The sequence below is a fragment of the Osmerus mordax genome, chromosome 4, assembly GCF_038355195.1.
Source record: "Osmerus mordax isolate fOsmMor3 chromosome 4, fOsmMor3.pri, whole genome shotgun sequence".
NCBI lineage: Eukaryota > Metazoa > Chordata > Actinopteri > Osmeriformes > Osmeridae > Osmerus > Osmerus mordax.
The window spans coordinates 21,020,269-21,157,138 of record NC_090053.1 but is presented as its reverse complement, the minus strand read 5'-3'; the positions used below and the strand labels follow the sequence as shown (position 1 = coordinate 21,157,138).

Sequence of the window (136,870 nt, the reverse complement as noted above, 5' to 3'; positions counted from 1 at the left end):
TGTACACTGTGTAAGTGTGTGTTGAGCAGGTGGGAGGGAAAGGGACTGCCCAGGCCAGCTCTGCCCCCTGAGAGCCCCTTCTCTCTTTGTGATTCAGTCTGTCTCTCTCTCGCACACACAGCACTGCCACAGCCAAGACATGGACGGTTGTTCTGCTCTTTGAACAAACTCCAAAACCTCTTTCTCTCTCCTTGGAACAACGCAGAAGAGAAGAAGAGAGGGAGGAAGAGGGTGAGAGCGAGAGAGAGAGAGAGAGAGAGAGAGAGAGAGAGAGAGAGAGAGAGTGTGATCGAGGGAGAGGCTAAGAGAGAGAGAAGGATCTGAAGAAACTATTAGTGGCTGGGAGAACTGTGTGAGTGTGAGGGATACTCTGGGAGTCTGGACGTTGGAGAGGTGCAGAGACTCTGACAGCTGAACAGGTGAGTGACAAGGAGGGGGAGAACTTGGTCAGACCTCAGCTGACCTGACAAAGAAAGTCATAAAAGTGTGAATCAGAGGCTCCCTGTAGGGGAGGGAGGGGTGAGGGAGGGAGGGAGAGGTGTGGGAGGGAGGGAGAGGTGTGGGAGGGAGGGAGAGGTGTGGGAGGGAGGGAGAGGTGTGGGAGGGAGGGAGAGGTGTGGGAGGGAGGGAGGGAGGGGTGAGGGAGGGTTGTTTATGAAGTCAGGCAGACATCTCATGCTTCCATGCCTGCTAGTACTGACTGAATATAACTAGACTGTAACAAAGCCTGTTTATTGAAAGTATTGAAAGTACCGCTTTCTCAGCTTAGGGAGACAAGGTTTTGATGATCAGCCAAACTCATTTTAACAGCAGCTTAATGTTAATTCGAGAAACTTTGTGAGTGATGGAACTGATCCAGTGAAGAGATCTGTTATGACTGCAGATCAAATACTAGAAGTGCTTTACGTTCACTTCAACACAGCTGAGTGTTGAAGTGTAAATTCACCTTGGTAGCATGTCGACAGTGTATAGCAGTGGTACAGTAGGGTTGGTGTGTTGACCCAGGCCTGGTTGAGACAACCTCTGTGTGCCCAACCAGGTGAGCCCACCTCAGCACCTCCAGGGAAGCTGTAAGGGCCTCCAGGGAAGCTGTCCGGACCTCCAGGGAAGCTGTCCGGGCCTCCAGGGAAGCTGTCCGGACCTCCAGGGAAGCTGTCCGGGCCTCCAGGGAAGCTGTAAGGGCCTCCAGGGAAGCTGTAAGGGCCTCCAGGGAAGCTGTAAGGGCCTCCAGGGAAGCTGTAAGGGCCTCCAGGGAAGCTGTAAGGGCCTCCAGGGAAGCTGTAAGGGCCTCCAGGGAAGCTGTAAGGGCCTCCAGGGAAGCTGTAAGGGCCTCCAGGGAAGCTGTAAGGGCCTCCAGGGGGATGCAGAGAGAGCTCTCCCCCAGGGAGGAGTTCAGCTACGCCCAGATGATCACCCTGGAGAGGGGGGCCGGAGTGCTGAGCCAGCGAGGGGACTGGGGGTCGGAGGGGGGGTCGGAGGGGGGGTCGGAGGGGGGGCACGGGGGCCGGCCGGAAAGGGACAGCTACACGGTGGATGTCCGGGCCAGCGACCTGCAGCTCGCCACGGCCTCGCCTCGCCTCCACCCCTGCCTCCAATGCTGCCTCAGCTGCCGTGCCTGGCTCTACAGCGTACTCCTGGGGGTAAGACGAAGGGTCAAAGGCAAAACGCCTCGTGACCGCCTCGTGACGCCATTTAGTACAGTTTCAGTGCTTCGATCTGACTCCTGTGTGTGTGTGTGCGGGGGGGGGGTGCGCGTGTGTGTGTGTCTCCAGGGCAGTTTGCTGATCACAGCCGGATTCTCTCTGTACCTGGGCAATGTGTTTCCGGTTGCCATGGACTACCTGCGCTGTGCGGCTGGCTCGGTAAGTGAGCGCTGACGGGAGCGCTGGTGTCTTGATGCTCGTTGTTCAGGATGCCCTCTGACTTCCTGCCCGTGTGTCTGTGTCTCAGAGCCTTCCTGCTGCCTTGGCCTGCTTGGCCATCGCCCACAACAGACATGCAGCGGTGAGTCCAGCTCAGACTCAAAACTCCACCACTGGGCTTTTCTTTTCATGGAACTTTTCTGGAACTGGGAACGGCCGTGATCCGGTCTGATCCGTTTCAGGCTTTACCTTTGGCCCTGTTTCAGCCCCCCATAGACTTCACACCTGTGCTATATCAGTATATCAGTGCTTGTGTATGTATTTCCAACTTGCCTTGCACTCTTTGATAGGGAAGGGCTAATAATCTAGTAAAAGAATAACGCAAGCACTGGAGTTTAATAAAATAATGAAACAAAAAACTCTTACAAACAAGTACAGGTCAGGGAGTCAGCCTGAAAATCTTTCATTAATGTTCTAAAAACACCACTCTGGACAAGATCACTGTACTTAACTTAGTTTAGAATAGGTTTATAGGGTTAGCAATAGGTTATTATGTGTATTTAGGGTTTAGTATATTGTATTATTTATATTTATCTGTATATTTAGGAGGTTTACTTATTTAAGCTTAGCATAGATGGAATTTATGTTCTGTGTACTTATATGTTATGTTATGCCAGGTGCTTGCGTTGTCTGGTCTTGAGAATTTCAGTGCCCAGTCTGACCTTGTGTTGTTCTGTGCATCTGACAATAAAAGACTTGAGCTTGAAGGTGTCTGCTACAGGTGAACACTGGAGATGTTTGCTTCAGGTCAACACCAGTAAAGCTCCACCCATGTCTTTCCCAGGTGTCAGACTTCCTGGTGGTGTATGTGTCAGCGTTCGCGGTGAGCACCACCTGCCTGGTGTGGTTTGGTTGTAAGCTGGTCTTCAGCCCGTCTGCAGTCAACGTGAGTCCAGCATGTCTCCTCTGCTGTTTGCTGTAGTCACCCTCCAGTCTGCTGGCTGTAGTCACCCTCCAGTCTGCTGGCTGTAGTCACCCTCCAGTCTGCTGGCTGTAGTCACCCTCCTGTCTGCTGGCTGTAGTCACCCTCCTGTCTGCTGGCTGTAGTCACCCTCCAGTCTGCTGTTTGCTGTAGTCACCCTCCTGTCTGCTGTTTGCTGTAGTCACCCTCCAGTCTGCTGGCTGTAGTCACCCTCCAGTCTGCTGGCTGTAGTCACCCTCCAGTCTGCTGGCTGTAGTCACCCTCCTGTCTGCTGGCTGTAGTCATCTCATCATGGATCCCTCCTCCCTCACCTGTGACCCCTCCTCCACCCTACCCTCTGCCCTCCACCCTCCTCCCCTCCGCCCTCCACCCTCCTCCCCTCCACTCTCCACCCTCCTCCTCTCTGTTCAGATCAACTTCAACCTCCTCCTGATGATCATGTTGGAGGTGCTGATGGCCAGCACTGTCATCCTGTCAGCTCGCTCTGCAGACGACTGCTGCGGCCACAGGAAGGTGTGTGCGTGTCACCTCATTATAAGACATGGCTTTATCTACCAAGATCCTCCCATTAAATTTCCTTTGTTCATTATTACTCTTCTGTCTCTCCCTTATATCTCTCTCTCTTTCTTTCACTCTCTCCCGCTCCGTCTCAGCTGGTGTATGACAGGCCTGTGGTTTTGACTCCTGCTGTTTTCCCCACCCGGGTCCTGAAGGCCTACTCTGTGAGTACGGACACTCTGCAAGCTACCAAACACCTCCTCTATGCAGGATTTAATCATCTCATAGACGTGTGAGAATGGCTACATTTAGTTATTTAGCAGACGCTCTTATCCAGAGCGACTTACAGTAAGTACAGGGACATTCCCCCGAGGCAAGTAGGGTGAAGTGCCTTGCCCAAGGACACAACGTCATGTGGCACGGCCGGGAATCGAACTGGCAACCTTCAGATTACTAGCCCGATTCCCTAACCGCTCAGCCACCTGACTCTCTAACGTCAGGTAGTGTACACTCGCTGTACCAGAGACTGACGCTGAGGAAAATGCACAGACGTCACCTGGAGTGACCAGAGACGTGTCCCTTCCAGGTGATCCAGGTGATCGTGGGGATCGCTGCCGTGTTTGGAGGGATCATCGCTCTCAACATAGACATCCTGCTCCCTGGACCCTACCTGTCTGTCACCTTCTTCTGGGTCCTGGTGGCGGTACGTGGTCTGCAGCGTCACACAGCCTGTCACTCCCAAAGCTCTGCTAGCACCACTGGGCCCTGTGCTGCTCCGGGTCTGCAGAGGGAGAAGAGAAGCTGAAACTAAACTGGCATTAGGATCCTGTGACTTCCACATAATGTAGCTGTGTGATCATGTGGAGGTGACAGTATACTAGCTGTGTGATCATGTGGAGGTGACAGTATACTGGCTGTGAGATCATGTGGAGGTGACAGTATACTGGCTGTGAGATCATGTGTAGGTGACAGTATACTGGCTGTGAGATCATGTGGAGGTGACAGTATACTGGCTGTGAGATCATATGGAGGTGACAGTATACTAGCTGTGTGATCATGTGGAGGTGACAGTATACTGGCTGTGTGATCATGTGGAGGTGACAGTATACTAGCTGTGTGATCATGTGGAGGTGACAGTATACTAGCTGTGTGATCATGTGGAGGTGACAGTATACTGGCTGTGTGATCATGTGGAGGTGACAGTATACTAGCTGTGTGATCATGTGGAGGTGACAGTATACTAGCTGTGTGATCATGTGGAGGTGACAGTATACTGGCTGTGTGATCATGTGGAGGTGACAGTATACTAGCTGTGTGATCATGTGGAAGTGACAGTATACTATCTGTGTGATCATGTGGAGGTGACAGTATACTAGCTGTGTGATCATGTGGAGGTGACAGTATACTGGCTGTGAGATCATGTGGAGGTGACAGTATACTGGCTGTGAGATCATGTGGAGGTGACAGTATACTATCTGTGTGATCATGTGGAGGTGACAGTATACTAGCTGTGTGATCATGTGGAGGTGACAGTATACTGGCTGTGAGATCATGTGGAGGTGACAGTATACTATCTGTGTGATCATGTGGAGGTGACAGTATACTGGCTGTGAGATCATGTGGAGGTGACAGTATACTGGCTGTGAGATCATGTGGAGGTGACAGTATACTGGCTGTGAGATCATGTGGAGGTGACAGTATACTGGCTGTGAGATCATGTGGAGGTGACAGTATACTGGCTGTGTGATCATGTGGAGGTGACAGTATACTGGCTGTGTGATCATGTGGAGGTGACAGTATACTGGCTGTGAGATCATGTGGAGGTGACAATATACTATCTGTGTGATCATGTGGAGGTGACAGTATACTGGCTGTGAGATCATGTGGAGGTGACAGTATACTGGCTGTGAGATCATGTGGAGGTGACAGTATACTAGCTGTGTGATCATGTGGAGGTGACAGTGTTCTCTGTCCACATCTCCATGTCTGTGTCTCCTGCAGTGTTTCCCCAGCGCCATTGCCAGTCATGTGGTGGCAGAGTACCCCAGCAGATGTTTGGTAAGTCTATCTTCTTTAGCTTCTCCCTTTCCAACCTCTTCAGTTCTTTATAATTTACCAGCCCTATGTTCCCCACCCCTCCTCCCCTCCTCCCCCATCCCCTCCCCTCCTCCCCTCCCCTCCCCTCCTCCCCCATCCCCCCCCCTTCCTCCCCTCCCCTCCTCCTCTCCAGGTGGAGATGTTGATAGCCATCAGTAGTGTCACCTCTCCCCTGCTCTTCTCTGCTGCTGCCTTCCTGTCCTGCAGTGTCCTGAACGTGGTAGAGATCTTCCTGCACGAGGTGCCTGCAGACAAGGTGAGCACAACGTCCCCTCAGTGATTATACCAGGCTCCAGGGTTGTAGCTTGCAGTCGGGTTTTCCAGGCTAGACATTATCACAGAATGCAGTATGACATTATGCAGGTCTGGAGTCAGTAGAGGACTGATGGTATTTGTGTGTGTGTGTGTGTGTGTGCGCGCATCGCAGCAGTCGTACGACATCCTGCTGGTGATGCTGATGGTGTTGCTGCTGGTGCAGGCAGTACTGACTCTGGCCACCGTGCTGCGCTGTGCTTCCTACAAGACCCAGCTCCGCATGGAGGCTCCCGAGTGGGACGACAACCTGCACACACCACTGTCAGAGGTACAGACACACACACTTACACACACACCACTGTCAGAGGTACACACACACACACCACTGTCAGAGGTACAGACACACACACTTACACACACACCACTGTCAGAGGTACACACACACACACTTACACACACACCACTGTCAGAGGTACACACACACACACCACTGTCAGAGGTACAGACACACACACTTACACACACACCACTGTCAGAGGTACAGACACACACACCACTGTCAGAGGTACACACACACACTTACATACACACCACTGTCAGAGGTACAGACACACACACTTACACACACACCACTGTCAGAGGTACCGACACACACACCACTGTCAGAGGTACACACACACACTTACACACACACCACTGTCAGAGGTACAGACACACACACTTACACACACACCACTGTCAGAGGTACACACACACACACACACACTTACACACACACCACTGTCAGAGGTACACACACACACACTCTTACACACACACCACTGTCAGAGGTACACACACACACACACACACACACACTTACACACACACCACTGTCAGAGGTACACACACACACCACTGTCAGAGGTACACACACACACACACACACACACACTTACACACACACCACTGTCAGAGGTACACACACACACACTTACACACACACCACTGTCAGAGGTACACACCACTGTCAGAGGTACACACACACCACTGTCAGAGGTACACAGTTACACACACACCACTGTCAGAGGTACACACACACCCGCACACTTGAACACACACCACTGTCAGAGGCACACACACTTACACACACACCACTGTCAGAGGTACACACACACACTTACACACACACCACTGTCAGAGGTACACAGACACACTTACACACACACCACTGTCAGAGGTACACACACACCACTGTCAGAGGTACACACACTTACACACACACCACTGTCAGAGGTACACACACTTACACACACACCACTGTCAGAGGTACACACACACACACACACACTTACACACACACCACTGTCAGAGGTACACACACACACCACTGTCAGAGGTACACACACACACACTTACACACACACCACTGTCAGAGGTACACACCACTGTCAGAGGTACACACACACCACTGTCAGAGGTACACACACTTACACACACACCACTGTCAGAGGTACACACACACCCGCACACTTGAACACACACCACTGTCAGAGGCACACACACTTACACACACACCACTGTCGGAGGTACACACACACACTTACACACACACCACTGTCAGAGGTACACACACACACTTACACACACACCACTGTCAGAGGTACACACACACCACTGTCAGAGGTACACACACTTACACACACACCACTGTCAGAGGTACACACACCCGTGTGCACACACAGATGCATAAACAGATGTACACATTGTGCACATACAGGACACACAGGTGCCTGCACTCACACACAAATAGTGACGGAGAATCTGATAGGCAGAATAATAATGATGAAGGTGATGATGATGGTGGTAAACAGTGTAGTAGTTCATGACAAACTTTCTTTATTGTTTCTCAGCAACAGGCTTCCAACGGAACGCTGCAAGACTTTGACAAAGACAAGGCCTGGAGGGCTGTGGTGGTCCAGATGGCTCAGTAACAAGAAGAAGAGGAGGAGGAGGAGGAGGAGGAGGAGGAGAAGGAGGAGGAGAGGGAGGAGGAGAGGGAGGAGGAGAGATGGAGGAGGAGGAGAGAGGTGGAAGAGGAGGAGGAGGGAGGAGGAGAGGATAAGATATCAGATGTAGATGTTATCAGATGTTCTCTTTGATGCATGCTGTGCGTTGATACTTTTATACTTTAACAATCTGCTTCATGTAAGCAACTGTAGACATACTTCTAAACTCACTGTTCTCATAACTTCATATTTCAAGTTCCAGAAACCATGAATATAGAACTACAGTGTACCACTTTAAGTAAACACTGCATGTTGGGAGTCAGGTGGCTGAGCGGTTAGGGTATCGGGATAGCAATCAGAAGGTTGCTGGTTCGATTCCGGCTGTGCTAAATGACGTTGTGTCCTTGGGCAAGGCACTTTACCCTACTTGCCTCGGGGAGAATGTCCCTGTACTTACTGTAAGTCACTCTGGATAAGAGCGTCTGCTAAATGACTAAATGTAAATGTAAATGTAATGTCTGACAATGATGTAAGATAGGTCAATGTACAATATTTTGATAAAAATATATACTGCGTTTCTTCACAAGGCCAATAAAACTGTCATTACTCTCGAGATCACGTGTGATCTTTTTAATATGATCTGGTTTACAAGTGCTGGTTCATCAAATCGATCGCTGCTTATCGACTGTCTCTTTCGGCAGTATCGTAGCCTATAGCCAAGACAAGATGCCTAACTCTAACATGAAGTTAAGTTTCAGACTTTAGCCGTACATCATGGTACAAATCAAGCATCCAGCGACAAACGATGTGGTGTTGCCCAGCGTGTTAGTAACCAGTCAGTAGTCGCGGCAACATAACCGGCGGAAACCGGCTTGAGGAGACTTGTGTCCGACCGTTTGGTGCGCATTCATTCTACCGCCTCGGGTAATGCGAGAAGCTCAAAGAGAAAACTTATATTAACATATACATAGAAATCGCTGACGTGTGGGTACAGTATATTCCAACTAAAGATAATCATGCACGTGGCAACAATGCACCACACCCCTGAACCTACAGAGCACATCTGGCGAGGGTGACATTAGGACCCGGAGAGAGGGGTCTGCCTGCTTGCGGACCGAACGCTGTTCTCCCGCTGGGTAACCGGCTTGCATCGTTCAGCTCAGACCTGCAGCACAGTTATGAGTTTGAGGCGTGAGCGCCTCATGAAATGATGACATGTTAAGATATTCTCATCATAATTACGTGTTCTAGAAACTGAATCCGTTGATGATTGAAATTGCAAGAGTCTATCATTTCCCAACAAACTCAAGCGGTTCTCTTCAATTCGTAATAGGTTGATACGATTGCTCGCGTTTCGATTTAGCAAAGAGCGTGGATGCGATGCGATACACTTGATTCCTATTGTGTCATTACACCAAGAGGAGGGGAGAGGAGGGGGGGGGCAAGGAGGGGTAGAGGCGGAACAAACCGGTGTGCCCGGATACACGGTGTAACGGCTCGCCCGCACTGCAGATTAACTCTTACCTCGCCGGGGATGCTGAGGACTTGTAAGTACATTAGATTTCCTTCCTCTGAATGAAAATTCGTGTATTTTTGTCTTTGAGGAATCTTGACTTTAGCCTAAAGGTTTTGCGTGAAAGGCGGACCGAAGATGTCTCGTGTCGTCTCTGACAGGAGAGCAGGTGATACAGGTATTACATATCACAAAAACGAGAGTCCGACTCAAGTCTTTACCCCCTTTTGTCCCTCTCTTTCTCACGCCGACAGACGCTCCCCATCCCGCCCTCTTACCGGAGCTGTCACCGGCCCTGGTGCTGAAAAGCTATTGTGTTATTGACTTGAGTTTTAATCGTAACGTTTTGTGCGGTTTTACTTAAATGTGACTTGGAAGAATTCACCCCACCCCGACCGCTGTGTCAGAAAACCAATTCTGTTTTATAGTTTCGTTTTTTGCAGGGATCTCAGTCAGCGAGTAGTTACTACAAACGAGCGGTTTCGTAACGTGAACACACTAAAACCCCGGTGTTTTGTGCTTAGGGGTACTACGGATTGGTCAGACAACGGTGACATTACCGTAAAATTCCTCGCTATTTACAATTCCTCGAGCAGTCTCTCATGCCGCTGTCGGAAATGTTCTAATAACTGAATCTGGCGCTCTTCGTTCGGCTAACTGCTGTCAGTGACCATACCGGGGTTATAGTGTCCCAGTGACATGGCTTCCCTGTTAAACACTTGTAGCACTCTGAAACTGGGGGGTATAATCTGAAGTACTGGACCGGTGCCAAGGGCTCTCTCTCTCATCACTGCCAAAAGACGAGTGGTTGAAATATGACATTGTCTCTTTAAAATGAGATGTTCTGACGTACATTTCCTCCCGTTTAAATGTAGCCAGAGTTTCAGAGTTTTCGTGCGTAGACTTTGTCATTTGATTTGGGTTGTGAATTGTTATCATATACATTGTTTGATGGCCATGTTGGTGTTATGCTGCATAGTTGTGATACTATACCGTTTAGGAGAAGCACACTGTATCCTTGTGAATGTCCTCCCTCAGACAACGCTCCACCTCTGGGCCCAGCCTGGAGGTCAGCAGGGGCAGCTTTGGTTATTTATTCTATTGATCAGAACACTCCGATAAGAGGTTCATACACACCTCTCCTCATTAGCTCTCCCTCTCTCCTCTCACTCCCTATCCTCTCCTTCACTCTGCTCTCTCTCTCTCTCCTCTCTCTCACTCTCCTCTCTCTCACTCTCCTCTCTCTCACTCTCCTCTCCCTCTCTCTCACTCTCCTCTCCCTCTCTCCTCGCCCTCTCTCTCACTCTCCTCTCTCTCCCTATCCTCTCCTCTCTCTCACTCTCCTCTCTCTCCCTCTCCTCTCTCTCCCTCTCCTCTCTCACCCTCTGCTATGCTCTGATCTCCTCTCCCTCTCTTTCTTCTCCATACACCGGCATGCACGTGTCTAGTTCAGGGAACATTATGTGATTTTTAAAAGACCAATGAAGGGGTGAGGGAGACAGAGGAAGAGAGAGACGTTAAGAGAGATGGTAAGCGAGAGAAATAAATAATAAGTGAGAGAGAAAGAGAGAAAGAGACAGCGTGATAAAGAGAGAGCAAGAGAGGGAAAGAGAGAGCAAGAGAGGGAGAGAGAGAGAGTGCAAGAGAGGGAGAGAGTGCAAGAGAGGGAGAGAGAGAGAGCAAGAGAGGGAGAGAGAGAAAGAGAGCGAGAGAGCAAGAGAGGGAGAGAGAGCAAGAGAGGGAGAGAGAGCAAGAGAGGGAGAGAGAGGGAGAGAGAGAGAGAGAGAAGAGAGGGAGAGAGAGGAGTGAGCAGGGACGGTGCATGCGTTCACTCTCCTGAGAAGGACATTCACATAACCTTCCTCTAATGTGTATGCAGTCCTTAACACACACACACACACACACAGAAAGCTTACCCTGACTGACAGCTGGAACCCTAGTGTGAGCATGGTGTTCATTAATAGACCATCCTCTTAGATTCAAGGGACTGGTCTTGTTGTGACACCGTCAATCTCCAGGGCACGGTACTATCATCCAGTCACCTTAACAATAATGTCACAGGAATTAGAATTCCACAGTTATTTTTCCGTGAGGTGGGGGCTTGGGGGGGGCTGTTCCTCACTGCCCTCGATGAAGGCAGCAGCCCCCCCCTCCCTGCTTCGAGACGTTTGACCACATTCCTCCGGTTCTGTGAGGGGGTTTACAGGAACACAGGCACTCCTGGACTGCAAGGAGAAGTGCCTGACCGCAGGCGTGATGACCACAAGCACTAGCACCCTTTACTGAACTCTTTTCATTCAAAACCCCTGGTTTCTGTTTGTGTGCTGAAAGAGACCCGATGGCTCAATGTTTGTCTTGCAGGAAAGTGAAGCTGGGAAGTGGATGCGGTGGGCACAGAACGCTGATATCTCAGCCCCAACATACAGATCCCTGGAGCCGAACACACACGCCTCACTCCCCACCGGAGGGGCCCTGTCATCCTGCTGGAGACCCAGAAGAGAGGGAGGGGACAGTGGGCCAGTGGCAGCTCAGCATGCTGCGAGCTCCGGAGCTGTGCTCGCTGGCAGACTACTGAACATCATGTCCTGTTGCAGTGAGGTGGACGCCCAGAACACATAGTGGTAGACTCACTCAGAACCAAGACTCTCCTCTGTGTGTTCCAGCAGAGACGGAACCACAGACCTCAGAGAGCCCCCAAGAGAGACAGAGAGAGAGAGGCTGTGGGTGAATATTGAAGCGTGTGCGTTTGTGCGAGCGAGCGAGAGCCTGAGTGCATGTGAGCGTCTGCCTGTGAGTGTGTGTGTGTGTGTATGAGTGTGGTGTGTGTGTGCGGAGGCAGGAGGCAGCCAGGGTCACCGGGGGACTCCCCAACCCTGCCCAGGTAAATCCCGGATGCAGAACATTCTAGAGCAGAACTTGGACATGGCCACGGCTCTGCTGGCAGGAGAGAAGCTGAAGGAGCTCATCCTTCCTGGCTCTTCCCAGGACGAGAAGAACGGGGCGCTGGCTGGACTGCTGGTCCAGCTCAAACTGGAGCTGCCCTTCGACCGGGTCGTCACCATAGGAACCGTCATCATCCCCATCCTGCTGGTCACTCTGGTCTTCACCAGGAACTTTGCAGGTCAGTGCTGGCGGAGGGACAGTAGGGGGCGCTGTCAGTGTGCGGATCCGAACAGGCAGGCAGGCAGGCAGGCTGGTTCTCCTTCGGACTGGGTCTGGTCTGAGTCCGGAGGGTCCCTGTGTTGGGCCGGACTGGGACGTGTCTGCTGAGGCACGTTGGGAGGGTTGGGTAGGAAACGTGTCAGAGGGAGATCAAGAGAGTGTCTGGAAACACGGGGGGAAGGAGGAGACAAATTGTCCTCCAGGGACAATAAAGATTTATTGAGTTGAATTGAGTGAGTGGGGGGAGGGGGGAGGGGAAAGGAAGGGGGAGGGGGGAGGGGAATGTAGACGAGCAGCAGGAGGAAGGAACAGGGGGGAGGAACAGGGGGGAGGAACAGGGGGGAGGAACAGGAGGATGAGAGGGGTAGCTGGATGCTGAGTCAGACTGTCTGCATAGCAGCAGCACCCAGCTGTGACTCTCCTGCTGGGCGCTGCCAGAGAGGAACCACCCCACATCTCCCCCCGTCTCTCCTCTCTGTCCTGTCACCCCACATCTCCCCCCGTCTCTCCTCTCGGTCCTGTCACCCCACATCTCCCCCCGTCTCTCCTCTCGGTCCTGTCACCCCACATCTCCCCCCGTCTCTCCTCTCGGTCCTGTCACCCCACATCTCCCCCCGTCTCTCCTCTCGGTCCTGTCACCCCACATCTCCCCCCGTCTCTCCTCTCGGTCCTGTCACCCCACATCTCCCCCCGTCTCTCCTCTCGGTCCTGTCACCTCCGTTTGGACTGAGGACATCGTCATTGACCTTAGACAGAGTGTAATCATCACAAAAAACGAGTTCGAGCAGAAGCATGTGGTTTCACTTTGTTTCACTGGCATGGGATGCAGACCTCAAAGAGAACATGCTTGTCACATGGTTTTAAACCAAGTAGAGCTAGATAAACCGTCCAGTTATTGGACATTTCATGAAATGAGATTTGCTAGGGGAGATGGAGGGGTGGACCACTGTACATGCTAGTCGTGTGCTAGGTGAATGTTGAAGTGGTTCACTGTGTGGAATGAAGACTAATCGTCTCCCTTTCTGATCCCAGAGGAGTCTATTTACTGCTACACCCCCCACAACTTCACCAGGGATCAGGCCCTGTACGCGCGTGGCTACTGCTGGACGGAGCTCCGCGACGCCCCTCCCGGGATCGAACAGAACCTCCGACCTTCCCTGTTTGAGCACAAGTTCCTGCCCTACGCCCTGCTGGCCTTCGCGGGCATCATGTACATCCCGGCACTGGGCTGGGAGTTCCTCGGGTCAACCCGCCTCACCTCCGAGCTCAACTTCCTGCTCCACGAGATCGATAACTGCTACCACCGGGCGGCCGAGGGGCGGGCCCCCAAGATCGAGAAGCAGATCCAGTCCAAAGGTCCGGGGATCACAGAGCAGGAACGCCGGGACATCATCGAAAACGCAGAGAAGGTCCGAACTGTTTGCCATTTTTGTTGTTGATGCCGTGCACATAGTCCTGTCTTAGTTTAACAGTTACAGAAGTCCTGTCTTAGTTTAACAGTTACAGTAGTCCTGTCTTAGTTTAACAGTTACAGATTTCTTCACGAAAGCGAACCTGGCGCGAGCATTTCCAACCCAGTTTGGTTTGTTTTCGTATGTGAAGGAGAAGAGCCCAGAACAGAACCTGTTTGAGAAATACCTGGAGAGACGAGGACAGAGCAACTTCCTGGCCAAGCTGTACCTCGGCCGTCACCTGGCCATCATCCTGCTCAGCTCCATCCCCATCTCCTACCTCAGCTCCTACTACCACCGGCAGCGGCAGGACGAGTTCACCTGCGCCCTGGGAGAGCCCCCCGACACCAGCAGCATCCCGGACCTCCAGCTGAGCGTCAACTGCAAGCTCCCCGCCGTGCAGCTGCAGCGCATCATGGCGGCCGTGGACATCTCTCTCCTCTGCACCATGAACTTCATCATCCTCATCAACCTGCTGCACCTGTTCGTGGTGCGCAAGTCCAACTTTGTGTTCGACAAGCTCCACAAGGTGGGCATCAAAACGCGGCGGCGGTGGCAGAAGTCGCAGTTCTGCGACATCAACATCCTGGCGATGTTCTGCAACGAGAACCGCGACCACATCAAGTCCCTGAACCGGCTGGACTTCATCACCAACGAGAGCGACCTGATGTACGACAACGTGGTGCGCCAGCTGCTGGCCGCGCTGGCCCAGTCCAACCACGACGCCACGCCCACGGTGAGGGACTCTGGGATCCAGACCGTGGACCCTGGCCTGGACCCGTCCGTGCTGGGGGTCGGGGAGCTCGGGGGGGAGCCCCTTGTCATCAAGCGCCCTCGCAAGAAGATCAAGTGGATCCCCTCCTCCAACCCCCTACCTCAACCCTTCAAGGTGTGTGGCTTCTGAAACCTCTCCCCTTATTTTGATGGAGACAAAAATGTGTTTTTGTATATTTATTTTGTTTGAAAGGGATCGTTTGGAGCGCCACGGAAGCCACAGAGTCCTTGGCCATTTGCTGCATGTCTCTCTCTCTCTTTCTCTCTCCCTGCCTTTGCTGGTGATCATGGATCAATCATCATCTTAATTTGTACTTTCGAGGTAGCTTATCAGTGAGAATGTAGGAACTGATTAGCTCAACTGCTGTTCTAAACGACCAGAGCAGCACTTGTGCCTGAGGTTGCTCAGCACAGCAGCACGTGTGTGCCTGAGGTTGCTCAGCACAGCAGCACGTGTGTGCCTGAGGTTGCTCAGCACAGCAGCACGTGTGTGTCTGAGGTTCCTCAGCACAGCAGCACGTGTGTGCCTGAGGTTGCTCAGCACAGCAGCACGTGTGTGCCTGAGGTTGCTCAGCAGAGGTTGCTCAGGTTGCTCAGCAGAGCACTCAGCAACTCACATGTGAGTTTTGCTGAGTGGGTTCGGTGTGTTGTTCCATTAGAACAGGCCCTTCGGCCAGCGACAGCCTGAGATGGCAGAAAGTTATCCAATTATAACCCTCTAAAGACAGAGAACACTTGTGTAACCTAATCTGCTTGAATCACAGCTAAATGTGCTGTTATTATGTGCTGTAAACAGGGCTGTGGGATGATTTATTGTGTGTGGGCCAGAGCTGGGAGTGTTAGGGTGATGGGTTAGGGTGATGGGTTAGGGTGATGGGTTAGGGTTAGGGTGATGGGTTAGTGTGATGGGTTAGTGTGATGGGTTAGTGTGATGGGTTAGGGTGATGGGTTAGTGTGATGGGTTAGGGTGATGGGTTAGTGTGATGGGTTAGGGTGATGGGTTAGGGTGATGGGTTAGGGTGATGGGTTAGTGTGATGGGTTAGGGTGATGGGTTAGTGTGATGGGTTAGGGTGATGGGTTAGGGTGATGGGTTAGGGTGATGGGTTAGTGTGATGGGTTAGGGTGATGGGTTAGTGTGATGGGTTAGTGTGATGGGTTAGGGTGATGGGTTAGTGTGATGGGTTAGTGTGATGGGTTAGGGTGATGGGTTAGGGTGATGGGTTAGGGTGATGGGTTAGGGTGATGGGTTAGGGTGATGGGTAAGTGTGATGGGTTAGTGTGATGGGTTAGGGTGATGGGTTAGGGTGATGGGTTAGGGTGATGGGTTAGGGTGATGGGTTAGGGTGATGGGTTAGGGTGATGGGTTAGGGTGATGGGTAAGTGTGATGGGTTAGGGTGATGGGTTAGGGTGATGGGTAAGTGTGATGGGTTAGGGTGATGGGTTAGGGTGATGTTAACGTATCTCCTCTGATGGACAGGAACCCTTGACGCTGACTCGCCTGGAGAACCACACCAAGCCTGACAAACCCAAACCGGTTCGCAGGAAAACAGTGGCCGAGACCTTTATGGCTCCCCTGCTGGACAGCAAGGGGACCCAGTACCCTCCCACAGCTAAAGGTGAGTCTCACAGCAGAAGGTCATGCTGCAGGGGTCATGCTGCAGGGGTCATGCTGCAGGGGTCATGCTGCGGGGCATTTAGGGTACAGAGCCATCTTTACTGAGTCATCACATTTTTTTTTCTTTACTTGTGAAAACGTCTCAGAATCTTCCTCAAATTGGCATGCATCGTGATGTTGTAACGTTAGTCTCTTTCTTACGTCTCTGAAACTCGTAACTCTGCTCGGGCCGAGATAGTGTTCAGATCTCCGTCCGATAAGGCAGTACTGAAGAATATTAACCGTATTCATCACCTACAGTATGACACCTTAGCATCTCTCAGGACTGTCACCGCACTGTTGAACTTAATCTCCAACCTGTGAAGGTTCAACAGGTCACGCCCTGCACGTTATTGAATGTTAACCAGAGGCTATTAACACAAAACTGAGCATTATGTTCCCTTCTTGACTGAACTTGTTTTTGTATTTTCCTTGTCACTGATAACTTGTTCTTTTCAACGTACAGATCTGAGTGCGATGGAGAAGAAGCATACTCGTAACTTCTCCCTGGACGTGCATCCCTACATGCTGACCATCCGCAAGCCCAAGGTGGAGGCGGTCATCGCAGAGGCCCTCCCTCCAGAACATTCCCTGGACGCTGTTTTCATAGAAGGCACGCACACCATCGTACACGTGTCGGCCTCCATCACAGGTAGCCTAGTTCCCTGTCTCAGGGGGGGGGTTATCACCAAGGAAACCTGAACCTGACCATGTCTGTCTTTAGTTTCCCTGACTGTTGCCCGATAGTTTGAAAGAACAGGGGAAAGAGTCCACTGGTCTTTCATTTAACCTCTAGCCGCTCCCGGTTCTATTATTCCAGCAATATCACACGAGAGGGTGTGCATTTCTGCTCAACGTCAGCACGGTCGAAGACAATCATGGAATCACGGAATGCCTCTTGTCCAATCAAATGACTTGGTCGGAACTTACCGCTGTCTATTCTTCTCCTCTACAGAGAAGACGAACGGCAGCCCAGCGTCCACCAACACAGCCTTCTCCACGGTCACCCTCCCCACCAGCACCTATCTTAACGGGATCAGCCCCAACCCCCCCTCCTCAGGTGACCCCCTGAGCCCCGCCCCCCTCGCTAAGGACCTCCTTCCCCAGCAGGAGGCGCCAGACACCAAGATAGAGTCCTTCACCAGAACCCCCGCCCACCAGCTGCTAGCCATGCACCACACCCTGTTTGAGGAGGATGAGGAGGCGGGGAGGAGAGACAGGCTGGCAGAGAGACCCGGGGAGTTGATCACTGCTGGGGAGTGTTGAGGAGACACCTGCAGACACCTGCACACACCTGCTCCATCCCAGTCACCCCCCAGCACGTAGCAACCTCTCCTCCAGGTTCCTCCGCCCGCATACGTACGTACTGCTGTGACGGGGCGAGGAACAACAATAACAGATACAGAGCTGGAGAGCCTTTGGTTGGTGTTTTCAGTCAGTCGTAGGTCAGGATGAAACACCCGTGAGACAGGTTTCAGTCATCAACGTTCATCTAAGGGAGGCAACGCTCGCTAATCAACAACAAGGCTGGTTACCTCTCGGCAGAGGAGGATTTACCAGGCTGCTATTGGGTGGGCTAGCTTCATTTAGATCGAGAGTCAACTTGCAAACACTCGTCCACCAGATCAGGAAACAAGATGCAGACTTCCTGTTCTCCTATCAAGAAACAAAATAAAGGTTCCCATGGATGATGAGGTTGAATGAGCATACTGTTAGAAGCTTTTTCTCACATATTTCACCTCAACTGCATCTCTGATAGGTAGATATAACGAATAAAGTACTAGTTGCTTATGCTTATTGTCCCTTTAACAGAGTTAAACAGGTAGCTCATGCAATACACCTGTCACAATCTGCACTGAGATTATATGCACAATATGACAAAATATTTGTCGCAATAATGTATGCGCTTATGACATGATCTCCATTCAATACAATACAACATATCATTCTGAAAAAGCACTGTATCTTATTGTTAGTGGCGTGAAAAACTAATTGGATGAAAAAGCAAAGTTTTCATAAATTCATGACCATTTGACGTTCTCCAGGACAGTTCACCAGGGGTCAAACTGACGGAAGTGATCATCAGGTTGAGTTTGATGACCCAAGGAACACATGTCACTCATCCCAGAGACTCAAACGACCTGATGAACTGTCAGAGGGTATTTTATTTGGCTAAGGCAGATGTCCGGTGACAACTGACTAGAACTCAACTGTCTGGTGTGGTGATATATACAGAATATAGTAGTATGGGATGTGCTCCCATATAGCGCAGTGACAGATAATGTGTGGAAGTCAAGTGAAAAATAAAATAGATGGTTGGTCATCTTATTGTCTATGCAGTGATGGATTATAATACTCCATTCATGAGCAATGAGATCATGGTAGATATTTTGAGAGGGCAGTCAGAATTTGGGGGTCAATTTCCAAGATTGTAAACTGATATTTAACACATCACTAAGAAGGAAAGTATAGGGGCTATCCCAAATCCTGTCGGAGGGCAGAAATGTCCCTGGACAAGATAGAAGATAAAGATTTGATCATATTTCATGTTTTCATTAAATTATCACAACACCTGGTGGCTCACTAGCCCTTGATAGACTATTAAAGCACACTCATGTATCAAAAAGCACTTTAGATAACACACGTAGCACAAGTGTATACGTGAGCATGTTCTCTGTAGGTAACTGCTCTAAAAAGCTTTTATTTCACTAATTGTGATAAAACTATTTATTGTTAATAAATTATCTATGAGGTAACATGGCTGTCACATGTCGAAATTATTAATAAATAAAACACATTTTACACTAAAACATTTTTGTGGCGGTTATTGCAGTTTGTCGACACGAAGGGGCACCACCCACTTGGCCTTCCGTGTCTTTTCGCAATGTAACATGTAGGCCTTTCGAGAAGTTTTTATATGATCTTAATCTTAAGAATTGTTTTCTACGCAATTTGGTCTGAATGACGAAAAACAACAACAGAAGGTCAACCAACAACGTTTAGCCGCAGTCAGCATTCCTCATTTCTCTTATAGTACAAACGGTTTCCAGCTTTCTCAGATACTACAGTACCCTACATATCTATAGAAGCAAATCAGTGACAACATGTTTTGAATTTTAAAAGGCATTGAATACTTAACCCTTGTGTTATCTTCGGGTCATTCTGACCCATCAGTCATTGCGACCCACCATCGTATTGCGACAACTTTACCGCATACAAAAACAAAGTGAAGCATTTTCTTTTAACTGATGGGCTGTCTCAGACCCCCTACATTGCGAAGGTTAAAATAAAAATATTTTTATTTGTTTTTGTATTGGGTAAAATTGGGCAAACACAACGATGGTTCGTTATGAACCTTTGGGTCTTGTGACCCGAAGGCAGCAAAAGGGTTAATATTATACTTATACTGCTCTAGAGTCATAGATGTCATGTCATGGTCGTGTTTGCCATGAACTGGCCGGTAACAAACTGCAAATGTTTACTCCTCGACAGGTCTGCAAACGCCTTTGTAAACCGAGATTTGTTAAAACAACAAATCGAGGCGACAAAGCGGATCCGGCCCCCGAGCAGCTTTGGACCGGCCTCCGGAGTGTGCTCCGGTAACCTCATTCAGTTCGTGACTATGACAAAAAATAAAATAAAAATCACTCGTGACCAGGGCCGGACTTACCATTGGGCTTGACTGGGCTCCAGCCCATGGGCCCCGTCCTGGAGGGGGCCCCGCCCGTTTACGTGCAGCGGAGGACTGAGCTATTAGCCAGAAAGCTAAGTTATGGTAGCAAGATTCATAGACAAGAACATTGTGTACGGTTGACAAACCGTAAATATAATTTGACAATATGTTTGACAAGAAGACTAGCTAGCTAACAAGCCATGTCATTGTCCCCAAATCACGAAGGTATCGGCCATATACTAGTACTACTACTACTAGTGTGTAGCGGGTTGAATAGCAAATGGGTGTGAGATGATCGCATCAAAGTTGACGTATTCTCCAAACAGTAATTATAATTTGACAGTATGTTTAACAACAAGACTAGCCAGCAATCTAGCCATGTCATTGTCCCAAGATTTTTATGTGTTGGCCGCAGCATGTCTGAAGTAGAGCTAGGTTGACTAGCGAGGTGAATCGAATGGGACGTGAGATGAGCAGTTACGTGACACTGACTGACACAGTAAATTCAGAAAAGTAACATTTTCCAAATAGGTTAAAAGAAATGTTGAAGTCACTCATTGTTGTAATTACATGTTAGCTTGGTAAAGTTTCTGTATAATAATATGATATAAATGTAATATTGTAAACGGAGGTTTTGACTGCGTGACTGCGTCCCTGATGTTATTGTTACTTATTTCAGACACTTTGTACAGGCTCATACCAAGGAAAGATGTTCTTTGCTCATACAATGTAGCCAGCTCAATAATTTAGAAAGGTGAACAGTTTTGCTGGAAATACTTGGCTGATTGGCTGCAGCCAATCAGAATCAAGTATTCACCCAGACCACGGTATAATAAATAAAGTCATTGAATCGTTAATTCAGGAGATTCGTTCTAAAATGCTGATTCATCCATGAAACAAGTGAAGTATTTGAGTAATTGAATCATGCATTCAAATCAAGTTTTTTTTAATAATTCAGATTAATTAAACATTTTAAATAGACTTCAGCAATTAACATAAATTATGTTATTTTGTTTAGTTGTTTGTTCAGAATCGTGATATCTATTTTATTCTCAATTTATCCAGAATCGTGCAGCTCTAAATATGTATAGCTTGTGTATGTAGGAGTTAGGTGGCTGAGCGGTGAGGGAATTGGGCTGGTAATCCGAAGGTTGCCAGTTCGATTCCCAGTCATGCAAACTGACGTTGTGTCCTTGGGCAAGGCACTTCACCTTACTTACCTCGGGGGAATGTACCTGTACTTACTGTAAGTCGCTCTGGATAAGAGCGTCTGCTAAATGTAAATGTATGTATCAATTTGTTCTATTTAAAGTGATGTAGTTGGTAGGGCCCGAAAATGACCCAAGCCCTTAGTCTTCCATTTTTGTTAGTTAATTGCATTTTCTCCAATTGTCTGTTAATATGGCTTGGTTATTGCTCACCTGGTTTGATTTTTGAATCCTTGGGCCTATGCGGCCTCTTGGGCATATGTTGTAATATGCACTTACAAAATAGAATATATTGAGTCCTTCAGTATGTTGTTGTAATTTCTTTATTTGTTACCGTGATTACTTATATGCTCCGGCCCCTGACTTTGCCTCAGTTTCAAGAACCGGCCCAAGCTCCAAACTAATTGAAGAGCCCTGGTTTACAGCCTTCCGCCGATCACTACAGTCCCATCAGGCCGTGCAAGAAGGAAACGAAGGCACGTTGTAAGTGTATGAAACGGAACAGAGCCCAGTAGTCCCGCTAATGACGACACCTTCCTCTGCTAGAAGTGACAGCTGCCCATATTAGCGAGCGTGAATGTTTACTGTTAGACTCAGCAAGTAACAAGTGGGTGATGTGATGCAAGTCCGGAGTGTTTACATGTACAGCTAGATGAACAGGTGAGTTGAATGTAATCGTTTACATTATAACACTGATCGACTTGCGAAATTCAGTTTTTAGCTAGCTTGCTGCTGGTCACAGCTAAACGGCTAGCCAGCCTAGTTCTTCTAGCTACAATTACGAAAGACTGAAGTTGGCTTTCTATAATCTTCCATGTTGATTTGTTTGGAATGTGGTTATTTATTTGGGTAAACATTATCAAGCGTTCGAGCCGCAGGAATTTTGGGTGGCATTGGCTGTGAGCTAGTTGAAGCTAGGTGGTCTAGCTAGTTAGCTTCGCAAGTACTTTCAAAAGACGACAGGAGGCTACTGCAAGTCAAGTGGTTTGATTCAGAGGTAGTCTAGATGCTGAAGTACTCTTGGTTAAGAGGATTGTCTCAGTCCCCAGTTATTTAAATGTGAGTTTCCAGGTTTGTTTGCTAGACAGGTAAGTTAATGTAATGGCTACTACTTAGTTAACTTGAGATAATCGAGGGTCAGATTTGTAAAAGAGAGGGTTGGGTTTCTAGATGGCGTTTTCGAGCCAGGGTTTTCCTGTCACACATGAATATAAATATGCATAATGGACTTGTACACTTAAATTTGAAACCACGTTTTCTTGTAGTGCATACTGCAGTAAACTATAGTGGTGCCAGGTGTGTTTTAAAGCGGTTGAAGACACCTTTTTCGCTCTGTCCTGATTGACTTGACTTGCGATGAGTCTGAACTAGTCAATACAATGACAGTTTTAAATGATTTCCAGAAAAAAAAGATTTTCAACAACATCAGCAACTAGGCCAATCTGATCTCAAAGAATTCGGCTCAAAAAGAATTCGGTTTTTCCATCAACTTTAGGCCTATATTGTTATTTAACGAGAACTGGGCAGCACACACATCAAATTAAGAAAAAATAGATTTTAACCTCAAACTCAAACAAATTAGTCCCTTATGAAAAACAGATGTAGGTTAGGTTGAATCTAACTAACAGGTATGAAAGACCAGACATCAAGCCCGCCCTCAGTGTTGATCGCCCACGGTAACACAGTCTCTGACCTAAACCGGGTTAGCATCTTTGGCTCCAGAAAAAGTGCTGTGAGCCGTCCGCTCCTCTGTGGTCACGAGGGAGGAAGGGTTTCCCTCCTCCGGGTGGGAGGCCCGCACGGCTGGCCCGCACGGCTGGTCACAAGGCACATTCTTCAGGGTTTCAGTCCAACATCTGATAGCTGTGGTCAGAGATGGGGGTGGAGTGATGCCCCCTCCATCCTAGCCTGCCTCACCATGATCCCAGCCAGAGGCCATGTTAGACCCTGCCCTGCCCAGAGGCCATGTTAGACCCTGCCCTGCCCACAGGCCATGTTAGACCCTGCCCTGCCGTGCCCACAGGCCATGTTAGACCCTGCCGTGCCCACAGGCCATGTTAGACCCTGCCCTGCCCTGCCCAGAGGCCATGTTAGACCCTGCCCTGCCCTGCCCACAGGCCATGTTAGACCCTGCCCTGCCGTGCCCACAGGCCATGTTAGACCCTGCCCTGCCGTGCCCACAGGCCATGTTAGACCCTGCCCTGCCCACAGGCCATGTTAGACCCTGCCCTGCCCTGCCCACAGGCCATGTTAGACCCTGCCCTGCCGTGCCCACAGGCCATGTTAGACCCTGCCCTGCCCACAGGCCATGTTAGACCCTGCCGTGCCCACAGGCCATGTTAGACCCTGCCCTGCCCAGAGGCCATGTTAGACCCTGCCCTGCCGTGCCCACAGGCCATGTTAGACCCTGCCGTGCCCACAGGCCATGTTAGACCCTGCCCTGCCCACAGGCCATGTTAGACCCTGCCGTGCCCACAGGCCATGTTAGACCCTGCCGTGCCCACAGGCCATGTTAGACCCTGCCGTGCCCACAGGCCATGTTAGACCCTGCCGTGCCCACAGGCCATGTTAGACCCTGCCCTGCCCACAGGCCATGTTAGACCCTGCCGTGCCCACAGGCCATGTTAGACCCTGCCCTGCCCTGGCTCTGCTGCTCTGGAAACATAATGGCATCATCGTTCTTGTGATTTCTCCAGATGACGCTGATATCTGCATCTCAAGTCCTCTTTATGCGATGCAAAGAAGTGAGTAGCTTGTTCTGGAATAGGAGACTAAGTTTGTTTACTGTGCAGCTCCTCAGTGGACTGATCGGATCTTGGCATCTTTCTTTCCAGAAAAGGAAATATGAGAATGGATGCTTACTGCTAACTGCTTACATGCTTACTGCTTACTTCTGTGTAGTTCATCTGAACATTTGTTTAAAGGACAATGTTACAAACTATTTCTAACCTGGTATTGATTTTCCAAGTCAATGCAGGTTGTGCAGGTAATGTTATTGCTGTGTACCTTTCAAATACTTTCTCAAATTATTAATGTCATAACAACCACATCCAGGTTTCATATTGACTGGTTTCAGTAACAGGCTAAGTCTCATCTCATCTGTGCTGGAATGTACCGTAGTGTCTTTCATATCAAACCTCCAATCACGCAGTCTGCATAGTGAGTCTAATAAGACCTCTACATATGACATGAACAACTATCGTAATTCGCACTGCAAAACCTTCCATGTTTACTCCTACAATTTGAGGAAATATTTCCAAAAGGTATTCTACATGATGTCGACTATAAGGTGGGGGATCCCTCACTACTGGCTCGTATGAAGATTATTTGAGTGATATTCTGTTGCTGAACAAAACAAGGCTTTGAATGCTCATAACAATACCAGGGCTATAATGTGAAATCAATATACATTTAGTCAGATTCATTAATGTTCTCGTTTACAGTGTACACAGTCACCTTCCTAGTTTATCTGTCGGGGTGCCCTTTGTCCAACCACGATCTAAGCAAGCCCCAGAATGACCAACCCTCGTCTGAAGTGTGCTGGTGGGCGGCCGGTCATCCTCCCTGCCCGACCCTAACCCCTGCTAGTGAAGATGCAGTTACGTTGTGAACCAGCTTTGTTAATTTAATTTCCCAAGACACTAACAAGCTCAGCTGAGAGGCAGCTGTCTGGCAGGGGATGAGATCTCATGCAGACAACAAGATATGCAGAAAATCAAAGGGAAAGAGAATTTGCTTGTTTTTCATCTGAGCCAACCCAGCCAGACCCCAATAATCTTTAACTTCAACCACTCCTCACCTTCACATGCCACCTCATAAACTTCAGTATCTCTCTAAACTCTGTCTGCTGTGCAGCCATCATGACAGGCCTCTCTCTGTCCCCTGAGTGGACTAACAGTCTGATGGGATAGTCTGCCCCTCCCATGGTACACCGTTAGTCAAGCATAAAACGCCTCCTCCCCTCCCCAGGAGCCAGTGTCCCAGGTCCTTATGGCTGTGTTTGATGACACAGTTAGCCTAGCTTAACTTCCTCTCCTCCCTTCTCCTCTCCAGTGTCCCAGGTCCTTATGGCTGTGTTTGATGACACAGTTAGCCTAGCTTAACCTCCTCTCCTCCCTTCTCCTCTCCAGTGTCCCAGGTCCTTATGGCTGTGTTTGATGACACAGTTAGCCTAGCTTAACCTCCTCTCCTCCCTTCTCCTCTCCAGTGTCCCAGGTCCTTATGGCTGTGTTTGATGACACAGTTAGCCTAGCTTAACCTCCTCTCCTCCCTTCTCCTCTCCAGGAGTCCCAGGTCCTTATGGCTGTGTATGATGAGGACCTCCTGAAGAATCCCTTCTATGCAGCGCTGGAGAAGCAGAGGCCAGACCTCTGTGTTCGAGTGGCAGAGAGCCATGGCATAGTGAGTACCAGCTGGCCCTAAACTCAGATATACTGGACTGATTGTATATGTATCAGCCTCAGTAAATGGTTTTAGCAGCTTTTAATGCTAGTTCAGAGGGTCTCTGTGTGTAGTGTAGGTTCTGTGTAGTCTGGCTGGTAACAACGTTTTATGTCTGGCTGACATGGTCTGTAAAAAGGGCTATACAAATAACCTTTTATTTTGGATCATGTGAGTTGATAGGGCTCACACACACTCTCACACACACACACACACACACACAGACACCACACCCGTTTACTTTCCCGTCATTGTGGATGGCTGTAGCCAATCACATTGTCACGGTTGTCGGTTTACAGACAGTTTGCTTCATCATAAAAATTGTTTTGGTAGAAGCAGAAACACATCTCAGAGTAACTATATTTTCACGGTATCTATATTTTCATGATCACGGTATCTGAGAAATACACAAAAAAAACTTTTATCAAAGCCAATTTCTAAGTCATGTAAAACAGTTGATTACAATATGTGCGGGTCTTGTCTTTGTCGTGCCCCAGGTCCTAGTGCCCTGTCGAGGAAGCCTGACTCTCCCTGCTTACACAGCAGCCCAGTTCAACACGTACGTTTTACAGCCAGCTGGAGAAGGATATAAAACTCTAGATGGAAAGGTAACACTCGCCAAGGTGCTCCAACAGCACAGTCGGCAATGCTAACATTTGGATTCTACCGTACTTCTTATAAATCAAATTCCCCAAACACCTTCGTGTTAACACAGTTGAAAAACGGTGATTGTTGCAGTCATTCACACGATTAGTATAACACATGTCCCATGTATAATGAAACCTACAGCCCTGAGAATAACGTGTCATGCTCTTAAACGTTCAAAGCTAGGCCTTGACTGTGTTGTGCGTGTGCGTGTGTGCGTGTGCGTGTGCGTGTGTGCGTGTGTGTGTGTGTGTGTGTGTGTGTGTGTGTGTGCTGCTTGCTGTGGTCCAGGAGATCAGTATCCAGGACCGGCAGGTGAGGCTGGGGGCAGGGTTTCAGGCCCCAGCCTCTGTCCCCATCCTGTTTGAGGAGACCTTCTACAACGACAAGGAGCAGAGTTATAGCATCCTGTGCATCTCCAGGCCCATCCACACAGACCAGAGCCAAGGTACCCTCGCCTGCATGCCTGTGTCACACGTAGAACTGCACCTTAACCAACCTAAACCCTCAAGGAAAAACTCATAAAGGGGAAAAAATGGGAAAACCTTTGGAGGAGCAGTTCAGTGGGGGATCCTCTCCTCCAAAGACAGTTGAAAGTATTTAAAAGATGCCAAAACATTTGGAAATCTTTTTCACTCTTGTCCTATCACTCTCTGTGGATCTGTTTATATGTATACATCTCTACCTCCCTCTCTCTCTCCCCCTCATCCCTCCCTCCTGGGTGATCTCCTCCCCTCCCCCAGCTGAACAGAGTCCTGGGCCGGCGCTCTACTGTCTGAGAAATGTGGAGGACGTTAAGGAGTTCCTGGGTCGTCACACGGAGAAGCTGGACAGGTTCATCTCCAGCTTCTGTCACTCCTTCAGGGAGCAGGAGAGGAGGGGACTGCGCCATCACATCGTGAGACCTTCACACTCGCCCAGAGCCATTTAAACAACCTCAGCACATTCAAATCACTTTTTTATTTTATAGCCCTTTTTTACAAGCGATTTTACAGGGATTCACGCACAACCCATATAACTGCATCCAAACCAACCTTCACCTAAATCCACCATTCTTTCAGCTTACTGTTTTAATGTGCTTTTGAAATTAAGGGTGACATGTAGTGAAATACTCTTATCCCTGAATCAAATGATCCTTTTTATCATATGCTGAGGCCATGTGTGTCAAAGTGTCACCTGAAAGTGTGTGTTCCAGCTGAACACAGTCTGACATGAAGACGTCCTGTGTCCTTCCAGGACTCTGTGAACGCCCTCTATACGAAGTGTGTTCAGTGTCTGCTGAGAGACTCGCGCCTGGTGAGTACAGCCTGGATGTGAAGCTCGCTGCTGCATACCGTGCATACCCGTGAGGGAGATCTGATTGGTGGAACGGCCTGTCTTTCAGAAACTGCTGGCCAAACAGGAGCTCCAGATGACTCTCCTGAAGCAGGCGGTGGAGGTGGGCGGGATCACACGCGTCATCTGAGATGTTCCTTCTTCTTTATTTTTCTTCCTCTCTCACCTGCGACCAGCGATGTCATCTGCTCCATGTCTTTATTATTAATATTATTGTAAAAAAAAAAAACATGGTTTTGTCTTTCAGATGTATATTCATCATGGTATCCATGATTTAATATTTAACTTTGTGGGAACGCTTGAAGCCAACCAGGTATGAACTTGTAACTTATGTAAGCTCCTTAACAGCTCCTTAATGCTCCTTACACATGCATGGTTCTGTAGACTGTTGATGGTAAGAGTGAACGTGATGGCTGAACCTGCCCTGCTGACAGCTCTGCTGTTGTGTTGAACCCAAACAGGATGCTGCCTTCAACAAAACCACCAGAAGCCTTCAGGACCTGCAGCTGAAAGACCTGGGCGTGAAACCTGAATTCAGGTCAGTTTCACAAACACTCATGAACTCGACAGATCCTCAGTGGGTGGACAGTAGTCACGTCGCTCTCAGCTATGCTACTTTGACCTACATTACTGTGCAAAAGTCTGAGGCAAGCAATATTTTTTCTCGTCTGTATTTGTGCGGCAGTATAAAAGTGCAGCATAGAGAATTTTTGTTTCATTTCATTATTTGTCAAAGCATGTTTGCTGTACTGTTGTGCCTGCCTTTTACCCAGTACTGTATAACTCAAGCTAACATGTTTACCCAGTACTGTATAACTCAAGCTAACATGTTTACCCAGTACTGTATAACTCAAGCTAACATGTTTACCCAGTACAGTATATCTCAAGCTGAGATGTTTTCTGTCTCCAGCATCAACATTCCTCGTGCCAAGAGGGCGCTGGGGGATCTGAACCACTGCACCTCTCCTCTCCACAAGGTGCTCTGCCTCCGCAAGGTGGCCCTCACCATCACGCAGTCTCCCAGCCGCACAGGTGTGTGTGCGTGTGTGTGCGTGTGTGTGTGTGCGTGCGTGCGTCACCCCCAAAGCAGTACACTGTAGTAAAGGCTGAAAGAGGTGAACAACTGTTTAAAGCATACAAGCTCAAATAACCTTGGCCTACTATGAATGAGGTGTGTGTCCGTCTGGATCCTGCACAGTCCCTCTCACTCTCTCTGTAATATGATTTACTGTTGTGGACACATGGAACAATACGGCAACTGTCACCGCTTAAATGGTTTGTCCAGAATGTTTTTCTAAGTTCTTCCTTGCAGAACAACACACCTCTGTATGTGCAGAGTGGCCTGACCCTCTCTAATTTACATCCAATTTAGCAGTTTCCCCCCGAGCAAGCAGAGCATGTTCACCAGGACCGAGAGAGTCAAGTGAGGCTGAACAGAGAGGGTTAGGGTTAGAGCAGGGAGGGTTAGGGTTAGAGCAGGGAGGGTTAGGGTTAGAGCAGGGAGGCCAGTGTGGCACTATTGAAGGAATACTTGGCTGTTAGCCACGTCAAGACTGAGTTTATAATAATTACAAAAGCTTCAAGCTTACTTTTGACATTTTATTAAGTAATCAGACTATTCTAACCCAAAGTGAAGTCCAAATATTGCATACAGAAAGCACAGGTGAAGATCACGGATCAGAAGTGCACAGTTCTACAGTGTTTCTGTAGGTCAGAGTCAAGAAACAGTCTGTGTTTACTAGCAAAGTAACCACATTTCAGCTAGAAGGCAATTTACTTAATCTTGCCATTCCTTGTGTTCCTCTGCAGTGAGCATCGAGGCAGTGTGTGCAGACGACCTTCTCTCTGTCATTCTGTATCTACTGGTGAAGACGGAAATCCCTAATTGGTGAGTGAGAGGCCTGGTTAGAGAGGCCTGGTTAGGGTTAGGCCTGGTTAGGGTTAGGCCTGGTTAGAGAGGCCTGGTTAAGGTTAGGCCTGGTTAAGGTTAGGCCTGGTTAAGGTTAGGCCTGGTTAGAGAGGCCTGGTTAGAGAGGCCTGGTTAAGGGTTAGGCCTGGTTAGAGAGGCCTGGTTAGGGTTAGGCCTGGTTAGAGAGGCCTGGTTAGGGTTAGACCTGGTTAGAGTTAGGCCTGTTTAGAAAGGCCTGGCTTTCACACATTCCCTGAACTGTGACTGTTGGTGCTTTTCCAGAGCACAGTAGCGGCTCGACTCGCTAGGTTTTTGTTTCCCACTGAAGATGATACTCCCTTTGTGTAGCTGGTCGTCATATAGCGCCACTGCCCAAATCCTTTGTCAGCAACCACAAGAATACAAAAAAGTTTTACTTCTCTCTGACCACTCTAGTCTGCTATGTTTTCTTCTCACCTTTGGTGTCGCTCTTCAACTGGCTTGGAACCTCGACTTAGAGTTTCCAAGATAAGTACCAGGTATGCACCAGGTACCAGATTTGCGTAATGAAAAGCCTGAAACCATGTAGTGGAAAAGCACCATATGACCAACCAGGATAGATATATTTTTTTATATTTGATCCCTGAAGTTAAGAAAGGTATTTGTTGACGCTGAAGTTAGCTTAGCGTCGTCCGGTAGTGTAGCCGTGCTAACGAGCTGCCTCTTTCAGGATGGCTAACCTGAGCTACATCAAGAACTTCCGCTTCAGTCAGAGTGCCAAGGACGACCTGAGCTACTGTCTGACCTCCTTCGAGGCGGCGGTGGAGTTCATCAGCCAGGGCAACCTCCTGCAGGGCCGGCCGGTACGTACTAAAGACCCTGCCCACGCTCGGCCGTCTGTAGCTTAGCTGAACTACGCCACCGCAGAGTCCCGTGTACAAAATGTTTTTATCTGTGCCCTTGTTGAGATACACACGTCTCAGACTGTAGCCTTGTATTAGGTGTGTGTGTGTGTGTGTGTGTGTGTGTGTTACAGAGTTGTGGGGACCTGAATGATAAGACTGTGTTCAGACAGAAGATGAGCTTGCTCTCTCAGAATGCTGCTACCCCCATAGACTGTCTGTTTGAGGTGAGCCCCTGCCCCTCCCAGGGGTCATGCTGGGTTTGATGCATTCCTCATGTAGGCCCCATCCATTTTTTAGGGCCTGTTTTGTAATTGTGTTACATGTTGAAATGTGTGTGTGTGTGTGTGTGTGTGTGTGTGCAGCACATCGCCGGCGGTAACGAGGCGGAGGTGGAGCGTCTGCTGGGTGAGGCTGAGAGAGAGGAGGAGGAACTCAGGATGTGTCATCCTCTCTGCTCCTGTGCCCGCTGTGAGCTCCAGCTGTCTGGGTCAGTACACACACACACACACACACACACCCTGACCCACATATATACACACACACATCACAAGAACACCTGAACCATATTATTCTCCTGAAGCACTTCTCTCTTCATGATTCTGTGCCAGTGTGCTGGTGGGGTCACTTCCCCTCTTGTGTTGTTTGTGAAAGATCTCATTTGACTCAAATGAGCTGGAACAGGAAACGGTAGACTGAATAGAGAACAGAATCTGTGTTTGGTGTCTTCAGTGTGTGCTGTTGAAGGGCTGAGCTGTTGTTGTGTTGCTGCAGGCGGCTGAACGACCCATCAGTAGTGACGCCCTTCTCTAGAGACGACCGAGGATACACCCCCCTCCACGTAGCTGCTCTCTGTGGTGAGGCCCAGTCCTCTCTCCCCCAGTCCTCTCTCCCCCCAGTCCTCTCTCCCCCAGTCCTCTCTCCCCCCAGTCCTCTCTCCCCCCAGTCCTCTCTCCCCCAGTCCTCTCTCCCCCCAGTCCTCTCTCCCCCCAGTCCTCTCTCCCCCAGTCCTCTCTCCCCCCAGTCCTCTCTCCCCCCAGTCCTCTCTCCCCCAGTCCTCTCTCCCCCCAGTCCTCTCTCCCCCCAGTCCTCTCTCCCCCAGTCCTCTCTCCCCCCAGTCCTCTCTCCCCCAGTCCTCTCTCCCCCAGTCCTCTCTCCCCCCAGTCCTCTCTCCCCCCAGTCCTCTCTCCCCCCAGTCCTCTCTCCCCCAGTCCTCTCTCCCCCAAGTCCTCTCTCCCCCAGTCCTCTCTCCCCCAGTCCTCTCTCCCCCCAGTCCTCTCTCCCCCAGTCCTCTCTCCCCCAGTCTTCTCTCCCCCAGTCCTCTCTCCCCCAGTCCTCTCTCCCCCAGTCCTCTCTCCCCCAGTCCTCTCTCCCCCAGTCCTCTCTCCCCCAGTCCTCTCTCCCCCCAGTCCTCTCTCCCCCCAGTCCTCTCTCCCCCCCAGTCCTCTCTCCCCCAGTCCTCTCTCCCCCAGTCCTCTCTCCCCCCCAGTCCTCTCTCCCCCCCAGTCCTCTCTCCCCCCCAGTCCTCTCTCCCCCCCAGTCCTCTCTCCCCCAGTCCTCTCTCCCCCAGTCCTCTCTCCCCCCAGCCCTCTACCACTGTCACCCTCCAGACTCTTTCCTCTAACTCCAGACCTCTGCTCCTGCAGGTCAGTCTGGATTGATCGACCTGCTGGTTTCGAAGGGAGCGGTGGTCAATGCTTCAGACTACCACGCCCTCACGCCTCTGCACCTGTCCTGCCAGAAGGGCTACCAGGGGGTCACGGTGAGGGAACTACACAACCTGGATGGACAGAGGAGGAGACAAGGATGCATTCTTCTGTGGCGGAACATTAATTTTGTTGTTGTTTAATCCTCCCCTACTTCTCTCTCTCTGCCCCTGCCTCCCCCTGTCTCTCCCTCTCTCCTCCCCCTGCCTCTCCCTCCCTCTCCCCCCCCTCTCATCCTGTCTCTGTCCAGTTGCTGCTCCTGCACTACAAGGCCAACACAGATGCTCTGGACAACAATGGGAACAGCCCCCTGCACCTGGCCTGTATGTACGGACACGAGGATGTGAGTGGAGACACCCTGCTTCCTGTTTCCTGTCCAGGCAGATCCCTCCACATCCTGCACTGCACTCCTAACTCCTCGTGCTTGGCTCCCCCAGTGCGTCAAGGCGCTGGTGTATTACGACCTCCACACCTGCCGCCTCAACATCCAGAACGAGAAGGGCGACACGTGTCTGCATGTGTCGGCTCGCTGGGGCTACGAGGGCATCCTCCAGGTGCTGCTGGAGAACGGAGCCAGCACGGACGTCTGCAACAAGGCCAGGGAAACCCCCCTGCACTGCGCTCTGAACTCCAAGGTCAGGAAGAGGCCCGCGCTGCCTCGAAGAGGCCCGCGCTGCCTCGGTAGACGCTGCCTCCGAGCGCAAGTTTATGAACTAATGCTTTGTGTGTTGTTGTGCTGTTGTTTGTACAGGAACGGGAGTTTCTAACTATCAAGGGGTTTGTCTCTGTTGCAGATTCTGACTCTGTTGGAGTTGACGCGCAATGGAACCCATCAAACGGAGAGAAATACTGTAGGTCACATCAAGTTTGTAATGATTTTAGGTTTCATTTTGTTGAACTATCAGGTTTAGGGATCATTATCCATCAAATGCAGTGAGAAGTTATTATCATTTAAATGTATTTCATAGAACATGACTAGTCATAACGTGTGCAGGAAGGAGTGTAGGATGCATGTGATAGTGTTGGCACTGGTCCCAGTGTGATGTAGCTCTCTGCTGCCCCCCGGTGGCCAGTCCCCAGGTCGCTCGCCCCCAGCCTCAGACTCCGGCAGCCGGCGCTCGTCCCAGTCCAGCTGCTCCTCCTTCAGCCCCGACGCCCAGCCGGAGGGAGACAGGGGCCGCCAGCGGCAGGTAGGAACCCTGCTGTGAGGAACCCCTCCTGTGAGGAACCCCTCCTGTGAGGAACCCCTCCTGTGAGGAACCCCTCCTTTTGAGGAAACCCCACTGTGAGGAACCCCTCCTGTGAGGAACCCTCCCGGGCGGAAAAACATCAGTTATTTAGAAAAAGTATTTCTTTTTCGACTCTCTTTAATGTGCAGGTGGAGAAGCTGCTTCGCGCTGTTGCCGACGGCGACATAGAGATGGTGAGTTTTACTGGCACTCTAAACCTCTAACACAACAGTTTTGTCCTAACACCTCGTGTAAAACCGTGTGTTTGTGTGTGGTGTGTGTGGTGTGTGTGGTGTGTGTGTGTGTGTGTGTGTGTGTGTGTAGGTGCGCTACCTGCTGGAGTGGGTGGATGAGGAGCCGGAGGAGGAGGAGGATGCAGAGATGCTCTCTCAGACAGAGCTGTGTCATCCACTCTGCCAGTGCCCACGCTGTGCGCCCACTCAGAAGGTCTGATATATGACACACATCTGTGCGTGACCAGGTGTGTGATGGTGTGTGTGTGTGACTCCTGTCTGTTTCCCCAGCTGGCCTGCCTGCAGGCTGGAGGTGTGGGTGTGAACAGCAGCAGCGCGGACGGCTTCACCCCCCTCCACGTGGCTGCCCTGCACGGCCACGCCTCCCTGGTCACCCTGCTGGCACGCCACGGAGCCAACGTCAACGGCCGCAACCGCCACAGAGCCACGCCCCTCCACCTGGCCAGCCAGAACAGCCACACTCAGGTGGGAGGAAGACCTGCTGGTTATCACAGGGCCGGGGATAGCCTGCTGGTTATCACAGGGCCGGGGATAGCCTGCTGGTTATCACAGGGCCGGGGATAGCCTGCTGGTTATCACAGGGCCGGGGATAGCCTGCTGGTTATCACAGGGCCGGGGATAACCTGCTGGTTATCACAGGGCCGGGGATAGCCTGCTGGTTATCACAGGGCCGGGGATAGTCATCTGTGGCGATAATATAAGTCACTAAGTTAGCTGGCGAGCTAACGGAAGCTACTCATCGCTCTGTCAGTGTAAATGTTAGGTCAACCTGGTTAGTCATTATATCTACCTCAGCTTTAATACTCACCTTAGTGGAAGAGCTCCCAGGTGGACCCGTGGGGTCAGAGGTCAACTGGAGCTGAAGAAGAAGATATCTCTAGCATGGCAGCAGTGAGACGCTGACCCTGCGTTCTCCTGAACAGTCCTGTTGATGCACGCTGGTGCCCATGTCACGTGTGGAGCGTGTTGTTGCTAGGGAATGATGATGATAATGATGATGATGCTGTGTTGCAGGTAGTGACATCACTGCTGGAGTGCAACGCCAAGCTGAACAAGAAGGACCACTATGGCAACACCCCTTTGATCCAGGCTTGTCTCAGAGGTCACCTGGACTCCGCAGTCCTGCTCATCCAGGTACACACACACACATAACCCTGTGTAGAGTGACTGTGTCTCCCTGTGTAGAGTGACTGTGTCTCCCTGTGTAGAGTGACTGTGTCTCCCTGTGTAGAGTGACTGTGTCTCCCTGTGTAGAGTGACCGTGTCTCCCTGTGTAGAGTGACCGTGTCTCCCTGTGTAGAGTGACCGTGTCTCCCTGTGTAGAGTGACCGTGTCTCCCTGTGTAGAGTGACCGTGTCTCCCTGTGTAGAGTGACTGTGTCTCCCTGTGTAGAGTGACCGTGTCTCCCTGTGTAGAGTGACCGTGTCTCCCTGTGTAGTGACTGTGTCTCCCTGTGTAGAGTGACCGTGTCTCCCTGTGTAGAGTGACCGTGTCTCCCTGTGTAGAGTGACCGTGTCTCCCTGTGTAGAGTGACCGTGTCTCCCTGTGTAGAGTGACCGTGTCTCCCTGTGTAGAGTGACCGTGTCTCCCTGTGTAGAGTGATGCAGTGGTGAACCTGGCTAACCAGCAGGGGAACACGGCGCTGCATGAGGCAGTGAGGGTGGGCCACCTGGGGCTGGTGGAGCAGCTGCTGCAGGCTGGAGCCCTGGTCCACCTGAGGAACAACAGGCAGAGGACCCCCTTGGACTGTGCCCAGGAGACAGGCGGCAAGGTAACACACACACGTGTCCATTACATTCTAAACATCAGATAAAGCTACGTGTCTTAGACAAGAGATATCAAAAGTCACGTTTTTTATTATTTTTTTCATAATTTTTTAAGAACACTGAAATCCTGAGGATTCTTCAGAAAGCGTCTGGACTCTCCCCCGACGCTGAACCAATCAAACTGCTCTCTGTGCCAAAGGGCACTCTGGGTAAGACTGCTTCCTGCCAGCTACTGTTGCTATGATGCCATTTCCTGTCTTAATGTGGCAGTAGAAATAGATCAACACTATAGGGAACAGGGACCCTGGTAGCTCACCAGATAAGTGCTATCGTACAACCTTGTTGTCTTGTCTCTCCAGCTCATTCGTTCGTCCAGAGACTGAAGCCCCAGGATCAGGACCAGGCCAGGCGGCAGAAGCTGGCTCACTCCATCAGCAGGTGAGCCAGCCCTCTGGAGCCAGCACATTTAGTCATTTAGCAGACACTCTTATCCAGAGCGACTTACAGTAAGTACAGGGACATTCCCCCGAGGCAAGTAGGGTGAAGTGCCTTGCCCAAGGACACAACGTCAGTTGGCATCGAACTGGCAACCTTCCAATTACTAGCCCTATTCTCTCACCGCTCAGCCACCTGACTCCTCCAGTATAACTCACTTATTTTAGTTTGGGAGCTGATATAAGGTCACTTTTACGATGTGGCAAGTCAATGTATCCGAGGTAGATTGGTTAAACTAGAGTCTTAACCTATATACGTGTCTTAAACTCACCTCACTGAGATGTTGGAGGTTGTTGTTGTTCGATCCCGAGTCAGGGCGAATGTCGGCCGAGTGTACCTCTGACGGGGGCGTGGCCCTGTTACATGATCACAGGCCGCTCCTTGAGTCCGACCGCAACACTGTTAGAACTGACCCTCCTGATTGCGGATCAGTATTTGCACCTCGCTGAGGATAACAGCGTCTGGTTAAAGTGATATGAATGACGTTTGTTTTTTAGGATCCAGCAGATGAAGAAAGGTCTTCCCAGAGAGAGAAGTGTTCCCTCTCTACCCTCCACTGCTCGCCCTCAGGTACCCTCACCTCTCCCTCACACCCCTCACCTCTCCCTCACACCCCTCACCTCTCCCTCACACCCCTCACCTCTCCCTCACCTCTCCCTCACACCCCTCACCCCCCTCACCTCTCCCTCACACCCCTCACATCCCTCACCTCTCCCTCACACCCCTCACCTCTCAACTGCTGTTGTTGTTTGTAGCAGAACTCATAAAGTTACTGCTAGTTTTCATATTTGGATGTAAGCCAGCTGATATCTGGTCCTCCGGGCATCCATCCCGGTGTGTTGTTCCCCAGGAGGTGGACGGCCGAGGGGAGAGAGGCAGGCTGAGGAGGGGGGAGACCCTGGAGAGCTGCGGGCCCTTCAGCCGGTCAGGGAGCCCCGTGCAGGGGGCCGGAGACAGGGCCAGGCCCCTGGGTCGGTGTCACACCGTGGACCCTGAGAGGCCTCCCTCGCCACACTGGGGAGTCCACGCATGTGACCCCCTTGTGCAGGACTGGCAAACAGATGGTAGCAAGGTCCAGACCCACGCACCTGAGGAGCTGTCTGTTATGAACCCGTCCAGCGAGATCTTTCACACAAACGTCACTGACAGTCCCATTGAGCTCTGTCTTACAGACACACCCAACGAACCCTCTCATACAGACACACCCAACGAACCCTCTCATACAGACACACCCAACGAACCCTCTCATACAGACACACCCAACGAACCCTCTCATACAGACACACCCAACGAACCCTCTCATACAGACACACCCAACGAACCCTCTCATACAGACACACCCAACGAACCCTCTCATACAGACACACCCAACGAACCCTCTCATACAGACACACCTAACGAACCCTCTCATACAGACACACCCAACGAACCCTCTCATACAGACACACCCAACGAACCCTCTCATACAGACACACCCAACGAACCCTCTCATACAGACACACCCAACGAACCCTCTCATACAGACACACCCAACGAACCCCCTCATACAGACACACCCAACGAACCCCCTCACACACCCAACGAACCCCCTCACACACCCAACGAACCCCCTCACACACCCAACGAACCCCCTCACACACCCATCGAACCCTCCCCTACACACACACCCTACCAGCCCTCTGACACACAACTACCCAGGGAGTCCCTTCCTTCTAACACACCCAGCAACATGAACGGAGAGGGAGAGGAGGGGGATGGAGAGGGAGAGGAAGGCGTCCTCTTGTTCTCTGAGCACACAGACGCCCTGCCTGTGTGGAACTGGCAGGAGAACCCACCCAAAGAAAAGGAAGACTTGGTGTCAGAGACGGCCTGAGGAACCGAGCCTCTGCAGGGGTACCAGAGCCAACATGGCCGCCTGGTTTAGGGAACTGCTTAGGAAGGACCTCAGTTTCTCTGGCATCAATTTTCAAAGCACTTTTTTTCTTCATTGTTTCTTCCTTCACAAAAAAGGGATGCAAAACATGGTCATTAAACTCCATACGAACGTCATTTTGATTTTGTAGTTTAATTTTGTTTTGTTGCTCACCTATGACAGACTGTACTGTACACAATATTTTAACAGTGTAGTGACGTGATGTCATTTACACTATGAAAATAATGCTAGTCTTAAACTGTGGTTTGTAGCACAGATTTTTTATTTCATTGTTTATTTGATTAACTGGCCTTAGATTTTCACCTACTCCTAATATTTGATTTCATGTTTTGGTTGCATTCAATTACATCATACTACTCAAGGTTTATTTTGTTTTAATTTGAACATTTAAGGCATGTGACCTCCAGAATAGTGGCATTTTGATGCCTGTGTTTAGAAAGGTAAACATTTAATCCCAGTGAATGTAAAAGATAATTGTAGCAAGTGAGACCTACAGCACAAAATGCACATCTGTTCAGTATGCAAGTAGGTTGTATTACAATGCATCTGACGTCTGATAAAACTCTTAACTCCTAGTCTTTCACCTGTAGACCTGTGTGTGGCACCTTGAAACAGAGGCACGTCTCCTACCTTTAAAACAAAAAACGGAAGCATTTAGTTGTGGGTGTCCCACATTTCTTTGACTGTCCCGTCTGGTGTCTGTCCCGTCTGGTGTCTGTCCCGTCTGGTGTCTGTCCCGTCTCCTCTGTGTCTGTGATGTTCCCGTTCCACGCAGGTCTTCCTGGTTCTCTGTGGAACATCCCCGTGACAACACACTTGTTTCCCATCCACAGTCTTAAATCTCTCCACACAGTGATGTTGTTGTTGTTGTTGTTGTTGGGACATTTTGCCAAGAAGCTCATTCAGTAAAATCATTAGTGTCCAGCCAAGCATCAGCTTTTTGTCTTTTTTTCCAAGATTGCTATTTTGGTAAAATTACCTGGCAAGTTCAATCACCATGTCTAATAATCTTAATTATTTTTGTACTCGTGTTTCATTTTGAATGTTTGAAGATACAGTGAATGTGCCTTATTTAATTCATGTGAAAATAATATGTTAATAAACTCACTATCAAATGAATCAACGTCCCAGTGTCGTTATTTGCTGTATGAGTTTGTATGTATATTTAAGAGTTATGTCTGGAGGATTTATTTTGCTCGACTGAATGTATTTTCTTAATTTTTTTGTATCCGTTTTCAAAACTCTTTTGAATGAGGTTTTGATGCCAGCAGTGTGTAGGCGGGGCTTGACTGCCACCGGAAACGAACCTTTCGAAATATTGTTTTGATCTAGCTGTCCCGCAAGTTCATGACTGAGCATGGATTTTTTATTATAAATTCAATTCCATAAAAATACTAGGAAGGTTATATTAGGATACAACTGGAGACTCTAAAGTTGGTAAGACTTTTAATTGTTTAAATTGTAAAGCGAATCCTGACCAAGGTAGAACAAGGAGTATCAGTGTGGCCCACCCTTCACAAGAGCTAGTCTAGCTAGGCTAACTGGCTAGCTAGCCAGTACACAAAGGCTTCATTAAAATACTATATGATATAAGTGGATATTAAGATATTCATATTCTTGTTTATATTCTTTATAGTAGCGTAACGTGTATGCTCACATGTTGTTACCTTTACTTGCTCGGTTAGTTTATAGTTAGCCAGCTAGTGCTAACTCTTAAGCAGGGTATTCGTTCAGCTAGCTAACGTTAGAGCTAGCTTTTTGCTGCAGATTCAGTTGACATCAGGATTATAGACAACACTGCCTAGCTTGTACAAAAATTATGTATGCACCTCTGTATGTTTCAGTAAAATGTCAATAACAGTTTATATAAAACATGTCAGGGATGTAGCTATCCTGGTTTGTTAGCGAGGTAGTAGTAGCTATTTGGTCTTTAATACTGTCTTCTGTCATATTTATCGACACACCTGTTTCAGGTGAGCTATGTTGCTGGAGGACAATCGACCAGGACATTCCCCAAATAGTTTTGAAGTGCAGACAATGTTACTGTAAAGCAGCAAAGTGAGTAACTCCCAACATGAATCTGTGCTGAAATCAAAGTTCAGCCACCAATTCTGGAGAAAAGATGGTTTAAGCTAATGCATGTAACATCTTGTGGGTTTCTACAATCAATCAACAGTCAGTGACTCATCAGATATTCTCCATCTCTGCTATGTTTTCCTTATTTCCCCGAATCTCTTCCTCTAGGGCGCCATGTCTTCGGGTCACCGGTTGCGAGATGTGGAGCAGCACCACCCTCTGCTGGACGGGGAGGACGTGGGGGCGGTAGGAGGCGACGCCGGGGAGCGGGGGTGGTTCATCCAGGATGGCTGTGGCATGGTGTGTGCCTTCGTCACCTGGTTTCTGGTGCTGTATGCCGACTTTGTGGTGACCTTCGTCATGTTGCTGCCCTCCAAGAACGTGTGGTACGCCGTGGTGAACGGAGTTCTGTTCAACTGTCTGGCAGTGCTGGCGCTGGCGTCACACCTGCGCACCATGCTGACAGACCCGGTGAGGGAACCAGCCTTGTACCAGCAGCGCCAGGCGCTCCTTTTTACATGTGTGTGTGTGTGTGTGTGTGTGTGTGTGTGGGGGGGGGGGGGGGGCAGCTGAGGATGCGGCCATTAAAATCCTTTTCTTAATAAATTATTTAAAGAGGTTTCATGTATAATTAAACCTGAGCCCCAGACTTTATATGTTTATGCAGTATATATATTTGTACGGTTCTGGTATGGAGAGGGATCTATGCAGAGAAGGGAAATACCATGGAAAGATCACTTTATAAGCAGTCTTTTGGGTCTTTATAGACTGGTCTATCTCTAGGAATACTTTGAGGAAGAGGTCTGGGAACAGACAGATATTTGTGGGGAACATGAGACCAGCTGTGTGTTTGATTCAGGGAGCCGTACCCAAAGGCAACGCCACCAAGAAGTACATGGACAGTCTGCAGCTGAAGCCTGGAGAGGTCATCTACAAATGTCCCAAATGCTGCAGCATCAAACCAGAGAGAGCTCACCACTGCAGGCAAGTGAGGAGCCTCACATCCTGTGCCGTGCAGGGGCACAACTAGTTTGAAAAAAAACATCCATATATTGTTCAGGACTCCATAGACTGGTGTTACTCCTCCATAGACTGGTGTTACTCCTCCAGAGACTGGTGTTACTCCTCCAGAGACTGGTGTTACTCCTCCAGAGACTGGTGTTACTCCTCCAGAGACTGGTGTTACTCCTCCAGAGACTGGGGCTCGGACGGCTCGGTCAATAGAGATGTAAGGTGCGGTTGATGTTGACCGGTTCCCTGTTGTCCCCCTGTAGCATCTGCAAGCGCTGCATCCGCAAGATGGACCACCACTGTCCCTGGGTCAACAACTGTGTGGGGGAGAACAACCAGCGTTTCTTCGTGCTTTTCACTGTGAGTCTCCACAGCTCTCTGCACCTTGTGAGCGCTGAACACTTCGTATCGCTTTGGGTTCATAACAATAACATTTTCAACTTTTATGTAACATTTGTTTTTTGTATGTTCTCAACTGCCTGAAAGCCAGGAACCCTGATTAGTGATTTCCATGGCAAGAGACCACATTGGAGACACACTGGTGATGTGGCTAAACTAGCGTAGAGGCCTTTAGGTATAGTTAGGCTGTGGTTGTTAGTTGTGTGCTAGTTGTAGCATTGAATATTCATATTGTTGTTGATGAACCAAATGTAAGTATGGTTGTAGCGTGAGTGATGGTTCCTCTTGTCCTTCCTCTCTGCAGATGTATATAGCCATCATCTCCACGCACGCCCTGGCTCTGAGTGGCTACCAGTTTGTAACCTGTGTCAAAGTCCAGTGGAGCGGTAAGCGATATCTCAGAAGAATATTACAGCATGCCTGATACACAGTTTATATTTCCTTCTGTTGATAAAAATAGCAGCTTGTTTCAAGTTACATCATGTTTTCCTTCCTTTTTAATATTGGCGCACTTGCTAAATATTCTTATATATTTTATTATATTATATATTATATATATTATTGTACGGCTTTGACGTTAAACTCACAAGTCAGCGTTGCTTGGCACCTAAATGTAATTTTTAAGAATACCTAAAGATCGGCTTTTACTCGTTTCCCTTTCTGCCGACGTGTGTGCTGGTCTGCTGCAGAGTGCAGTGACTTCTCTCCGCCTGTGACGGTGATGCTGATGATCTTCCTGTGTCTGGAGGGCCTCCTCTTCCTCACCTTCACGGCCGTCATGTTCGGCACGCAGGTGCACTCCATCTGCAACGACGAGACGGTGAGGAGACGGCTCAGAGGGGGGCCCGTGCCCCCCTGGCAGTGCCACTGAATCTTGCCATGTACAGTAACACATTGTCAGCCAAATGTTGCTATATTGATCCTAGGGTAGGGTCAGTATAGAGATTGGGAATATGTACAGCAATATGTAGAGCAGAGAATATGTAGAGCGTGGACCTCACACAGTTGTGTACGGGTGTGTGTACGGGTGTGTGTACGGGTGTGTGTACGGGTGTGTGTGCTCTGCAGGAGATTGAGCGTTTGAAGAACGAGAAGCCCACCTGGGAGCGTCACACGCGCTGGGAGGGCATGAGGAGTGTGTTCGGGGGGCAGCCCTCCCTGCTGTGGATCAACCCCTTCGCAGGCCTCCGGCTGCGCAGACTTCTCCCCAGGCGCTCGAAAAAGGCCGGGGCCGAGTTCTCCGTCTGAAGGACCCGGGACACGTCCTGGGTCCACGCACTGGACAGATGGATCGCCAGGGAAACGAGGCGTACCAAACTGCATGGACTTGGTGCTCTGGGGTATTCCATCCATGTAGCTGAAATGGATTATAAATCAAAGTATTTACTTAGTAGTTGTTGTAGATCAGATGGACAGGAGACTACGGTGGTGTAGCAGATGAAACCACTACATGCTCCGACGACATTCACTGAGCTTCATTCTGACTTCACTCGCGTTTGGAAGTCAACCAGGAAACAGAGGGAAGCACTACTCAGATTCTTTTATTTATTCGTTTCTATGCTTGTTTGTTGTTTGTTTGATCTCCTGGCCGAGGGGGAGCGCAATTCTGGCTGCACAAACAGAAAAACAGAATTGAGAGCGTTAAAGAGAGTTCACCACTCATAATGTATGCCTATGATATCATCTTGTTTTTAAGTATATCCTGCTGGAGAATTCTATACCCCCCGATCTGTGTGAGTGTATCCTGCTGGAGAATTCTATACCCCCGATCTGTGTGAGTGTATCCTGCTGGAGAATTCTATACCCCCGATCTGTGTGAGTGTATCCTGCTGGAGAATTCTATACCCCCCAATCTGTGAGAGTGTATCCTTGCTGGATTTGTTATTGACCTCAGATAGATGGTAAATCTGTTTAGAGAAGTGGATGAAATCATGGATCAAAACTACAGCTGCCTGAACGGATAATAAAACACCAGAATCAGCTGTTCTGAATCAACAAGAAGCAATCCTAAAGAAACTTTTGTCCTGTTTGAAATCTGTGCTGTGAATGAGCCGGTTTAAATTGGTTTGACCTTGCTTTTCTATTGGAATAGACCGTATGATTGTGTGTGTGTGTGTGTGTGTATTACCACAGCACAATCATTGAAATTTCAGTTCCCTGCATTGTTGGGACATGGTTTTCGCAAGACCAGAAACTGAACTGTTAACACTTGGAGGTCCAGCTGGCTTCCTGTGCTTCGGTTTCCCTCAACTGTGTTCTGTGCTGCACTTTCACTTGTGTCCAGTGGAAACACCCCCACACGGAGTCTGTACTGGTTTACTGATTTAGTAATTAACGGTGAACATGTCTCCTGTTTCTTCAGGATTTATGTGCAAGGAAGCTGGATACATTGTCCAGGAATGTTTCACAAAATAGAAATGTTTTATAAAAGGTTTTGGACTATTAGTCTGTCTTTTTCCTTGTTTTCAAATAATTTTTCGGTGGTTTCGCAAGCATTGTTTGAATGGCTATTAAATGAACTTCATTGCTACCTCTAATTATCCTTATCTGATTGTAGGTATTACTGAGACTAGACCTCTGCCTTGAACAAGCCCATACAAGGTACCTTGAATAAACTGAAACACATCTATGTGAGTTACCAGTCTTATGTCAACTACTTTGGTTATCACTAGTCTAACTGAATTTGATAGAACATTATTTCAGTTAAACATAACATTTACCTATCACACTAGGCCTGATCAGTGAGCACATCAAGCATTGATAATGATGCAGCAGGGAAGTATTTGAACAGGCCTGAGGCCTAACACCACCTGTTACAAGACCTAGCTGTTCCCATCCCAAACCCACCACCCAGACCAGAAGACTGGGTTAATCATTTCCTGCCCCACGACCAAACTCCCTCTGCAACACATCACTCAGCTAGCTACTCCACGGAGACATGATCATTGCCATGTGGTGCCGGCTGCTGTGTGCGGTTCTGCTGGTCCTGCCCGACCAGGCTGGGGGGGAGGAGCCCAACCCGTCGGACCAGAGCCTCTTCTGGGGAGCGGACCAGTACGACTTCTCCATCGTGGTCCCTGCGGCTGGCCTGGAGTGCTTCTGGCATTTCGCTCACCATGGGGAGCGGTTCTACCTGACGTTCATGGTGAGTCAGTAGTCGCCCAACCTTACTGGTGCATTGAAACACATGTTGTTTGACCACCGAGAGACTGTAATGACTTTAACACTAAGCTGTAAGATGTAGTCACTGAGTCAAGAAAGCAGGCAACATACGGCGTACACACAGCTGCCCTGAACCAGGGTACACACAGCTGCCCTGAACCAGGGTACACACAGCTGCCCTGAACCAGGGTACACACAGCTGCCCTGAACCAGGGTACACACAGCTGCCCTGAACCAGGGTACACACAGCTGCCCTGAACCAGGAGTACACACAGCTGCCCTGAACCAGGGTACACACAGCTGCCCTGAACCAGGGTACACACAGCTGCCCTGAACCAGGGTACACACAGCTGCCCTGAACCAGGGTACACACAGCTGCCCTGAACCAGGGTACACACAGCTGCCCTGAACCAGGGTACACACAGCTGCCCTGAACCAGGGTACACACAGCTGCCCTGAACCAGGAGTACACACAGCTGCCCTGAACCAGGGTACACACAGCTGCCCTGAACCAGGGTACACACAGCTGCCCTGAACCAGGGTACACACAGCTGCCCTGAACCAGGGTACACACAGCTGCCCTGAACCACACAGTGTTGTACAGTGTTGTGCAATATTTTGGGGAAGGGCAGTGTTCTCAGAGATTACTATGAAAATTAATTCAGCTTCATGTACACTTCAATGTTTGTGTGGTGCTGTGTGTGTGTGTGTGTTTGTGTGCTATGCCTTGTGTGCTTGAGTGTGTGTGTGGTGCTGTGTGGGGTGCTGTGTATGTGTGTGGTGCTTTATGTGTGTGTATATGTGTGTGTATGGGGGGGGGGGGTGCTGTGTGTGTGTATGGTGCTGTGTGTGTGTGTGGGGGGGTGCTGTGTGTGTGTATGGTGCTGTGTGTGTGTGTGTGTGCGTGTGTATGGTGCTGTGTGTGTGTGTGTGTGTGTGTGTGTGTGCGTGTGTGTGTGTGTGTGTGTGTGTGTGTGTTCCTCCCCAGGTCCAGTGGGTGACAGGCGTTGGCCACGACAGACACCTCTCGGTCACTGTCAACGCTCCCAGCAGCCTGATTGTGGGCCAAGCTGATGACGCTCAGGGTCAGATCAGCTTTGCAGCTGAAGAAACAGGTCACTGTGTTAATGTCCATAATCTTAGCACACATGCTGTATCATTCTACACACCCTGAATGAATACATAGCTCAAAACCTAAACACTGTTTTGGAGTGTACCTCACTGTAGCCTTCATGCTATATGTTGTCTTGCAACGTGGACTCTACAATAGTTTGTTTTGAATTCCAGGTTTCTATCAAATGTGCTTCAGCAACTTCCACAACCATTTTGGCAGCATGCAGGTGTTCCTGGACTTTGGTGTGTACTACGAGGGCCAGAAGCAGAAGGAGGAAGAGCTCAAGACCAAGGAAGAAGTCAGCAGAGACTTGAACAACACTCTGTCTTCTATTGTGGTAGGAAAAGAAACATGCACATCGTCCATGTCACCAAACTGTGGTTGTTCATCAAGACTGTGTGCAAGCATGAATCAATGTGGTCTGTTTATTAACATCTACAAAGCACAGGGTGATATCATGTTCTGCGTGTGAACAAAATGCACTGCAGCGTAACACATACAGAATAACCTCAATTAATTTTCGTGCACAGTATTGACAACTGTACATAATCAGTTTGGAATTCGTGTTGACATGACAACCTGTCTTCTCTCGTCTCACTTCCTCCACACCACCAGGGGGCCTCCCACCGACTGGAGAACTACGTCTTCCACATGTTCCGGCACTACAACTTTGGCCGGATGAGAAGAGGAGCAGACTACTATCTCCTGCTGTCGAATAACACGTATGTGACCTGGTGGTCTGCAGCGCAGAGTGTGGTCATCGTCCTGGCAGGCTGCCTGCAGCTGCTGTTCCTCAAGAGGCTGTTCCACACCAAGGACGCCACGGAGGCAGAGAAACCACGATGCTGAGGCCAGACTGGGACCCAGTCAGGTTCCACACCCAGAGAGATGATCAGGAGTTCCCCTCTAGACAGATTCACTACCCAGAGCTGATATCGGCTAATTTGTTATATTGCTTTTCTTTTAGTACCAATAATACTGTAATACAATAATTGAAATTCAATAAAATATCATACTTTTGACTAAACATACAAAACATAAGTACAATGCCTCTTTTGTTCTGAGTTTGCGTGATGTTTACAGACAGTACAGTAGCGCACCACTGATTACAGCCTCAGTGCAGTTCTGGGATCACGGGAGAGCGAGTGGTTAATCATTCTCCTTGTCTCCATATCTTAATAATCGGCATAAGGCAACACTGGCTCCCTCCATCTTACCTTCCCAGTGAGAGCAGCCAGTCAGTGTCTGGATGCAGACCATGTCGGCTGGACTGTGGTTCCCAGCCCTCCTGCTCCTCCTGAGTCATGACGGCTCAGGGCAGAAGACAGAGGCACATCTGGAGCCCGGTGCGTTCAGAGGGTCGGACCAGTACGACTTTGCCATCGTGGTTCCAGCCTCCGGACGAGAGTGCTTCTGGCACTTTGCCCATCAGAGTGGCAACTTCTACTTAACCTACATGGTGAGTACTGGCCTGTATGTGCGTCAAGCATGTGTAACGTTTGTACACAATGCATTTGGCCAGAGACGAGTGAATCCGTACAATGTCATGAGATAATCTTCCTATGAGTTTGTGGAATTTGGTATAACAGTGAAACACTGTCTGACCTCTACGGTCTGGTCTCCTTGGGCTTATCAGCAGGACTTACAGTGTGGGTGATTCTAGCTCTCCTCTTCTGATCTTACCCTTAACAATGTGTGCCAAGTTCAACACTTTGCATTCCTGTAAAAGGAAGATATAAGGGAGGAGAGGAGAAATTTGATGGAAATATAATAAAGTGGTTCGGTTACCTAAAGGCTGTGTGTGTCTGTATCTGTGTGTGTCTGTGTACATGTGTGTATTTGTGTGTATGTGTGTGTGTAGGTGCAGTGGGTGACAGGGATTGCCAGTAACCACCAGCTCTTTGCCACTGTCACTGCCCCAGACGGCACCCTCATGGCCTCTAGCAGCAACACCATCGGACAGATCCACTTCCTCACTGAGGTCACAGGTATGGGCAGCCATTAATTTCATCTGAGTTACTCTTAACATGCGCATCATAAAAATATATTACACTTCTTAAAATATTGATTGATTGGTTGTGGCTGTGTTGGCCTTACTGAATAAGTCCAGACTCCATTCAATCTGGGGTGCCTTGAATAATGTATCCCTCACTGATTTCCTTTCAATAGGTTTCTATAAGATGTGTCTGGGCAATTACAACAATAACTTTGGGGGAATGAGAGTCTTTCTCAGTTTCGGAGTTTTCTACGAAGGCTTTAAGGAAGCCAGGAAGGAGACAGAAGAAGGATACAGGGTCCTTAACAGCACTCTGTCCAACATTGAGGTATCAAAAAGAGATGGGAGGTTTTCTGTCAAATCAACTTTAACGAATGTCTGTATTTTGGAAAAAGATTTGTTTTTTCATTCCAGTCCGTGTACTAAAAAACCTGACCGAGTCTGCGTATCTTGTCTAGGAGAGCACCAAGAAGTTGCAAGGACATATTTACCAGATGTGGAGGCTCTACAACTTTGCCCGAATGAGGAGAGGAGCGGATCACTATCTCCTGCTCTCTAACTTCAACTACGTGACCTGGTGGTCCGTGGCGCAGAGCGCGGTCATCGTCCTGGCAGGCTGCCTGCAGCTGTTCTTCCTGAAGAGGCTCTTCCACACAGACACCAAGAGACCGCGCTGCTAAGGCATCTTGCGTCAAATAGCCTTTTTGTTCATAAGAATATTAATTATTGTTTCAAAGGTTAAAACGATAAAAAAAAATATGGCCACTACACCGTGTGATCCTTGTGGGAAGATAGTTTAAAAAAATTATATAGGGTGAGTTCAGGTAATGTGGGACATCAGGTAAAGTGGGACAGCTATGCATTTTGATGATTTGATATGTATAAAACCGACAGTCAATCACCAAAGCTGATCTTGACTCTTAACTAACACTTCGAGTCACTATGACTATGCAGTGGTTTTGATTTGTCTGACATCATCAGAGTAGGCGTGGTCTGGCTTGACAGGTCTGTACAGAAAAAATGCTTTGTAAATTCAGCGGCATATGACATTCTATTTCTCAATAAGGCTGGCAAATTAATTTAAATTAAGTTAAAATAAGTACTATTGCAGCATAATGAAGGGGTTTAACCACTGATTGAAACACACACAAAAATGTGTAAAATTATGATTTGTTAGCAAACAAAAAACTTTTGTGGGACAGCATTCTTCAGGTAAAGTGGGACATTGAAGGATTTAATTTGTTGTGTCTATTCCGATATGTAATGATAGTATTCAATGACACAAGTCTGTGTTCTAGAAAGAGTGGTCTGGAGTTGCAGAGGTCCGATAATATCAGCTTTAATACAGCAGTTGGAAATCAACAAGTAGGCTACAGAGCTCTGGGGTTGTCTACGTTTCCCTACCCGCAACAGAGTTTGGGTTGGTTCACGAAGTCCAACTCACTATCTGTCCCTGCCCCAGCATGTATTATACAGTGCAGTAAAAAAAAAAAAAAACACAAGAAGAGGGTTGAGCTTGTTCTCCTGTGCAGCAGGGAGTTGTTCTTGCCTACGCGTCCCACCTGCTCGGGTGCCGTCTCCACCTGGTTTCAAGGTTGTTTCTGAAAATGAAGAGATAGAGACACAAAATACAGCCTTTTTCCCACACTCTGTGGTCGAAACTCGTCTGGATTGTTCCTCTTTCTCCGACCACACCCATGACTCCCCCTGCCCTGTGTGAGACACAATGTTTAAGCCTGAGGACACTTCTAAGTTCATAAGACATAACTTTAATAAGCACAATGCATTCTTTAACATCTAGTAATTCTTTGTTTATCCTATAAAAGTAATTAAATTAGACAGTTCTCACATTTTTTATACCAATGGATCACACTGCACTGAAGTTTCGCAACTAAATAACACCTTACACTGGCATTGAACCAACGCTTTTAGACTCTAAACTATTATTATTGATATTAGCAGACTAGGCTGACAGACAGGCCCTCCCCCACTGCTGAACAACTGCACACACAGCCCTGCTCAGCCAAGATGCCCCACCATTGGAAATTCCCAGGCGAAACACTGCAAATGAATTAACACCAATATAACACATAGATTTACACACATTTTCAATCATTTTCAAAACGACTCATTACAGATAATGGCACCAAGAAAGGCAGGGCAGAGAAAGGCAGAGAAAGGGAAGAAAAGAAGAAGAAAGGAAGATGGACAAAGTCAGGGAGGAAGAAAGGTAGGAAGAAAAGGAATGAGACACGACATGTGGTCTGAAAAAAGAATAAAAGGGGCAATTGATGAGCATAAAAGGCAGGTGGAATCAGGACAGAAGGCGAATATTCGTTTTTTGTCCAGATCTTGGGATGTCCCCAAATCGACTCTACAGAGAAGAGTGAGAGGGTCAGTAAGTGGATTGAACCATGCCTCCGGTAGAAGCCGAGCTAGAACTTGCCAACATGCTTACATTTACATTTAGTCATTTAGCAGACGCTCTTATCCAGAGCGACTTACAGTAAGTACAGGGACATTCCCCTGAGGCAAGTAGGGTGAAGTGCCTTGCCCAAGGACACAACGTCATTTGGCACGGCCAGGAATCGAACTGGCAACCTTCAGATTACTAGCCCGCTTCCCTCACCGCTCAGCCACCTGACATGCTGACCTTGTTGTCACAGCGTGGTTTTCCTCTCCTGACGTAAGAGAGTATGCCTTTGAGTATGCCACTGCAAATGGCATCCATGGGTTCTCACAAACCAAACAAAAGGCTGGGTACTATTGGTTTCAGGAGTTCATGAAATGAAACCCAATCCTGGGCATTCGTAAGCCTGAATCTCTCTCCGTTGCAAGGGTGGCTGGGATGAACCCAGGAATTGTAAATAAATGGTTCCGTGACTACGAGGCTCTGATCGAGGAATTGGGCCTTAAAAATCTACCCTCTCACCTCAGGAACTGCGATGAGTCGGGTTTGCAGGACAACTTCACCTTGAGCAGTGCAATAGGGGAAGTTGGGAAGCCCACCATCCTGGCAGCCTTTAATGCTGTTGGAACGTACTCCCCATTGATGGTGATTTTCAAGGGGAAAAGGGTTCGGAATGAGTGGCTGTATGGGTCTCCTGGCAAAGCACTCGTTAGGGTATCTGACAATGGGTGGATTAATACAGAGCTTTGAGTGGGGGAAAACCTTTGTTGCGGAGCTACCTAAAGTTGACATATTGCCGTATTTTCGCCTCCTTGATGGGCATAGCAGCCATGTCTACAACATTGAGTTCCTTACACACATGTCACACAATGTTCATGTGGTGAGCTATCCACCACACACCACACATGCTCTTCAGCCAGCTGACAGGTCTCTGTTCAAAAGCCTAAAGCATCACTGGTCTGAGGGGGTCGAAGGTGGAACAGAGAGTCTTGTGGTGTAAAGCTGCCCAAGATCAAGTTTTTTTCAGTGTTTACGGAAGCCTGGAAGAAAACTGCCACTGTGGAAAATGCCCAGTCTGGGTTCAGGGCAACAAGGATGTTTTCTGTAAACATGAACATGATCTCTGCTGACTTCTTTGTACCCAGTACAACAACTGAGAGGGAACAGCAGCCTCTAGCCCCTGCAAGAGAAAACATCAGCATGCAGGGTATGGATACCCTGGAGGTTACAACTGTTGGTGGACCACAGCCTGGAGAGCTGCAGCCTAACAATTTGCCATTCACTCCACCTGCAACTGGCCTTGATGTAACTGCCCATCCCTCCACTCAAAATCCTATGAGGCCCTCAATCAGCTTCTCTGATTTGATTTCGGTACCACAACGTGAGAGGACAACAAGAAAGCCCCGTGCCAAGCCGCCATCCTACCATTTGACCAGCCAGGAGCATTTCCTCTACATGGATAGAGCCAGAAAAGGAAAAGTTGTTCCAAAACAGAAAAAAGGAAAGGTGGTCGCGAACGACAACACTAGATGCACCGGCTGTCAGAAGGCCTATGGGGATAAAGAAGACCCCAAAAATATTGAGGACTGGATTTAATGTAACATGTGCGAGCTATGGTACCACGAGTCTTGTGCCGAAGAAAACGGACTCCTTGACGATGCATCTTGTACTTGCAAGGAATGCTTCACAATGTAAATAAAAATTCCGTATTCGCGGTGTCATTACTCTGCTCTACAGTGGCATCTGGTGGTGTATGTGGAGGGAGGGGAGGCCCCCCCTCCCCCTTATCTAAACAAAATGTAACAAAATGTAACAAAAACTAAAAAGGGTACAATTTGTAGGGTGTACTTGCTTGCGTCGGTTGCAGATGGGTCCATTTAATATGAAACAAGCTGAACCCCCTTTGAGACAAGCTATTCTAACAACGTTGTCACCGGCAGTATTTTTCAGATGGAATCGCGATTCAAACGGTACTGTACCATCTGCTAACTGAAAATATGCCCTCAAACGCGACTTTTTAGTCTCAGTCTAGAGCCCTGCATGGAGAAGCTGAATTATGCTACGAGCAAGCTAGCCTAGCTGCTGTTGCTAGCCAATCTTCACTGAGGGGATTGTTTGAATGCGCCAGAAATGAAAAACGTTTCTTTTGACATAAAGTTTAGGCTGTGGCATTGAATACAGGGATGCACCACACAAGCTTGAGTTTAAATACATAATTTATTGTGACATTACTTACTGTATATGCAAGTCTTGAATTGCTTAAATGTATAATGCTGCTAGTACACCACGGCACGATACGATACTTGCTGTGCAACAGCAATGCACGTTGTATCCATGTGTCGTTGCTAACGTGTGCTGACGTTGTGACGTAGGCTAGCACTGAGTTCCCTTCGTTGACACAAGGCACTTTTTGCCACAAAAACTGAATTTCAGCCTAAACCGTGCAACGGAATGTAAATAACAATACAAGCAACTCATGCGATTAGCGTGTGGGGGGCCTCAAAAAATAAAAATAAAAAAGTCCATAGCCCAGGGGCCTCAAGTGCTATTAAGACGCCCCTGCCCACGCCCCTGCCCCTGCCTACGCCCCTGCCCACGCCCCTGCCCACACCCCTGCCCACGCCCCTGCCCACGCCCCTGCCCACGCTCCTGCCCCTGCCCACGCCCCTGCCCACGCCCCTGCCCACGCCCCTGCCCACGCCCCTGCCCACGCCCCTGCCCACGCCCCTGCCCACACCCCTGCCCACGCCCCTGCCCACGCCCCTGCCCACGCCCCTGCCCACGCTCCTGCCCCTGCCCACGCCCCTGCCCACGCCCCTGCCCCTGCCCACGCCCCTGCCCACGCCCCTGCCCACGCCCCTGCCCACGCCCCTGCCCACGCCCCTGCCCACGCCCCTGCCCACGCCCCTGCCCACATTACCTGAAAATGCTGCCTGAGTGAGAGGGTCATGTTATGTTTGAAAGTGTGTAGCTTCTAAAATATTGTGTATTCCCATTATATTCCATCATGAAAATGTTCCTAAGCCCTAAAGCGATTTAAAGAAACACCACTGGGGTGAGTTAACAGTTTTTTTGTAAGTCTACTGGAGCCTCTACCAAAACGTTTCCCACATTACCTGAAATCACCCTATATATTTTTTTTAAATATTAGCTACACTACTACCTGTATGATGTGATCATTCATAATTGTAAGATGGTTGGTTTTACAGCAACAATAAATACTTTTCATAAATCTATGATGCAGTCACCAAATTAAAAAGTATTGATTTACTGTTCCTATTGATTTGTTGAGGTGGATGACATCTTAAGTGATGCTTGGAATACCAATCAGGTAAGGCAGCAGGACTCATCCAATCAGCAGTGTGAGGAGCAACCTCTGCCACAAGGCCCTTGACAGTAGGCGGAGAGGTCGTCTGGAGCTGCTCTCTGATTGGCGGAACGATGGCTGCTGAGAGGAACTACCGAGCTTCGTGTCATCGTTTCAGTCCAGTCATAAAATAACCTGCAGTGCAGATAGTGTTTCTTAAACTGTACTCAATTCTTCTGAGGCTATAATTAAGCTGCCGTTCAGTGTACCAGACGTACAAAAACAGGTATGTTTGCTAATAATTTAACTGTTTTCAGAGTTTTGAAAGTAAAGATCTTTTGCTTGTAAATATAAATGAAAAGTAAATATATATATGTATATATAGCGGGAGTCAGATGGCTGAGCGGTGAGGGAGTCGGGCTAGTAATCTGAAGGTTGCCAGTTCGATTCCTGGCCGTGTCAATTGACGTTGTGTCATTGGGCAAGGCACTTCACCCTAGTTGCTTCGGGGGGGAATGTCCCTGTACTTACTGTAAGTCTGCTAAATGTCTAAATGTAAATATATATATATATATATATATATATATATATATACAATATTAACTTACTTTGAATTCATATTTATATACAAATTGCTTTTTGAATGTATTATTCTATATTTTCCCCACTTACTTTCTTATGAGAAAGTTAATTTAACATACCGTACAACAGGGCTTTGTTAATTTGGCCAATCTCAAAAATTGTAGAGGGGAGTTTCTAGCAACTTGCAACTTGCTCAGGAAATGGAAATCAGTTCCGTTATTGGTTATACGGAAGTTGTTAGTTTCATATTGGCAATTTATTTGACGTTTTTCTAGGGTTTACCAGGGATTCTCTAACATAGTGTAATACAGACATTCACAGTTTTCAGTGTCATTCCGGTTTCTTTGTCATGCCCATGTTATTAAGTGATAAATCGGTCACGTTGTGTTAAGTTCTAAACAGACTTTTAAGTTTAAAAAAATCTATTTTGTAGACATTATATTGTATGTTTTATATCCCTGCAGACTTATGAAAGAAAAATATTTTTGCTGTTTCCTTTTGCTGTATGTAACTTTGGTCCTCTCTGTGTCTGGCCGTAGACAAGTCAAACTCCGTTCATATTCTCCTTCCCCTCATTCATCTCTCTCCAGGCAGACATGGATATTATTGAACCCATCTTGTCCATAGCGGAGAAGCTCTATGATTTGTGTAAGGAAGTGAAGGCCAACAAGGAACGCTGTCAGCGCTTGGCCGCTCGTGTCTCTGCTCTGGCACAGCTGGTCAGAGTGATACAGAAGAGTGGATTTGGACCTAATCCTGACATCGTGAAGAAAGGTCTTAACGAACTCAAAATCACGCTCGAGTCCGCGCAAGGCTTGGTGCAGAAATATGTTGACTCACGTTTCCTGAAGCGCATCGTGCGGGCTTATGACCACGGAGAGGAGATTGGAAGTTTGAACGAGCGGCTGAACGACGCAGCCCAAGTGCTCTCCCTCGCTCTGCAGGTGGAACAGAGGGATAGGCATCTGGACAGTTTCAGGGAGGAAACTCGGAGGACACAGGATGAGAAAGACACCAAGGTTGATCGAATGGAGCTGGAGAAAAGTGAGTTTACTTTTACTAAACTGTCTGGAAAGTTGTTTACCCAACCAAAGTGTAAGTTGCCATATAGTAAAAACGATTTCACATTTAGGATTGGTTTGTCTTCACGGGGATGGTCAAGTCTCTCAGTACATCACCTCAAGGTTTGACTGGTTGCAGTTTCAAGGTCATGTGTATTTATACCACAGTGCTACAGACAGTGGAGGACACTAAGGAAAGCGTGGACGCCACTCAGAAAGATGTGCAAGATATCAAAGCCATGCTGGAATCCTGTACGTATTGTAACCGCGCTCCATAGACTTAGTGATAACATTTCTTGCTAGCCATGTTAGGGTAATCTTTGGTGAAATTCCAGTAGACCAACATAGCTACAGTGCTGCAGTAGATGCTGTGTTTTAGAACAGATTTAGCTGTGTGCTTCAGAATCCACTGATCAGAGTCAAGCCTCCTTGGTTTCTATATGTTTATTGTTGCACCAACCAAAGCAAATTCCTCATACTTGTAAACATACCTGGCAATAAACCAGATTCTTAGATTCAGATTCTCTTCCATGTCCATACGTACTATATTACTTTGTGTTGTCTGATTATTATTTGCAGTGAAGAAACCTTGCGTTTCTCCAAACATCCGAGAAATCAAACCAGAGGAGATCCGTTATGACCATCCTAAAGAGCCCTTCATGACTTCAGCCTGCTCACAAGTCTTCAAAGCAGAGTACAATAAATTTACGGTGGCTGTCAAAAGATACTCCAACCCGATGTGTAACACCCCAAGGTTTGTTAACATGTCCTGACAGATGAATACGGTTATGAATATGCCAGCATGTGAAAACAACAATGTTTTAATATTGATATACAAATGACATCTAACTGCTTTTTTTCCTAACTGTCGTATATAATTTTGTGTGTGTCCGGAATAAAGAAATAATAATAATAATAAATCCCTCCCAAAGTCAAATAAGACACATCTTTCTAAAGGAAGTTGAAACTATGAGGCGCTTTGAGTCACCGAACATCCTGCGAATGTTTGGCATCTGTGTCCAAGATGGTGAGGGAACTACATAAGACTACAAGACAAGCATCACATGATCACATGGCATCACATGATCACACTGCATCACATGATCCTCCCTCCCTCCTGCCCCCTGCAGGGCCATCCCCAGACTACCTGATTGTGATGGAGTACTGTGAAAGGGGCAGTCTGAGGCAGGTGCTGGACTCCCAGTCTAACTTGAGCTGGTACCGCAAGGCTCACATGTGTAGAGGAGCAGCTCAAGGCCTTTACAGGTAACATGGAATCACAGAAATTGAGCTGACATGACGACCTAACCGTAGGAACAACCCCTGCTCCTGTACTCTGAGCACTAGAGGATGGTAAAAAGTTGTCAGAAGATGAAGTAGGATAAAGCTACCAGTCATGACTTCCATTCGGTTCACTAGTACCCTAGTGTTTATTAACCGTACACCTACTGTATACCTCAGGGGCGTAGCCAGAATAATCTTTTTGTGTAGGCATAGAAAAATATGGATAGGCATCTTTTCATATTTTTTTACTTATTTACTTTGCGATGTGCACCCGGTGCAAAAAAAATTCAGAGATATTTTCATTTTTTGGGGAGGCCTTAGAACAAATTGGTTAGGCCTGTGCCTACCCGTGGCTACGCCCCTGGTATACCTACTTTAAATATGTTTTCCATTTGAATGAAATTATTGGAGTGCTCATGTAAGTTAAGATATATGTTTTACCCCTGCAGGTTGCACCAATCAGAAGAGAAGTTCAAAGTGCACGGATGCATCAGTAGCAGCAAGTTCCTGGTGGCTTCTGGATACATCGTGAAGGTACGGACATAGACACAACTCAGGTGTGTTGTGTTGGGTGCTCGCTCACCTGGCCTGTCTCTGACACACCTTGTGTCTGTATGTGTTTCAGCTTGGTGGCTTTGAGTTGGCAAAGACAGAGACGTCGTTGAAGAAATCGAAGACCAGAAAGAGCAGCATGCTATGTTACAGCTCCCCTGAGCACCTGGAGAGCATCAACTGTCCTTACACCAAGGCCTGTGAGATATACAGGTCAGCACGCTCTAACACTGTCCTTACACCAAGGCCTGTGAGATATACAGGTCAGCACGCTCTAACACTGTCTTTACACCAAGGCCTGTGAGATATACAGGTCAGCACGCTCAAACACTGTCCTTACACCAAGGCCTGTGAGATATACAGGTCAGCCCGCTCTAACAGAGCCAGACACAGATGAAGGATCGAGTGAGTGGGAGTGTGAGAGTGTGCTACATAAAGTGAATTAATTCTAATTAAATACTTTATGAATTAAATTGATATCTGCTCTGCTCGCTTTACTTGACAGCTTTGGCATTGTCCTGTGGGAAATTGCAACCCGCATGATTCCATTCAAAGGTATATGTATCATATTATTGTATGATTTTAAAAATAGTGTGTATATATAGATGATGACTACTGGAAACTTTTTCAGTTTCTTGTGGTGACTGTCTTTTCAAAAATGTAATTTCAGATGCCTCAGTCGAGGAGATTTACCAGAAGGTGTGTGTTGACAAAATGAATGAGCGACTGCCTGGTGATTGTCCTGAGGATCTGAGAGAATTGATTGACGCTTGTCGCTCCTATGATGGCTTCTTCAGACCAACAGCTGGAGGTAACCCAGGATAGGATGTTTCTAATAACAGAAAATCATTTTTTTCTTGTGTTTCTTAAATGCTCTTTGGCCTTGGAATGTAGAAGGTATATTTTAATCGTAAAGGTTAAATCATGCTGTTTTGTTCCACAGTGCTTGCAGACAAACTTCTTAAAGTCTTGGAGAATCTCGAAGACTGATGCAACGGATCATAATTTCTTAAACGGCTGGACCTGGAAGAGCAGGGAAACAATAAACGAAGATAAACTGCAATGAAAGCAATGTTGAAGAAGGATAAATAATGTTGTCTTATCTGAATATTATACACACACGTTCATATTTTACACGTATGTTGCCCAGAGTGTGATACAATGATAATCGAGGGGGTCAACTTCTTCTCAAGGGCGTAAAGTAATATTTACGATTACAGGTAAGAACGATGAATGATGTTTCCTACTGTCTTACTGATCAGTATTCAAGGAATATTTTGAAAGCCTGGGGTCGAGGTAATACCGTCAGTGTAAATATATTTTATTTTATTAAAGCACTTGTTCACCTTGTCTGTCAGCACAAACTACGTTGGTTGATTATTGTGCAGTATGTGATACAAACTACACTATGATTCATTAAAAAAGATTTATTCAAACCACTGTTTTAGTAATTCTGTAAAGTATTCATCTGTGAAAGAAAAAATGCGTGGCACTCGTTGCAACCCCGAGTTAGAAGTTTGGCTCAGCACCAATAATAATGGTGAAACATTGACTGGGCGGGCAATGAACACCAGCGCGGGAGTTCGAGCTTTCCTTTCGGAATGACCTGAACCAGCAAACACGATGACACTGGAAGGAAAGCGATGAACTAGCAATCACAATAAACCAGTTTGTCAGTTCATTTAACACGCTGGCTAAACCATGTAGTGGGTCATGGCATTATATGGAATTTGACTGAAACGCCTATTTCCAAGTAAGCAGCTCTAGCTTGTATGCTAACCTTCGCTTTCAGAAGCCTTATTCACAGCACTAACGTTGCTAGCTAGCTAGACTAGCTAGCTGTACTGGTCTAATAGCTGTCTAGGTTAACAGGTAGCTAGTTAGCGTCAAGCTTGCCAGTTATTGTCAGAGTATCAAGCTAAGTTTTTTTTCAGCAAAGGCTTGAAGGTGCACATAGAAGGCTCGATAACTAGTTAGATTAGTTAGTAGTGCATCAGCTAGCTACGATTTCCACAACATTCAGCATGAATTTAAGGCCATATGCTAGTGCCATGACAGCTAGCACTAACCCTAGCCTACACAGTACCAACAGTGGTGCTAGCTAGATAGAGTTGGTAGACGGTAAATAGCTACCTGACTATACATGTGAATTGCATTTCCCTCCGGTAACGTCGTTAACCTAACTAAATACAAATACGACACAATGCCCACATGGTGTGGATTGTTTTTATCCTGACAAATTACTGTTGCATCTAGCTAGAACACAGTATCTAGACTTGCTAGCTAGTTGGTAAGCTATCCTACGTTGCCAAACAATTTCATTGACATTTTGCTAGTTTAATATGAAACGTTGTCTAGCTAGTTAAGTAAGTACTGTGCCAGCTTATTAGTGATGTTATTTGTTTTGCGATCACGTTCTGATTTGCATCAAACCTTGCTAGTTCTGGCCACTGTGTTGTGGATAGTAGTAGGAAGCAAGCCAAATGATCTCGCTAGCTAATTTTCTCATTACACCAGTAATATAGTGCAAGTTCTACCACAGTTCAGCATTTCCCCCAAAACACTACATTTTATTAATTTAACAGCTTATTTTTCCCAAAGCGACGTACAAATCGTAAATAGAAAGTACAGCAGAATATCAGCTGAGCCTTGATATTCTGGCTAACCCTACTGCATACTCCGACCACCGAAATACTGTTGGAAGAATCTGTCTATGTTAAACGTACCCCAGAGCTGCGCCCAGTAACCGCATGGCTCTGTCTTTTGATTACCATCCTCAGTATCCACCAAACCAGTAACCACATGGCTCTGTCTTTTGATTACCATCCTCAGTATCCACCAAACCAGTAACCGCATGGCTCTGTCTTTTGATTACCATCCTCAGTATCCACCAAACCAGTAACCACATGGCTCTGTCTTTTGATTACCATCCTCAGTATCCACCAAACCAGACCATCGTGTGATGGAGCTCATGGAGGCCATGGAAGTTGACTTCCAGCTGCAGGGCTCCAGTAGGCAGACCGACGCAGCCGTCCTGCCGCGGGTCCAGTCACCTGCTGCAGCACCAGAGCAGGACCAGGCCCCCATCATCATCCCCGACTCTGGCAGCAGCACGGATGTCGAGGATGAGGACGAGAGAGACGCTGCTGTCCGTGACCCACCCCGGCTACTGACCACCTGGGCTTTCAGCCGAAGAGCAGAAGGGGGCCTGGCAGCCCGAGCCACTGCGTCAGCCAGCCAGGGAGTGAGGACACACAGGAGAGCCAGGTACTGGATGACTGGAGCTCAGAACGACTGGAACTCAGCGCATGTTTGCTCTGTTGACCAGCCTTGAGCACTGCTACAAGCTAGGGGTGTAACGATTCTCAAAATCCATGGTTCAGTTCAGACCACTTTTTTTAAATCCATGTTGAGCAAATTTTACTGGCCCTGGTCTTAACCAATCATTCGATCATGACTGGATCAAAATAGTCATGTGACACACTCCATTGGAAGACAATAAAATTGTTGATGTGTTATATTTACTAAACTTCCGGAACCGCGACACGGGACCGTGAACGTGTGGAGGTCGACCAATCACCGGTCTTGGTTTCAGAATGGCCACACCCCTTTCACAAGCACAAGCTGTTTGTGATTATGTATGCTGGCGTCTACATCAACTAGGCAACGTCAACCAGGTCTCTTCAAACCTTTACCTTGTGTGTGTTTCTGAAGGCCTGGTCTCAGAGTCCACTACCCCAGCCAGACCACTGCTCCTTCCGGCCGCTTCAGGGACTTCCTACTACGAGTCCCAGCAGCCAGTGCGGCGGAGCCTGACTCGGGAAGCACGACGGAGATCAGCGAATCAGAAGATGAGGCGGAGCCTCCGGCGCCGACGGAGCCTCCAGATCCCACGTTACCCACAAGCCCCCGTCTACCCCCCTCCGTCGCTGCCACCCCTCCACAGGAGCCCAGCCACGCAGGTACACACACCTTACTGCATACACTGAAGGTTTTCCAGAGGCCCCTTGGGTCGAATGCTTGTCAAATATATGTCAGTGTAGAGAGTTACATGCCACAGTTCATCCTGTCATCCCCACAGCTGCAAACACAGTGTTTACACTGTCCTCTCTGCTGGCAGTGGAAGAGAGGGCAGAGGAAGAGAGGACCGAGGCAGAGAGGGCAGAGGCTAGAGGTCAAGTATCTTCTGAGGTAAGACGATCTGGAATATCCATGAAGGTCCAACGTCCTCTACTACAGGGCTTTGTCACAGGACAAACATCAAAGTACAGTACATCAAGTTGAATGTGTCTTTGTTAAGTATCAGAAGTTTTCTCAATGTCCGGTGTCCAGTCTTTGCTAGCTCCGCTGGCTGTGGTGGGGGCTCCCCCGAGGCAGGAGGGAGAGGGGGAGGGGGAGACCTGCTCCATCTGCTTTGAGCCCTGGACAACAGCCGGGGACCACCGCCTGGCTACGCTGCGCTGCGGACATCTCTTCGGCAAAACCTGCATCGAGCGCTGGGTGAAGAGCCAAGGCCAGGAGGCCAAGTGTCCTCAGGTCAGGAGCTGGGTGGAGGAGGGGCTTGGAGGAGGAGGAGGGGCTGGGAGGAGGAGGAGGGGCTGGGAGGAGGACGGTCTGGGAGGAGGAGGAGGGGCTGGGAGGAGGAGGAGGGGCTGAGAGGAGGGGCTGGGAGGAGGAGGACGGTCTGGGAGGAGGAGGAGGGGCTGGGAGGAGGGGCTGGGAGGAGGAGGACGGTCTGGGAGGAGGGGCTGGGAGGAGGAGGAGGGGCTTCGAGGAGGGGCTGGGAGGAGGGGCTGGGAGGAGGAGGACGGTCTGGGAGGAGGGGCTGGGAGGAGGGGCTGGGAGGAGGAGGAGGGGCTTCGAGGAGGGGCTGGGAGGAGGAGGACGGTCTGGGAGGAGGGGCTGGGAGGAGGAGGAGGGGCAGAGCTAGGAGGTGGAGGGGTTGGGTCTTGGAAGCTCTGCAGACGAGCGGGGGGTCTGGAGGTTGGTGACCTGGCAAGATAGCAGCAGTTACAATCTTCAATTTAAATAATCCTCCTGAAGTAATTTGGAACCAAAATGAACAGCATACCCCAAAATATGTTAAATACGACCTTAAACTATAAACTAAAATGTAATCAACTACTCAATGTTAAACCCAAGTTACTTAAAGCAGATAAACATCTGTGACTTGGCACGGTTAACACCCGCTGACTGTGTACCGAAATGAAAAGACTCTGCTGTGTTTCTGCAGTGCAACAAGAAGGCCAAGCGGTCAGACATCGTGCTGCTGTACGCGCACAAGCTGAGAGCGCTGGACAACACTGAGCAGGAGGGGATGAAGAAGTACGTAGCTGCTCCGCACTAGCCCGCTGGGTTTCACTCCTCCCGTGTAGCCGTGAGAAGAAATGGGATTTCCTGTTTGCTCGTGTTACAATCAGCTGTTACATTATCATCTGTTCATATATTCTGACTTATTAGCCATTCATAAATATGTGCTCCTCCTGTAGCCTACTGTGTGCTGATAACAGCCACAGTTCTATGATATAGGATCCACCTGTCTATAATAACAAACACCTGTTGGCTGTGTGTTGCGTGGTTAGGTCTCTGGAACAGGAGCAGTCCCGGCGGAGGAAGGCGGAGCTGGAATCAGCTCAGTTCCGTCTGCAGCTGCAGGTTGTGACGGACGAGAACGGAAAACTACGCAGGCAGCTGCAGGTAGGTCACCTGACCCCTGTTCACCTCACCTCCCTGTTCACCTCACCTCACCTCCCTGTTCACCTCACCTGACCCCTGTTCACCTCACCTGACCCCTGTTCACCTCACCTGACCCCTGTTCACCTCACCTGACCTCCCTGTTCACCTCACCTGACCCCTGTTCACCTCACCTGACCCCTGGTTCACCTCACCTGACCCCTGTTCACCTCACCTGACCCCTGTTCACCTCACCTGACCTCCCTGTTCACCTCACCTGACCCCTGTTCACCTCACCTGACCCCTGTTCACCTCACCTGACCCCTGTTCACCTCACCTGACCTCCCTGTTCACCTCACCTGACCCCTGTTCACCTCACCTGACCCCTGGTTCACCTCACCTGACCCCTGTTCACCTCACCTGACCCCTGTTCACCTCACCTGACCTCCCTGTTCACCTCACCTGACCTCCCTGTTCACCTCACCTGACCCCTGTTCACCTCACCTGACCTCCCTGTTCACCTCACCTGACCCCTGTTCACCTCACCTGACCTCCTTGTTCACCTCACCTGACCTCCCTGTTCACCTCACCTGACCCCTGTTCACCTCACCTGACCCCTGTTCACCTCACCTGACCTCCCTGTTCACCTCACCTGACCCCTGTTCACCTCACCTGACCCCTGGTTCACCTCACCTGACCCCTGTTCACCTCACCTGACCCCTGTTCACCTCACCTGACCCCTGTTCACCTCACCTGACCTCCCTGTTCACCTCACCTGACCCCTGTTCACCTCACCTGACCCCTGGTTCACCTCACCTGACCCCTGTTCACCTCACCTGACCCCTGTTCACCTCACCTGACCCCTGTTCACCTCACCTGACCTCCCTGTTCACCTCACCTGACCTCCCTGTTCACCTCACCTGACCCCTGTTCACCTCACCTGACCCCTGTTCACCTCACCTGACCTCCCTGTTCACCTCACCTGACCCCTGTTCACCTCACCTGACCTCCCTGTTCACCTCACCTGACCTCCCTGTTCACCTCACCTGACCCCTGTTCACCTCACCTGACCTCCCTGTTCACCTCACCTGACCCCTGTTCACCTCACCTGACCCCTGTTCACCTCACCTGACCCCTGTTCACCTCACCTGACCTCCCTGTTCACCTCACCTGACCTCCCTGTTCACCTCACCTGACCTCCCTGTTCACCTCACCTCCCTGTTCACCTCACCTGACCCCTGGTTCACCTGTTGCAGAACCTCACTCTCCACTCTACCAGTACCATGGAGCGTGGAGACTGTCATCATTCCTGACATGGTCTCCCATGCTGTCCTAAAGGTCCTTCCACAGAAACATCTCCTGGTTCCTCTGTCCTGCCTCCTTTAGGAGCTGAGGACCCTGATGGCCCAGACAGGAGGCCGGGCCTCCCAGCCCCACGGGGCCTCCCTCCAGGGCCAGAGGCAGGACGGCAGCCAGGGAGGCCACCACTACGTGTTCTCTAAGGCCGTGCTGGTTTCCCAGGCGGGGGGGTGCAGGGTCCTGTCCTACTGTGAGCCCCTCAGCTGCCTGCTGGCCTCGCAGCCCTCCCCCCAGGCCACCCTGGTCCCTGGTGAGCCTGTCTGGACCGCCACCCCATAACCAAACTTCACTGAGGAATGATGCGTCTAGGTGTTGGAAAATGGAGTGTAATCTGTGACATCAAAACACTTTCGCTTCATGAGTTACCGTTAAAGCTGCATTATGATTTATTGAATTTTACATTGTTAGTTTTCATGGATGTGAAAATATTTCTGAAGGCGTGTTTTCGAAACATCTGGGAACTGGGTGTGAATGAACTGGAATGCACTCCAGGACATGAAAGGGATATTTCAGAACTGAATCAACCCTAACTGATCATCTGTCCTCTCTCTCACTGCTCTCTCTCGCCCCCTCCCTCCCCTCCTCCCTCAGGATGCGGGGTTAAGAAGGTTAGCACAGTCACCATGAAGGCCTGCCAGTATGTACCCATCCACATCAAGCAGATCCGAGGCCTGGCCTTCAACAATCAGGCCGACAGCCTACTGCTCTCTGCTGCCCTGGACAACACCATCAAACTAACCAGGTAGCTAGCTCAGGACAATCCATCAAACTAACCAGGTAGCTAGCTCAGGACAATCCATCAAACTAACCAGGTAGCTAGCTCAGGACAATCCATCAAACTAACCAGGTAGCTAGCTCAGGACAACCCATCAAACTAACCAGGTAGCTAGCTCAGGACAACCCATCAAACTAACCAGGTAGCTAGCTCAGGACACCATCAAACTAACCAGGTAGCTAGCTCAGGACACCATCAAACTAACCAGGTAGCTAGCTCAGGACAACCCATCAAAGTAACCATGAAGTTTTCCCTGGACAACAACTTTAAGGTGACCAGCTAGCTCTGTAAATATAGAGTGGCTTGTTGTTACACAGGATGCATTTTGTGGCAGCACAACGTCCAACAGTCAGATGGGTCGTAAGGAACAACTTTGACCATTATTCAGCTGGGAGACCATCTGTATAGACCCTGTCTGTAGTGGCTAACATGCTAATGCTAACCCTCCAGCCTAATCACCAACACGGTGGTGCAGACATACAACACAGGCAAGCCGGTGTGGAGCTGCTGCTGGTGCCTGGACAACAGCACCTACGTGTACGCAGGCCTGAGTAACGGCTCTGTGCTGGTGTACGACACCAGAGACACCAGCACACACGTGCACGAGCTGCAGCCCCTACGCTCCAGGTCAGACTCACACACAGATCATATACTGTACACACACACACACACACACAAATCATATACTGTACACACACACACACACACAGATCATATACTGCACACACACACACAGACGGTTATGTAGCATTCAGGGGAAACCCAGATGGAGCTCTTTGACCCCTCCCTCACCCCTCACCCCTCCCTCCCTCATTCCCTCACCCCTCCCTCATTCCCTCACCCCTCCCTCCCTCACCCCTCCCTCCCTCACCCCTCCCTCACCCACCCCTCCCTCCCTCACCCCTCCCTCCCCACAGGTGTCCCGTTGCATCCCTGTCCTACGTGCCTCGTGCTGCCTCTAGCTCTTTCCCCTGTGGAGGCCTGATCGCCGGCTCCCTGGAGGGGGGCTGCTTCTGGGAGCAGCTGGACGGGACCACCTACCGACCACACCTGTTGCCCCTGGAGACCGGCGGCTGTACAGACATCCAGGTGGAGGCCGAGAGCAGACACTGTCTGGTCACCTACAGGCCAGGTCAGTAGAGGGAGGACCACGGTGTGGAGCATGGGGGGGTGCAGCTTTGTGGTTAGTGTTTGGCCAGATCAAAAGGTTGCAGGTACAAATCCCTCCCTATACTGTTTGTCGCTTTGGGGAAAAAATTGCTAAATGAATAAGTTGTTATTAAGTTGATTATTTAAGCAATCCTGTAGGAGGATCAAGCATGTCTGAAACCAGCTGCAGTGAAAGGTGAGTCCTATGACCTGTCTCTTCACCTGTGTCTGTGCTGGTCTCCCCAGGGCGCTCCAGCGCGTACCTGCGCTGCGTTCTGATGGAGCTGGCCCGGACCCCCCAGCTGGACTCGGCCCAGGAGCCCAGCTGCTCCTGCTACCCCGTCCAGACCTTCAACGCCGGCGCCTCCTGCAAGCTGCTGACCAAGAACGCCGTGTTCAGGAGCCCGGCGGGGGGGGGCTCCTCCCTGGTGTGTGCAGGAGATGAGGCCTCCAGCTCCACCATGGTAGGAGATCATGAATGTGTTCTGAACAAGGGGTGCTAGCGGGGGGGCAGGAAATGAGTGCACATATAGACACTTAACTAACAGCATTGATCAAATATACGTGATTATAAAAAGTGTGTGTGTGTGGAGGGGGGGGGGGGGGGGGGGGGAGATTTTGCAGTTTTCAGAAAGTGTCTGATGCATGCCCCCACCCATGTATAATGAAACCTGTGCCTCTGATCCCGTCCCGCCCCTTCCCGTCCCGCCCCTTCCTGTCCCGCCCCTTCCCGTCGGTCTCCAGGTGTGGGATGCCAGCAGCGGCGCCCTGGTCCAGAAGCTCCCGGCAGACCTGCCTGTGCTGGACATCTGCCCGTTCGAGGTGAACCAGGACAGCTACCTGGCCTCGCTCACAGAGAAGATGCTGAAGATTTACAAGTGGGAGTGACAGAGAAGAACAGGAAGTTGGAAGAACACACAGGAAGTAGGAAGGACACACAAACAAACCAGCATTCATCCAGTGTACGATTTAAGCCATTGTTTTGTATGAATGACATTCATTTGTACAGTCTCATCCTGTCCCAAAGAGACTAGGAGCACAACAAAGCAGAGATATTATTGTTTGGGTCAGACTTCCTAGTGGTTATTGTACTCTGCTGTCAGCAGGTAACTGGAGTGCCTGAACGGATATGCCACTGTCTTAAATGTTTACATTAAACTGTTTTCATCAGACGGAAGCATATTGAACCGTAGAGAAGATGATGGTGTTCCTGAACAGTAGTAAAGGGCTCAAAATGCCACAACAGATTTGACAGGAATATACAGCTGCAGTCGCTAGGCCTTGTGTGTGGATAGATTTAGAAGACCTGGTCTCTGCAGACCTGGATCTGGTCTCTTCAGACCTGGTCTCTGCAGACCTGGATCTGGTCTCTTCAGACCTGGTCTCTGCAGACCTGGACAGTGCTTTGTCTTCTCGTGGCTGTTGGTCTGGTTGGAGTCAAGAATCCCTGAGCACGGTAACATCCCATATTCAGATCAATGCAGTTTTATCAGCAGACAAGACCTCAGTGATGGACCGTGTGTTAGAAAGATGGGCTGGTTTTGTCTTTTTATTTTCTCTACTTTGTTTCCAAAGGAAATTGCATAAGTGCATATGTATATATTTCACTCTTACTATTGTGTACTATTTTAAAATTTAATAAAAATTCGTATTCAATGTTTTCTGTGTGAGTAATGATTGTGATATGTTTAACAATTCTGTAATCATAATTAAGTGAATAATAGGCTACCATCTTGTCTTTTTCTCAATGGGATCCCCAGTCTAGAATTTGTGCATCTATGCCGGAGGATACTAACAACGAGCACGCCGACGTATTCAAGAACGTCTCGAACTGAAGCTGGTTTTCTTCAACTTCAGGTCTTTCCTGATGGCTCCAAGGACACCCTGTCTGGTAAAGCAGGCGCTGAGATTTACAAACAGGTGTTGTACCAAAATCTGTGACCTATTGAAAACATAAATTAATGTTCGTAAAAATTTAACTGATCAAGTGACCATGGAAACAGCGGGATAGCATGCCTCTGCTACGTTGGACCGTTCTCGCCTTTACAAACAGGTGTTGTACCAAAATCTGTGACATATTGAAAACATAAATTAAATTAATGTTCGTTAAAATTTAACTGGGCAAGTGACCATGCAAACAGCGGGATAGCATGCCTCTGCTACGCGTTGGATAGCATGCCTCCGCTACGCGTTGGACCGTTCTCGCCTCGCCGTCGTCCGCTATCCGTCCATTAGCCTGACTCGTTCATCTGTTTTGGATGAATGGCTTTGAAGGTTTGAATCCTTTCAAACTCAAGCTAAAATGGCTAGGTTAGCAAAACTTACCTACCCTTCCTTTAATGGCCAGCTCTGCCACGCTCGCAGACGGTGTTGTACCGAAATCGGTGAGCTTTCGAAGACTGACCAGGGCTCGCTGTTCTAATGGCTTGCCAATGTTAGAGTTAGAGGGAGGGTTCGAACATTTGCTGAACAGTACGGCAAGCCTGAACAACAAAATCAATTGTCTTCAGACCTGATCAAAATACAAAACTAATTATATTAATTATGCTATCTCTTTATCATATGGTACACGTTATGGGGCGCCGTTTGTAAAAGGTTGCACGTCCGTTATTCCTGCTCAGTTTTCGCACATTTAGCACAAATAAATGCATCAGAATTTTCAATGGTCACTTTTTTAAACATTTAGGGAGAAATTCATCTAAATCCATGTCATAACTTATTTAGAGCCATGTTCTTCAGTATGCAAAATAATATTTTATAGAACTGTTAAATTTAATGTAAATGTTTAATGTAAATGTTCAATGTAACTGGTAAATGTTTAATGTAAATGTAAATGTGAAATGTAAAATCTAAATGTGTTAAATTCACACATTTAGCATAAATTCACACATTTAGCATAAATTCACACATTTAGCTAGCCACGCCCCTCTTTTCTGGATTTACATACATTTGCACTGGCACCAATTACTGTTAGATGTTGTTTTATATGGCATCATGGTCCTGGGGAAATAGGTTTCGTCCTGTGGTCCTATAGGTTTAGTATACTCTATTGTTTATTTTGTATTTATTTAGGAGGTTTATTACATTACATGTTTGCTTGTCATAGGTGTAAACTTGTTCTGAGTACTTATATGTCATATTATTGCCTTCTGAGTAGCCTACTTATATGTCATGTTATGCCAGGTTGCTTTGCGTTATCTTGTCCTAAGAATTTCAGTGCCCAGACTGACCCTGTGTTGGTCTGTGCATCTCGAACTTGAAACTCTGTTTCGTTTTTAGTATGTACAACCATATGTAATTGAAAATGACAAAATACACTTGACTTGAATAGTAGCCTAACAACAGTTGTATATTGCCACCAACTGAGTTTGCGCATTGCCTCTTACATTAAGGGATGTTGGCAGTGAAACCAAATTGCGCACAATACTGAGGCAACGCAAACGCAGCGCAAGTGAAGTTCACAAAGCTCCAAGCCAGACAGCCAGCCAGCCTGATATTACTGTATTTATTTGTCTGCACCCCTTTTTATTTCCTACAGTATTGCAATTGTGACCACCAACTTCATACCAATAACTAACTAGCTAACCAACATTGTATTTGATAGTAGCTCGCACGTGGTTTCCAGAAAAATCCAGAAAAGAGGGGCGTGGCTAGCTAAATGTGTGAATTTATGCTAAATGTGTGAATTTAACACATTTAGATTTAACATTTACATTTAACATTTACATTAAATTCAACAGTTCTATAAAATATTATTTTATTATTTTGCATACTGCAGAACATTGCTCTAAATAAGTTATGACATGTATTTAGATGAATTTCTCCCTAAATGTTTAAAAAAGTGACCGTTGAAAATTCTGATGCATTTATTTGTGCTAAATGTGTGAAAACTGAGCAGGAATAACGGACGTGCAACCTTTTACAAACGGCGCCCCATAACACGTTTGTTCAATGACGTGACGACTGAATAGTAACATAGGCTACAGTATGTCCAGTTAAGGCTGGTGTGTTCTTACCAACATAGGTCAAAACACATAGTTGAATCTGTTATGGGTTTACACTTTGAACAATCCTTTACCTCACACACTTCCCAGCCCTGTCAAGTTCAATGGACAGGACTATATCAGATCAGTCATGAACATCCTTACGTTGAACTGGAGACAAAGTTATCGGCGCCTAAACATATTTAGCTGTGGCAGTGCTTTTGGGTTGAGGAAGACGCATCGTCAAGCTTGTTTGTTGGCAAAGTTTGAACGGCTGGCCAGTACTCGGTGTTATTAACATATTCAGCGGCCTTCCATTTCAATGAATCCTGACTTCAAAGTCAGACATTATTTCTTTATACAGTGACTGTGATCCGAATTAGTGCGTGTGAAACGATGTTTTTAAGAGAGAGAGAGAGAAAAGGAATCTGTAGCCTACTGCATGTGAGGTCAGATCCTTATTCCGTTGGCAGTGGTATTAAAAGCCATTAGAGGTCTTTAATCAAGTCTCGGACCGCAGTCTGTCAGATGAATTATGCAGTGATCTGGATGAGGAGGGCAAATGGATGGCGGCAGCCATGAATCACATAGATTAATGATCTCATTGGTGTTGGCCCTGTCAGGTACACACATTTTTCCAGACAGAAGTTTATGAAATATTACATTTTTAAACAATGTGCGGGTGATTGAAAACAGACCCACAGACCAATTTAACAATGTGTTTTTTACATTTCTACAACGTTTATTTCAAACGAACAGATCAACAGTGTAATAATAAGAACTCCGTTGCACATGTTTGACCGTACTCAGGAGGTCTGTGTTGTCTGTGACAGAAACCCAAACGTAACAGCTGGTGGCTTGGCCATCTCTGTAAGTCCACATCATTGAGTTGACCATATTTGGAACCAAACATCATCAGGCCCAACTGCTTGTGTAACATGCCAAAACAAACGGCCTCTCCACTGAGTTCTCCACATCCCGGGGCACCAACGGGCCTTGCCACAACTCAAAGTCAGACTCTAATGCCATTCACATCTATAACAACTGTTACCGTTCGTCTCCTAGTAGTGCCTGAGCCTCAGCTGGAATTTCCTCCACTTTGGAGCCCTCCTCCTCCTCTTCATCATCAGAGCTGTCCGCCCAGCGGCCCACCCTCCTGGCTCCTTCTCCCACCACCGGTGCGTTTACGCAAGGGTTGTGGTCGTAGATGACCAGCTTCAGGTTCTGCAGGTGCGCTAGGCCCGGGAAACGACGGATCTTGTTCCGATCCACGTCGATCACGGCGAGAAAGTGCATGGCCAGCAACACAGGGGGGAACTCGTTCAGCTGGTTTCCGGCTAGCCAGATGCTACGTAGCTCCGCTAGCCCGCCCAGCTCCTTAGGCAGGCTGCGCAGCTGGTTGTAGCCGAAGTGAAGAGTCTTGAGGTTGGGGAGGTCGCAGATCACTCGGGGGAACTCTGTGAAGCAGTTGGTCTCCAGCCACAACGTGTTGAGCTCCTTCATCTGCCCCAGCTCTCTGGGAAGTCTGTAGAGCCTGTTGTTGCCCAGGTAGAGGATGTTCAGCTGGGGGAGTCGGCACACGGCCGACGGCAGCTCCTCGAAGCAGTTGAAGTCGAGCGCCAGCAGCTGCAGCTTCCTGAGGGCGTGCAGGTCGGCAGGTAAGCTGCTCAGGTGGTTCCCGCTCAGGTACAGCTTCACCAGCTCGTTAAACACACAGGCTGACACGGGGAGGCGGCGGAGCTGCCGGCTGCTGAGGTCGAGCGTCCGGTCCAGGGGCATCTCCTTCAGGTCCCCGACTAGGAACTTCTGGCAGCGTTCTGAGGGAATGAAAGCCACCACTCCTCGAATGACATTCCCCATGTTGTCACCTGTGACAGCTTCTCGGTCCCCTGCGCCTCAGGTCAGTGGGACACGAGGGGGAAGCAGACAGAGGAACATGACGGAGGTCATGATGAAACTCTCAGTTGGTACATTCCTTGTTTTCCTTGATCATAAAAAAAGATTTCTTGAAGCAAAAAAATTACAGACGAATGTCAGGCAACACTGCAAATCCTTTTTAACATCGTCAAAACAGACCTGTGTGTGCCTTCCTGAGGGAGTGAAGTCTTTCCCATTAAGGTTTCCATGTTTGCCAATATTTGCCAAATACCAATAATTTCGGCATGGTATTGAGCTCACCTCATGTGCTGAGGGACGTGTAATAGTAGAGATTCTCTTGTTCTTGTTCAGACACCCGCCAGCTCTTGTCTGACTGTGGCTCTGAGCTTCAGCAGGACTCTAACTGCTCTCTCCTCCCAGTTGTGCTTAATGACTTTTCCTCCTTTTCCAAACGTGAGAAGTGGTAGAGAGCGAAAGCGGGGTGGTGGGGGCCGGGAGCAGGACTCACGGATAAGCACAAGAGCTGCCCGGTGATCAAAGACCAGAGGAGGTCATCTACATTCCTCCCTTCTCCTCACTCTGCCCTGCGTCAAAGCCCCTATCACTGACACTCAAGTGGGCTTCTGCAAAAAAAACACAAAAATAAACATATGACCAGAAATGAGTAACTGTTAGCAGAGGCTGTTGCAGTGTTGCTTCATGGCTGAAGCCTTTCCAGTGTGCCTGTGAGTGTGTTAGTCAAGCTGAAACAAACTGAAACAGTGGTAAATCATTGGGTGGTTTGAAATGTTTGCCAGAGGCAGTGGAAAATGACGTCCCAGCCTTCTCCAAAAGTGACGAGGCGTGTCAGGGGGCTGTGAATGCCAACACAGGGCTGTGCTTTGTCAACCTCACGTGAAGGAGTCCAGCCTTCACATGTAGACTGTGGGTGCTGTGTGTGAGCGTGAAGGAGTCCAGCCTTCACATGTAGACTGGGGGTGCTGTGTGTGAGCGTGAAGGAGTCCAGCCTTCACATGTAGACTGGGGGTGCTGTGTGTGAGCGTGAAGGAGTCCAGCCTTCACATGTAGACTGGGGGTGCTGTGTGTGAGCGTGAAGGATTGTGGGATTTGCAGAAGGTCTGAACAACTGACCAGTGGATAAAGTGTCCTGCTTATCTGTGTACTTCCTCATTCCTCGATCCCAGGGTATTATTCCATGGTGGGCTGGGTAAAAAAAAAAAAAAGATTGAGCTTCAATTAATGACACCATATGGACACTGCGTTCTCTAAAACTAGATTTAATCAGTGTAGATTATTCTTGTGAGTAATGGCTTACTTCTTACATCACGTCTCGTCATCACATTGCTGGCTTGCACATTATGAAGGCAGCTGCAGCTGAAGATGTATTTTGGTGACCTGCCAATAAAAAAAAAAGGTATGTCACATATATCTCACACATAGCTAGGACACTCTGAGGTGTGACGTCTGTGTTATCAGGTGTACTTTCATTAGGGCTATTTTCTAACCAGATACAGGGCAGGAATTTCCCATCCCTTATCGGTGTTGCACGAGTGTTGGGTGCACAGTAGCAAGTATACTGGTTACTGATAGACTGTTTTTAGCATCTCCCTCTCTCCCTGTCTCTCTGTCTCGCTCTCTCCCTCTCTCTCGCTCTCTCCCTCCCTCTCTCTCCCTCTCTCTCCCTCCTCTCTCTCTCTCTCTCTCTCTCTCCCTCTCCCTCTCTCTCTCTCCCTCTCTCTTTGTCTCCCTCTCTCTCCCTCCTCTCCCTCTCCCTGTCTCGCTCTCTCCCTCTCTCCCTCTCTCTCTCTCTCCATCTGGGGGCCTCTGGCAGGCTGATGCTTGTTGCCTGAAGAGAGGAAAATGAGTTATGATGACACTGATCATTGTCCATCCATGGAAACAATGAAGAAAACCACCCCTGCCTCATCATCACCTAGGACATGTAATATTTAGTTATGTAAAATGTGTAACTTATACTAAATTGTTTTCTTAAACTTTTGTTGTGGATTAAGTCCACTCACACTAAAAGAGTGCTGTTTTATATTTTACTATATTACCTAGTCCTTCCTATCCTACCTTATATTTAATCATATTCAGCAGTTCTGTCTCTATCATAAAATAAGACAGTGAGAGGACAACCAAAGTGTGGTAGTTTGTCCAGTGATGGACATTCGGTTATGGTTTTGGGATGTTTGCCTTTAATTATTATTCGATGTACAGTATTGGTATAATCTATTAAAAATGTATTTTATGATAATTGGCCATACAACCACCTTCCCTCTTTATTTATAAGTGTTTTTAGTTGGTCTTGCAAACAGTTATGAGAAACACTTTTCTTTTTTTCTTCATTAATATATATATATTTTATTTTACAAAAGCAACGATGGTGAGCGTTATTGTTAGCTGTGCAGTTCGTTCAGTTTGTGAAGGGAAATGGGTAGGAAGCATAGGAGGTTAGGGTGAGGTCAGAGGGTAAAGGACTATTCACCCAGGATTCTCGATTGTACACAGCCATCTTGGATCTAAGAGGAGAAGGGAAGTTAATGCGGTGATTGCCTTTTTATTTATTTTTCACCCTATATAAAACGTTCGGTACCACTAAAACTATATCGCTTCAACACGCGTTTCTTAGTAGTCCTTGCTCGTTGGTTCTGATGTGTTTTGGATGACTTTACGGATTTTAATTCGAGCCGTCACCTGTCTCTGTTTTGTTTGACTGTAGGAGCTGCTACAGTACTTCGTGCTACTAGACTAGTAACATTAGCTGGCTTACATCTCAGACCTAAAGAGGAGGGACGGGAAAGTGTGGACGGAGCTGGTTTGGAGGCATCGCAGGCCCAACCTGCACGCCGCTCGTTACATTTAGTAGCAGTCAGCTGGCCGAACCGAAGCTTGTTTAGTTGCAGGAGGCACCCCTTGGTGATGCTAGCGTGTTGTAGCTATTATAGCTACGGTAGCATAGCTAGCTGGAAATCATCCTCACAAATGACATTTAGGCTAGCTAGCATCGACCATTCGTAAATGTAGGGTATAAACAATCTGGAATAGGTGAATTGCAGGATCTTGCTTGCTAGTTAGCCCACTTGCTTACTGCTTAGGCAAGGCTACTGTAGCTATTTGTAGTTGCATACAAATGTACTTATCAAAAGGGGTCCAGTTACACGTCGCGAATGTTTACAATGCGTTGCGGCAGCATGCATTATGAATTACCAGCAGGCTTCTTAGCGTAGTGTGATAATAGAAGTTAGGGGAAGGTATTTAGAATGGATCATACATTGCTGCTAAAGGACCATTACCAAGACAGGAATTTGTGTCATCTGGACTCATCCTTAGCCCTGTGTGTTCCTACTTGCGTCATTAATGAGAGCTGACCAGATGCCTGATCCATCAATTTATCTTGTGAGCATGTCTGTGTATGTACATCAGTGTGACTGGGTTAGTGTGTGTGTGCTCATGGATGAGAGGAGACTGAATTAGCTGAACCTGTGTGTGGACTTCTTGCAACACGGACCTGCATGTCTTGGTTCTGAGCTGTCAAGTCGTGGAGCATCAGTGTTGTTGTGTCATTCTCATTTTGTGTCTCCGACCACAGGTGACAAACGGCATGTACGGTGGTACGTTAGAGAAGTTTGTAGAGATCGTAGAGGTGGTGGACACTGACTTTCCAGATGAGAGTATGTACTACAGCCAACCGTCGATGTTCCCACATCGGTCGGACAAAGATGTGAGTTCCCTCCACTGTATCTGACCTGAAGAGACACCTGCTCTCTGCTGTCACTAAGATTCACTCCATCATTAACACTTACACTGTGCATGCTTTGTTAGCATTCGGTTGGAGAAGGGTAAGACACCGATCTGTGACCGGGCTGTTTGGGAGGAAGTGACACGTGTTGCGGCGCTGTGGCTGACATCTCCCTCTGTGTCTGTCTGTCTCCTCCAGATGTTGTCGTCGCCTTCGTCTTCGTCGTCGGGACAGCTGTCCCAGCTGGGTGCCAGTCTTTACGGTCCACAGAGTGAGTCCTGCCCTCACCTCCGCTCTGCCAGTCTGCCCTCACCTCCGCTCTGCCAGTCTGCCCTCACCTCTGCTCTGCCAGTCTGCCCTCACCTCCGCTCTGCCAGTCTGCCCTCACCTCCGCTCTGCCAGTCTGCCCTCACCTCCTCTCTGCCAGTCTGCCCTCACCTCCGCTCTGCCAGTCTGCCCTCACCTCCGCTCTGCCAGTCTGCCCTCACCTCTAGGGGGAGTCTAGGGGAGCGGACTTGGTCACATGACGAAACTCGTTATCCACTTACCTTGTAGTTGAGCGTTGCAGTTGAAAGTTTTTTTGTAGTTTTGAGTAATTTCGGATCAGTTATATTTATGCCTTTTATTTACAGTACGTGTTTTATCTTTCTCTACTGTTAATTGTTGCACCAACCTATCAAAACAAATTCCTTTTACGTGTAAACTTACTTGGCAATAAACCGGATTCTGATAAGGAACTTTAAGTTGATCAAATGTTTGATAGAGGTGCATAAAGTGTGTTGAGTGCTAAAGATAACTGGAGACACATAACACTTAAACAGAACTCCAAACACTGTCAGTTGTAAGTCCTGATCTAGAGGATCCAGCGTCGAACAGAGGGGTCAGTTCAAGCTGTATAGCAGCAGGACATACGTGTCAGTACAAGGATATAGGGGTTTGTTTGAAACTTGCTATCAGAGCTGAATGTTGACTCCTCTCTGGTGTTGCAGGTGCACTGGGCTTCTCCATAAGAGGCCTGGGAAACAACACGCCCCAGCTAACCCGCAGCCTCACACAAAGCACCCAGCTGCAGAGCCACATCCCCCCCACCACCGGGGGGCCCACCATGTCCCTTCACACCCCTCCATCGCCAAGCAGGTGTGTGTGAACCGGACGCTGCTCGTTTCGTGTGTGTTTGTATGTGTTGGAAGGTAATCTGAGGGAGAGAGTGAGTGTGAACCAGAACTGTCCACCCCGCTTAATCAGCCATAAGGACCATCAGGGTGTGTCAGCATGATCACCAAGTTTACAACAGCAGCCACACTGCTGCACGATCGCTCACTAGCAGCATGAAGACCCCTCTGAGAGGAAGGCTTGAGGAGGTAACTGAGTGTGTCTGCAGGGGCTCCTTGCCGATGAACACGAGGAACATGCTGAACCACGGCCAGGTGGGCCAGAACATCGCCCTCAGTGGCCAGGTGGGCCAGAACATCGCCCTGAGTGGCCAGGTGGGCCAGAACATCGCCCTGAGTGGCCAGGTGGGCCAGAACATCGCCCTCAGTGGCAGAAGCAGCAGCATGGGGAGTTCCGGCCTGGGCAGCCCCAGTCGCTGCTCGCCCAGCATCATCTGCATGCCCAAGCAGCAGCCGGCGCGCCAGCCCTTCACCATCAACAGGTGAGCTAGTCCTGAACCATCACCAGGTGAGCTAGTACTGAACCAGCACCAGGTGAGCTAGTCCTGAACCAGCACCAGGTGAGCTAGTACTGAACCAGCACCAGGTGAGCTAGTCCTGAACCAGCACCAGGTGAGCTAGTACTGAACCAGCACCAGGTGAGCTAGTACTGAACCAGCACCAGGTGAGCTAGTCCTGAACCAGCACCAGGTGAGATAGTACTGAACCATCACCAGGTGAGCTAGTACTGAACCAGCACCAGGTGAGCTAGTACTGAACCATCACCAGGTGAGCTAGTCCTGAACCAGCACCAAGTGAGCTAGTCCTGAACCATCACCAGGTGAGCTAGTACTGAACCAGCACCAGGTGAGCTAGTACTGAACCAGCACCAGGTGAGCTAGTTTTGAACCATCACCATGTGAGCTAGTACTGAACCATCACCAGGTGAGCTAGTCCTGAACCATCACCAGGTGAGTTAGTCCTGAACCATCACCAGGTGAGCTAGTCCTGAACCATCACCAGGTGAGCTAGTCCTGAACCATCACCAGGTGAGCTAGTCCTGAACCCTTAAGAGGTGCTTCAGGACAGTTGTGGTCGTTACAGGTAGATAAGGTAACAGTAGCCCACTGACCATCAAACGGATCATCTGGTTATGTAGATGTAACGTGTTGTAGCAGACGTTCCTATGGATATGGATAAACATGGATTAACGAAGTGTCCTCTGCTGGATAAACATGGAATGACGATATCTCTTCTGCTGTCTGCAGCATGTCGGGGTTTGGAATGAACCGGAACCAGGCGTTCGGGATGAACAACATCTTCAACGGCACAGGTTAGCGGTCCTGCTACCGTGTGAAGGAGTGGACTCGGAGCTGTCTCCTGGCAGCCAGTCTCACCTGTGTCTCCACGTGTCACCTGTCTGTCTCCACATGTCTCACCTGTCTGTCTCCACGTGTCTCACCTGTCTGTCTCCACGTGTCTCACCTGCCTGTCTCCACGTGTCTCACCTGCCTGTCTCCACGTGTCTCACCTGCCTGTCTCCACGTGTCTCACCTGTCTGTCTCCACGTGTCTCACCTGTCTGTCTCCACGTGTCTCACCTGTCTGTCTCTACGTGTCTCACCTGCCTGTCTCCACGTGTCTCACCTGTCTGTCTCCACGTGTCTCACCTGTCTGTCTCCACGTGTCTCACCTGTCTGTCTCCACGTGTCTCACCTGTCTGTCTCCACGTCTCCCCCCTCAGACGGCAGCGAGAATGTGACTGGGCTGGACCTGTCCGACTTCCCAGCGCTGGCAGACAGGAGCCGGAGGGAGGGTGGAGGAAACCCCACACCGCTACTCAACCCCCTGGCTGGGAGGGCTCCCTACGGTGAGCCTGCTCCTCCTCCACACCAGCGGCTCCCAACCCTGGTCCTCAGGGACCCCCCTGTCCTGAATGTTCTAGATGTTTCCCTGCCCCAACACACCGGATCATAATGAATGGGTGGTTCTCAAGCTCAGTAGAAGCCAGATTTATTAGAATCTGCTACTGCTTTTTCTTCCCCCTTCAGTCGGCATGGTGACGAAGCCATCGAACGACCAGAATCAGGACTTCTCCATCCACAACGAGGACTTCCCCGCGCTGCCGGGAGCCAACCACAAGGACCCGGCGCTGGGGGGAGACGAGGGCAAAGCTGTGAGTGACGTCACGTGCTGCAGGACAACCCTGGACACGTGCAGTTCACACAGCCAAGAGGCTGACTTCCTCTCATCTTAACTCTCCGATCTCTCCTCCCTCCTTCACTCTCTCCTCCCTCCTTCACTCTCTCCTCCCTCCTTCACTCTCTCCTCCCTCCTTCACTCTCTCTTCTCCTCCAGAACCTGAATTCCACAGGTAAGAACTCATCCAGCATCGATGGACCCAAGTTTCCTGGAGACAAGACGAGCTTGGGCCAGAACAACCAGAGGAAAGGCATCCAGGTGCTGCCGGACGGTGAGACGTCCACCCTGCTGCCGCCAAACACTGTCAACCCTAACTTCATCTGTTCCCACCCTCACCAGGGAACACAGAGTGGGTTTTAGGACCCAGTTCTTGGCTGGTCTGTCCCTGAGAAACTGTCCCTGAGAGGCCGTGTCCCTGAGAGGCTGTGGAGCCTGGGAGCAGCCTGTGAGCAGCCTGGGAGCAGCCTGGGAGCAGCCTGGGAGCAGCCTGGGAGCAGCTGTGGTGTGTGCTGGTTTCCTGACTGCCCCTCCTCCCCCTGCAGGCCGAGTGACCAACATCCCCTCGGGGATGGTGACGGACCAGTTTGGGATGATCGGCCTGCTGACGTTCATCCGAGCGGCGGAGACGGACCCTGGCATGGTGCACCTGGCCCTGGGCAGCGACCTGACCACCCTGGGACTCAACCTCAACTCACCTGAGTACGCACGCTCACACAGGCTCACACACACACACTCACACACACTCTTACTGTCCAGAGAACAGCTGTTTACAGTTGTGGGTGCTGGCAGGGAGGTGTCTTCCTGCTGCAGTGTGAATAAGGAGTGTAATGATCTCCCTCCACAGAAACCTCTACCCCAAGTTTGCTTCCCCGTGGGCATCAGCTCCCTGTCGACCACAAGACATCGGTAACACCACACACACACACGCATGCTCAAACACACACGCATGCTCACACACACACGCACAGTCAAAACCAACATTCAAGTTAACCATGTTTCCATCTCCCCCAGATTTCCATGTTCCCTCGGAGTACCTCACCAACATCCACATCAGGGACAAGGTATGTCTGAGCTGGATATATATAAAGAAAGACGTAATCTGGGTGTGTTTAAAGTAAACAGTAATCTGGGTGTGTATAAAGAAAGAAGTAATCTGGGTGTGTTTAAAGTAAACAGTAATCTGGGTGTGTATAAAGAAAGAAGTAATCTGGGTGTGTTTAAAGTAAACAGTAATCTGGGTGTGTATAAAGTAAACAGTAATCTGGGTGTGTATAAAGAAAGAAGTAATCTGGGTGTGTTTAAAGTAAACAGTAATCTGGGTGTGTATAAAGTAAACAGTAATCTGGGTGTGTATAAAGAAAGAAGTAATCTGGTGTGTATAAAGTAAACAGTAATCTGGGTGTGTTTAAAGTAAACAGTAATCTGGGTGTGTATAAAGAAAGAAGTAATCTGGTGTGTATAAAGTAAGAGGTATTCTGGGTGTGTATAAAGTAAGAGGTATTCTGGGTGTGTATAAAGTAAACAGTAATCTGGGTGTGTTTAAAGTAAGAGGTATTCTGGGTGTGTATAAAGTAAGAGGTATTCTGGGTGTGTATAAAGTAAGAGGTATTCTGGGTGTGTATAAAGTAAACAGTAATCTGGGTGTGTTTAAAGTAAGAGGTATTCTGGGTGTGTATAAAGTAAGAGGTATTCTGGGTGTGTATAAAGTAAACAGTAATCTGGGTGTGTTTAAAGTAAACAGTAATCTGGATGTGTATAAAGAAAGAAGTAATCTGGTGTGTATAAAGTAAACAGTAATCTGGATGTGTATAAAGTAAGAGGTATTCTGGGTGTGTATAAAGTAAACAGTAATCTGGGTGTGTATAAAGTAAGTGGTAATCTGGGTGTGTATAAAGTAAACAGTAATCTGGGTGTGTATAAAGTAAACAGTAATCTGGGTGTGTATAAAGTAAGTGGTAATCTGGGTGTGTATAAAGTAAACAGTAATCTGGATGTGTATAAGGTAAACAGTAATCTGGATGTGTATAAAGTAAACAGCAATCTGGATGTGTATAAAGTAAGAGGTATTCTGGGTGTGTATAAAGTAAACAGTAATCTGGATGTGTATAAAGTAAGTGGTAATCTGGGTGTGTATAAAGTAAACAGTAATCTGGATGTGTATAAAGTAAACAGTAATCTGGATGTGTATAAAGTAAGAGGTATTCTGGGTGTGTATAAAGTAAGTGGTAATCTGGGTGTGTATAAAGTAAGAGGTATTCTGGGTGTGTATAAAGTAAGCGGTAATCTGGGTGTGTATAAAGTAAGAGGTATTCTGGGTGTGTATAAAGTAAGCGGTATTCTGGGTGTGTATAAAGTAAGAGGTATTCTGGGTGTGTATAAAGTAAGTGGTAATCTGGGTGGTTATAAAGTAAGTGGTAATCTGGGTGTGTATAAAGTAAGTGGTAATCTGGGTGTGTATAAAGTAAGTGGTAATCTGGGTGTGTATAAAGTAAGTGGTAATCTGGGTGTGTATAAAGTAAGAGGTATTCTGGGTGTGTATAAAGTAAGCGGTAATCTGGGTGTGTATAAAGTAAGTGGTAATCTGGGTGTGTATAAAGTAAGTGGTAATCTGGGTGTGTATAAAGTAAGTGGTAATCTGGGTGTGTATAAAGTAAGAGGTATTCTGGGTGTGTATAAAGTAAGCGGTAATCTGGGTGTGTATAAAGTAAGTGGTAATCTGGGTGTGTATAAAGTAAGTGGTAATCTGGGTGTGTATAAAGTAAGTGGTAATCTGGGTGTGTATAAAGTAAGTGGTATATTCTCCTGTCAGCTGGCAGCCATCAAGCTGGCTCGGTACGGGGAGGACCTGCTTTTCTACCTGTACTACATGAATGGAGGAGATCTGCTGCAACTGCTGGCGGCCGTGGAGCTGTAAGTATCTCCCTGCCTCTGCCCTCACCTTCACCTGCCTCTGCCCTCATCTTCACCTGCCTCTTCCCTCATCTTCACCTGCCTCTGCCCTCACCTTCACCTGCCTCTGCCCTCACCTTCACCTGCCTCTGCCCTCATCTTCACCTGCCTCTGCCCTCACCTTCACCTGCCTCTGCCCTCATCTTCACCTGGCCTCACCTTCACCTGCCTCTGCCTTCATCTGCCTCTGCCCTCACCTTCACCTGCCTCTGCCCTCATCTTCTCCTGCCTCTGCCCTCACCTTCACCTGCCTCTGCCCTCACCTTCATCTGCCTCTGCCCTCACCTTCACCTGCCTCTGCCCTCATCTGCCTCTGCCCTCACCTGCCTCTGCCCTCATCTTCACCTGCCTCTGCCCTCACCTTCACCTGCCTCTGCCCTCACCTTCACCTGCCTCTGCCCTCATCTTCTCCTGCCTCTGCCCTCATCTTCACCTGCCTCTGCCCTCACCTTCACCTGCCTCTGCCCTCATCTTCTCCTGCCTCTGCCCTCATCTTCTCCTGCCTCTGCCCTCACCTTCACCTGCCTCTGCCCTCACCTTCACCTGCCTCTGCCCTCACCTTCTCCTGCCTCTGCCCTCATCTTCACCTGCCTCTGCCCTCATCTTCACCTGCCTCTGCCCTCACCTTCACCTGCCTCTGCCCTCACCTTCACCTGCCTCTGCCCTTATCTACCGCTGTTCCAGTTACACACACCCAAGAAGGACAGTTGAAAAAAAAAAAACATGATTCTTGTCTTGTAAATGTGTTAGGAAGACAGATTTACAGTAAGACATGATTAATGGTCTGTCTCTCCACGTCCTGTCTCTCCACGTCCTGTCTCTCCACGTCCTGTCTCTCCACGTCCTGTCTCTCCACGTCCTGTCTCTCCACTTCCTGTCTCTCCACTTCCTGTCTCTTCACTTCCTGTCTCTCCACGTCCTGTCTCTCCACTCCCTGTCCCTCCTCCAGCTTCAACCGGGACTGGCGCTACCACAAGGAGGAGCGGGTGTGGATCACGCGGGCACCGGGCATGGAGCCCTCTCTGAAGACCAACGCCTACGAGAGGGGCACATACTACTTCTTCGACTGTCTGAACTGGAGGAAGGTAGCCAAGGTAAAGGTATTGGCTTCAGTATCTGCTTCCCTCACTTGTCACCAACAGTCAACACTTCAGAGGACTTCCACATCCTGTCAGCTCTCACACAGTGACTCCCTCTGTCTCTCTCTCTTCTCCCTCTCTCCCTCCCCCTCTCTGTCTCTCTCCCTCCCTCCTTCTCTCCCCCCCTCTCTCCCTCCCCCTCTCTGTCTCCCTCCCTCCCTCCTCCTCTCCCCCCTCTCTCTCCCTCCCCCCTCTCTCCCTCTCTCTCCGTCAGGAGTTCCACCTGGAGTACGACAAGCTGGAGGAGAGGCCTCATGTGCCCTCCACCTTCAACTACAACCCAGCCCAGCAGGCCTTCTGAGCCCCACCCCCCCCGGGGCCCCGCCCACCTCCCTCCCAGCCTGAGGGGGGCAGGGCCCCAGACGGCTCGTTTTTATTCCTTGAGGATCTTGGCTCATTGACTGCAGAGGAGGTCCCACTGGAACAGAGCCTTTCCTTTCCAAATTATGTGCTGCCCAAATACCCACTTGGTTCCTTTTTATTCTTCGTTTTCATTTTCCTCGTCTAGTTTGGAGTATCTGTGGTAAGTTTACATCTTGGCACCAGAGGCCTGGTGCCGCCAACCCACAACCCACAAACAACACTTGCAGTGACAGGACAAGGGGTATGCCTCGATTTTTTTCCTCCCCCAAAAAGTGTTACACAAAGGACTACCAACCGTTCATGAGAGCGTCAAGGCCGAAGAAATGCAATGTTCATTGTTGCACTATATTTAGTAATAAAAGAACACAAAAATTGTTTGTGATTTTTATGTGAAAACACTCCCCCCGTTTTGTTCTTAGAAAGACGACCAACCTAGTCCCCACGTCTCCTCCTCCTGTACATTCCCTGTCTCGTCAAACAGCCCCTCAGCCCCTCCTCTCTCTTCATGGATGTTTCCTGGCTTCAGTGGACCCAGACTAGAGACTGTGGTGAACGTTCTGTCAGCAGGTGGGCAGCCTGCTGGGCTGAGAGGACCAAGCGTCGTTGTTTAAACACTTTCCACTCTTTGTTACTATTTTGTAATAAATGTGTACATTTTTGTTTTTAATTTTTTTTGGACATCACATAAATAAAGATGTATGTAGGAATGTGTGTATATATGATATATATATATGTCTGTATATATATATATATATATATTACATCTATTTTGGAAAAAGTGCTGCCCATTCTTGCACCTCGTTTTCAGGAGGTGAGTGGGGAAGCAGTGTGGATTAAACAACATTTCTGGATCTGCTGGACCAGGTTTAACGCTTGGCCAAATACAAAGGACAAAACCAGGAGGCCTGACTCCAACCACATACATCCACCCTTCAAACAGCTGTCAGACCGCGGGGACGGAGGAAGAGGCTCTCAAGCTGTTTAAACGGCAGCGTTTCATAGGAAAAGGAAAAACATAATTTGATGACAAAAAAAGAAATTATGATTGACCAATCTTGTATTTTCGGAGGTTCAAAGCTTCTTTGTAATAAAGCAGTCTAGTCTTTCCTGCTCCTCTGTCTTCCTGTCTCCTGGACGTCAGAACACACTGGTGAGGTGCATGCTGGGGGACTCAGTCAGACTGGACTCGGGTGGTTGTCTCACATGCAGGGGTCAAACCCAGTAGCGTGGTATCAGAACAACCTGCACAACTACAGAACTGTGCAAACATCTTAGGAACAAATCACTTTTTAAAAAGCAGAAATGCTTTAAGAAATAACACAATGAAAATATTTTCCCAACTTTGCACTTTCACACTGCCACACAAATACAGAAGACTTCATTTTCATGGAGAAAAGAAACATGGGGTGCTTGAGACTTAAGATACACAGTACTGAATGTCGTTTACAACGATAGTAGCTTTTATAGGTTATAGGGGTGGGAATCTTTTGGTACCTCACGATTCGAATCGATTCAGGGTCACAAATCGATAAAAAAAATGTATTCAAGATACTCAAAAGAAAATATTTTTTACATTTGTGAATCGTTAGAAGACTGAATTGCGAGTCAATTGTGAATCGATTTTTCCCCCACCCCTAATAGGTTAGGCTATTATTATGACAGGTTTTGATCATGCTTTACAGGTTTAGATCTTAGGATAGTGTAGAGGAGCAGGACCATAGAACACCTATTTTCCAGTCCTTGTTACAAAATGACAAACTTCAAACTTGGTGTTGCCTGGTAGGTAATTTACAATGAAACCTTTATTTTTTTTTTAACATAGTTTATTTAAAACTATTTATTAATACATTTAAATGTTTACTACACACCACTTAACACTCACAAATGCCTTAGATTTAGAAAAAGTAAATATAAAACAACAGTACAGGGTCTTACATCTGATTAGCGGTGAGAACGACTTGAAGCACGGGGGAATCAGAACGCACATCATATAGTCAGTTCAAACCTGAAACGATACAGATCTTCATCACTGGTCTAGTACAGGTCTCCATCTGATCTCTGGATGAATAATCAGAACTCAACCAGTGAGCCAACGGGGCCAATCACACAGCGATTTAGTCCAAGTTACCGTGAAATTACATAATTTCCAGATCAAGTTTGAAATTAAATTAACCATCACCCACATATCTGATTCCAAAGTTCTGCCAACAAAGGCGGATTATGACTTGAGCATGTTTATAGACCCTGCTTTATCACTTAACAGTTAAATATGAAACACTGTACTCAACAAGGCACGAAAGCAAAGACAATGTCATAAGTAGACTTCTGATATCCAGTTAAAAAATGTTCGTATCCATCTTAAAGGGCATTATTTCATCAGGACCGACGTGTTAACCCAAGTGGGACACACAACCAGCGCTGGCAGGATATTATGGAACGACATTTTGACTTAACGTGTTATTCCATTATGATGTCACTTAATGTCATGCATACACAAGTATACTTCAATAAATCATAACCAGATGAAAAGGGTCCTGGCCTTGACAGGAAGTAAGACATGAGGTATTTAGTAGACGGTAACAAGATGGCACACAATCTAAACATTCATGAAATCTTTATGATTAAACCGCAAAGCCTCTTGTCAGAGAAACAAGCCAGCAGGTTAGGGCTGCTCACGACAGCGGAATCAGGATCAATAACACATGCTCGCACACACACACACACACGTGCACACACACAGATATAAACAGTGCGCAGTGAAGGTCTGGTGTGCATCCAAAAAAGACGCACACTCTCATCGTCGTCTGAATCCCAGAGGTGGAGAACTTTCCATGCTGCCTGCAAGTCAACCCAGGACTACTGAGCATAACCTGGATTTCAAATTCTCATTCACTGATTTGAGAAAGAAGAAGAAAAAAAGGAATATCTAACTGCGCCGCCTGGCCAGCAGCACACTGAGGAGTTCTTGAGTCACTGCTGTCATTCAGAGGGTGGTCATGTGATGCTGTGATGACACAGAACCAGAAACACACGGAACGAGTCAACATGGTTCTAGAACAGTCTCAGAGTTCCAGAACAGTCTTTCTGTGTTCCAGAACACTGTGTCTCGGTTCCAGAACAGTCTCTTGGTTCTAGAACACAGTGTCTCTCAGACACGCTGGCGGTTGCTGGAGATCCCAACGTGAGACAGCCGACGTCAGCGTGCTGAACCTCCTCTCAGGTGTTTCCAGGTGTGCTCTGAAGAACTTCCTCAAGTTGTGTCACATGACTGATAACTGAACTCTGACCTGCAGCCTCTGGCGGGTCACTTCCCCGCAGAGTCAGAGGGGGAGGAGCCATCAGAGGAGGGTCCAGCTCTTAGCTTACCAGCAGCATCTGCTAGGACAGAAGATCAGCAGGATTAGAAATGCTGGTCACAGTTCTACGGTCGCACTGACCGTTCCAGGGTTCAGGCCAGCACAACTGTTTGCATTTTCACTCATAAGATGTCAGTGTCTCACATGCAAGCTTTGGCGCTCTAAGAGTCGTACTGTAAACACTTCACACCCCCTCCCTCACCCCTCCCCTGGACCCCCTCCCTCACCCCCCCCCCCTCACCCCCTCCCTGAGCCCCTCACCCCCCCCCTGACCCCCTCCCTGAGCCCCTCCCTCATCCCCTCCCTGAGCCCCTCCCTCACCCCTGACCCCCTCCCTCAACCCCTCCCTCAACCCCTCCCTGAGCCCCTCCCTCACCCCTCACCCCCTCCCTCACCCCCTCCCTGAGCCCCTCCCTGAGCCCCTCCCTCACCCCCTCCCTGAGCACCTCCCTCATCCCTGACCTTTGTCCTTCTTCTCCTGTGTCTCCTCTGCGGCCGTCTTGTCAGCTCTGAAGAAGATGCGTGCGCTGCTCAGGGAGAAGTGCAGCAGCTCAAACTCCTGCAGGACAGCAAGGTCACAACACGTCATGCTTCATCAAGGTCGAGGTCTAAGGTCAAGGGTCGTCAAGGTCAAGTTCGCACACTGATAGAAGTTGCTCAAATTGAAATGCTCAACTTCCTCCAGGCTTCAGTTTTTTTTAAGAACACAAATATAAAAAAATTAACAACAGTATATATAAAACCAAGAGTGACACATTCACGATTTTCCATCCACAGCAGGTTACCGTGGTAATGGCAGCCCTTGAAATCAATACCGTCGAACTTGCGAAACGGGCGGACAGACAAATCTCCCGCTTGAGGTTCATGGTCTGCATACCTGCAGGTACACATCCAGCCTCTTCTGGGTGAGGTTCATGGTCTGCCTACCTGCAGGTACACATCCAGCCTCTTCTGGGTGAGGTTCATGGTCTGCAGCAGCTTCTCGTCTTGGCTGGTGGCCTGGACACTCTGCTCCTTCACCACGGCGTTCATCTCCTTCAGGTACTTTTCCCTGACCGCCTGGAACCAGTGCAGTGAGTCAAACTCCAGGTACTGGTCCAGGAGCTTGAGGATGTACGCCACTCCTGGGGGAGGAGGGGGGGACGGGACAGACGGCAGACAGTGATTTTTAGGAATCGACTTCTCAGACATTTAGGAGGATTGAGGTTCAGGGCCCCACGTCCCGGCGTACCCATGGCGAAGCCGTCGTCCGTGAAGGATGCTCCCCCTTTGTTCTTCTTGTTGAGCTTCTCCTTGCAGCCGATGGAATGTTCCACGAAGTTCACCGTCTGGAGAACACAACGTTACAGTTAGGGGTCAGACTCTGGCGCTGGAGACCAGAGGGAGATAATATCGTCTGTCTGAAAATATCTGTGTGTGTGTGTGTGTGTGTGTGTGTGTGTGTGTGTGTGTGTGTGTGTGTGTGTTAGAGTAAAAGTGAAAAGAGAGAGACTGACCAGTGGAGGTACGATCATATAGAAGTTCCTCAGGTGCATGTTCTTGGCACTGCGGAACTCCGGGGCAAACACTCCCACCAACATCTTAAAATACTCAGTCCCCTCAGCTGAGTTACTGGTCAGGTCTCCTAGCACGCTGTCCAGCAGGCTGCAACACACACACACACACCTTTGACTGTCCCGTTCCTCTAACACACAGCGAAGGCTCTAGCTCATGTGGCGGTGGCGTACCTGGCAGCCTTCTGTGTCTCCTCAGACAGGCCCTCCTCCTTCACCAGCTCCTCAAAGTTCACTATGTCCTCCAGGTCAGGCACAAACCTGCCAACCACAGCCCCCATCACACACTGGTTAGATACAGACTCACCCCAGCCCCGTCACACACTGGTTAGATACACACTCACCCCAGCCCCCATCACACACTGGTTAGATACAGACTCACCCCAGCCCCGTCACACACTGGTTAGATACACACTCACCCCAGCCCCGTCACACACTGGTTAGATACAGACTCACCCCAGCCCCGTCACACACTGGTTAGATACAGACTCACCCCAGCCCCGTCACACACTGGTTAGATACAGACTCACCCCAGCCCCATCACACACTGGTTAGATACAGACTCACCCCAGCCCCGTCAAACACTGGTTAGATACAGACTCACCCCAGCCCCGTCACACACTGGTTAGATACACACTCACCCCAGCCCCGTCACACACTGGTTAGATACAGACTCACCCCAGCCCCGTCACACACTGGTTAGATACACACTCACCCCAGCCCCGTCACACACTGGTTAGATACACACTCACCCCAGCCCCGTCACACACTGGTTAGATACAGACTCACCCCAGCCCCGTCACACACTGGTTAGATACAGACTCACCCCAGCCCCGTCACACACTGGTTAGATACAGACTCACCCCAGCCCCGTCACACACTGGTTAGATACAGACTCACCCCAGCCCCGTCACACACTGGTTAGATACAGACTCACCCCAGCCCCGTCACACGCTGGTTAGATACACACTCACCCCAGCCCCGTCACACACTGGTTAGATACACACTCACCCCAGCCCCATCACACACTGGTTAGATACACACTCACCCCAGCCCCATCACACACTGGTTAGATACACACTCACCCCAGCCCCATCACACACTGGTTAGATACACACTCACCCCAGCCCCATCACACACTGGTTAGATACACACTCACCCCAGCCCCATCACACACTGGTTAGATACACACTCACCCCAGCCCCATCACACACTGGTTAGATACACACTCACCCCAGCCCCATCACACACTGGTTAGATACACACTCACCCCAGCCCCGTCACACACTGGTTAGATACACACTCACCCCAGCCCCATCACACACTGGTTAGATACACACTCACCCCAGCCCCATCACACACTGGTTAGATACACACTCACCCCAGCCCCATCACACACTGGTTAGATACAGACCCTTCAGACAGAGCTGCCGTACCTGATGGCACTGCTGCAGCAATGCAGTCCTCCTGACCGGATCATTCTCACGTAGCCCATAGCATTACCTGAGGGAGGAGGGACCACCAGGGGGGGAGGAGAGAGGGGCGCGGGGTGGAGGAGGAGAGAGGAGGGGAGGAGGAGAGAGGGGCGTGTGGTGGAGGAGGGACAGGAGAGGAGGAGAGAGGGGCGTGGGGTGGAGGAGAGAGAGGAGGGGAGGAGGAGAGAGGGGCGTGGGGTGGAGGAGGAGAGAGGAGGGGAGGAGGAGAGAGGGGCGTGGGGGGGAGGAGGGAGAGGAGGGGAGGAGGAGAGAGGGGCGTGTGGTGGAGGGAGAGGAGAGGAGGGGGGGAGGAGAGAGGGGCGTGTGGTGGAGGAGGGACAGGAGAGGAGGAGAGAGGGGCGTGGGGTTGAGGAGGGAGAGGAGAGGAGGAGGAGAGAGGGGCGTGGGGTGGAGGAGAGAGAGGAGGGGAGGAGGAGAGAGGGGCGTGGGGTGGAGGAGGGAGAGGAGAGGAGGAGGAGAGAGGGGCGTGTGGTGGAGGAGGGACAGGAGAGGAGGAGGAGAGAGGGGCGCGGGGTGGAGGAGAGAGAGGAGAGGAGGAGGAGAGAGGGGCGCGGGGTGGAGGAGGGACCACAGGGGGAGGAGAGAGGGGCGTGGGGTGGAGGAGGGACCACAGGGGGAGGAGAGAGGGGCGTGGGGTGGAGGAGGGAGAGGAGAGGAGGGGAGGAGGAGAGAGGGGCGTGTGGTGGAGGAGGGACAGGAGAGGAGGAGAGAGGGGCGCGGGGTGGAGGAGAGAGAGGAGAGGAGGAGGAGAGAGGGGCGTGGGGTGGAGGAGGGAGAGGAGAGGAGGGGAGGGGAGGAGGAGAGAGGGGCGTGTGGTGGAGGAGGGACAGGAGAGGAGGAGAGGAGGGGAGGGGGGGGGGGGGGAGAGAGACAGAGGTATGTGTTGATTGCATTACAAACAGGAAACCCATCTGACACCATGAATATACGTGTGTGTGTGAGTATGGGCGTGTGTGTCTCACCGATCTGGCTGATGAGCTGTCTAAACTGGTCCAGGTAACTTTGTCCCTCAGGGGTGAGGCCCAGCTTCCTGATGCCACGGTTGAACTTCTCCGCCCGCTCAAACGGGTACTGGACCGTGGTAAACACACCCACCAGCACACACACACACACACTCCGTTCAACACACAGACACCTGCAGGAGCTGGGGTCCAATCTCTGAGGTTCAGTGAGCTGAGAGACCAATCCAGACTGCGGAACCTTCTAGACTGTTACCTTCTGGTCTGACTGGTTATTCTAGACTGTTACCTTCTGGTCTGACTGGTTGTTCTAGACTGTTACCTTCTGGTCTGACTGGTTGTTCTAGACTGTTACCTTCTGGTCTGACTGGTTATTCTAGACTGTTACCTTCTGGTCTGACTGGTTGTTCTAGACTGTTACCTTCTGGTCTAACTGGTTATTATAGACTGTTACCTTCTGGTCTAACTGGTTATTATAGATTGTTACCTTCTGGTCTCACTGGTTGTTCTAGACTGTTACCTTCTGGTCTGACTGGTTGTTCTAGACTGTTACCTTCTGGTCTGACTGGTTGTTCTAGACTGTTTACCTTCTGGTCTGACTGGTCCTTTGTCTCCCTGAAGAAGCGGATGTCTTTGATGAGTCTGGACTTGATGTGCTCGTCGTACATGAACTGACTGAAGATGTAGAACTTCTTCCTGAGGAACTGGTAGGTGGAAGTTCACCTGGTGGAGGTGGAGAACCAGAGTACTAGGTGAGGTCTAGACAGTGAGGTGATGTTGTATGTTGTGTAATGTAGTGCACACACGCAGGTGATCTCTGGCAGATGCACACAGATCAAAAATCTCAACATCACTCCCCCCCCTCCCTCCCTCCTCTAAACACACGCCCCTCCTCCCTCCTCTAAACACACGCCCCTCCCTCCCTCCTCTAAACACACGCCCCTCCCTCCCTCCTCTAACCACACGCCCCTCCTCCCTCCTCTAAACACACGCCCCTCCCTCCCTCCTCTAAACACACGCCCCTCCTCCCTCCTCTAAACACACGCCCCTCCCTCCCTCCTCTAAACACACGCCCCTCCTCCCTCCTCTAAACACACGCCCCCTCCTCTCTCCTCTAAACACACGCCCCTCCCTCCCTCCTCTAAACACACGCCCCTCCCTCCCTCCTCTAAACACACGCCCCTCCTCCCTCCTCTAACATACGCCCCTCCTCCCTCCTCTAAACACACGCCCCTCCCTCCCTCCTCTAAACACACGCCCCTCCTCCCTCCTCTAAACACACGCCCCTCCCTCCCTCCTCTAAACACACGCCCCTCCTCCCTCCTCTAAACACACGCCCCTCCTCTCTCCTCTAAACACACGCCCCTCCTCCCTCCTCTAAACACACGCCCCTCCCTCCCTCCTCTAAACACAGGCCCCTCCTCCCTCCTCTAAACACACGCCCCTCCCTCCCTCCTCTAACACACGCCCCTCCTCTCTCCTCTAAACACACGCCCCTCCCTCCCTCCTCTAAACACACGCCCCCTCCTCTCTCCTCTAAACACACGCCCCTCCTCCCTCCTCTAAACACACGCCCCTCCCTCCCTCCTCTAAACATACGCCCCTCCCTCCCTCCTCTAAACACACGCCCCTCCTCCCTCCTCTAAACACACGCCCCTCCTCTCTCCTCTAAACACACGCCCCTCCCTCCCTCCTCTAAACACACGCCCCTCCTCTCTCCTCTAAACACACGCCCCTCCTCTCTCCTCTAAACACACGCCCCTCCTCCCTCCTCTAAACACACGCCCCTCCTCCCTCCTCTAAACACACGCCCCTCCCTCCCTCCTCTAAACACACGCCCCTCCTCTCTCCTCTAAACACACGCCCCTCCCTCCCTCCTCTAAACACACGCCCCTCCTCTCTCCTCTAAACACACGCCCCTCCCTCTCTCCTCTAAACACACGCCCCTCCTCTCTCCTCTAAACACACGCCCCTCCTCTCTCCTCTAAACACACGCCCCTCCTCCCTCCTCTAAACACACGCCCCTCCTCCCTCCTCTAAACACACGCCCCTCCCTCCCTCCTCTAAACACAGGCCCCTCCTCTCTCCTCTAAACACACGCCCCTCCTCTCTCACCGTGGTGTTCATGATGCCCGTGCCGTGGGTGCGGATGGAGTTGGCGATGTGTCGTATGTTGATGGTGTTCAGGTGCTTGTTGTTGCTCGTCTTCTCTATGAAGATCTGAGGGAGGAACACAGAGGAGTGTGTACAGCAGCTGTGTGTGTGTGTGTGTATTGATGTGTGTGTGTGTGTGTGGGGGGGGGGGGGGGGGGGGGGTGGGTTACCTGGTTGTTGAGGTTGTAGAGATAACGAGACACGAACACATGGATGTTCCTCATGATCTCCAGAACATCCAGCCCCTGGTGGAGACACGCAGGATTCAACACACACCTCGCACACACACACACACACCCTCGCACACACACACACACACACACCTCGCACACACACACACACACACACCTCGCACACACACACACACACACACCTCGCACACACACACACACACACACACACCTCGCACACACACACACACACACACACACACACACCTCGCACACACACACACACACACACACCTCGCACACACACACACACACACACCTCGCACACACACACACACACACACCTCGCACACACACACACACACACACACACACCTCGCACACACACCCACACACACACACACACCTCGCACACACACACACACACCTCGCACACACACACACACACACACACCTCGCACACACACACACACACACACCTCGCACACACACACACACACACACCTCGCACACACACACACACACACACCTCGCACACACACACACACACCTCGCACACACACACACACACACACCTCGCACACACACACACACACACACCTCGCACACACACACACACACACCTCGCACACACACACACACACCTCGCACACACACGCCTAACAAACACACACACACCTCGCACACAGGCCTAACACACACACAGCGCAAACACACACACACCTCGTCAACACACACCTCGCCAACACACACCTCGCCAACACACACCTAACACACCTCACAAACACACACCTGTTCCAGGGTCTGGCTTGGCAGGTGAGCCTCCGTCATCACCAGGCCGTAGCGCTGGGTTGCCAGGTTCCTCATCTCACTGTAGGTGGCCCAGTCATGCAGGGCCACGGTAGTCAGGTTGTAGAAGGTCTTATCCAGGTAGTGGGTCACGTAGGCTGGAAACACACTCAGCTTGGTTATCCTGGTGGGGCCCGACCATTTGCTCCCATTCAAACCGGTGTTATTATCTCTAACCACTAACCTTAACCTTTAATGTAATTCTAACCGCTAAACTCCCTGACAAAACATTTGCAGTTATGGGGCGCAGCAAAAGGGCTCCACAAGGTCAAGTTTGTCCTGGTTAACTATACTTGTGAGGACATTTGGTCCCTACAAGGGAGCTTAAACAAGGTGACACACACACACACACAGTCAGGTGAGCAGCCAGGTGTGCAGGGCAGCGTACCTTTGATGTGGATGAAGCGGTTGAAAAAGCGGACGGGTTTGAGGGAGAACAGCTGTGCCAGGTCCTTCATGCCCACCTTGAAGGGGTTCCTGTCGTCCAGCTTCAGGTGAGTGTGCACCGACAGACGCAGGTCTTTCTCTATCTCCTTACACAGCTTATCAAGCAGGTGCTGCGAGGGGGGGAAGGGTGGAGCGAGGGGGGGAGGGTGGAGGAGAGGAGGGATGGGAGGAGGGCATCAGTAGGGGTCATGCATGCACAGACAGCAGTATTTTAATCTAGACCATCCCCCCCTTCTCCACCCACCCCCACCCCTCTCCACCGCCCCATTGCACTCCTATTTCCCCTGTCTACCTCACCCACCTGCCTCACCCACACCCACACCCCTCACCTCATTGAACACCTCCATGATCTCCTGGTCGTAGCTGTCCAGAAGCTGGTCACATGACTCCATGTGTTTGGCGTACAGCATGGTGGGTACGCTATCCCTCAGGGCACTGAACATGTACTGAGACAGGACACACACCAAACACGACCTGGTTACAGAGGAAATGGCTTGTGTGGGGTAGCAGGTAGTGTAGGGGTGTGTGGTAGGGATGTGTGTGGTAGAGTGTGGTATGGGTGTGTGTGGTCGTGTGATGTAGGGGTGTGTGATGTAGGGGTGTGTGAGGTAGGGGTGTGTGAGGTCGTGTGTGGTAGGGGTGTGTGCGGTAGTGTGTGGTACGTGTGTGTGTGGTAGGGGTGTGTGAGGTAGTGTGTGTGGTAGTGTGTGTGTGGTAGTGTGTGGTAGGGGTGTGTGTGGTAGTGTGTGGTAGGTGTGTGTGAGGTAGTGTGTGCTACGTGTGTGTGTGGTAGTGTGTGGTAGGGGTGTGTGGGGTAGTGGAACCCTAAGCCGGGGCGTACATGTATGCGAGCAGCGTCCACTGCGTTGTCGTACACGTCGTCCAGGTAGATGGGGAACACTGCTCTGTGCCAGTACAGGAAGCTGCAGTCACACTGAACTTTGACCCTGCGGAGCGTGACAGCAACACTGCAGTTCACACTCAGGAACACTCATAAGACAGTGAACATGTTCATCTGTAAAAGACTTCTTTCAATATGCATTATTCTGGAAATGTAGTAATCTGTGTGTGTGTGTGTGTGTGTGTGTGCTCCTCTAACCTCTCCCTCAGCTCGCTGATCAGGTCCAGCTTCTTCAGGCCCAGCTGCAGAGGAAGCAACTCCTCGTCCTTGAAGGTTTTCTGTGAGGGAACAGGAAGTCTCTCTCTGTCAGAGCAGGAAGTCTCTGACAGAACAGGAAGTCTCTCTGACAGAGCAGGAAGTCTCTGACAGAACAAGAAGTCTCTCTGACAGAACAGGAAGTCTCTCTGTCAGAACAGGAAGTCTCTCTGTCAGAGCAGGAAGTCTCTCTGTCAGAACAGGAAGTCTCTCTGTCAGAACAGGAAGTCTCTCTGTCAGAACAGGAAGTGTCTCTGTCAGAGCAGGAAGTCTCTCTGTCAGAACGGTGCTGTGGACATTGGGAGGTGCTGTGTTTCAGAGTGCAGCAGAGCGGCTGAGTGACAGGGCGTCTCCTCACCATCTGTGTTCCCACGCTCAGGGCCAGAGCCACCACCAGGCGGCGCTCTTTAGTGCTGGGCCCGTTCAGGGCGTTCTCTGCCAGGACCAGGGAGGACAGCACGTCCAGGCGCTGCTCGCTGTACTTCTTATCCGACACCACGCGCTTCTGCAGGGGACAGGAAACACAGGGAATCATTCTGTGGGGGTGTTGGGTGTTCCTGGGTATGTCAGTGTGCTGGCGGTGTGAGTTAGTGTGCTGGCGGTGTGTGTTAGTGTAATAGTAGTGTGTGTTAGTGTAATAGTAGTGTGTGTTAGTGTGAGTTAGTGTGTGTTAGTGTGAGTTAGTGTGCTGGCGGTGAGTCCAGGCGGTACCTTGGCGATGGCGATGGCGTGCAGGGCCTGGGACTGCAGCTGCTGGGTGATGTGGGAGACTGAGTCGGCCACCACCATGGACCGCCGGTGGAACATGTGCTCCACTGCCTGCACAGGAAATGATATCACATGTCTGTGTTTAGGGGCATCTTTGGGACAATTCTGTTAACATCAAACATCTCCCCTTCACTTGATCAGTCCGACCTACACAGTTTTTTCAGTTTTTCTGGAACCGAAAAGTCGTAGTTTCCCATTTTAGAGTAACTCACTCAGAGCTCAGAGTTAGGCTCAGAGTTTGTTAAACCCGCTACCTGGAACACCCCCCTGGTGAGGATGATAGGGAACGTTTGTCCTGAGGCTTCTGATCACCCTGTGGGGCAGCTTACCCCACAAAAGGTGGGCATTTTCTACATCCTCCCAATTAAGACTTATGACCTAAGGGTGTAGTACTTCAAAGGGTCAGTTGGAGACTTAGAGTATGCGTATTGAATCAGCTGGTTGACATTTTCCTGTTAAGACATCCATTGTTTACATCCCTTGTGTTTACATCCGGTATCACGTGGCTGTTACGTTTCCTCCAGCAGATCAGTCACAAAGATCTTTGTTCAAGTACTTTTCGGTATCGATTAAATAATGTATTAATACTGCATCTTGACTATTTGAGCATACAGTGTCTACAGAATTCTTCCATTACACACACACACATTAACGATAAACAAACATTGACGATATACACACACACACTAACCTTGAGAAGCTCCACTAGCCTGCAGAGAGCTTTGACAGAGGTCTTGGTCATGGGCCGCTGCATGGACATGTACAGGTTCATGGTGGTCTTGATGATGGTGCTGATACTGTAGGCATACAGGATGCCCTGGGGACCAACACAGCATCAGGACTCTCATCCATCCCTCCCTCTATCCCTCCCACCATCCATCCCTCCCTCCATCCCACCATCCATCCCTCCCTCCATCCAGCCAGCCCTGTCCCTCCCTCCCCTTCTCACCTGGACAAAGATGTTGCATCGCCCGCTCAGGTCCTCTGCCAGCCTGTCGCTACGCTGCTCCTTAGACAAGATGGCCTCCATCTTCATCATCCAGGATGTCACGAACACGTAGTACGACTGAACGTCCCTGGAAGTCAGACCGGAGTCATGGACTCACTAGGACACCAGTACAGATGGCAGAACTACATTCTTCTGCAATGGTTCTTCATTTATAATAATATTATTTTATTATTATTATTCATAACGTTAAGAGATTGATTAGTTGGTTGCTAGACTGGTAAAGCAGTGGACTACAGATCAGGAGTTCACAGGTTTGAATCCCCGTGTTTGCCTGGATGACAGAGTGAGCTGGGTCCCAGCTGACTGGATGACAGAGTGAGCTGGGTCCCAGCTGACTGGATGACAGAGTGAGCTGGGTCCCAGCTGACTGGATGACAGAGTGAGCTGGGTCCCAGCTGACTGACTTGGTGAGTGTCTGGGCCTTGTGCTGGAGGAAGGCGTCTCTCTGCGCTCTGATGGCCTGCAGGCTCTTCCTGTCCATCAGCTTGGCGGCGGCGGGGACCTTAGCGATGAGGAAGGCGTCTGGGAACCAGATGATGTTGGCGGTCAAGGTGACAGCAGGAACCTGGGAGAGGTAGGAACACACACACACCTGAGGAATTCCGCTGCCTGATGCACCATGTGTACTCTGTGTGTGTACTGTATATGTGTGTTTGTACTGTTTGTGTGTGTGTGTGTGTGCACTGTACGTGTGTGTCGTAAAAGGAGGAGAAAAAGAAAAAAGTGAGAGAGGAAGAGAGGAGTCACCCTGGTGTACCTTTTTACAGACGTCTAGCAGAGCCTTGTAGAGCTTCTTGTCTATCGTCCTGAAGATGTGAAAGTGAAGCACAAAGAGACCACACACTCCCGCGTACTTATCCCTCTGGTCGATCTCTGAGGGCTCGCCTGGAACACACACACCACAAACACACACCACAAACACAGCGGTCAACATTCAGAGGCTGAAACAGACTGTTGTCACAGGACAGCTCATGACACGAACATCAGTGCTCCTCCTGTTGAGGACGTGTTCTCACCGATCTTGGACTCGACGTTGGTGAAGATGGTGCGGATGTTGAGGGAAAACTCCTCTGCAAAGGCGCTGTTCTTCGACACGCAAACTCCTTCTCCTGGGTCGTCAAACCTCTGCTCCACACACGCCTGTCACACACACACACGCACAGGGTCAGGAACACAGTGTCAGGATGAAAAACCTACATTGGCTACTAGAGGCCCCCTTTTGCCTCGTAAAATACTGTAAAGTTGTATTTTATGGTCTGGTAGGTGGTCTGGTTTTCTACATTTGGTTACACTCCTTGCTCCTACTGTGTTTGAGTGCTCACACACATTTACATTTACATTTAGTCATTCAGCAGACGCTCTTATCCAGAGCGACTTACAGTAAGTACAGGGACATTCTCCCCGAGGCAAGTAGGGTGAAGTGCCTTGCCCAAGGACACAACGTCATTTGGCACGGCCGGGAATCGAACTGGCAACCTTCTGATTACTAGCCCGCTTCCCTAACCGCTCAGCCACCTGACTCCCTACACACTCGTCCTAGCCTTGGTTCTGACACACAGGGGACACAAACGCTGGCTGTGGCATTCAGAAGACGTGTTCTCCACACCTGGAAGATCATGCCGTCCAGCAGCTGTCCCTCCAGCCTCAACAGCAGCTTCTCAAACGGCTTCAGCTTCTCCTCCGGGATGGAGAACTTCCCAGGGTTGTGGTGCACCGACTTCAGCAGCCTGCAGGGGGCAGTCACACCACGCATCATTCAGCACTGCCCTCAACCTCCACATGTGTGTCATTGTGTCATTGTGTGTGTGTGTGTGTGTACCTCTTGTACATCTTCCAGTGGTCTTTCAGGGTGGTGTGGTTCTCCATGATCTCATCCAGCGTGAGCAGAACCACCAGCAACTCTCCCAGGTGCTCATACACAGTCTGCACACACAGGCACGCAGGCAGGCAGGCACACACAAACACACACACACAGGCACACACGCAGGCAGGCACGCACACACACACATCAAAACTATTGCATGGGAGAGAAATGATATGAAAAGTGGAGGAAAAGAAAACAGCAAATACCTGAAAATGAACCCCTGAAGACTCGATGATTTTGGTTGCACCCCTACCGATAGAAGAGAGTCAAGCAGTCAGTTCTGTGGCTTGTCTAGTTTCCAGAGCGGAAGTGACCAAACCCTGTTTCTCACTTGTTGCTGTTGTAGAGGGCCGCCAGCTGGTGAACAATGTTGACCACAACCTCGAAACACCGTGCCACAAAGCAGGACAGCTCCTGGGAAACACACACGTGGTACCACGGTGAGCACACCATCCCAACTGGGATCGTATAAAACTCACTATTCTGCCATAAACCTTCAGTACTGTGCAAAAGTCTTAGGTACAAAAAATATATATTTTCAAGTGGAGCAAAAACACTTGGAGAAATAAGTACATGAAAAGACCAAACAACATTTTCAGCAAAATTGCATTTTTTTGGACTGCGGATCACATTCAGAAGAGAAAATCCTAGACAATATTCATGTAAAAAACCTTGGGGGACCAAGACCTCTGCACAGTGTATATTCTGCCGACTGACCTGGAGGAAAGAGATGAACCTGCCCATCTGCACCTGCAGCTCCCCCTCCAGCACACTGCTGTCTGACACTGGCACAGAACACACACAGTGAGCACACCACCTAAGGTCACCACAGGGTCATGTAACCTTCCATACCAATGGAAATAAAAACACTGAGTTAAGGATATCCACACCTCCTTCACCATAGTACAGCAGACCGTTGTAGAACTTTGTTTCTGCCTACAGGGGGAGACACAGATTAGCATTAGCATTCTTCAGACAACATCAGCATTCTTCAGACAACATCAGCATTCTTCAGACAACATTAGCATTCTTCAGACAACATTAGCATTCCATCAGTAAATCACTGTCATTCCATAAGTAAATCACTAGCATTCTTCAGGGCTTTCAATTAACTGAAAACGATGCTTGACAAACAACGTAAAGCTGAAAGCTTTGTCTTTTACCTCATATTTGAGTTTCTTCACCTCGCTACAGAGCGCTGCGTAGACTGTGATGACTTTGTTCAGAACCTGAGAGGAGAAGCCAAACGTCACCTTAAAGCCAGGGTAGGTCCCGTTTCTGAGATGCACTTTTTCCCATATTTACGTCAAAAAAAACAACATTCTGATAGCAACCAATAAATATTAATTTTTTTATAGGAAATTTAAATCTATAGGATATCTGTGGGCATCGCAGGACTGTAATAAACACAACAAATCATTAAGCTCTCAATTTACCAACCCTGCCTTTAAGACATCACATTATGATCATTTGAAAAAGGGCCCTAATGTTGTTCAGGAGTATCTCATGCCCCAGCCTCCCGTGTAAGATGAGGAGTTCCTGTTTAGTATTCCAGCTACAGAGGAAGTGATTAGAGGAAGTTGGACGGTGGCCAGATCACAGTTATGGGCATTTTCAACACACTTCTCAGGTGTCATTAACACAGATTACACCAGGCGCACATTAACTGCTGAATTTATTATGATTCTCGATTCATCTCCATTCCTCTGATGCAATAATGGATTTAAGAGGGATTCTGCTTCCATCTCACCTTGTTGTCTGTTTTGATCAACTCCAACAGGGAGGACTGCTCATATGGGAGGAGCTAGAGGAGAGAAGGAAGCATCACTTGTGAGAATAGGATTACAGGTGAAGCATAAACTGTAACTGGACTGCATGTATCTGAACAGCGCCCACTGTAAATACTGACCTTCAGGGCTATGGGGTCCAAGGTGAAGTCCCACACGTCTCCTATGGAATCGTCCAGAGCATCCTCTATGCCCCTCAGGTGACGGGTGTACTCCTCCAGGAATCTTCCATAGTTCTTCAACTGCACTTCAGTGTGGATCTCTGAGGACGGAGAGCATTGACAGGATGCAACATGAGTTTGGCTACATCTGGGGAAATGCAGACGATAAACAAGATCCTTCTGAGGGATGTCAACTCTGTCGGACTTTGTATTAGCAGTGATTTCTGGCAATTTTTTCACGATAAATTCAAAAACAAGAAAATGAAACACTTGCTAATATTAGACTACTTTGAGTGAAACTAACGACGTAATTACTCTCTGTTGATGATAATTGTTGAGGCAGTTTGCTTGTTTAGCTATCCAGTTTGCTATGCTTGCTTGACACTGACAGTACTAGCTAGCATGTAAACAACCTGTAAAGCTAGCCTGTGAAAATAATTGGAATACGTCGAGCCAAGTTTTTATTTGGAAAGTGAGAAATCGACATCCAAGATTATGAAGTAAACCAGTCAGACAAACCAGGGCAGGAGTCAGCCAGTCCTAGTAGCTACCTAGGACTAGCTAGTAAGTTTGCTGTTCCTTCTGTAGTTAGCCCTAGCTATAACTTGACCGCAAAGGCATTGCGATGGTAAATCATGCATAGTAGTTGTTCAGCTCCTTACTATTTTATCCTCATACTTACTCTGAGATCCATCATCAAATCGATCAAATTCCCAATCAGGAGAAATAGTGTCCACCGCCATCGTACTGTATTCCTGCCCCACTGCACTGCGCTGGCGTTGCAGGCTAGCTAATACTTGAGAACCGCAGGTTCGGCGACAATCTGATGATTTACCTCATGACTTCACGTGATCACGCAGTCATGGGAAATGTAGTTCTTTGTCTTCTTCTTCTTTTGGTGTTATGGCAGATTGCAACTAACGTTTAAGAGTTGCATCACCGCCACCTACTGTTCGGGAATGTAAGGCAGGGTCCAACACTACCTTAAATAAACATAAAAACCGTATAAACGGAATTGTAGTTTTCAAGTGGACAAGGGTATTGTTGTCAAAGCCATGTACAATCTATACGTGTGTGTGTGTGTGTGTGTGTGTGTGTGTGTGTGAGAGAGAGAGGTAAATAAAGGCTGTGCATGTTATAGTTTGAGACAGACAAAGAGAACACAGATAGACTGAAAGAGAGGTTGTCTGTGCAAATGTGTCAAATTGAGAGAGAGAGAGATAGAGGGTGGGTGCATGCCTGAGAATGAGAGACAGGGAGAGAAAGAGAGGGAGAGAGAGAGAGAGAGAGAGAGAGAGAGAGAGAGAGAGAGAGAGAGAGAGAGAGAGAGAGAGAGAAAGAGAGAGAGAGAGAGAGAGAGAGAGAGAGAGAGAGAGAGAGAGAGGGAGAGAGAGAGAGAGAGGGAGGGAGAGAGAGAGAGAGAGGGAGGGAGGGAGAGAGAGAGGGAGGGAGGGAGATCGACTCCACAGACATGACGAGACTTCAGCCGTTCAGGAGGAGAACACAGATGGGCAGAAAAGAGAAGTGAGAGAAAAACCTTTTTTTGTCCTTTAACATTATATGTTCCCTCGCTTCAGGTAAGCAACCATATCATATTTCCTGAAGCAACTGTTTGCGTTTACTTTTTCAGGTAATACTAGATATGTTTGATGAATATATCCTGAAGAGTTACTATAGCTGATGTGTGCCTTGCTCAGTAGTCACATCTTTTTAAATCTTTCCTGAAAAGTGTTTTCCTCAAAATGTGGGACATTTAGTTAACTTCTCTGACTACAGTAATAGGTAGTCAGACTGTCTCTATGCCGCACAAAGTGCCATTATGTACGAGAGTAATGAGAGGTGGAGGAAAATGCAAACACATCTTCTCATTAGACGACTGGGCCATATGTCAGCCATGTGAGAGCCATGCTCTGGACATGCCTCCCCTGCATGCATGGCTGCTTTGTATCTAAGTGTTCAGACATCAGCTAACCTAACACATTTCTGTGTTTTCTGTTGAAATCACACCTTGGACTCACCCCTTGCGACACATCATCTCATTCTGCTTCACAAGTGAGATGCCATCTGAGTATCTTGTGATGCTCACAACAAAAATGACAGATAGCATACTTTATCTCCCTCAGATTAATCAATTTAGAAAAAGTATAATTGATTGCTTCGACAGGATCTATTTGTGTAGTGTGGGCTCAGTTTTGCTGTTGTCCCTTGACCCGGATGTTTCCGCGGGTGTGATCAGGTCTGGCAGGGACGAGCGTTGTCGGGGCGAGCAGCACCAGCGACAGACCGCACAGTCATGGCTCTCACCGGGCCACAGGACCGCCCCCGGGCCCTAGATTCCACCACATGCACCGAGACAGACCCCCTGCTCCTCAATGGACACTATCCGGGGTCAAAGGTCATCGATGAGGCGAGCGAGAGAGACGTTGAGGACGGCGAGGCCGGGGGAAGTCCTCCAGGGGAGAGGAGCGAGTCGGCACGCTCCATGGTGATACAGATCCTGGTGCCGTTCCTGTTGGCCGGGCTGGGGACTGTGTCTGCAGGAACTCTACTGGACGTGGTGCAGGTGAGGAGGAGAGACAGGGAGAGGAGAGACAGGGAGAGGAGGAGAGACAGGGAGAGGAGGAGAGACAGGAAGAGGAGAGACAGGGAGAGGAGGAGAGACAGGGAGAGGAGAGACAGGGAGAGGGGGAGAGACAGGGAGAGGAGAGACAGGGAGAGGAGGAGAGACAGGGAGAGGAGAGACAGGGAGAAGAGGAGAGACAGGGAGAAGAGGAGAGACAGGGAGAGGAGGAGAGACAGGGAGAAGAGGAGAGGCAGGGAGAAGAGGAGAGACAGGGAGAAGAGGAGAGGCAGGGAGAGGAGGAGAGACAGGGAGAGGAGGAGAGACAGGAGAAGAGGAGAGACAGGGAGAAGAGGAGAGACAGGGAGAAGAGGAGAGACAGTGGGAGGAGAGACAGGGAGAGGAGGAGAGACAGGGAGAGGAGGAGAGACAGGGAGAGGAGGAGAGACAGGGAGAGGAGAGAAAGGGAGAGGAGGAGAGACAGTGAGAGGAGGAGAGACAGGGAGAGCAGGAGAGACAGGGAGAGGAGGATAAACAGGGAGAAAGTTTGATAGAGATAGTTAGAGACAAACAAAGAGAACATAGACTGAAAAAAAGAGAGGTTATCTGTGCAAGTGTGTCTAATCAGAGAGAGAGGGGGAGAGAGAGAGAGAGAGAGAGAGAGAGAGAAGGGGGGGAGAGAAGAAAGCATACAGGGACAGAGAAAATGGGGGACTTGGAGGTGAAGTGGGGGTGAGGTGGGGGAGAAGGAGGTGAGGGGAGGAACTAGGAGGGGAGGGTAGGTGATTGGGAATCAGTGATGGATGGAAGACGAAAATAATGTGGATGATTTTGATTGGTTAACATTCAAATTACACATTCAGATTTGTTGACACATGCAGACCTGTAGCCGATGAATGACATGGTATTGTGTGGTGGACCTGTACAGCATTGGGAGGTGTTCCACGAAGTCACAGAGATCTTCATCTTGGTTCCTGCTCTTCTGGGTCTGAAAGGGAACCTGGAGATGACCCTTGCCTCTAGACTTTCAACAGCAGTGAGTAAACCTGGTACATTTACAAACAGACAGCGTCTTCCACTATGCAACATTGCTTTTCATTCCCGGTGAAAAACACCTCAGTCACATGACTGGGATGGAACTTACATTTACATTTAGTCATTTAGCAGACGCTCTTATCCAGAGCAACTTACAGTAAGTACAGGGACATTCCTCCGAGGCAAGTAGGGTGAAGTGCCTTACCCAAGGACACAATGTCATTTGACACGGCCGGGAATCGAACAGGCAACCTTCAGATTACTTGCCCGATTCCCTAACCGCTCAGCCACCTGACTCCCTTGAGCAGAGCAGCAACATTTGTCTTAAGCTGTCATGCACCATGATACACCATGATATCTGGATGAGGAAGACTAGGATTATGTTGATGTTTTCTTGTTAACTCCTGCCAGGTCAATATGGGGAAGATGGACTGGAGCCTGGTCATTGGGAACCTGGCATTAAAGCAGGCATGTACACCTTAAACCAAAACCTGCCATCCTCCCATTCAGCCTGCTGGTTCCTTTAGCCTGACGGTCCCCTGCTGTCTCTGAGCAGGTCCAGGCCACGGTCCTGGGGCTTCTGGCTGCTCTGGTGGCGGTGATATTGGGCTGGATCCTGGAGGGAGATATGACCCTCAGCCACGCCGCTCTCCTGTGTACAGCCAGCGTGGCGACTGCCTTCACTGCCTCACTGCTGCAGGGTAAACAGAGATACTGATTCACAAATACAAACACACACCTGTCTACTGTGGTGGAATTTTGCAGTAACTGTATGATAAAATAGTCAGGAAGCCATATTAAAACCAATTTTTTATTAGCACCAATGGTGAATAAAAAAGATATTTGTGATCAATCTATGGAAGGACAACATGCAACGACAACTGAGTGATCCTGATAAGAAAATATCTAATCTCATATAGACTCCTAACATCTGGTCTTTCTAAGCAATAATCAATCAGTATAAACGTCAGTCACATCCTTCCCCACAATGAACTCCTGGATTAAAGAACAGACATGAAGCCTGTCTCATGTATCTTCCTATCATCTGCTCCCTCCTAAAACAAAACAATCTGTATACAATCAGTTAAAACCACAGAAAGTCTCAGACCTACTGTCTCAAAACAGTCTTTATCATGCTTCCATTCCACAGGACCCCCCTTAACAGCGACAGTAAAACCACATCATATAACTCCAGGGGATGACCATCCCCAATGGCCAACTGTGCCTTGTGGGTCACCAACCTTAGAAGTAATTAAACAGATAGCCATCTTTCCTGCCACAAACAATCCCCCAACATTCTCTAACACTTTAAGACCTTTTGAACTCTACTGAATTGTCCCCCTCTCCTGTAAGCTGCAAGTCACAATTTGTGTCTCTTAACCCTTGTGTTCTCTTTGGGTCATTCTGACCCATCAGTCATTGTTACCCACTGTCATATTGCGACAACTTTACTGCATACAAAAACAAAGTGAAGCATTTTCTTTTAACCGTCGGGCTGTCTCAGACCCTCCACATTGCGAAGGTTAAAAGAAAATTATTTTTATTTGTTTTTGTATTCGGTAAAATTGGGTAAACACAACAATGGTTCGTTATGAACCTTTGGGTCATGTGACCCGAAGGCAGCACAAGGGTTAACAATGAACACAGAAGCTTCACACATCAAACCACACTTAAAACACATACATTTTACGTACAACCTAAAATACCATATCACTACTGTTGTCACACCTAATCAAACAAACTTTCAACCCATTACATTCCTTCTCCTTCGTCTCCCCCCTCTCCACACCCCACCCCCCGTCCTCTCCACACCCCCCTCCTCTCCACCCCCCCCCCCCCGTCCTCTCCACACCCCCCCCTCCTCTCCCGCTCTGTTGTCTGAGTGTGTGTTGTTCCTTACGTTGGTGCGCTCCTCGCTAGCGTCCCTGTGTGAGGCTACAGTGGACTAATTATAGGGAAGGTGTGTCTTTCCACATACTGTACTTTATAAGACCTTGCACAACCCTAACTCACGCTGTCCCCGTAGAGGCCCTGAGGATGTATTACACAAGAGTTACGCTAGTTTCTTTTAGTTTGACTTATGAACAAATTCCCTTTGAAAGACCAAGCAGTGTGTGATGTGAGACTTAGATAGTGATCAAGGACTGTCTAATCGATCATTCCGCTTCTTGAAGTGCAGTATGTCTGCTGACTTACCCACAAAAAACACTGTGTGTCTGTTTGATCTGCATCTGTGGGAGGACATGAGGAGGGAACAGCTTGTGGACACTGTCGGAGTGTGTGGTTGTGTCTCCTCGGCAGGTGTAATCATGGTGGGGGTGATCATGGGCTCTAAGAGGGTCGGCATCAACCCTGACAACGTGGCCACGCCCATGGCTGCCAGCTTCGGTGACCTCATCACGCTCGCTATCCTGGCCTGCCTCAGTCAGGGCCTCTACGAGTGTATAGGTGAGAGAGAGAGAGAGAGAGAGAGAGAGAGAGAGAGAGAGAGAGAGAGAGAGAGAGAGAGAGAGAGAGAGAGAGAGAGAGAGAGAGAGAGACAGACGGTATGTAACAGACGTAGCCATGCTCCGTCACAACAAGGTGTTGTTCGCCACTCGCTGGGCTCGGATGCACAACCTCTGACTTGCCAAGCGCGACCACTACCAACTACACCAAAGAAAAGCTAGCTATTCGTTGACGTGGGTAGCCTATTTCATACCTGAGGAGTGAGTTTCACCGATTCACACCGGTTACTCAAAGGAGAGACAGAGGGAGAAAGAAGAGAGACAGAAAGAGATTTGGCCATCAGATAAGCCATGTTTCTGCTTCAAACCACTAAACAGAAATTTGAGTTACATTGGTGTTGGTGGTGTTTGTCTGACTATCTACTGGAGGATTAACTGATGAGTGGTTCTGTCCCCATGTTCCTACAGAGCAGTACCCTTACCTGACCTACCTGGTAGGTGTGTTCTTCCTGGGTATGACCCCTTTGTGGGTGATCATCTCCTACAGACATCCGGACAGTCGCATCCTGCTGTACCTGGGCTGGGAGCCCATCATCACAGCCATGGTCATCAGCAGGTTGGTCCCCACTGGGAAAACATGCCTAATAATACTGCTAAAGTGTTTTGTTTTGTCAATACTGGGACAGTCATCATCGTTCTGAAACTAAATGAATATGAAACCGTCTGTGTTACAAAGACCCAACATGTCCGGGTCATGTTGTTCCCCAAGCTACCCCCGGAAAGACCAACCTTTAACCTGTACCTCTCTGCAGCACTGGAGGACTCATCTTGGACAAGACGCTGTCAGACCCCAACATGGCAGGCATCATAGTCTACGCTCCCGTTATTAATGGGATCGGGGGAAACTTGGTTGCTATTCAGTCCAGTCGCATTGCCACTCACCTGCATCTCCACTTCAACCCTGGAGACGCTCCTCTGCAGAGCTGCTACAATCCCTGTCACACCTTTTGCTTACCAGGTGAATGTCCCCCTCCCTCTCTCAGACATGCGTCCCCACACACATATACCTGTCCTCATACCTGTGTCTGTTGCTTTAGGACCCAATAATCGCTCCGCCCAAGTCCTCCTCCTATTGGTCGTTCCGGGTCACCTGATCTTCCTGTACACCATCCACCTGCTGATGGGCGGAAACACCACCCCCACACCTGTTTTTGTTGCTCTCTTTCTGACCGCTGCCCTCCTTCAGGTCAGAGTTCAAACCGCTTCTCAGGTGTCATGGGCACCTGTCCTCATTTGTCCCCCCCAAATAAGTCACATTAGTCTCATCTCTTTCATTTTCATCTCATCTATTTCAATCTTCATCTCATCTCTCTCACCTCTCTCACCTCTCATCTCTCTCACCTCTCATCTCTCTCACCTCTCTCCCTTTGTTTTCCTTTTTTTCCCTTTGCCAACGATGCCTTGAACGATGCCTTCCTCTCACCTGTGCACCTGTCTTGTTGCAGGTTTTCTCACTGCTCTGCATAGCTGACTGGATGGTGCACTGTCTGTGGCGAAGAGGCAAAGACCCAGACAGTTACTCCATCCCCTACCTGACGGCCCTGGGAGATCTCCTGGGGACTGGGCTCCTGGCCTTGGCCTTCTTGCTCCTCTGGTTCCTTGGAGACCCTGCCACTACTTAGCCTGTAAGACTGATCCCTGATAATGGATGCACTTTTTATTTTATTTTTTACAATATAAAGAAAACATAAACAGGATGATCATGTTCAGTACAAAGTGTTTTCGGATGTATAAAAGGGATGCCATGCCCAGATTGAATGTCAGTGTCTGGATTGTGTGTGTTTGTCTTTACGTGTGTAGGAACACAGTTCAATATTGAATCGATAGACGATGAACTCCAGTTTCACCCCCCCAAAATTGTTTCTGTGCTTAAAATGTTGTGTGACTGTATTGTTTTGTGAAAATAAAATAAAATATAGGACTGTTGCTAAGGAAGTGGGATGGTGAGTTGATGGTAGGAAGGTGTGGGTTAAGGACATGTTTTGTTATGTATATATATATTTAGAGTTATGATTTATTGATTTTGTATGAATTTGACGCTGGCCTCACACTCCAGAACAGTAGATGGCGGTGATGAACATTTGCAATCTGGTGAAAAACTGGAAAGAATAAGAAGGGCCGGCTCATCGCTGCCCTCTGGTGGCTGAAGCAGGAAGCGGTGATACAGCCAGGACTCGGGGAGGTTCGCCTTTGCGCTGGGACTGGTTCTTTCGCAGCCATCTTCTGTCCAACCACACGGCCGTTTCAAGAAGCTAACCAACCAGGGCTGTATCGGAGGTTTGTGCCTTGCTCTGGCCAATGATTGCTATCCGATTTCTCGTTACCTCAAATCGAAATCTCCTCTTGAGACTGTATCTCTTTGTGATTGTAGTGTGGTTTAGCAGGCGCGAAAGTAGTAATGAAATAAAGACTGCAGGGATTCAGACTTGACATTTTGAGACCTCACGACGTCTCTTGTACTAGGTACTAGGCCTTCGCACAACATACTTTTGCTACTGCTGTGTGAAATTCACAATAAGCTGCTGTCTAATGTCAAACGACTTACCTAGCATGTTACTACTCAACCAGGGCTGACGAAACTACTAGTCATGGTTGAGTTAAATGAAATGTGTCAAGTACAACACGTGTTGATTACCTCTAGCTAGCTAACTTGTAAGTTATTATTTCTTTCTCTGTTTTGCTTTGTTGTCGCTAGTGAATGTATTCGTTTGCTAACTAGCTAGCTACTACTGTAGCGCAACTTTAGCCAGCTAGTCTACAGTAGTCTAGTTGAAAAGCACCAGACCGGGTCAACTAGTAGGTAGTCCAGCCACAATAATAGCGCGGTAGGCTAGCCACAGTATCAAACATTATAAACAATGTAAGCAGTGTTTTATTAGCAGCTAGTTTTTGGTGTTTTGCATTGACTGGCTCGGTAACTAATGTTTTTTAGCTAGCTAGTCAGACAGCTAGCGAGTTGTAAGTCAAGACATGAAACAAAGGATGCGATACTGTAGCTTGTGGAAACTGGGAATAAGGAATACAAATCCGTGGACATTTGTGTTTTGTCAGTGTGAACTCACAATGGCCGACTTCCGTAACAAGGCGTGTTTCTTATTTGCCTATGATTGCTTATGTGAGATTCACCTCAATATGCTCGTGTTATTATGCAGATGGATGGAGACGGTTCCACCACAGACGCCTCTCAGCTGGGCATTACCGGGGAGTACCTGACCGGCGGTCACTATGTTCTCCAAACTCAGGATGGTAGGTGAAGCTCACTAGAACGATATCGCTGGGTTTTGTAAAGTGTTGTTAATATAGGTGGATAAAAATACAAAGGATAATGCCGGACCAAATTCTTTGTAGTTTATTAATAAGATATGATGCAATCAAACAATGAATATAACATACCAGGATGTCTTCAGTCTATATCAGTGATACCAGTTAATGTTGCCAGCCTTGCTTCACAGAGTAAAGTCACATTCTCACAGAGTAGAGCAAACGAAGGTCTTCGTAAGAATAGTCTTAACAGAAGTCAGAGAGAGTCCTAATTCTGTCTACCTGTCCAGGGGACACAGGTCTTGTACCCCTCCTGAGAGGGAGGTATTTGTTAGGTGATCAGAAGACAATGGGGAGGGGATGTGGTCATCCTATTAGGTGTCAAAGGTGTTCAGGGGAAGGGGGGGGGGGGGGGGCAGGGTCTCCAAGGTGGAGGGGGGGCCTCCGAGGGTGGGTAGTATATCCAATGGGGGAACAGACCAGATTGTCTGATGACATCCAAGAGCAAAGAGTTACATCCTCCATGGCCCAATGCATCTTCTTATCTCCTGATGTTGACACTTTTACTCCAGAGCTGAGAGGCCCATTGTGCTCGCACCAGTCCCTGGGCTCTACCATTTCGCCTCCCTAGTCAGCGTGCTGACCTTCTGCATTCCTCCTCACACCAAATGTTACACTCAGAACATGGTTCACTTTTCAAAGACTTAGAAACATCATGTTTGCATAAGTCCATCTGTTCTAATTGAAGCATTGATTACATTTGGAATATATGTTCAGCATTGTCATTACACATTTTGTATAATTGAGGTATTGATTGTTATAGCAGCATTGGATTAACAGTATAGATTTCATTCCTCCACAGTCGTTGTAAATTGAAACAGTGTATGAGATAAATATATAAACGTATGCTATGAATGGCATGGCCTATTATTGATAACCAACGGTTAAGCTATGGTTTTCTAGTCTTGACTGCTGTGTCCTCCTGGCTGATGCAGGGTAATAGGCTGGCTAGTGTCGCGTGCAAGTTCTTTGTAGTTTAGTGTTGATGCAAATCAAACAGTTAATACACAGCGGTGTCTAAGTCCAGATCAGCGATACCAGTCAATTTTACCAGTCTCGCTTCATAGAGTAGAGAATACAAAAGCTTTCGTGAGAACAGTCTTGTCAGAAGTCTTTATCAGTCTTTATCTGCCTAGCCAAGTTCTGCCTGGGCTCCACAAGGCACACAGATCAAAATGTGTTTGTATAGCCCTTTTTACAAGCAATGTCACAGAGCGCTTCACATACACCAATAGAACTGCCATGCTAGGGACAGCTTCACATATAGAAAATCTGCGTATCATTATACGAATAAGAAGCCCTGCCCCCTGTTGTCTCCAACTAGTAACAGAAACAATAACAGTAACAATATTGTAAGGATGAGAGATCTCAGCAGGCAGGCCGGAAAGAGTCACTCTGTTTTATTACATTTAGTCATTTAGCAGACGCTCTTATCCAGAGCGACTTACAGTAAGTACAGGGACATACCCCCCGAGGCAAGTAGGGTGAAGTGCCTTGCCCAAGGACACAACGTCAGTTGGCATGACCGGGAATCGAACTGGCAACCTTCGGATTACTAGCCCGACTCCCTCACCTCTCAGCCAACTGACTCCTTATTAGCTCGACGTCGGATCATGCCACCAATCCACAAGAGTGGCTAGCATGAGTGAGAAAACATGTCTCTCAGAAGTCCTTTATATATGGCTGGACTGTACAAATATAGTTACCACCACAACATCTCCTTAAACGGTACACATTCCACAACTTGATGCACAGAAGAAACAACACACAGGTGATGCGGTCATCAATCATTGCTTGTACTATTCTCTGCATCTTGCATTTAACCTAAGTTGACCAGAGCACATTCCTTGATCTATATGTGTGTTGTCCAAGGCCTGCTAAGTGACCTCTTGACCACAGCAAGAGACAACCTCACACATGTATAGAAAATCTGCGTATCAAATATACAGTAACAGGTTTACTTTATTTGTCAAATCTTGATGGGGCGACGTACAGATCAGACGTCCGTAGAAGGTAGTAGAAAAAAGGAGTCGAAGACAAAATATCTTTCAACGGCACAAAGCAGCTCGATGGTTTATTTCGGCAAGGCAAATGTGCATTCACAAACACATTGTGATGCAAAGACAAAGACCAATGCCCCAACACTCATGTTTTATAGGCTAAATGAGAATAATCCCCCGCCCTGTATAATATAATGACGGCACCATCTTGGAAAGTTCTGGACTTTCTTGTAACCTGACTTCCTCCCCCTCCACCTTGCGTGCGTTGTTTTGGCTAGTAAGGTTGTTGATGAACTTCTCCACAGCTGAAAACCCCATCTTTCACGTACTCCCCCTCCAATGTCCCAGGCCAGTGTCCTTGGAGCCCATCATAACAGGACTTTCCTTCTCTCTCTATCACTCCTAATTGGGGTCTTGTTCAGCAGCAACCTATCACTATTGGCAATGACAGTAGTCCCTTGAGACTGAGTTCACAGAGAATTCGCTCCTACTCACTGCCCCCTGTCTCACTCTCCCCTTCCTTTCTGACAGGCCCTCTTAAGCTGAACGAATCCACCATACACTGTTGTGCAACAACAGCCTATTTTTCTAAGGGTACCATTTCCTTTCTCATACTTAGTTTTGCCAAACCGATTCCCTCACCATAATTTCTCCTATTTCTGGGGAAAACCGTTTTGAAGTGAACCTGACCTGGGGTAACCTGGGGTAGCCTTGCTATCACATAATCAATTTCCCACAACAACGTGAACATATAGAAGCTTTATTTGTAATTTAAAAGTTATATATGATACATATACAGACAAACACACACTTCAGGTTTACATTGAAAGTACATACACACACACTTAAGCAGTCATAGAACTGCTTAGAACGTTTTTAACCTAATTTTGAATGTCGAAACAGTGTCAGCCTAATTGAGACAGGTAATTTGTTCCAGAGAAGAGGTTCTCTATATGAGAACACCGTGCCTCCAGCAGTTAAAAACATACAAATAAATTAGGAACCACCAGATAGCTGGCATCTTGGGATCTCAGTGAGCTGACAGGGTGACAGGGTGCAGAAAACCTGACACGTATAGTGGTGCCAATCCATGCAGACATGTAGGTTAAGCTGGGTACACACTAAAATATTTTTTAAATCTCATAAGATTTTCAAAATGTGAGAGACCTCAAACATGAGGTCCAAAAAATCCTAGACTTAACCGTTTTGCTCTGGGTAAACACTGATGGTTCGTTGTGAACCTTTGGGTCATGTGACCCGAAGGCAGCACAAGGGTTAAGACAATGACATTTACGTCCTGGTGACATAATGATATATTTGGAATATATGTTCAACATTATCATTACATTTTGATATATCTGAAGCATTGATTGTATTTTCATCCAAAAGAAGTATTGATTATATTATCATCCACACTAGATAGTTTTGAGATTGACACACCTCCACAGTCAAAGCCTGCACTTGTGTGTTCCTCTTGTAAAGATGATGGAGACGACAGCCTGAATGACCACGAGGACGGCAGTGGCAGTAAAGAGAACTTTCGGGAGCAGGATATCTACCTTCCGATCGCTAATGTGGCTCGGATCATGAAGAACGCCGTTCCGCAGACTGGCAAGGTGAGTTCACTGCCCCATCAGACCATCAATTAACTCATTAAAATCTACTTACTGTATTTAAATCCGCTCCTCATACAACTATACTGTCCCTGCATCTCAATCACATATTTTTAAATTTATTTTATTTGTACTGTATTATTTGTACTAGTATACTGCAGCTGCACTCAGTACTACTGTTGCTTGCAGTGTGCCTACAATTGGGACACACTTTGTCACATCATGCCTTGAACTTTGGCCCTCTTGCTCATGTATCAGTTTGTTCTGCCAAACTTCCATACTAATTAATAGAATAGGTAGTAATCTTATTTCTAGGCTAATAGGTTTACAACCGCAAAGAACAAATGGTTACAGTTAAATGTCATACTAAACAAACAGGAGCCTGCGGTTATCTCTGAAGGTCAGAGATAACTTCCTCCTCCGCTACATATCACGCCGCCTCCACTGTCTTGTGGCCGGATATACGGTCCACCGTACCCAAGTTCAGGAACTCCTTGTAGTCCAAATCCTCCTGTTCGGGTCCATCGATGGACACCTTGCAATAATGTCTATAACAAGTATCTGTTGTGCCACTTAAGTTTATTTACCTAGTTTTTTTGTTGTTGTTTTTTTCATACCTTAAACTCTGTAGTATTCTAAATTGTGATAGTGTTCTCAATCATTTATTACAATCTTGAGTGCAGAAATATTAATGATCGGAAGATGTCAAAGAAACTAGTTAGCGTTTTAAAATCAACAGACAAATGTTTTTCATTTCATGGCACTAGTTAGCTAACTTTGCTAAACAAAGCGAAGCTGAAAACATTACACTGATGGGATGAAGTGTCAATTTAGGAAACCTTTTATAAAATAGGACTTTCTTGGATGCAAAAGACACAGTATTCACCTGTATGAACTACCATGAAATATCAGGCAATGCCTGACACAGTTTAGGAAACAAACACACTCTTTTCTCCCTCTGGCAGTTTTGGCAGCGCTTTATCTGTTGCACTGTGCTTTTTACGATACAGTAAAATTAATTTATTTTTCTTATTTTATGAAATTGGCATAGATGAATTTGCATACATTTGTTGTGTCAGATAACACTTTTCTCAAGTAGTGCACAGAGTCGACAAAGTCAAGAAAGTTTTATTACTTGCGCATGCAGTAAGGAGACAAGTCCACGGCGGTACAAAGTTGTCTGCCAACTAGTCTCCATGCAAAACCATTTATAGCACACAGTTCTCAATAGTCATTGGTCCATCCACAATCATGATACAGACATGCAACTGTCCCATGTATCTTCTGTCATTGGCTATCTCTCCTGCATAGCAGCTGTCTAGCTCAGTGTTTTTCAACCTTTTTTGAGCCACAGCACATTTTTGTTGGAATGCTGCTTCAGCATTCCAAGTATTGTTCTTTGAATCTTTATTCAACTTCTTCTATTTCTTCAAAGACACCTTTCAGCGCCTTCAAATCTTCAGCTATTAAAACCGCTTAGCTATCAAAAAATTCAGCAGTTTGAGGCCATGGGTGCTATGACATTTCAGCTTTGTACCTCTTATGCTTGAATTAATATAAATCAATATTCATAATATTTTTAACATGGGTTTCCAATGGAGTTTTCTTTCAAATCCTCTCAAACTTCTTTAAACTTCTTCAACTTCCAAATCCTTCTTCTTCCTCAATCTTTCAGCTAGAGCCACCATTTAAACTTAAAAATGTTGACAAAACCCTAAACTATTTTTAAATAATCTATTCAACTTTTGTCTATATCACTGATTATGTTTCATGACTTTTTCAAGCCGTTTCTGAGATTTACATGGGTGTGTACGTGAAACCCTAGAGAGCAGACTGAAACGCTTAGAGTGGAGGGAAGCTTCGGATGTCGTTGAAAAAATATTTCTAGTTTGCCAGCATTGCCACAATTTTCGCTCTTCATGCTTCATTTTTGGATCAATAGATAGCTAATTTTGTGCTGGTCGTAGACAGTTGTCTGTTGAATCCAACAGACATACACATTTGTTCAGAGCCCCACGAAAGCGAGACAAAGTCCAACTCTCGCCCCATAGAGACCAATGCAAATCTGGTGACAAAATCGTCAGAGAAAGCAAAAAGAACAAGATTTTGAAACTGCCGGTAGAGTCGTATTTCTGACCGCACAGAAATATAAAGGACATCTCTGGTTTCGGCAGAGTCTTGGGTCTCGGAAAATATCCTTATTTTTTGGATTGGACGTATAGTTTTGCGTGTAGGTTAACTTGTTTGAGGTTTGGATTCTAGCTAAATTTCTGTTACAGTGCGTCCACACTGCAGTGGTATTTTGATCGATATTGTGAGTACATGAACCCAAATCTGCTTGCTTGGCCATGACTACAACAGTGACCTTAGAGAACTACAACTCTGTATTAACTTGTCTAACACGCCCCCGTGCGTGAAGTTTACAATGTTTACTCTGCCAAGCTTACCAGAGGGTCAGCATGTGTTCAGATGATTTTCTGTCAGTAGAGGCCCAGGAAAACACCATAATGAAAAAGAGTTGACTGCGTTTATTAGTCGAGCTGCCCGGATCACGTCACCACGTCAGGAAGAGTGGTTGGCATGAGTGAAAAACATGTCTCTCAGATGGCCATTATATACATGAGCTGGACAGTACAGATATAGTAACCACCAAAACATGCCCTTAAACAGTACACATTCCACAACAGATTATAACTGAGTTTGGAGACCCTCAGCTGCTTCTCCTCTTCTCCAAGAGTTGCACAAAGCACATTCCTAAATCTATATGTGCACTTCTACGTGAGGTCAAGAGGTCGCCTCTTGACCTCACGACGACACATGCTTCATATGCATAGAAAATCTGACTATCAGCATGTTTATGGCATGCTCAATAAAGATAAGCTTGGTGTTACCTAGAGTTCATTTGGTAAGGTTCCCCTTTCTGTAGGCAAGGCATGCTGAACACAGTATCATTTTATACAGAATAAAAGGTTACATCCTTAATTTCTCTGACAGTTGCTGGGGAAGTTGTGGAAAACTGGGAAAATTCTAGAATGCTCTTTTGGCCTAGCATGTTATTGTACAATCTGTGCTTCTGAGCAGTGCTTGTAGCATGAATTGAGCTCCTAAATAAACTATCAAACTTCTAATCGTGTATCTACCTACTTCTGTGAACTTCACTACGAATATCATCTTTACAGATATCAATTAAAGGCAGGGTAGGCAATGTTGTTGAGAAGCACTTTTTGTCATATTTGCCAAAATAAACCTAGCAAACATCTTGATAGCAATCAATACATATAAAGGTTTGACGGTAATATTAAATTAATCCGACACCTGTGGGCGTCGCAAGACTGTAATAAACAGCCAATCATTAAGCCGTACCCTGACTAATGATGTGTAGGGCGAAGGCCTGAGTTTGGCTTGTGGCCTGTGGCTGTACAGCTGAATCATGTCCTGAACTAAAGTCTCAGTAAGGAATGTTGTAGCAGGGGGGATAGCAGCAGCGATAGTACCAAGGTCAAGAGAGTGGTCTCTAAAAGAGGAGTAAAAGAGCCTGTTTGTGAGGCTAATGTGTGTGCTAAAGGCTGTTATGACTTCAGTAGCTACACATCATGGCATCCCAGGACATTGAAGAGGGAGGGTGCCAAGGGTTGAACCGCTGGGAACAATCACATTTGACGGCCTTGTGTCTAGGTTACTGATTTCGAAATCAATGTTTACCTGTGGGAGGTAATGAGGACAAAGACAGGCAGGTCAAGCTGACCTAAGTCTGGTTGATAAGGAGATCTATATGGGGATCTCATTGGGGGATGATGCTTGTTGTGCTGAAAAGAAAGGGGTGAACTGGGGTTCGAGGAGGAAAGGGAACACAGAGCGGGGGAGTGTGAGGACAGTCAGGGAGAGTGAGTCGCTTTATGTTGGCTCTATGAAGGGCTGGATGGCCTTGATTTAAACATAGGAAGCACCTGCTAAAATGTTGCGACATCTCATCAGGCCGAGAGGGAGGAGTCAGGGTAAATAATATGATGAGGTGTGTAATGAAGTTGCTTTTTGTGTCATTCATGTACCAACTGCGTATAGCTGAATAAACCATCAAGCCACCTTGACTTTGAAAGATATTCCGTCTCCGACTCGTCTGAAGAAAAACCTTACACTACCTACCAGTGTGCACTCTGCCCCTGCACTCAATGCGTGTTACTATAGTTTTGTGGGAGCGACTTTGAAGGGAGGGATATTATGGTTTGGAATTGAAGCAAAAAAGGAAAATAGCTAGCCTTGCACAACTTGCCTACACAACTTTTAAGTAAAGCAAACCATATCAATGTATGCATTTCCTGACTTTTACTGTATTATTTGATTAATTGTTCTGCTTTTCATACTGCCCATCAAACAGATAGCGAAGGACGCCAAGGAGTGTGTGCAGGAGTGTGTGAGTGAGTTCATCAGCTTCATCACGTCTGAGGCGAGTGAGCGCTGTCACCAGGAGAAAAGGAAGACCATCAACGGAGAGGACATCTTGTTTGCCATGTCGACGCTGGGCTTCGACATGTATGTTGAGCCCCTGAAGCTATACCTGCAGAAGTTCAGAGAGGTGAGTCTAACATACACACACAAGATCCTACTGTGGGAATTTTGAGACTTGCCTGATGGATGGACAGACACACACACACAGAAAAAAACCAGCAGCAGACAGGCATGATCAGCCCTTACGTGTGAGCAGTCTGTCTGACAGAAGAACCACAGATCACCCAAACACTGCTGGGCTACAATTACCCGCACTTGAGAAAAGGATCAACTTTTTGTCTTAGAATGGACTGAAATCGCCCTCCTGATTAACACTACATTGTATGTGTGATGTCGTGTGTGTGTGTGTGTGTGTTGTCGTGTGTAACGTCTCGTGTGTGTGATGTGTTCTGTCTCAAGGCCATGAAGGGAGAGAAGGGTCTCGGAGGACTGTCTGTGTCAGAAGGACTGGGGGAGGAGCTTACAGATGACAGCTTTGGTGAGTTACTGCTGCTAACATGCTAGCGCCCAGAGACGTGACTCAGGCAATGTAGGAGCATGGTCTTGCTAACATGTGACCAAATCATTTGAAACCATTTATTCATAGTTTTCACGTGACGTCACATTCCAAGAGACTCCCCTTGGAGGGAAAAAAATACTTTTCGCTGCCCGCCAACCAGGAAGCAAGTCATACATTTACTTTGAGTCTTGTAAAGGAAGTTTTCCGACGACACTGTATTTGTAGATTGATACGATTTGCCGGATACAAATTATTTATTCAAATATTACAGCAGGAAACAGAGTACTCTGTGACCCGTCTATACCGGAGGACCCGATCAGAGAGTTGTCCGCCAGAGTAGTGAAGAACATCACATACACACTATAAACGTTTAACATATGGTAATCTTATATGGTCATACAGTGTAGCTGTCCCATGTCTCTTCTGTGATTGGCTCACTCCCTTACAGAATACAATGTATCAATATAGTGACAGCTCAGACAACAAAGCCTCAGGACTTTGGTGTCCCAGGCTCCTTTGATGTTACATTTCTCCCCAGATTAGGAGATAATAGAGCTACATGACATGAGCATCTCAAATGGTAAAAGATCAAACATCTGCTTCAATAGCCCCTTACTATGACTATAGAGCACAGAAGGCTATATAAGATGCCTCACCGATCCTCCAGGGTAAACCGTCCCACAGAGCCGTCAGCACCTCGCATTCCTTTGAACTCAATTTAATTATCTCCCCTTCCTGTCTCTTACCAATTAACATAGAAGCTTATATTCAGAAGTTATTTAAGACACATGAATTTTACATACATAAGCCCAAGATTTCCTCCACAGGTGAACAATGTGGGTATGTTTTTCTTAGTTTTTGTATATTGAGCCATGTCAAAGGTGCTAAATGACGTTGTGTCCTTGGGAAAGGCACTTCACCTACTTGCCTCGGGGGGAATGTCCCTGTACTTGCTGTAAGTCGCTCTGGATAACAGGGTCTGCTAAATGACAATCTAAATGTAGAGCAGTGGTTACCAACCCATTAGTTTAAGTGTTCAGTTTTCAGTCATTCATTTTAAGCCGCTTTGGATAAAATGCATGTGAATGACACCTTCCAAGTAGTGTTCATCTAGTTGTAAAAAAGACTTGGCCCCCATCATTTGGATGGTTAACAATGAGTAACGGTGAGGTGTGGAGTGGTTTGATCCAATGAAGGGAGCCTGCTGTGAAGATAAGGTGAGGGTGAGGGTTAGAGAGCCTGCTGTGAAGATGAGGTGAGGGTGAGGGAGCCTGCTGTGAAGATGAGGTGAGGGTGAGGGAGCCTGCTGTGAAGATGAGGTGAGGGTGAGGGTGCCTGCTGTGAAGGTGAGGTGAGGGTGAGGGTTAGGGAGCCTGCTGTGAAGATGAGGTGAGGGTGAGGGAGCCTGCTGTGAAGATGAGGTGAGGGTGAGGGTTAGGGAGCCTGCTGTGAAGATGATGTGAGGGTGAGGGAGCCTGCTGTGAAGATGAGGTGAGGGTGAGGGAGCCTGCTGTGAAGATGAGGTGAGGGTGAGGGTGCCTGCTGTGAAGGTGAGGTGAGGGTGAGGGTTAGGGAGCCTGCTGTGAAGGTGAGGTGAGGGTGAGGGTTAGGGAGCCTGCTGTGAAGATGAGGTGAGGGTGAGGGTTAGAGAGCCTGCTGTAAAGATGGGGTGAGGGTGAGGGAGCCTGCTGTGAAGATGAGGTGAGGGTGAGGGTTAGGGAGCCTGCTGTGAGGGTGAGGGAGCCTGCTGTGAAGATGGGGTGAGGGTGAGGGTTAGGGAGCCTGCTGTGAAGATGATGTGAGGGTGAGGGAGCCTGCTGTGAAGATGAGGTGAGGGTGAGGGAGCCTGCTGTGAAGATGAGGTGAGGGTTAGGGAGCCTGCTGTGAAGATGATGTGAGGGTGAGGGAGCCTGCTGTGAAGATGAGGTGAGGGTGAGGGAGCCTGCTGTGAAGATGAGGTGAGGGTGAGGGTGCCTGCTGTGAAGGTGAGGTGAGGGTGAGGGTTAGGGAGCCTGCTGTGAAGGTGAGGTGAGGGTGAGGGTTAGGGAGCCTGCTGTGAAGATGAGGTGAGGGTGAGGGTTAGGGAGCCTGCTGTGAAGATGAGGTGAGGGTGAGGGTTAGGGAGCCTGCTGTGAAGATGAGGTGAGGGTGAGGGAGCCTGCTGTGAAGGTGAGGTGAGGGAGCCTGCTGTGAAGATGAGGTGAGGGTGAGGGTTAGGGAGCCTGCTGTGAAGATGAGGTGAGGGTGAGGGTTAGGGAGCCTGCTGTGAAGGTGAGGTGAGGGTGAGGGAGCCTGCTGTGAAGATGAGATGAGGGTGAGGGTTAGGGAGCCTGCTGTGAAGGTGAGGTGAGGGTTAGGGAGCCTGCTGTGAAGGTGAGGTGAGGGTGAGGGAGCTTTATTGGATCACACCACTCCACAGCTGCTGTGAAGATTTGGTGAGCCGTCACAATCTTATCTTGTTGTCGCTAATCAGACACAACAAGAACGTTTTAAACAAGATGCAGAGAGTGACTCTTTAATCAACAAAATATAATTGTATTGAAGCTTCTTGCAGGGTACAGACGGTAAGCAAAAAGCCCGCAGAATGATCAACTTATATTGATGATCACATTATATTTTGCTTACAGACATGTTTCTCCCCCGCCCACACACAATCACAAGACTTATTTTCAATGTCAAATTGACCCAGCTGTCTCTGGTTCGGAACAGAACCTTGGCAGGCCTGAGCATTCCTATCAGCCACGGTGCAGCTCTGCCAGGGTTCCACAGGCCAATGTGATCACACACATCAAAACAGCCTCCGCCTTCCGAGTCAGATTGAGAGGTTTTATTACAGGCCCGTAGAGATTACCCCCGCAGCCCCCTCACTGGGGGGGTACTGCTCGGAATCAAAACATAAAAGGGAAGAATGCATACACACAGGTGAGATATTTTAATATCTCCAACAGTTGCTTTGGATAAAATGCCTGTGAATGACACCTTCCTTCCAAGTAGTGTTCATGTAAACAAACACTTGAAACACCCCCAGCATTTGGTTAACAATGAGTATGTGTGAGGTGGGGAGGGGTGTGATACTGAGAGGGGAGCCTGCTGTGAACATGTGGTTGAGCCGTCAGGATCTTTTCTACAGCGGGGTTGGTTTACATTTATGCATTTAGCAGACGCTTTTATCCAAAGCGACTTCCAAGAGAGAGCTTTACAAAAGTGCATAGGTCAATGATCATAAACGAGATAGCCTCAAAACATTGCGGCTGGCCAAAACATGAAGCATACATTGTGAAAAGCAAATAAGTGCCAATGGAAAGAAACATAAGAGCATGTAGTTAAACAAGTTACAATTAGACAACATGAACCTCAAAAAGTGCAAGAGTTCAGCCCTCCACTCACATCAGTAGAGTTCAGCCCTCCACTCACATCAGTAGAGTTCAGTCCTCCACTCACATCAGTAGAGTTCAGCCCTCCACTCACATCAGTAGAGTTCAGTCCTCTACTCACATCAGTAGAGTTCAGTCCTCTACTCACATCAGTAGAGTTCAGTCCTCTACTCACGTCAGTAGAGTTCAGTCCTCTACTCACGTCAGTAGAGTTCAGTCCTCTACTCACGTCAGTAGAGTTCAGTCCTCTACTCACGTCAGTAGAGTTCAGTCCATCTCCCCCTTTCTCTCCATTCAATCTTTCCTCCCTTATCTCCTCACAGCGAACCAGCTGCCGGCTGGAATCATCACTGCAGATGGTCAGCAGCAGAACGTCATGGTGTACACAACCTCCTACCAACAGGTACCAGGCACACCTGAGCGCAAACACACACACACCTTCCCCGATGTCACCTGGGCAGCAGCATAGCACGGGCCTCCTACTGTGTGTTGATACATTCTCCTCTTCTGCTTCCTCCAGATCCCTGGTGTACAGCAGATCCAGTTTACAGGATGATGTCAAGAGTTCCTGGAAGGTGCTGGATAACACTTTTGAAATGAGGAAAGGGTTCCTGCATCTATCAACACTCAGGTCAAAGGGGAAAGTTAGGGGCTGAACGTCCCAAACACAAGATGAGGAAGGAGAGAGTGGATTTGTGCTCTGGTCAGTCATTGGTTGGACTGGAGTCATACCGTCAGCCAGTTCTTTGGCTGTTTTCAGAGATTGTTTAGGCTTTTCATAAAGTATTATGTCTTTAGATTGGTGTGTTTTTGTTACTTCATGTTATGTTATACTTGTTTGCAGTTTTATCGTAGCTGAAGAGAAGTTTGGGTCAGAAAAGTAGTTTCAAAGTGTCGGTTGGTATTTGACCTCTTGGGAAAGTAGATTACAGTTGCATTCCACACCCTTATTTTAAAATTTAGTGGCATGCTGGGTATTTAAGATAAATGTAACTTAATTGTATTTCTGTGAAACTTTGTATAATTTCATGTACTTTTAATAAAAAATAAACATGATTACCAGCAGTACATATTAGTTGACAAAAAGCTTTGTTCCATTCAGTCTGTTATTTGTACAATCTATGCCTCTGTGCAGTGCTTGTCTGATGAACCGAGCTCCTAAATAAACTATCTTACCTACTTCCATGATTAAGTCTTACATACAAATATCATCCTTACATACAGAGTTTTAGTAGTGAGCTAAGATAATTTAGACTAAGTTTAATTTGACAATCTACATTGTGCAGAATAACAGACTTTAGTCAGAATAAGTCCACAATCTAGGTTCTTTTAAAGTGTTCGTTTCCTGCCTTCTCACATTGGGTCTGTGATAGAAAATTACTTTCTTTAAGATGTCTATAATATTCTTTGGCCTAGAACAGTTATCGCTTAAGTTTTAACTTCCATTAAGCTAGAATGTTCTGTGGCCTAAGAATTGCTTAAGTTTTCGCTTACTAACGAGCCTCTTTTTTGCCCACACAAACAGAGATTCTCCCACAAGTTCCTCTTAAGTTATCTCTAGTGGTGAACATCTGTATTAAATTGTACAACCTGTTTCCTTTGGGCTTCCCTTCTCTCCTTGCACATTGTGGAGTTCCTCTATGTGAGACATGACCTATTGAACTGATTACATAACTGTCTGGAACTACTGGTTAAAATAGTGCTCAGATAATGTTAAGAGTTCAGAGACCTTCTCATCCAGATGCCGTATAGTACTGTTTTAGAACTGCTCCTTGCTGCAAAAATAAACAGATAAAGACAAGTTATTCTGAACTCAGACCTTTATTCACAAAAATTCCACCACAGTTCTTACTTTGAAATATTGCTTGATTGGCACCGGCTAGATGACAGACAAAACATTCAACATTGTTTTCATTCCATTTTGTATAGGCCTAACTTTACTGATTTACTACAGGACATAGCACATACCACATGACTGATAAGTCACCATATGGCTGATAAGTCAACATACTAAGCGAACAGGATTTCTAATTAAATAAAACTAGTAATTCAGGCTACCGATAGCAGTATTAGGGATGTGCTTAGGATGCCTCAATAATCATGGGCTATCAACAAATAATGCGTCACGTTTTGTTTGATTAAATAATGTCAGAAAAACTTCATCTCTGCCTCTTCTTGGGTTAGGTCTTCCTCCACATTGTAGTCTAGCACTACCCCTAGACCAAGGGCGTAAGGTCTTGAGTGAATAAATATACTGTATATGTATTAATTTGTAAACTGAATTATAACAGAGGAATGTGAACAAACGTGCATACAGTGGTAAAATAACATGACCTTTATAAAATGACAAAGAAAAGGAGGTATTCACTCAGTTAATAGATCCTAAGATTGCATTATTGTCTGGAGCTTGTCCATTAGGTCAGGTTACCCATTAAAATCCATAATATTTCACAAAATACCAGCTGTTTTCAGGTTCAGAGACAGGAAACCTGCCTGATCTTACTCCATCTCTTCACCACATGGTCCGCTCCCATAGCCTACTAGATATGAAGACTGTTGTCTTCCTCATCGTAGCACGAGGGGGAGGACCTCCGCACGCCCTCCTTTTCAGTGTTTTATTTTTTATTTCGTTTTTAGATTAGACTCGACGTGGAGCAGTTAGGCCACTACTGGCTTCAGAAACAGGGCTAGTTGTTAAGTGTTTGAGGTAAGAATAGAAAAGTTTGATAAAAATGTTACCTTAACTGCGAAGAGGATTTTGAGAAGCCAATACGGGAGGAGATTATTTCAAAACAATGGATTTTACAAGAGTTTAACCTGAAATTGCATAATCGGTAAGTAAATATAAAAAACAGTTGGTAAATGGCGTAGGATACAGTACGTACAGTAGCCTACTTACTTGCATGGCCTGCAGAATACGATACAATTGTGGCTTTGCTGCAAGATGTATTTTCCGTCATTAGCTACAAGTCTCAAACTTTGATGTGAAAGGGATTTTTACGAATTTTAACGGACGGGCCAATTTGTCAATGTTAGTTGGCTCTAACAAATGTAGGCTAGTTCTAGCTCTAATACTTGAAGTCGGTTCCTGCATAATAAATGGTTTGATTTATTTTCACCCAAATAACCATATCCTGTTAGATTTTCTAGTTCGTTAAAAGCTCAAAAACACTGATATTTCCTTGTTTTACGGCCAAAAGCGAAAACAGGATTTCCCAAAGTCGGTCGCTCTGCAGTCTTACTATCGCATCAACCAGCTCTTGCCGTTTTAAAAGTAAAGCCTACTAGCCTACCTTCTCTGTGATTTGCTATTGAGCCAGCTGGTGGCACTTATCTGCCAGAGCTGTACTGCTAGAGCTACTAGAAAATAGCGCTGTGTCAACGGAGTCAACTGGCAGTGCGTCTAGTAGGTGGAACACACCCACACTTTTCCATATACTTAGTGCTAGAGCTAAGAATCTTAAAGTTGAATTGCATGCGGGGCATAAATGTGAGACAATGTCTTAGACTAACTAGAAAGGTAAAGCTAACTTTTCTGGGTAAATTGTTGTGTTTTACGGCTCCCCCAGTTGTCCGCACAGCTTAGCTGTTTGCTACCAAACATTGGAGAGCTAGATGGCTGGCTGCATCAGCAGCAGTTTAACTACGACAACCGGAGCACACACAACTGCTAGCTAGCAAACTTTTATGTTCCTGGTGCCGACTATATTACTCTGGCCGAAGAGAGCGATTTCACCGGGAAATCGTCACCAGTCGTCCTCCAAGAAGTAAACTGTGGGTGCTTCTACAAGGTCGTTCCCATTCTTCCTTACAGCGCCTTGCACTCTGCAGCTTGGCAATGGCGTGTGATCAGAGCCCAGACCTACATGTGTTTGCATAAAACATCATGATTTAATCTATTTTATTCCGATTCATAAGAGTTGCAACACTGGCCAAGTGTGCAAATTTGTAGTCTAATGGCCAACAATAACTTATTGTTAACAATAATTATTTTAACATTTACTGTTTGCATAAATGTGCATTTTATTTGACACCCGACGTTTCTAATTTTAATTCGGCGTAAACTTAAATGTCAATGTTGCCAAATGTAGGCCCGTAGTTTACGTGGGATCATCCATGCATGATGTCTACATGTCTGGGGTCCGTCAGAGCCCGTCTACGGAGAGCCTGTCCGCACCCCATTAACCCCGATTGTACCGAATTTGGTTGCAGTTCCACTGGGGGTGATCGCGGGCGAGTGCAAATTGCAAAATGAATGGCAGTCTATGGTAGCCTGGTCCTAACCAGACTCTCCTACATTTCATTTGTACATAGTCTGGCCTCGCTCCATTGACAAGCGTTGACTTCCTTGTAGGCGGGTACTCTGTTGAGGTTTAAAACTATTGGATCTGCCCAGAGCCACTCTGATCTGCCATAACCAATCGCTAGCGTTAGCCTTAGCCAATTCCTTCACCACTACTGTAACAGAGCTAGCTGCCGTTGCTGGAAAATCAAACTTTTCCCGAATCCTGTGGGGAGGAGGGCCACAACATCATGTCCACCAACAAAACTCAGCAAACTTGTTCTTGCTCCGGCTTTAGCTGTTGGATATTCGGCAGCTTTGCCACAACGGACCGAATGGCTTCGCTCGCATCTTTCTCCGCCGCCATTACGGAACTACAACACAAACTAGCGCACGACATCAACGTCATTGTTCTCAGCCACTCCCTCTGTTCGCTGATTGGCCGGTTGAAATTCAACCTGAGAAATCTGACTTGCCTACCGAATGGCGAGACCTAGTACAGAAGCGAAATCAAAATTGAGCGGGAGTACGTAGGATGGCAGAGCCAGGCTAAGTCTATGGAGCTAGACGGCTAAATGTCTCTTTCTGACTTAAAAAAAATCTAACACCCAGCAGTGTATTTTTTTGCCTCCTTTCGAATTCAACATTCAAATTACTAGACAAAAAATTATAGCCTGAGAAAAGTGGATTTTGAGGGGTATAGCTCCATAGACCCCCATTAATTCTGCACTCGCCCATTAGCGGCCTCATATGGAACTAGAGTGGAACTGCAACCAGTTCAGAAGCCAGAAGTTTCCAGAGAGTGAAAGTTCTCCCCATATTAGATATTCTCTGGTGGTTATCATGTCGCTTATTACATCTGAGATAAAATTAGCAATTTCAACAATGTCTAATACATTTGAGTTTACAAGAAACTGCTGCCGAAACTGCTCTGTCACCTCTGAGTTTCAGCCTTATTTTAGGAACTGTCAGCAACAGCTGGTCGGCTGAACTTAGGGATCGAGATGGGCAGTAGGGCTGAAGCAGATCAGTTAAATATGGTGGAGCAAGGTTGTTCAGGCACTTAAAAACAAATAACAAAAGTTTAAAATGTATTCTATAGTACACAGGGAGCCAGTGTAGGGACGCCAGGATTGGAGTGATGTGCTCACGCCTGCGGGTCTGGGTTAGCAGGCGTGCAGCAGAGTTCTGCACAAGCTGCAGACGGGCAAGGGAAGTCTGACTGATCCCTATGTACAAGGAATTGCATGTACACAAACTCTGCATATCACTCATAGAAGCCTGTTTCTACATATTTCCTCCTCCCTGTCTCCAGTGAGTCTGGAAAGATGATCCAGGTGGCCTGGAAGAGGAACCTCACGACATGACCTCTTGACCTCAGAAGGAGACAAGCCTCTCTTATACAAAAACTCTGCGTATCCAGGGCTCTACACTAACCTTTTCCACTGGTGGCACTTGCGCTACTAACTTTTTCAGTTAGTGGTGCAAAACATGATTTGGGAGCACAAATGATTTATAGTAAGCCGCTCTGGATAATAATGAACCTGTATTGCATACAGATGTGCACTTTAATTACTTTCCATCTTTTAAACCACATGCCTTCTTGTTTTCTTTAACATTGATTGGGATAGTTTTACTGCAATACAAAATACAGTGGGCCTACATTTATGAAGTGCAAAATGAATTTATTTGAGATTTTATGAGGTTTATATAATTTAGAAGACTAGTAAACTGTAATGACAACCTCATTTTATGTAATGAGGAATCTGAAGCGATACGAAAACATTAGACTTTTAAATAGGCTGTTACACGTTGTGAAACTTTGTGAAATACGTTGTGAAACACTGGTGAAAAAGTTTGGCAATATATATGCTGGTGATGGCACCTATGACCGCTGGTATTTTTGGAGCCACTGGTGTCGACATTCATGTCCGTATCGTTTTTCCAGCGTGTGTTTTCCCTGACAAATCTTCCTCAGGCTCATCATTCTCACTCACAGGCTCCGTTTGACATGGCGAATCGACATCAAGTGATGGGTCGATTAGCATTCAACGTCCCTTTTCAAAACATGTTCGCTTCATTTTAACACGTCAGATTTGATTGGGCTATATACGGTTTCTGCGTGCGTCTGGACGAGTTTTTATTTATACTTTGTATCAACTTTAGGCTACACCATTCCGGGAGGGGGTCAGGGGGGTCGCCGGGCTGAAGCCAACTGGATGTGTTGAATGCTCAGTGCACGTTATAAAACGTATTCTTAAAATTCAAATGACTGTTTTAATAGATGCTCTTAACAAATCTTAGCATATTGCCTAAAACCTAAGGTAAGCACAAAAATAATCAGTGATACATTTGCGACCCATTAAAAAATTATGGTCGCAATGGCATTTTAAAAGCCACTGTTTTTTTAAAGGGTCACAGTGTTGGTGCCCTGGTATCAGTTAGTCCAAAGAAAAAATGACTCATCACTATTTTGATATTACCAGCTACCATGCTGTAATCATCAATGCTCCATTCCTTAATTTCAAAGGCCACCTTTTACCAACAACTTTTTCCTAAACCATACAACATTCCACAAAACAATAGCAACATCTTGGAAACTGGTTGAAGGCTTAGCCTCGGTTAGTTATATGAGTCTTACACACACACACGCACACACACACATCTCATACATATATTCACTATATACACATCTTGTATACACATCTTACACACCACACACATGTATATCTCACACATACACATACTCGCACTTCTTATATCATATACATCTTGCATGATTTGTTATATTGTTTGTGATATAAAATGGAAATAGAATGGGCTTCGGGATACGTTTTGTAGAAACTGAATGTTAAACGTTGAAAAATTAAACTTTGTATCTGCTATAAGGAACTTCTAAAAAATCTCTAAGATAATGTTGGGTGCTGACGCAGGCCTAGAAAAACAAGAGTAGAATTTGTTTTCAGTTCGCCTAGCAGGTACAGACCTGAACTAGAATCTGATGACACCGTTAGGGTTGACAATCAAGAGATGTACTTTTGTAATGGAAAACTATTTTTATTATTATCCAGCTGAACACTCCCTTTTATCCTTCTGTTTCAGACAGATCTAGACAGTCACCTATACAAAAGCAACGTGGGGTTGAACACAGGTGCTTAACCATAAAGAGAGAAAATGCCAAGAAAAAGAGATGGAGAGAGGAGTTTGAGTTAGAAGGTGTAAAAAGGTCTCAAGAAAACACAGGAACTTGTGGTTCAGGTCAGGCAGTTTAGGCGTTCTAACTGAAAACGGAAACCCTTGTGTTATCTTCGGGTCATTCTGACCCATCAGTCATTGTGACCCACCGTCGTATTGCGACAACTTTACCGCATACAAAAACAAAGTGAAGCATTTTCTTTAAACCGCCGGGCTGTCTCAGACCCCCCACATCGCGAAGGTTAAAATAAAAGGCCTTTTATTTGTTTTTGTATTGGGTAAAGTTTTCGCAACACAACAATGGTTCGTTTTGCCTTCGGGTCATGTGACCCGAAGGCACAAGAGTTAAGCTATGAAGAACATTCTAGAATCTTTCTTCATCAGTAACAAGTATATGCTTTAAATCCATGCCATGTTCATAAAATAATAGAAATAGTTTTCCATAACCCTTTTTTTTGTTGTTTTTTTGTTTTTCATATAAAGGGCTAGGACTTGTAAAGCAAGGACGGACATTTTGAGAGTATTTAAGGTGAGAGCCAGAGAGCAGGTCCTCAGTTTGGAGACTCAGGGCCAGGCTCAGTTTGTTGGTTTGGACTTTGTGGAGCTCAAACTCTCTGCATCCAACTCCACTGCGATTCCTGAGCAGTTTTTGGACAAACATTACACAACACGTGTTGTGTATGGTTCACATGGTTGTGAGCCAGAAAACTGCTATTTTTACGCTTATATTGCACATGCATAAAATGGTGTAAGAGTTATAATTTGGGGAAGCGGGAATATGTCTGAGTTTGTAGTCAATATCTAATTTGGGCTAATGTGACATTAGGCCTTTTGATTCAAAATCAAAAGTTCATTTTGTGTTCGTTATTTGTCTGGTTATTTCAGAAATAAATGTCTCTCCACCCCAAGCCCAAAGCAAAGGGAGGACTGGCAAGCCAAGACCGGGGAACAGGATGGAGACTTCTACATGGGCCACCGCTGGATCGTGTCAAGCATATTTTGGACAACACTCCAAACCTTTTGTCACCAGACAAGATCAACAGGATGGAACCAGAGCTCAAAATAGTTGGAATCCAACCACCAATTTCCAACAGTATTTACCGATGATATCGGCCACACAAGCGCCACAGGGCCAGTGCCCTTCCCCTATTGGAGCTTACGCCACTGAACAGTTATCCAATCAAAACGCTTCAAGCAAATGGGTCACTACTTCATCTCAAGGGGGACATACAAACGTAAACCATTTTTTGAGGACACCCTCGATGCTGGAGAAAGCTAATTCACAAACCACTTGTGTAGATAAAGCACATGGAAACCACCCCCTGCCTTGTGGTGGGAACTTTCCTCGCCAACACAGAGAGGATTTTAAAGCACAGCCAGTGAACAGCCGAGGGTCTCCTCAAATCTCCCCCTCAGCAATAAACACACACCACAGCACAAATGCTTATTGCCTGCAAGGCCCAACGCATGGGGGACAACACAGGGAACAGCAGGTACGCTGCAGAGAAAATCCACAGGCAACTCCTGCTACGACAGTTGGTCATGGCAACAACCAGATTCACAGACAGCAGCTACTTTTGTCTCTGCTACAATCAAACACTCCATCTCAATATAATCCACAATCCCGAGGTTCCTCAAACTATGACAGTTATGTCCAAAGTGCACAGACCTCCAGTCCTGTGACACCAACAGCATGTTCAATGTCTTTCCCCACTGATATGCAAAGGATGTGTCTGCCTCAGAACCAGCCAGCCAGCTGTGGAAACGGAATGAGCAGCGGTCAGTCTGATATGTCTGCTGTTAGTGGCCCATCCATGCTACCAAGTCAGAAATCTCACCATCAACCTTTTAATACCAACAATCACAGCCACCGGGGTGTACCAACTAAAAATGCTTCAAGTCGACAAATACTGCCAAAGCCAAGCACAAACCAACAACAGCAATCCAACCCGGCCAGTTATATTTCCTTCCAGAGCATACCCGGCTTTCACAATGCAAGCATTGTTGCTCGTGGGACAAATGTAGGTCTGCAACACACACACCATCCCCAAATGCATCATATAATTGGACATGCCACCCCAAATCAGCCTTGCACAGCAAATGCTGAACAAAATGGAGGCACCCAGAGGAATGTACAATTTGCAGGGCAAGACGAGGCTTTGCCGTCTTACAAAACGGCAATGAGGGAATGCAGTATTACTAACAGTAACCTTTACAGTCATGCACTAGAACAGCAGAAGACAAATGGTGCACCGCTCTATGTGACAAATGACCAAAGTGGGAATGAATTTAAAGCACAAAATGTCAATTTTGGAGGATGTAAACCGGTTGAGAATATCCAGGGGCAACAACAGCAAGGACCTTCAGCATGTAATGAATCCCAAACAATGAACATGTATGAGCTAGTCATGCACAATCATTTTAACTTCCAACAGTATTCAGCATCAGGCCCATCTGCTCAGCATGGGCAAAAAGCCATTGCAGTGGTACAACCACTATCAACAGAACAGCAGGTCATGGCAACTGATACAATGACAAGCAAAACTCCACAGAACACCCAAACAACAAGTGACTCTGAACTGTTAAAACTGAATTCTACTACCAAAGGTCAACACACACTCAGTCCTGCTCAGGGGCAAGGGGAGGGGGGAGAGGTACCTGTGCCTTGCAGTGAGGAAACCGATTGCTCGGTAACTTCAGCTGAGGGTGTTTTAGAGCTGTCCCCAATTCCTACAATCCCTTGGACACTAGAAAAATGTACCGATTTGCTGAAGTTGTGCCAAAACTTTTCAGAGAAGGACAGTGCAATTGAAAAAGATGTAGCTAGCACAATATTAACCCATTATTGGGGTGGAAGTTACGATAGATTGTTATTCATGCTGCAATCAGACTATTACAAAAAGTTTATGGAATTTGTAACAAAGTCCTGTGGTAACATGAAGTCACCACACGTTATATTTTCCCAAGTCGACCCTAAACACATGGATAGGCTTAAAGAAAAATTCAATATTCTCGGACACGGTGCTGTCTATTTTGAGGAGGTGCATAAGTCTTCGTGGTTGAATACCAATGAGAAGCTAGATGACATAGATAAAGATTTTGGCTTTCCATGTTGCCTTAAGAGAACCCAACCAATTTCTGAGATGGAGGAGCATCCTGAGCTGAAGCAACCAGAGGAGCACGGCGCCGAAGAGACCATGACATCTGAACAACCACATGGCCAGATGCAAGATGCAGTGATGGTCCCGCCAGAGAATGTACCGCCCAGACCTGAATCCAAAGATGCGAAAGAAATTAAAGAGTTATGTCTCACAGACAGCAGTACAGAGACAACATCGCCTGACGAGGTGGAATGTTCTGAAGACTGTAGTTCAAGCGATCCATTTACGTCCATAGAAATCCATGTCCTGGCTCCAGAGGAGGCCAAACGACTTTATGAATGTGTGCAGGGGCAAAGTGAAAAGACAACAGACCAGGAGAAAGAGGATGGATCTCTGCAACATTGCCCTGTGGAGGAGGAGTCATCTGAGGAGATGGATGTGGAGTCGAAGGAGTGGACGTCAGAGAATAAGGAGGAAGGTCAAATAGAAAAGTATTGCTGTCTCTTGAAGTTAATGAGCGAAATGCGTGGCCTGAACAATGCCTGCCAGTGCGAGGCTAACCTTGGTCTTGCAAGACCTCCTTTAGATAATAACCATGTTGAAACTGACAACACTCCTGTGTCTTCAGTTTTAACTGAGAATGAACCAAACAGCATTGGCTGTGACCTGAATGAAGACCTGGAGGCTTACATTGAATCACAGTCAAGTTGTTCTCCTTCAAGAGCTCCAGTACCAGATCTCACTATCAATATCTCAGATGATGATGATGTCATGGTCACTCTATTGACCGAACAAGAAATACAGGCACTACAGGCGTCTTCTCAAATTCATGCAAATGAGGACACAAGTGGTAAAAATCCGGTAGAGCTTAAGGTTATTTTGAAGTTACCATTAAGTGAAAAAGTGGAGTTACCATCAAGTGAGAAAGTGGACTATCTTGCTTCTCTCTCCTTAATACAGAAACATGAGAGCGTCACTTCTAAAAGAAAATGTGAGGACAAGGGCAGAAAGAAAAGGGTTGGAAGAAAGAGGAAACTATGTTTGGAAAATTTAGAACTTGTCCCAAAAAGTAGTAAGAGTAAAATGAGTAAGAGAGCCTTGACTATTGGGTCCAGCTCTCTTCTTCAGCCCGATCTGTCTGAATACTGGCCTTTCAAGGATTTTAAACTGGTCAAATCAAAGCCCAAACGGTCACCGGAGGTAAACCAAGCAGAGGCTAACAGCTCTCTTACAGGCCCTGGCGGTGTTAACAGTAGCTTGCAAGGGAGCATGATCACACTGGCCTTGTTTGGTTCTTCACGGAATAACCATGGAGATGTACAAACTAGCCGAAGCAAAGACGAACCCTTTAAATCAACTAGACACAATCATTTCGAAGACAGGACTTTGGTGCCCCCGCAAACCGTCACTCTCAGGTTAAGGACCCCTGAGCCCAGAAGCCCTGTCAAAGAGCGGCTTTTTAGGGACTGGAAGGATAGTTTTGTACCAACAGTGAAAAGAAAGTCTAAACGGGGCAGGCCTTGTAAGGTTAAAAAGTTGGATGTGGATGTAAAGGAGCCCACACAGACCAGACCTTCAGAAATGGAGATGTGTCCTCCCAGGGTCTCAAGGGGGAGACCCAGAGATGGGTCAGGAGGGATGAGGCAGTCCTTGGCCGACAGCAAAAAGGCAGACCTCTTGAAAAAATTGAAATTAAGACTTGAGAAGTCGAAGATTCATGCAGCAACAATCAGTAGTTCTGAGGAAACCAAGAGTAAATGTCAGAACCCTGTTTTCAACCCTACAAAGGAAAACAGTGTTCTGGAGTACAGTTTGCTACCAAAGACTTTTATCTTCAAAGAATTGGAACCTCAAAGTGCCGCCAACTGATTTAACAGTGGGTAAGTTATCAAACTTTGAGGTTTGCCCTATCAATAATGTGTGATTCATTGTTAATGACCAACCCTCTGTTATCAGGTGTGGATGGCCCTGTCAAGGGGGAACCTCAGAATGCGAGGACTAAATTCTACGCACAGGCAACATTTGTATCTTTTCTATGTTGGAAGGAGGAATGTATACGTTTATTTCTGTTGGTATTATTAAAGGACTATAAAATAAAAAATAACACTGTCGGTATGTGCCTTGTCAACGTCACAGAGAATGTACAGTTGTTCCCTCTGGTGGACTGATTGTTCCCAAGGTCAACATTGCCATTAAGAAATGCCTTCAATCATAAGCAAATAAAAAGCAGCCATTAGTTTACTGATATTGACAAGTATATCACAGGTTGATTTGTATTAATAACTTCCCATTTGAATTTTACTGTTGGATTTTTTACTTTAGTTTTCGCCATGACTTGATCAGAATCAGGTTTATTCGCCATGTATGTTATACAAACACGGAATTTACTGTGGCAGGGAGGTGCAAAACACTAAACATATACAGAACTTAAATTAAGTAAAAGTACAAAAGTTTAACTATTTCTAAGAACTAAACAATCTAAGAATACAATACATCTAAGAATCTAATCTAAGAATACAATACATTCCCTTACATGCAATACAAAAATTTAAAAAGACATGACATATAAATAGAATTAACTGACAATCCTAAAAGTCACTTTTATTCAACAGAATCCAATAATTCCTCGTGGCAAGGATGGGAGAATGCTTAGCAGACAGTTGTTTTGATATAAATGTGACTTATTTTTCTACTCACAATTGTTCCTCTGTTATATTTTGGTATTTTACACATAATTAATGTATGTGCACCGATGTAAACATTGAATGTTGACAAATATACTTTTTTTTACATTTGTGGTATGTGTATATATTTTGTGTATATATTTTTTAATAAACATTAATGGTTTCAATTAGTATGTGGTTTCTGACACCTGGTAGGGTGGAATGTAGTCCAGAATTCAAAATCTTATTGTGTTGCAAATGTGCATGCCCTCAGGCTGTGTGAGATGTGCTTTTGATCACAGGTCTGCACTGATTCAGATGGGCCTTTCTCAGTAAAACAAGTGGTTAGATAATCATGCATGTGCAGAACTCCAACCTAGCCATAAAGAATAGGAACCACTTCTGAGCAACAGTATTGTTCATTAAAATGTTACTCCAATCATCTGGCTCTTTAAATGGCAAATATTACTCATATAATCCTAAAAGACCCAAGATTACAATAACATGTAGTCATATATCAGACTCTTTGATCCAACATACAACTACTTTTATGTTATTACCAATTTCTAATAAATTTTTGCTTTATTGGATAGTGACAGTTTTAGGTAGACAGGAAAGGCAGAGTAAACCAGGAAGTAGCGCTAAGGCCTCAGCCCATGTGGTACACGCTCTGTCCGGTGTGCCACTGGATCGCCCAGGGAGCATACTGCTGAAGATGGAAACTTTCACGTATGAATTGGTTATATTACTTGCAGTATACCGCCAGATTTTCAACTTCATACAATGCTTGGTACTCAAGATAATCAAGCCACGGACACACACACACAGAGTCCTGCCTTTTATAGAAGAAGCTAAATTGTCCCATAGAACACTGGGGGGGGGGGAATATATATAAAAAACATTTAAATAAATATTGGGCACATAAAAAATAATTAAATGGAATGTTACATGTAGAATGTCTAAAGTATTTAATGCTTTCTTGATAGCAGATGTTGATATTGTGTTCAAGTAGTTTCAACTTGTTTTCTAAAAAAAGAAAAAGAGGCTTACAATTTCTGTATTTACATTTGTGAATGTACAATTTTCCAAGAAATAAAATTAAAACAAAAGCAAGCATTTGTTGTTCTCTTATCGTTAAAGGCAAAGGAGGCAATGTTGTTGAGAAGCACTTTTTGTCATATTTGCAGAAAGTAACTTCACGTCTTGATAGCAACCAATATATTTAAAGGTTTGACGGTAATAGGAAATAATCCGACATTTGGCTGGTCGTGTATGCCGCACTATGATCAAAATTTAAATTCTCTTTACAGTCAGAGCTTGCGCAAGAAGGTGGCATGTAAGGGAGATACCCTTTCCAAAACTTGTAAGGGCGTAATCGTTTGTGAAAGACCCAGAGAAACACAAATATCCGACGAGGCAAAATCCCGGACAAATTTGGAATCCCTGCCGGTCACATA

The 136,870-nt window shown here is 47.7% G+C and overlaps 13 protein-coding genes and 1 long non-coding RNA gene across 22 annotated transcripts; 12 read left to right on the top strand and 2 right to left on the bottom strand.

The window, feature by feature from the left end:
- The first annotated feature begins 1,361 nt into the window (after positions 1-1,361).
- mlc1 (modulator of VRAC current 1) lies at positions 1,362-7,685 on the top strand. Its single transcript, XM_067235176.1, has 11 exons — positions 1,362-1,640; positions 1,773-1,862; positions 1,951-2,004; positions 2,707-2,808; positions 3,256-3,357; positions 3,498-3,566; positions 3,929-4,045; positions 5,344-5,400; positions 5,573-5,695; positions 5,867-6,022; positions 7,587-7,685. The coding sequence occupies exons 1-11, from the start codon at positions 1,362-1,364 to the stop codon at positions 7,665-7,667; spliced, it is 1,230 nt and encodes a 409-aa protein (XP_067091277.1). The 3' UTR covers positions 7,668-7,685.
- A 4,402-nt stretch (positions 7,686-12,087) lies between these two features.
- Positions 12,088-17,504, top strand: panx2 (pannexin 2). The gene is made up of 6 exons (XM_067235382.1): positions 12,088-12,316; positions 13,390-13,766; positions 13,960-14,697; positions 16,062-16,200; positions 16,705-16,890; positions 17,194-17,504. The coding sequence occupies exons 1-6, from the start codon at positions 12,088-12,090 to the stop codon at positions 17,502-17,504; spliced, it is 1,980 nt and encodes a 659-aa protein (XP_067091483.1).
- A 4,168-nt stretch (positions 17,505-21,672) lies between these two features.
- Positions 21,673-38,821, top strand: ankrd27 (ankyrin repeat domain 27 (VPS9 domain)). The gene is made up of 29 exons (XM_067235379.1): positions 21,673-21,779; positions 25,404-25,520; positions 26,057-26,167; positions 26,496-26,652; positions 26,948-27,102; positions 27,441-27,500; positions 27,589-27,642; positions 27,787-27,852; positions 28,001-28,077; positions 28,450-28,571; positions 29,349-29,427; positions 30,158-30,290; positions 30,464-30,556; positions 30,695-30,819; positions 31,104-31,186; positions 31,976-32,091; positions 32,286-32,378; positions 32,473-32,670; positions 32,830-32,886; positions 33,109-33,225; positions 33,414-33,458; positions 33,589-33,711; positions 33,789-33,983; positions 34,533-34,652; positions 35,116-35,289; positions 35,400-35,493; positions 35,644-35,722; positions 36,277-36,349; positions 36,630-38,821. Exons 2-29 carry the CDS (start codon positions 25,419-25,421, stop codon positions 37,650-37,652), a joined length of 3,924 nt encoding a protein of 1,307 aa, XP_067091480.1. The 5' UTR covers positions 21,673-21,779; positions 25,404-25,418; the 3' UTR covers positions 37,653-38,821.
- Positions 38,822-39,029: 208 nt separating this feature from the next.
- LOC136941831 (palmitoyltransferase ZDHHC7-like) lies at positions 39,030-43,832 on the top strand. Its single transcript, XM_067234451.1, has 8 exons — positions 39,030-39,149; positions 39,686-39,770; positions 39,957-40,259; positions 40,648-40,772; positions 41,063-41,159; positions 41,503-41,584; positions 41,888-42,018; positions 42,267-43,832. The coding sequence occupies exons 3-8, from the start codon at positions 39,963-39,965 to the stop codon at positions 42,444-42,446; spliced, it is 912 nt and encodes a 303-aa protein (XP_067090552.1). The 5' UTR covers positions 39,030-39,149; positions 39,686-39,770; positions 39,957-39,962; the 3' UTR covers positions 42,447-43,832.
- A 304-nt stretch (positions 43,833-44,136) lies between these two features.
- On the top strand, positions 44,137-46,439 carry LOC136942422 (transmembrane emp24 domain-containing protein 6-like). The gene is made up of 4 exons (XM_067235323.1): positions 44,137-44,343; positions 45,349-45,475; positions 45,648-45,811; positions 46,090-46,439. Exons 1-4 carry the CDS (start codon positions 44,137-44,139, stop codon positions 46,321-46,323), a joined length of 732 nt encoding a protein of 243 aa, XP_067091424.1. The 3' UTR covers positions 46,324-46,439.
- A 284-nt stretch (positions 46,440-46,723) lies between these two features.
- On the top strand, positions 46,724-48,171 carry LOC136942437 (transmembrane emp24 domain-containing protein 6-like). Its single transcript, XM_067235343.1, has 4 exons — positions 46,724-46,933; positions 47,336-47,462; positions 47,644-47,798; positions 47,929-48,171. The coding sequence occupies exons 1-4, from the start codon at positions 46,724-46,726 to the stop codon at positions 48,148-48,150; spliced, it is 714 nt and encodes a 237-aa protein (XP_067091444.1). The 3' UTR covers positions 48,151-48,171.
- Positions 48,172-53,335: 5,164 nt separating this feature from the next.
- On the top strand, positions 53,336-58,083 carry LOC136942204 (mixed lineage kinase domain-like protein). 3 transcript variants are annotated; one of them, XM_067235038.1, is made up of 11 exons: positions 53,336-53,473; positions 54,360-54,813; positions 54,999-55,082; positions 55,410-55,584; positions 55,763-55,857; positions 55,961-56,096; positions 56,564-56,648; positions 56,740-56,879; positions 57,172-57,221; positions 57,337-57,477; positions 57,610-58,083. In XM_067235038.1, the coding sequence occupies exons 2-11, from the start codon at positions 54,366-54,368 to the stop codon at positions 57,654-57,656; spliced, it is 1,401 nt and encodes a 466-aa protein (XP_067091139.1). In that variant the 5' UTR covers positions 53,336-53,473; positions 54,360-54,365; the 3' UTR covers positions 57,657-58,083. The 3 variants fall into 3 exon arrangements, 1 of the variants encoding a protein (XP_067091139.1); XR_010876585.1 differs by lacking the exon at positions 57,172-57,221; XR_010876584.1 differs by lacking the exon at positions 57,610-58,083 and having other exon boundaries at positions 56,740-57,029; positions 57,337-57,409.
- A 188-nt stretch (positions 58,084-58,271) lies between these two features.
- Positions 58,272-67,275, top strand: rfwd3 (ring finger and WD repeat domain 3). 3 transcript variants are annotated; one of them, XM_067234588.1, is made up of 13 exons: positions 58,272-58,419; positions 59,603-59,933; positions 60,381-60,628; positions 60,760-60,857; positions 60,999-61,202; positions 61,900-61,991; positions 62,249-62,363; positions 63,726-63,948; positions 64,290-64,440; positions 64,924-65,100; positions 65,391-65,605; positions 65,869-66,086; positions 66,367-67,275. In XM_067234588.1, the coding sequence occupies exons 2-13, from the start codon at positions 59,629-59,631 to the stop codon at positions 66,508-66,510; spliced, it is 2,190 nt and encodes a 729-aa protein (XP_067090689.1). In that variant the 5' UTR covers positions 58,272-58,419; positions 59,603-59,628; the 3' UTR covers positions 66,511-67,275. The 3 variants fall into 3 exon arrangements, with proteins under 3 accessions (XP_067090689.1, XP_067090688.1, XP_067090690.1); XM_067234587.1 differs by having other exon boundaries at positions 60,748-60,857; XM_067234589.1 differs by lacking the exons at positions 58,272-58,419; positions 59,603-59,933; positions 60,381-60,628 and having other exon boundaries at positions 60,812-60,857; positions 60,967-61,202.
- A 3,377-nt stretch (positions 67,276-70,652) lies between these two features.
- Positions 70,653-71,465, bottom strand: lrrc10 (leucine rich repeat containing 10). The gene has a single exon (XM_067235481.1). It carries the CDS (start codon positions 71,463-71,465, stop codon positions 70,653-70,655), a length of 813 nt encoding a protein of 270 aa, XP_067091582.1.
- Positions 71,466-73,985: 2,520 nt separating this feature from the next.
- On the top strand, positions 73,986-84,134 carry cnot2 (CCR4-NOT transcription complex, subunit 2). Of its 2 annotated transcripts, none has more exons than XM_067235154.1 (15): positions 73,986-74,031; positions 75,076-75,207; positions 75,424-75,496; positions 76,215-76,362; positions 76,607-76,879; positions 77,645-77,709; positions 78,120-78,245; positions 78,427-78,551; positions 78,734-78,848; positions 79,120-79,276; positions 79,422-79,483; positions 79,589-79,638; positions 81,387-81,487; positions 82,476-82,620; positions 82,880-84,134. In XM_067235154.1, the coding sequence occupies exons 2-15, from the start codon at positions 75,088-75,090 to the stop codon at positions 82,964-82,966; spliced, it is 1,647 nt and encodes a 548-aa protein (XP_067091255.1). In that variant the 5' UTR covers positions 73,986-74,031; positions 75,076-75,087; the 3' UTR covers positions 82,967-84,134. The 2 variants fall into 2 exon arrangements, with proteins under 2 accessions (XP_067091255.1, XP_067091254.1); XM_067235153.1 differs by having other exon boundaries at positions 82,476-82,626.
- Positions 84,135-84,809: 675 nt separating this feature from the next.
- Positions 84,810-101,531, bottom strand: washc4 (WASH complex subunit 4). Its single transcript, XM_067235078.1, is given in 34 exon segments — positions 84,810-86,403; positions 86,847-86,943; positions 87,312-87,508; positions 87,616-87,712; positions 87,881-88,028; positions 88,112-88,198; positions 89,374-89,440; positions 90,396-90,504; positions 90,980-91,105; positions 91,107-91,115; positions 92,508-92,612; positions 92,717-92,791; positions 93,509-93,663; positions 93,954-94,122; positions 94,342-94,458; positions 94,854-94,959; positions 95,112-95,191; positions 95,527-95,673; positions 95,880-95,987; positions 96,628-96,753; positions 96,886-97,012; positions 97,350-97,510; positions 97,703-97,830; positions 97,962-98,085; positions 98,552-98,672; positions 98,765-98,868; positions 99,016-99,058; positions 99,141-99,223; positions 99,527-99,594; positions 99,700-99,745; positions 99,973-100,038; positions 100,560-100,613; positions 100,719-100,858; positions 101,440-101,531. Coding segments are annotated over 34 exon segments (3,522 nt in total). The 5' UTR covers positions 101,501-101,531; the 3' UTR covers positions 84,810-86,332.
- A 1,519-nt stretch (positions 101,532-103,050) lies between these two features.
- Positions 103,051-108,503, top strand: slc41a2a (solute carrier family 41 member 2a). The gene is made up of 9 exons (XM_067234690.1): positions 103,051-103,320; positions 104,246-104,353; positions 104,764-104,820; positions 104,909-105,053; positions 106,654-106,800; positions 107,268-107,415; positions 107,612-107,817; positions 107,897-108,045; positions 108,305-108,503. Exons 1-9 carry the CDS (start codon positions 103,051-103,053, stop codon positions 108,479-108,481), a joined length of 1,407 nt encoding a protein of 468 aa, XP_067090791.1. The 3' UTR covers positions 108,482-108,503.
- A 540-nt stretch (positions 108,504-109,043) lies between these two features.
- On the top strand, positions 109,044-123,239 carry nfybb (nuclear transcription factor Y, beta b). Of its 4 annotated transcripts, none has more exons than XM_067234502.1 (7): positions 109,044-109,136; positions 110,012-110,105; positions 113,663-113,796; positions 118,169-118,366; positions 118,699-118,777; positions 122,496-122,575; positions 122,693-123,239. In XM_067234502.1, the coding sequence occupies exons 2-7, from the start codon at positions 110,012-110,014 to the stop codon at positions 122,726-122,728; spliced, it is 621 nt and encodes a 206-aa protein (XP_067090603.1). In that variant the 5' UTR covers positions 109,044-109,136; the 3' UTR covers positions 122,729-123,239. The 4 variants fall into 4 exon arrangements, with proteins under 4 accessions (XP_067090603.1, XP_067090604.1, XP_067090605.1 ...); XM_067234503.1 differs by lacking the exon at positions 109,044-109,136 and adding an exon at positions 109,201-109,322; XM_067234504.1 differs by lacking the exon at positions 109,044-109,136 and adding an exon at positions 109,414-109,511.
- A 1,632-nt stretch (positions 123,240-124,871) lies between these two features.
- LOC136942529 (uncharacterized) lies at positions 124,872-135,520 on the top strand. Its single transcript, XR_010876603.1, has 3 exons — positions 124,872-125,006; positions 130,535-134,630; positions 134,707-135,520. It is a non-coding gene; the product is annotated as an uncharacterized lncRNA (long non-coding RNA).
- Positions 135,521-136,870: the final 1,350 nt, after the last annotated feature.

What these genes read in the sequence shown, in the direction of transcription:
- LOC136941831 (XM_067234451.1), top strand. Translation starts at nt 39,963, where the DNA reads ATGTCTTCGGGTCACCGGTTGCGAGATGTGGAGCAGCACCACCCTCTG. An exon ending in GAGAGAGCTCACCACTGCAG is followed by an intron (nt 40,773 to 41,062) that starts GCAAGTGAGGAG and finishes GTCCCCCTGTAG; the next exon opens with CATCTGCAAGCGCTGCATCC. An exon ending in TGTCAAAGTCCAGTGGAGCG is followed by an intron (nt 41,585 to 41,887) that starts GTAAGCGATATC and finishes GGTCTGCTGCAG; the next exon opens with AGTGCAGTGACTTCTCTCCG.
- nfybb (XM_067234501.1), top strand. Translation starts at nt 110,006, where the DNA reads ATGCAGATGGATGGAGACGGTTCCACCACAGACGCCTCTCAGCTGGGC. An exon ending in TGTTCTCCAAACTCAGGATG is followed by an intron (nt 110,106 to 113,662) that starts GTAGGTGAAGCT and finishes CCTCTTGTAAAG; the next exon opens with ATGATGGAGACGACAGCCTG. An exon ending in GCTTACAGATGACAGCTTTG is followed by an intron (nt 118,778 to 122,495) that starts GTGAGTTACTGC and finishes ATCTCCTCACAG; the next exon opens with CGAACCAGCTGCCGGCTGGA.
- ankrd27 (XM_067235379.1), top strand. Translation starts at nt 25,419, where the DNA reads ATGGCTGTGTATGATGAGGACCTCCTGAAGAATCCCTTCTATGCAGCG. An exon ending in ATAAAACTCTAGATGGAAAG is followed by an intron (nt 26,168 to 26,495) that starts GTAACACTCGCC and finishes GCTGTGGTCCAG; the next exon opens with GAGATCAGTATCCAGGACCG. An exon ending in AAGACGGAAATCCCTAATTG is followed by an intron (nt 29,428 to 30,157) that starts GTGAGTGAGAGG and finishes TGCCTCTTTCAG; the next exon opens with GATGGCTAACCTGAGCTACA.
- LOC136942437 (XM_067235343.1), top strand. Translation starts at nt 46,724, where the DNA reads ATGCAGACCATGTCGGCTGGACTGTGGTTCCCAGCCCTCCTGCTCCTC. An exon ending in ACTTCTACTTAACCTACATG is followed by an intron (nt 46,934 to 47,335) that starts GTGAGTACTGGC and finishes GTGTGTGTGTAG; the next exon opens with GTGCAGTGGGTGACAGGGAT. An exon ending in GCACTCTGTCCAACATTGAG is followed by an intron (nt 47,799 to 47,928) that starts GTATCAAAAAGA and finishes TATCTTGTCTAG; the next exon opens with GAGAGCACCAAGAAGTTGCA.
- cnot2 (XM_067235153.1), top strand. Translation starts at nt 75,088, where the DNA reads ATGTACGGTGGTACGTTAGAGAAGTTTGTAGAGATCGTAGAGGTGGTG. An exon ending in CAGCCCTTCACCATCAACAG is followed by an intron (nt 76,880 to 77,644) that starts GTGAGCTAGTCC and finishes TGCTGTCTGCAG; the next exon opens with CATGTCGGGGTTTGGAATGA. An exon ending in CATCCAGGTGCTGCCGGACG is followed by an intron (nt 78,849 to 79,119) that starts GTGAGACGTCCA and finishes CTCCCCCTGCAG; the next exon opens with GCCGAGTGACCAACATCCCC.
- rfwd3 (XM_067234587.1), top strand. Translation starts at nt 59,629, where the DNA reads ATGGAGCTCATGGAGGCCATGGAAGTTGACTTCCAGCTGCAGGGCTCC. An exon ending in AACACCATCAAACTAACCAG is followed by an intron (nt 64,441 to 64,923) that starts GTAGCTAGCTCA and finishes CTAACCCTCCAG; the next exon opens with CCTAATCACCAACACGGTGG. An exon ending in CTGCAGCCCCTACGCTCCAG is followed by an intron (nt 65,101 to 65,390) that starts GTCAGACTCACA and finishes CCCTCCCCACAG; the next exon opens with GTGTCCCGTTGCATCCCTGT.
- LOC136942422 (XM_067235323.1), top strand. Translation starts at nt 44,137, where the DNA reads ATGATCATTGCCATGTGGTGCCGGCTGCTGTGTGCGGTTCTGCTGGTC. An exon ending in GGTTCTACCTGACGTTCATG is followed by an intron (nt 44,344 to 45,348) that starts GTGAGTCAGTAG and finishes GTTCCTCCCCAG; the next exon opens with GTCCAGTGGGTGACAGGCGT. An exon ending in CTTTGCAGCTGAAGAAACAG is followed by an intron (nt 45,476 to 45,647) that starts GTCACTGTGTTA and finishes TTTGAATTCCAG; the next exon opens with GTTTCTATCAAATGTGCTTC.
- panx2 (XM_067235382.1), top strand. Translation starts at nt 12,088, where the DNA reads ATGCAGAACATTCTAGAGCAGAACTTGGACATGGCCACGGCTCTGCTG. An exon ending in TCATCGAAAACGCAGAGAAG is followed by an intron (nt 13,767 to 13,959) that starts GTCCGAACTGTT and finishes TCGTATGTGAAG; the next exon opens with GAGAAGAGCCCAGAACAGAA. An exon ending in CGTGTCGGCCTCCATCACAG is followed by an intron (nt 16,891 to 17,193) that starts GTAGCCTAGTTC and finishes TCTCCTCTACAG; the next exon opens with AGAAGACGAACGGCAGCCCA.
- slc41a2a (XM_067234690.1), top strand. Translation starts at nt 103,051, where the DNA reads ATGGCTCTCACCGGGCCACAGGACCGCCCCCGGGCCCTAGATTCCACC. An exon ending in GGAACCTGGCATTAAAGCAG is followed by an intron (nt 104,821 to 104,908) that starts GCATGTACACCT and finishes GTCTCTGAGCAG; the next exon opens with GTCCAGGCCACGGTCCTGGG. An exon ending in TCACACCTTTTGCTTACCAG is followed by an intron (nt 107,818 to 107,896) that starts GTGAATGTCCCC and finishes CTGTTGCTTTAG; the next exon opens with GACCCAATAATCGCTCCGCC.
- mlc1 (XM_067235176.1), top strand. Translation starts at nt 1,362, where the DNA reads ATGCAGAGAGAGCTCTCCCCCAGGGAGGAGTTCAGCTACGCCCAGATG. An exon ending in ACTGCTGCGGCCACAGGAAG is followed by an intron (nt 3,358 to 3,497) that starts GTGTGTGCGTGT and finishes GCTCCGTCTCAG; the next exon opens with CTGGTGTATGACAGGCCTGT. An exon ending in AGTACCCCAGCAGATGTTTG is followed by an intron (nt 5,401 to 5,572) that starts GTAAGTCTATCT and finishes CCTCCTCTCCAG; the next exon opens with GTGGAGATGTTGATAGCCAT.
- LOC136942204 (XM_067235038.1), top strand. Translation starts at nt 54,366, where the DNA reads ATGGATATTATTGAACCCATCTTGTCCATAGCGGAGAAGCTCTATGAT. An exon ending in CAAAGCCATGCTGGAATCCT is followed by an intron (nt 55,083 to 55,409) that starts GTACGTATTGTA and finishes TATTATTTGCAG; the next exon opens with TGAAGAAACCTTGCGTTTCT. An exon ending in AAGGCCTGTGAGATATACAG is followed by an intron (nt 56,880 to 57,171) that starts GTCAGCACGCTC and finishes TTTACTTGACAG; the next exon opens with CTTTGGCATTGTCCTGTGGG.
- lrrc10 (XM_067235481.1), bottom strand. Translation starts at nt 71,465, where the DNA reads ATGGGGAATGTCATTCGAGGAGTGGTGGCTTTCATTCCCTCAGAACGC.